Consider the following 144,179-nt stretch of genomic DNA (forward strand, 5'->3'; position numbering starts at 1 on the left):
AAATTGAATTGGGCGAATTCATTCTTAAACAAGTCAAGCATAACGATCAGTTGCTGGTAGATACGTGGAATTTGGTACAAGGGGAAAAAGAAAAAGCCCGCAAAGTAAAAGCCGACCAGGAGGCTAAAGAGAAAGCCGACCAGGAGGCTAAAGAGAAAGCCGACCAGGAGGCTAAAGAGAAAGCCGATCGGGAGAAAAAAGCACGTAAGGAGCAAGCTGATCGAGAGTGGGAAAAAGAGAAGGAACGGCAACGGCAACAGTGGAAGGTTGAAAATGAAATAAGGAAACTAAAGATATTAGAACTTCAAAACGAAATACGAAGAAAGGGCGGTAGTGTGAAAGCCGGAACTCCTGAAAGAGCAAGCGATGCTTATGAAATAGGTCCGCAGGCAAGACCCGCAAAGTCTGTGACCGTAGCCGAGTTGGTAAATCGCGACACCACGAGGGAAGTGGCAGAGAACGTGTGCAACTGGTACGGTGGTCCAAGGGAAGCCGCAGAATCCGAGACCGTGTCCAGTGTAGTTGGACGTAATGCTAAGAAAGAGCATTCCGAGATAGCGTCTCAACGACACGAGTGCGAGGATTCTCCTCCGAGTGAGGCAGGAGTGGCAACGGACAACTTTGTCGGGACTGTTACGAGCGCGACCCTTTCAGTAGAGTTGATACAGGCGTCAAACCGGCAGGACCGCGAAAAGGGAGATTTTAATATCGGAAAAGGTTTCGAGGTAGAAACAGCGGAAACCCCCTTTGAGAGTAACAACCGCGGTAAGAGCGAGTTGGGATGTCACAGTGGCTTCAGTGACAAAGGCTCCGGAGAGGCTACCTTGGCAATGCTGGCGCAAGCAGAAGGCGAGGCTGCCGAGCAAAGCGACAGCCAGGCGGGCTCAGTTGTAGCTGAGCACTGCAGTAGAGAGAATGGCGCGCAGAGCGACAGCCAAGCAGCGGGCTCAGTTGTAGCTGAGCACTGCAGTACAGAGAATGGCGCGCAGAGCGACAGCCAGGCGGGCTGAGTTGTAGCTGGGCGCTGCAATGTAGAGAATGGCGCGCAGAGCGACAACCAGGCGGGCTCAGTTGTGGCTGAGCACTGCAATGCAGAGAATAGAGCGCAAAGCGACAGGCACGCGGTAGAGGACAACTCCCTAAGGAATGAGCCAGGGATCTCAGGGGCAGTTTCATGTCCGTCTGTCAGCTGCGTGGATCTGGCACTCTGCTGCGAAGGCACAGAGGCCAGTTTGGAATCTGAGGAAAATTTCCAAAGTGCGACGGAAAAACTAGAGATAGCTAGTTATGATCAGGAGACGCACGCGGTACAGTCTAGGCGCAGAAAAAGAAAAAGGGCAAGAACCAAGAGGAAACGGATCAAATTCAAAGCCCTAAATTCGGTTGCGCGGACAGGTGCGAAAGAAAGAAATGCGGTAGAAGGAAAGGCGAGGCCTTCCCGCGTTGCGCCTCATAGACTTGCAACTGCAGTTAATGATCTGGAGACATGTGCAGCTCGTTCGAAGGCTGACTGCAGCAACGGAAAAGGAAGTGTGCGTTTTCCGACCAGAACAAGCGCGAAGTGCTTCAAGGGGCATCGGCCTGTAAGAAAGACTAGACCGCGCCGTCCGGACAAAAAGCCAGTTAGAAAAAAGGCAAAGCGGCCCAAGAGATCAGAAGGCGCAAGGTTGCGCGGCACTCAGCGCATGCGAACGCAGGCGTCGAACAACCGAGACGACACATGCAGGCGTGTTCCGCGGGCGCACTTGAAAAGGAATCGTCCTTCACATTTGGCACCGCATTCTAGGAAGCGCGCATGGCGAATGGGTAGCCGAGCTTCCTGCGTGGGGCGAGAGAAAGAGGCACCTTCTCGCGCTGGTCACTGCTCGTTGTCCAGAGCCAGAGTCGGTTATCGACATTGTAGGGGTGACCAAGGTTTTCGGAGAGCCTCGAGGGGGCGCGGAAACGACAGGGAGAGTCGGGGATCGTTTTTTTCTGCAGCCTTTTGTCACGAGTTGACCGCAGTACAATCAGTCAAAGCGCGACCGCGGCGGGCGCGTCTGAAAGACTAATCCTTTCAACTCGGCGGCGGGGAGTCAGCTTTCCCCCCCGCGTGGCGATTCGAAGTAGCTGTTTCATTTTTTTTATTCCTCTTTTTTTTTGTGTGTTTATGAAATCAGGCAGGTAAAGGCTACTTTTGAATTAAGGCGGGGGTACCACGGCGGCCATCTTGGACAAGACGTTAGTTCAACCACCAGGGCGGCTCCACTTGTCCGTGGAAGCGAAAAAGCGCTCCTCCGAGACTGTCTGGTCCTCCTCTCTGCGTTACCTTGACCTCCTCTCCCTCGCGTTGTGGCAGAAGGAGGCGGTTAGTCACGGAGGGGGATAAACGCCATGACAATGACGACCGCGCTCGAACGTGTTTGGCACACGGGTACTGCTTCTTTCGTCCCTACCCACCCCTTGGCGGCCCTGCCATGGTGCCTGGCGATTCTTTTTTAGGAGGCACTATTTCGTATGTGACCTTTTGCGGGGCTAGTTGATGTGACATTGTGTTCAGTTGGAGTCAGCGCCCGTCCTGTCCGTCTTTCTGTGTGTTTTGTGTAGAATTTAGCGCTGTTTTTACTTTCCTGAACACGAAGTCTCTATATCTGTGACATTTACAGAAATTTTCCAGAGTTGTACACGTTGTTTTATAGTTATTCTTTTCTCACGACCCTGACAAATATTTTGATGACTAGCAGCGGCAGCCACGGCAAGCAATATTACAAAATAAAGCTTCGTAGGTTCCACTGGCATCCATAACAAAGGGCCACAAGACATCTATGGGCTATGGCCTTCGTAAAACTATGGATGATGTCGAAATGGATGCAGCGGAATAGTAGATGACCTCTTGGTTTCAAAGGGTTGTTGCCATGCGTGTTGTCACAGCCTTTTCTGCGGTAAAAGGCGCGTGGCGCGTAGCTTGTGTGCTATTGATTCCCGTTCACCATACAAACGTTTATTTCGCAATTCCAGGAAAAACACCAGCAGTGAAACATCAACCCGAGATTTCGAAGCATGGCGAGTGTTTTTATTTTTTACTCACACACTGCCAGTGCTATGTAGAATTCTAAGAGACAGCTGATATGGTAACAGTAAATAAGAGAAAATGGGCAGAATAAGGCATATCAGAATGGTACAAACATATTGCGTTCAAGTCGTTGGGTCAGTAGCTGCGGAGAGGTAGTCTGTGACGTTGAGATACGTTGCAAGTAATGCTGATTTTCTTTTTTTCCGCCCGCGCATCCGTGTATGATAACAAAAATCCCGAAAGCGCTTAGGGCCGCAGCCGGCAACATTCTTTTCGTTCACTTTTTATTGTCAAATAAACTACTACCACCACCAAGGTTCGAAAAACGAAAAGGAAACACTGGCTGCGAAACTTCCACTGGAGACTGCGGGACATAGCTGGCAAGAGCTAATAAGTACTCATTACAATCGCGTCGGGTTTCTCCCTACTGTGGCCTTAGCATAGCATTTCCATCCATTCATTGGAACTGCATTTTGTTGCCACACGAGGCAACGTTCCTGCTTTTGTGATATCGTTTTGTGATATCGGCGAGTGTGTAGTCTCACCCTTACAAAAATTTTTAGTAACATTCTTTAGAAAGTCTTTCGACAATTGTTAATAGAACCTATCAACATTGAATAGAAAGTCTTTTAAACGCCTTTGTACATTGTAGTAACAACCTATCAACCGTCTTCCGACAATTGGCCACCGATATCCAAAAGACTCAAGTACATAGAAAGTCTTTATACTTCCTATCATCCCCTTATCGAGTTTGTATACACTTCCTACTGACCCCTTACCGACAATGTCTACCAACACCCTATTAACGGTCTTCCGACAATTGGCCACCGTTATCCAAAAGACTCAAGTACATAGAAAGTCTTTATACTTCATATCATCCCCTTATCGAGTTTGTATACACTTCCTACTGACCCCTTACCGACAATGTCTACCAACACCCTATTGACGGTCTTCCGACAATTGGCCACCGTTATCCAAAAGACTCAAGTACATAGAAAGTCTTTACACTTCTTATCAACCACACACCGACAATGTCTACCAACGCCCTATCAACGGTCTTCTGACAATTGGCCACCGTTATTCAAAAGACTCAAGTACGAAGAAAGTATAATTCCTACATCAACTTTTGGAAAAGTGTATGTTAACTACACAGTACAACACTTTTACCAACATAGTTTTATCACTTCAAAATCATTTTGTGAACACTATCCTGGAGTGCTTAAAGAATAATAGAAGCAAAATGCAAATTATTACATTTATTGTGCACAAGTGTACATATGCGCTACAACACATGCATGATGCATCAAAATATTTTATGGAGAACAATAGAGGAACAGAATATTGCCTTCGGCACGCTTCCCCTCAGTTCCCTCTGAGTAACAATGACTGACACACAGCAATTGAAAAACATAACAGGTTTTAATTCACGATGTTTCGGCTGGAGGACCAGCCTTTTTCGAGTATAGTATAGCATTCGAAACAAAAGCTGTGCGCTTCAAATGCTGTAGTACACTTGAAAACGACTGGCCCTCCAACCAAAACATCGTCAATTAAATCCCGTTAGGTTTTTCTTACATATATACGAGGTGTTTCAGGGAAGACTAAGTAATTTTCAAAAAACAGGTATTTTGAGATGAATGTATGGCTTTTTCAGCATAGTATTACCAGTGTTGGCAGGCACCAGAAAACTTGTGAAGAGTCTTACGTAATAAGCTGGTTAGCTAATTTTTATTAATGAACCTTTTCACTATCAGAAACTTTGTTAAAACATTAAGTTGGGCTAGTTGGTAACGGCTTGAAGGAATCATACTCTTAGCGGTAAGAACACACACAACACCAAGACACACACACACAGGACACCCGCTAGACTTCAACTATCTTTACTGGACACTTGTACGACATAAATATGTATCACTGAGCACACGCAGGTGCCTCGTCATCGGCATCAGGTCTAACTACGCCCTCCCCTCTCCTCCAAGGCATACGGTTGCGCCGATAAACAATCCCTTTTTCTGCCAATGCCAGGGAGGGAGTGCTTACACACATGTCACCCGCCTCTTGAATACCAAAGGCCTGGGAGCCGAGAAAAAAGAAAGAAAAATTATCGAAGTCTTTCGTATTCAAAAGGCGGGTGACATGTGTAAGCACTCCCTCCCTGGTGTTGGCAGAAAAAGAGATTGTTTATCGGCGCAACCGTATGCCTTGCAGGAGAGGGCAGGGCGTAGTTAGACCTGTTGCGGATGACGAGGCACCTGCGTGTGCTCAGTGATACATATTTATGTTGTACAAGTGTCCAGTAAAGATAGTTGAAGTCTAGCGGGTGTCCTGTGTGTGTGTGTGTCTTGGTGTTGTGTGTGTTTCTTACTGCTAAGAATATGATTCCTTCACTATCAGAGTTAGGTGTCTAGTTGCCATTAGAGATTTGTAGCAGTTACATGCACTGGAGGGGTTTCTTTCCCTGTGTGCTTTCAAAAGCGCATGTATTTTCGCACGATGCAGCCAAATTTTGTCGAGCCACAGCGGCGAAAGTAATCATGTTTTGTACATTCCAGAAACTGATATGGCTACTACGAACAACTGGCTAAGTCTCTAACTGCAACCAGTTGCAAACCTGTGTTAGTTAAAAAGTTAATTATCAGAAATTAGTTAACCAGCTTACTAAATACACCTCACCGGCTTTCTGGTGTCTGCTAACACTGGTAATATTATGCAGCAAAAGCCATATTTTTGAAAACTACTTATTCTTCCCTGAAACACCTGGTGCATATAAATACTGCTCACTTTCCTGTACAACACAGAAACGAAATAATTTCTTCTGTAACATGAAAGTTCCATGAGCCACATAACAAACCCGTGGAAAAAAACTGCATGCATACACACACATCTCTCCAAAACAGCTAAAAAATCCCACACAGTGAAACAATGCTTACACTGTCTTAAGACCAACATTAAAGGCTGCAAACACTAGCGAATTAAAAGTCAAACAAATGCCAAACATATGCTAAATGTCCGCATGGATGTAGATATTAAGCTATGAGCTGATTTTAATAAAAATGCATCAGCACAGAAATGCTTAAGAGACTTTGTTGGTGCACTATCCTGACACTTGTCCTCAATATCAGGCAGCCTGCTTGTTGTTCATCATCATCATCAGCCTGACTATGCCCACTGCAGGGCAAAGGCCTCTCCCATGCCTCTCCAATTAACCCTGTCGTTACTTGTCTGCATCACCAGTGGAAGAGGTAGCGTCCTAGTGATGAGACGTGTGCACGAACAGGTAGCCTTCTCAATGGCAGAATGCAGCAGCAAGAGAACTGCACAAGAAAACATTCAAAGTATACAGTTATAGTAACTTCTAATAGAATCAAACACGGAGCAGCAACAATCAGTTAAATGTGCACTAAAATGCAGCACTCCGAGTAAGTTTGATAAGGCTGCTGAGTAACAGCATAAGCAGCAGTCACAAGACTAGAACTAAATGCAATGCGTCCTTGAACAAGAAAAAGCTATAACATGCTGTTGTGTTCAATTCTGCCCCCACATTCGAAGACTGAATGATATTCACAGGAACTGACATTAACGTGTTACACCTAATTAGGCAGGCTCGAGACAAGGCGCTAGGTGACTATAGGTTCTAGGAACAGTAGGGGAGAGTTATTAGTAGAGTTCGCAGATAGAAATAGTTTACGGATTATGAATACCTTCTTCCGCAAACGAGCAAACAGGAAGTGGACGTGGAAGAGCCCCAATGGTGAGACTAAACATGAAATAGACTTCATACTGTGTGCACACCCTGGCATCGTAGAGGATGTGGAGGTCCTCGGTAAGGTCCGTTGTAGCGACCACAGAATGGTAAGGTCTCGTGTTAGCTTAGATTTGAAGAGGGAACGGAGGAAACTGGTGAAGCGAAAGGCTATTAACGAGTTAGCATTAAGAGGGAAGGTAGAGGAATTCAGACTGTCGCTGCAAAACAGATTTTCCGCTTTAACTGAAGAAGACGACCGCAGTGTTGAAACAATGAATGATAATCTTACAGCTATCGTTACAGAGTGCGCCGCAGAAGTAGGTGGTAGGATGGTTCGACAGGATACCAGCAAGCTATCTCAGGAGACTAAAGATCTGATTAAGAAACGCCAAAGCATGAGGAGTTCTAACTCCACAGACAGGATAGAACTAGCAGATCTATCGAAGTTAATAAATAAGCGCAAGGTAGCCGACATAAGAAAGTTTAACGTGGAGAAAATCGAGCATGCTCTAAGGAACGGAGGTAGCCTAAAATCAGTGAGGAGAAAACTGGGCATAGGTAAAAACCAGATGTATGCGCTAAAAGACAAACAGGGCAATGTCATCAGCAATATGGATAAGATAGTTGAATTAGCCGAAGAATTCTACACAAATCTATACAGTAGCGAATGTAATCATCAAGTTACTGAGGGAGGCAGTCGAGCATAGCAATGGGACATTCTGCCAGTAACGAAGGAGGAAGTAAAGAAAGCCTTAGGAGCAATGCAAAGAGGGAAAGCAGCTGGTGAGGATCAGGTAACAGCAGATTTGTTGAAGTACGGAGGAGAGATTGTGCTACAAAAACTAGCCACCCTGTATACGCAGTGCCTTGTGACCTCGAGAGTACCAGAAGCTTGGAAGAACGCTGACATTATCTTAATTCATAAGAAAGGAGACGTCAAGGACTTGAAGAATTACAGACCGATTAGCTAATTGTCCGTTGCCTACAAGGTATTTACTAAGGTAATCGCTAATAGAGTCAGGAAAACCTTGGACTTTAGTCAACCAAATGATCAGGCAGGCTTTCGTAAAGGATACTCGACAATAGACCACATTCACACTACCAATCAGATGATAGAAAAATGCGCGGAATATAACCAACCCCTATATATAGCCTTCATTGATTACGAGAAAGCATTTGACTCAGTGGAAACCTCAGCTGTCATGCAGGCATTGCGGAATCAGGGTGTGGAAGAGTGTTATGTGAAAATATTGGAAGATATTTCTAACGATTGCACAGCTACTATAGTTCTCCATAAAGTCAGCAATAAAATTCCAATACGGAAAGGTGTCAGGCAGGGAGACATGATCTCGCCAATGCTCTTCAATGCCTGCTTACAGGAGGATTCCGGGGACTGGAATGGGAACAGTTAGGGATAAGAGTTAATGGAGAATACCTGAGTAATTTGCGATTCGCTGATGACATTGCCTTGCTAAGCCACTCAGGACAAGAACTGTAAAGCATGATCAACCAGTTAGACAGGCAGAGCATAACGGTGGGGCTAAGAATTAACATGCAGAAAACCAAAGTAATGTTCAACAGCCTAGCAAGGGAACAGCAGTTCGCAATTGGTAGCGAGGTGCTGGAAGTAGTAAGAGAATATGTCTACTTAGGGCAGGTAGTGACCGCAGATCCGGATCATGAGAGGGAAATAACTAGAAGAATAAGAATGGGGTGGAGCGCATATAGCAGATTCTCTCAGATCATGATTGGTAGCTTACCAATATCCCTGAAGAGAAAAGTATACAACAGCTGTATCCTACCGGTACTCACCTATGGGGCAGAAACGTGAAGGCTAACAAAGGGGGTTCAGCTTAAGATAAGAACAACGCAGCGAGCTATGGAAAGGAAAATGATAGGTGTAACGTTAGGAGATCGGAAGAGGGCGGAGTGGGTGAGGGAACAAACGCGGGTTAATGACATCTTAGTTGAAATCAAGAAGAAGAAATGGGCTTGGGCAGGGCATTTAATGCGAAGGCAAGATAACCGCTGGTCCTTAAGGGTAACGGAGTGGATTCCAAGAGAAAGCAAACGCAGCAGGGGACGGCAGAAAGTTAGGTGGTCGGATGAGATTAAGAAGTTTGCGGGGATACAGTGGCGGCAAGTGACAAAGGACAGGGTTAATTGGAGAGACATGGGAGAGGCCTTTTCCCTGCAGTGGGTGTAGTCAGGCTGATGATGATGATGACCAAATTAGGCTACCACGAAGAGATATTTAGCCATTCCAGTCATATGAAGATAACATGCAGGCCATAAAATATAAAAATTATTTTGTGTTTCTGATTTTTCTGCACAAAAATTCAGGCAGCTTTTGTTTTCAAAAGTGATGGCACAAAGACATTGCAATATAATGCACATGCTGCTGTAGATAATCTATCATTTGGAGCTATACCAGGTGTTAGGGGAAAATGTATGAACAAAGAGTACAAAGGTGAGCAAGTTCGTCAGGGCAAGAGTGGCACACTCTAAAGCAAATGAATCAAAATATTAAGGCACACACTGCGTCAGATACAATACTTGTAAGTAAAGCTGCATAGAACTACAAGCGATAAAAGCCTCAGAAACGTGCCCCTAAGGGAGCAGCTGGACTGGTAGTTTTTTATTTGTCCCGCAGGACATCCCTCTAGTGCTGAGGCCTGCTCATATCTGTTTAAGTTAAGAATACAAGGGAAACAAGCAAACAAGTGTTCCAAAGAAGATAAAAATGTGCACTTAGGTTGTTCTTTAGGAAATTACCTGTCACTAATTGCAGCAATAAATACCTCGAGAAAGAAAATAAGTTATTTACACAGCTTATTACAAACCTTGATGGCACGGGAGAAAGGCAACATCAAATGCATCGGTTCAAGTAAAGCCAGGGGTCTTGTTAAGGTCACAGCAATATTTGTTGACTTAGGCTCAGCTAGTGTAATGCAATCAGTAACTGAACGTCGGCATGAATAAAAAAAACAATGCACCAATACTCAATTCCAAATGCATTTCAACTGTACAGTGCAGTCAGTTGTGACAAAGGGAGTGTGAAAGAAAACCTCAGCAATGCTCATGACATCGAATAAGCACCTTTCTTCTGTACAGCTAAAATATAAGCTTTGCAGGGTTTCATGTAATGCAAGGATAACCTGGTAAGGTATCAATTATTGATGCTAGCAACAAATATGCTTCTAAAGCAGAGTGCTCCACTTGAACGCCAATATTCAATTATGCATTGCCCGTTAGGCCATGCCTATCACATCACTGGTTCACTTCAAACATGCCATACCTTGTAAGAGATAGGTACTGCTGAAGTAAACCTATAAAATTTATTTGCTGCTTTTAGACTGCTGTATAAAGCTCATGAAGCAGATAATTGTTTTAATTTGGTCTATACAGTGGTCAAGATTTCCAAGCACGAGAGGCATGAGGGAAAAAACTATAGAAAGCATTTCACACTATAACACAATGCACTTGACTAGGGGAGTGAGTGCTTTCATGACGCCCGCAATATCTTTTCCCTTTCTCTTGGTCCTCTTTTAAAAGAAAAAAAAAACGAAAGAGAGAGGGAGCCTGGACCAGAAGATTTTTGGCAGGCTAAAAAAGACAAGGAAAATATACCCACTTGTCTACCTATCCTTTTACAAGTGGCACATGCTTGATATCCAGTGTCAATGGCTGATAGGCTGAACCAGCAGGTCTTGATGTCATTTGCCTCTGGTTGAGGTAGCATTGGCTCGATGACAGATGAAAGCTGGTGCAAAAGTAGCGTGATGATACCGGTGGAGCAGCTGTACAGGGCTTGACTGCGGGTGCATTTGAAGAAAGGCTGCATTAGAGGCATGCTTTCATAAACATCACAGAAGCCACATCCCATTAAAACCTCTAGCTGTTCAGTCCAATGTGTTCATGAGTGGAGGCTAATTATTAATTACCTATGCCTCCAATAGTTAGCAAAAAAATGGTTTACAAAGCTTGTCATACTTTTCTTAAAGCTATTATTCGCGAATCACGTTATACTTTTATCGCTTCAGACTGAAAATGGGGGAATGACATAAATGTAGTGAACGTTAAAAAATAAAATGACAACAAACCTTCCATTGTGCGATTACCTCAGCTGCACTGCAATGGAATGGTTCTGCTATTTTTAATCGTCGTTTCGTTGACCAGAACTATCAAGAAACACAGCACTTGATGTGACTGCGACGTAGAACGGGCAATGCTCCTTATCCAGTAAACACTCAGGCAGCAGAATCAAAAGACGCACGCCGCTACAAGCACTTTTCGTTCTTATGGTCTCCTTTTCACGCGCTGCTCCTGTTCAGTCGGAATAACGAATCAAGCAGCACCCCATAGTTCTCGGCGTGCAACCAAATTCTATCACATAACTCCTGCGCCGAGGAGCTGACGCAAACAGCGTGAGGCGGCGGGTTAAAAGTTGCATAGTTGGCAAGCGAGCGTGTCAGAACACCCTCTCTCTGCAAACGATCGCGTGGTGCCCGCATTTTGCACCTCACTGCGAAGAAGACGTGAAGACCAACCCAAATGCATTCGCAGCCCTCAATCATACCCCCAACACATCGCAGAAGTCATTTTCCAGTTCTGTACTTACATTTGTCAACGTTCACGGCAAGCCGTTTCTTCTATCGGGCATCGGGCGCCGGCCGCTCTCGGCGTGGTTGCGTGCAGTACGTCAGAGCAGTTTTTGAGCACTGCGTGCGCGTAAGAACGTCTTCCGCAGCACTGGAGCCATCTGTCACCTTCCGAGTTCAGTCACACTACCACAACACTAACGAGGCCGCACATTTAACACAAACAAACTGAAGAAACGCACCCACATCACAACCGTCGCACCCCGCCAACAAAGAGTCGTTTCAGCGTCCTAAAAAAGATAGTGTAGCGCGCGGCCAACATGAGACTCGCAATCCGCCGCCAGCGAACGGAAAGGTGGCGCTAATGTCGCCTAACTTTACACGCGTTAAAAAAAGAATTGATAAAGCCCTTTTTGCCACAAACTTGTTGCATTAAACAACAAAATATTTTGTTTCAATTACAAAGTCAGCAAATTGGAATGATTGCGGTGAAAAAATGCGACTACTCACAACCATCTGTTTCTGGCGGCGCTGCGAACGAAAGCTTGGAAAACCGGGCAGCATGCCGGGCAGCTACAGGCGACGCATCTGGGGCCAGGAAAGCCGCAGCCGCTGCACGGCTGCACTGTCTGCCTAGTTCTAAGGCTATAACTCAGCTCCCTGTAACTGCGTCGCAGAATAAGGAATGATGATGATGTTGCCAAACGCTACTGGTTTCGGTTTTTATTTTCGCATATTGTGTGGCTTAGCGTACTCTACACAGCTTGGCTCATGCGATTTAGTGTACGTGTGTGTACCTAGGGAACACGAGCGTTCGCACGCCGCTCTAGCGTGACGCGCGAAACTTTCAAGGCTGCGCTGCAGCATCGCCTCTGTTTTGTGTGTGCTTATATCACGTCATTGGACACCTTGCACGCTCTTTGCTCGAGCGAGCCCCGCCGACAGTCGCGCTACCGTAGTCTTTTTGTGTGCTTCCTTGATTGCTTTTTGCCTCTACCTTATGCGGTCCTCGGCTCGGCCTCACGTCCGCTGATGGCAGTAAGAAAAGGCGAAGACTGAACACATGCTTTCGCGCGTCTACTCTGTATGACTACGTTAAAACCCAACATTATTCCAGGATTCCTTAGTCATTGCATTACGGGAAGATAGAAAATACAGCTCTCACCACGTTTTCCCTCGCCACAGCTTCGTACCGTGTTTGCGTTGAAGGAGATGCAAGTGAAGATGCGGAAGAGGCACTGCGCCTGTGTTTTAGCGGTGCTCAAAGTGGGGGCTGCTCTCACCCTAGCTTTTTCCATACTGGAAGCTCCTCTGTGGCTCAGTACTACCGAAAAATGTAACAAGTCAAGAATGAGGGCTTATAGTGCTCCAATTGCCGTGCACCTTCCTCATGCAAAGCCCTTGTTACCGCAGTTGAGTACAGCGGGCCGCTGTTACCTGTTTTATTTCTCTATACTTCTCTTTATAGTATCGGCCGCCGAACATGAATAAAAATTAATATTGCCTTGCCTGAAATTTCGCATGTACAGTCGCTGAGGAACGAAGCAACTTGAGTTCTCGAAGCTGTAAGCCTGCACACGTTACACAGAATTTACTCAGAGCGCGAAGCGGCGCGGCCCTTTTCGCGCGGGGTTTTTCAGTCCCGTGCGATCAGCCATTGCTGGTCGCTCGAGGAGGAGGGTAGTGCGAGGGTGTAAATTGGGCGCTCCCACGTGGAGTGGCATAGTGTACCGGGCACTTTTGCATGGCGGGCAGTGTGCAGGGAAAGTGTGCTTGCGGTGCAGGTTCAGGAAGCTGGTGATATAATTTGGGCGCCATTTGGGCTAGCGAGAACGTGTCATTCAATGAGTGTGGAAACACATCGGTGCAATGCTAAACTTGAATTTTTTTTGTAGCTCGCAACAATAATCCCTCTGAAACCTCAGAGCGAAACGCTCTTAATGCTAGTGTGTTTTAGCACCGTCGTACGGTACATCACTGTTCAACTGCACGTTAAAATATGACCTATCAAGAATTACAACAATATCAACACCAACGTGTTTCGAATTGGCAGAGTTGTTGTACAGCTCTGCTGAAATTCTTTGTTAGTTCTGAAATGTTAAATCTGTTTAATGACTGCCTGAGTACAGAATTTAAGGACGAATACGCAGCAGAAAGCATTGTTTTCGTGTAGAATGAGCCATCAGCGAAACTGATTCGCTGTAACGAAGTCATCATTGCGCTTATGTAACACAATATGTCACTAGCTCCTATTTTTTCTTAAAGTTCTTTTAATTTCCTTGAAGTGCAAGGCAATAATACTTGAGTATTCTATGAATTCATTCCCTTTGTACCAAAATTATTTCGTTTGCTGGTAACTTTTTTCGTAGACTTTATACAATCAAAAATTGTCACTAAATGTCTTCAATTCAAGGCACGTTTCTGAATTTCGGGATAAATGTTCTGTTATGAACTTTGCCCTTTTCCCCGCACTCGAAAATGCGAAAGCAGTAAATCTAGTACTGAGAAAATTGAACTGAAATTTCTAAAAATCCACAGCGTGCTCGGCTATGGGAATGTGATTGCAAATTTTTGTTTCGTCTTCAAGGTTAGTTAAGTTGCCGGTTTGAAGTTGTCGGCTACAGTACTTGATTATTTTTGGCTTTTATTTGTTTATTCGCATCACCAAAATGCTTTCTCGGTTCGTAGTATATTTCTATTGACAGCAGTATATAAGCAGTAAGAAAATTGTATGAACTTTCTATCAACAAATGTTGATAAAATATGCCCTAAGAAAATGTGACTGCAAATGTTTGTTTCGTGTTCAAGGTTGCTTTAGTTGCATTGACATGTTAGGCTAGAGTACTTAATTAATTTAGGCATTTATTCTCATTATAAAACGTTCTGTCGGTGTCTATAGTATGTTTCTACTGACAGCAGTACATAGAAAGCAGTAAGGAAATTGTATGAACTTCCTATCAACGAATGTTAATAGAATATGCTTGGCTAAGGGAATGTGAGTGTAATGTTTGTTTCGTGTTCAAGGTTGTTTTCATAGCTTTGAAGTGTTCGCCTACAGTACATGATTTGAGGCATCTATTCGCATGACCAAAAATGTTTTGTCACTTTCTAGAGTATTTCTGCTCACAGCAGTCCGTAAAGAACATAAAGTATTAAAATGGAATATATCTTCTGTTTTAAAACGTTTTCCCATATCCTGATTACATTCCAAACGCATTTGCTGCGAATAATGTTGGTCGCTTTTCGATATAGTGAAATTGTTGACTAGCTCCAACAGATTCCACCATGCAATCAGGTAAGATGTCGTCACGATTATGCGAACAAGATAGCGTTAATCACCTCGAACACCATGCAGTTTGTTCATTTACTTCTCTCAACGTGTCAAACTGCACCCAGCTTTTCTAGTAACTTTCTATTGACAGGAGTAAATACAAAGAAGTAACAGTCTACCAACATTGTATTGACAAAGGTACATAGAATGTAAAAATTATTTTCTAGTAACTTTCTATTGACAGGAGTACATACAAAGAAGTAACTTCTATCAACGTTGTATGAACAATTGTTGATAGAATGTAAAAGTTACTACAAGGTTACTAGAGTCAATAGAATGTTAATACAAATTCTAAAGAAAGTTGATATCCATTTTTGTAAGGGCAGCAGCCGTGCTCCGCTGTAAATAAAGTTTTATTTTTATTCTGGTTCTTAGTGCGAACTTTTTTTTGGTAATGAGCAACTAAATATAATGTACATACCTGAATAGAGCTACTCTCGCTCTGCCAGTGACGACGACCCCTTTCCGCGATAGGTCTAACGATTCCGCAGGTTTCGTGTGTGCAATTTCCGCAACCGTCGAACGCGAATTCACGTTTTGGGGAATGCAAATGGCCAACAAATGAAGTTTTCACAACGGTGACCTAATATCGACTATTTTCACAGTGCAGGATGCACATACAATGAAAGGAAAGCTCTGGTCGGACCCAGACTGCCGCGCTCTTGGGCAGCCAGCAGCAGTCACCGGCGTCGCTTGTGGATTAGGAATAAGGACGTTTTATTTCGCCATCGAACGTACTTCAGGATAAAGCGATTCAAAATTGAATATCACGTCGGAGAAAGCAGGGACAATTAGAAGCGTCGGTCCTACGCGATGTCAGCAATCCGGCCACCGAATGTTTCCGAGGCGCGCGATCACATCGGTGGTTTCTACAAAGTTGTCGCGCTGCATAAACAAGCAAAGGAACAACAGGTACACAAATAGGATTAATAAAACAAAAGCGTAGCTCTCGTTTTACCTCACGCGAACAAACATAGCTGTTTGCATACAGCGCTGTAAAAAGGAGTACTGGTGTGCAGTCGCCCTGTGTTATTGGCGGAGCGAAGGGATGGCGACGTCAGTGCGGGCCGTGTTCGTGACTCGAAGGCATTCCAAAATCTCGAATGCCTTCGCGGAGCTCCATTGACTTGATAGTATGTCAGCCAAATGCCATTGAATAGTTCGTGCAGCTGCACAAGGCGACATCCGACTCGAATGACACTCGGTTGGAAGGTATTTGAAACGCCCGTGTAGCAGAGATATTGCTAATCTCAGGCTCGTGATGCTTTCTTAGATAACAGCATGCGATCAGACGCGAAAAGCAATTACATCTGCTATGACATATTTTGCAAGTATTTGCGAAAACAAACTAATTTTCACAATGTGCTGCAGCACCGATCGTCACTACCTGCAACACCCATCGTCACTATCATCATTTCCAAATAGCACCTCTTTTTGCCATGTGACAACGCAATGAAAGTGCCATTCGTTCATGGGGAGTGCGCTTCGTGAAAGTATCACTAAAGTTGCCGTGTGACAGGGGTATAAATCCCCCCACGCACGCGCACAAACACATTCAAACACGGAAAATGGTACGGTTTCAAAAATATCTTTGCCGTGTACGATCATACACGGTAAACCATTTTTGAAAAGTCACTAAATTGCGTTTGAAAACTATCAAAATGTAGCAGTTACAACTCAAACATGATGCCACTTCATTTTCAGAAATTATAACTTTTTATCGTCACGTGTATACAAGTACGCTGGACGAAGTTCCTACGGTAAACTCAGATTTCTGGATTTCCTGCAGCGCATACAGACCCCCCACCCCGGCGGCGCAACGTGTAGGCTCTCAGCCCTGATTTCTCTTCACTGCTGCCGAAAAAAAAAAATCGACTACACGTCTTTCCGGGTGGACGGTCGCTTTTAGATAATGGGGCTCTGTCAGCTAGGGGGATAGGGGAAATGAACAATAACGCCCCTGCACACTGCTTTGTTTTCTTTCTCCACATGGACTCAACAAACGCACTCGCGCAAGGCCTCGCGTATTTGTGTGTGTGTAGCTATTTTCGTCTTGTTATATGTCCGCAGCTGTATCCATGAGCAGGCAGAGAAAAAAAAAAGCTGCTGTGTTGGTACTATCATGTCAGCAGTTCGGATACTCGAGCCAGTACTAACGGCTTACTGTATTGCATTATGCCAAGTTTTCGATTAGCGCACCCTCCTAGCGGCCGCCAGGCGGAGCACGTTTTATGTTAGTGGTCCAACAGCGATACCAGACACTCACAGAGAAAAAGACGACGTACAAGGAGGCTCCTGTGTGTCTCATCTTATTCTGTGTCAGTGTCTGGCAGGGCTGTTGTCCACTCAATCCCTATGTATCAACTCCAAGTAGCCCAATCTGCCGTTCTTCAGAAACGCGTTTGCAGGGTTGCCTGAACGCCCTTGAATGTTTTCTGCGAAAATGCATTTATAATTGTGGGTGCAGGTGGTCTCCAGAGCAGTAACGGGCAGTGCTGGCTTCAATAGGCAGAAATGAAAGGGGTGAGTCATCTGTGGACACGCCTTCCCCGGTGCACTTTACAAGGCTACGCTGGCGAACCTGACCGCGTCTTGTCGCTCGAGTCTGTTGACTGTCAGGACCACGCATGTAACTGCGAGCGCATAAAGGCTACTGGCAATGTACGTTCCCCCCACCCCCCGCAGTTGTTGACGGAGCAAGCGTCGTTCCTGGAAAGAAACGCGCAACGCACCGCTTCACCACGACGGTGAGAGCAAGGGTTGGGTGCCGCGCTAAAGATTTTTATTATAAACCCCACTGCGCCCAGGGCGGGTGCGCCCTGACAAGTTGTACCCACTCCCCGCAGCAGAGGCACACAGGTCTGTCTCCTCTTTCTAGCCTGGCCTTGGCTGCAGAAGAACCTTGGATTGGAACGGCTGCATGTCAATCGCCTTCGCAAAACATCAGCTTCGCAGAACTGTGAAACCCCCTCCCTATTGTAAACAGCGTGACGTCAAAAAGTTGTGGCCCGGTTGGCAGAACTGACAACTTTTGGTTCTGAGCCGGTGTTGTTGGTCCCGAGGGCTCCTTCGCCGCCTTTTTACCCCGATTCGAGACGCCTCGCCGGCCCTCACAGGATAGAAGAGGGGAAACGCTTGCGCTGAATGACTTAGGCCGGGTGGCAGGAGCGCGCTCCGGGCGCCAGTGAATCCGGCCGGTGCCTCATAATAGACCTCTCCCTGATGTAAACAGTGTGACGTCAAAAAGGTGTGCCCCGATGGGCAAAATCGTCGAATTTCGGTTCTGAACCGGTTTTTCAGGTGTCGAGCACTCCCCCACCAGCTTTGTTCCCTGATTCGAAACGCCTGGCAGCCTTCTTCTCCCAGTGTGAGCCTTCTCGGTACGGCGCATGTTTTGCCCTTCGGACCAGAAGCACGTGCGTTGAAGACGTGTGTCTTGAAGGAAGCTAGTTTTCTTTGCACGTGTTGGCCTGCCTGCAAATCTGTATGCGCAGTCGCGTTTTTTTTCTTTTCAGGTGAGAAAAATGTAGAGCCTAAGATGTGTGTCCCAGAAAATAGTGAAAACATTTTTTTTTCTGTCAACTTGAAGGAGCGAAAATTGCTAATTGCTCACGTGCACTCAGTGGAGCAGATTGTCAATGAAAACTACCTCCATGGGGAAGTGACAGAAAGTGTGTGTCCTAAGTGAATCAACTTGATATTCGAGGCCAATACAATGGGGTTTTGTTACGTTTTGCGCTAATAATAATAAACACAATCTTTATGCGAACATAAAGTGCCTCTAAACAGATATGCGAAGCTGAAGAGATTACCGCGCATGCGGGAACACTTTATTTGCAGAGCCATCGCTATATGTGCTCATTCATGTGCAAGCAAACATTTTGACTTAGAAGTTACATTCAGCCAGAGCAATGCCTACTCCCGTAATATCTTAGAATGTCATGAAATATTGAGGAAAATAGATGTGTGTGTAAATGATGGCAGATTTTTTTCACGTTTCATGACCATGCACACAAAAGCAACCGCTGTGGCAAATGCTATTTCAAGGCCGGAATGCGAAGACAATGCAAGCATGCTGCTGCTGTATGCTTTTTTGTAAACAAGCATGAGGAACCGTCCTGAGCAAGAGGCTGAAGCGTTCGTCAGATCTGGTAAAATGTAGAGTTCCGGACCCTTCCAATTAGGGTTTTTTCATAACCACGCTAATGAAAATCTGGTCGTAAATGTTTATCAGGTAGACGAGCACCATTTTGAAAATATTTATGGTCTTTCTTCTAATTTGTGAATACGGATCGACACTAACGTCATATTATGTTCCCCGCTTTGTAAACCAGGTCAAAAAACAATTCGCGATGTAAAACCTGCTTCCCACATAACCTTGCTGAATTATCCTGAAGTCCTTGATGGTTTTGCTGAGAGGGCTTCGAAATCTGCTGAAAAATAGCTCTTAGACAAAATGTTTTCACCAATGTCATCCACAGACCACCCAGCCAAAGGACTTCATACCGGTTTCCAATAAATTTCACCAGAAGCTCTCGGCCCCTCGTGTTCACGGAACTATCCTGAGTAGTAGTAGTAAGTGGCTTTTATTGTAAATGAAAAAGAAGGTAAAAGGATTCTTGCCAGCGCCGGCATCTGCTATCATGTCTAGAAGCACCTGAGCTGGGGCTGGGGGATGGAAATGGAAAGCGAGATGACAGTGAAGGGGAAAACAAAGGGTAGAGAGAGAGGGAAAACCTTCCCTCCTGCTTGTATTTCCATTACGCGAGGCGATACAGCCAGTGGGAAGGACCGCGAAAGTTGCCGGCGACCTGACACGTGAGGCGCGCACTTCGGGAGAGGGCGACCGCGCTCTCTCTCTCTCACATACACTACGCTCGCCCGCTCCGCAAGCTCCCCTCTCACTCGCATACACCAAGCTGCCCCGCACGCCCGCAGCACAATTTTCTCCATTCTTGACCGGAGCGGAATTCCAGCCACGACTAACAATGAGGGACACCACCGCTTTTGAGCACCCGCGAGCAGATTGGCACTTGCGCTGGCACGTGGCAAGTGCCAGCGGTGCGAGCAGCAAGCCCACCATAGCAGACTTCCATATTTATGCAACTCACCTACTCCTATCTAGACACTACACGCGCAATCGTGCAGCGCCATGCGCAGCAAATGTCGCTGTACTATTGTGGAGCAGCTCTTCCGGAAACCGCCATTTACAAGAGCTAGTTTTGAATCATAATACCCTGTAGCCGAGACTGACAACTGATTGCATTCCTAACGATTTCGGTATCCGTGGTTTGCACACCGCTGAGGGAAAGTACTGGTATTTCATGCAGTGCAAACAATGGCAAGAGATGCTGGCATTGTTTTTGCTGCATTGCGCGCATGCATATCACCAGCTACGCTCCCATATATCTTTCAAGAATGTTATCCGTGCATTCTTTTTTTCTTGCAGTGTGTGATTGACATATAATTTTGGGGGCATGCTTTGCCACTACAATGCTAGTGAAATCGCACTGTCCACACATGCACTTCGCCACTGGTAGAGGCAGAAGCAGAAGGCTTCATTCACTTCCATTGATGTGCATTTTCAAAAGACAAACGCATGTTCCTTATAAAAACAGGACCATTTTATTGCACCATCTGCTAAGCACGTTCAGATGCCTTGCACAACTCCCCCACACATCATGGTGGCAGCCTGCAAGCAAACAAGACCATACCAATGTCATATGTGAGTCTATTTTCAGGAAGTGACAGGAAATGTCAGTGCTCAAAAGTGGGTATTAGCTTGTTCTTTACTGCAGTTACTTTCCATTGACTTAGTGTTTCAGTAACACACAAACACATATGCTTACCTCCCGTCATACAAAAATGTGAGGGCAGTAACGGAAAAGGAAAGAAAATATGTGCATAAACATAGCAAGTGGACTGAAAAGTCCTTACATACATCTAAGTAATTTGCTGCCACTGTAACAATGAGAGCAGATATGTTAGGATAAAAGCCTGCTGAGCACGATAGAAACATATTCTGCTTACGCCATACAGGGTGATACAAAGCTGCTGGAACAATGATACACTGCTTGTTTTGATGTCACCAGCAGTTCACGAAGAAAAAGCTTACCAGCAGAAGGCTGTATCCATTACACACAAGCAGAAAAATGTGAGCTGTGAGGTTGAATATCCCTTGAAAGTGTATATTGATACTGTCACAAGCGGGCTAGTAGCAAAAGAAAAGACGCAGCTATAGAACAGAAGAAAGGAGCAGGCATAAGAAATACAGCATGTCCAACTAAGCTATACTTGGGAAAAAGAAACAACTCAACAGTGCTGTTGCAACGGACATATAAAAGCCCCACATTTTTGAAAATATAAAGCGGAAAGAAATGAAAACACACTGTTTCATGTTTCATATAGCAGGGATCTCAACGGTTACATTTGAAAATCAATTACAAGCATATTTAGAGTGCATTCATCCACAAATGTGCTTCAGCGCCTTTTCAGCTAAGGAAAACACCCAACTCAAGGAGGGCTGTGTAGCTTTCAAGCATTTGTATGAAACAAGTGATAAGTTTATAGCAAAAATACCCTCTATAATGATTTTACCTCACATATACTCACCTACGAGGCCATAACAGGAGGGCGGAAAGAAAAACTATATTGTTGCAAAAGAGCAAACGACTAGGCGCCTTACGAAATGTCACAGTGCCGTGACACTGGTAATCTTGCACACGCGTTCATGAAAAACCGCACTCGATAACACACACTACGAGGTAGCTCACGCACGCGACACAGGTACAGTTGGGACTTCAATGCAGATTCTAATAACAAAATTGCGGTCCAAATGGCTCACCTGCGTTTGGCCCTGACATCAGCCATGCGCGTACGAAGCTTTGTCATCGTCGACCTTTTGCGCTGAAGGTATCGCCGCCGATTCCCCATTTGACACTTTTACACACAAAAAAAACTGGCAAGATAACGTGATAAAAAACGGCGCTGCACATAAATACAAAAGCACAGTAAAAAAAAAACACCAACAAGCAAAACAGCACGATACGCCGATGACAGCCTGCGGAGCAGCCGAAGAAGCGACCGAAAGGCAGGACAGGCTTCAGCGTAGTCAGTCGTCCGTACCGGTACAGAGTACCGCGGCGAGAGTTGCGGGCGTCACACACACAGGGGAGGCGCTGCGCACACGTTTCAGTAAACCCCAATAGTTACTGTCTCGTACGTCTTGCTTCAAAATGTTTGACAGCGCCACTGTCGTTGACCGGCGGAACTCCATTGTTGAGTCAAAACGCCCGCGAGATTCAAATGCAGCAGCCCCGTCGACCAACAAACGGGGCGAGTGCGAGCTAACATGAGTCGTTTATCATACCCAAATTTACATCACTGGTAGTTTAAGACCAGCGACTTCAGTTCCTGTCAAAAAAGCCTGGAATATAACAGTGATCTTTCGCGCTGGATGTATTTTGCGGAGGTTACGGCGCACCAAAAAATAGCGCAATTGAATGGCGCAGTAATACCGTTCTGTTTGTCATAGCGAAATTCGGCCTTGAGCAGATCCTTGAATATTTCCTAAATATTTCGCGTGCAAAATTTGTTCCCTATACGACGTTTACTTGCTTCTAAAACTCAGATCAAAAAAGCGCAGTTTCTAGGTTACGACCAACTTTGAACAATGAAAACTAAAAAATTATGACATGTAGCTCAATGAAATTTTCAAGAATTAACAACATGGGTACTATCTACAATCCTGCTAAATATGTTTGTGATTTATGAACTGGACTAGGAGTTATTAATGCGCCATTCTTTTAAATTTCACACTTTTTTATGGCGCCAGTTCTAAATAACCACCCAATATAACTCAATAAATTGCCTGTAAGGTCCTCGAGTCACACTTAATCTAAAAGCTGCAGAAGCAGTTTTCTTTTCGGAGCAGTAGTTTTCGTCAACAGCAAATCCAACGCAGGCAAGTCGAGCAAAAATATCGTTTTATGCCCCTCGCTCTTTTGCTCACTGCTATCATACTAACGTGAATAGCTTTTAGCGACACATACCATCGCAAAGAAGATACAATTATCTTTACAATGCGCTCAATATCATTTCTCTAGCGCAAACGGATGAGCCACACCGCTCACACAAACATGACGAAAAACGGCTGCTGACCGCCGCTAGCGTGGTACCGCCGCCTTAAAACAAGTTGATCGGAGGTTACTGTTTTTTTTCCTTACCTTAGAAAGGATAGGGCGTCACTGAGTTAGAAATCACAGGTGTCGATTTCACATGCTACCAAGAGATAAGGGCACTCACAGGAGTGCAGCTCGAGTAGAACTACGCTTAACGTCGCGTAGACGGAGCGTAGATCCCTTGATTGACTGACACCTTACGAAAAGGGAGCCTCACTGACATACACTGAAATGACCGAAAAGAAAACTCGTCTGGGGGAAGCGCTCGTGTCCAGACCTTTGATTCGGACCACTTATTATGGTGAAGAGTTAAGTTCAGTGTGACGCCAGTGATGGAGGACTACGTGCTATTTTAAGTCACGTTGGCGGCGACCACGAAGAGCACCATGTTCAGTACGTCAGCCGCAGGCTGACATGTAGAAAAGCGTTAAGCGCTTTAGACAAAGAGCGCGCGTTTGGTTTAGGCGGCACAGATGTTGTCGGGTTACCAGAGTTACTTGAACGGCGCGAAGTTCATATTTGAGACTGACCACCGTCTCAAACGTGCTTATGACAGTTTTGTCCCCCCAAAAATGGTCGCTTGCTTAGACGGAGTCCTGCTCTCCAAAAACAGAATTTCTCGATGCGTTTCAGGAACGGAAAAGCGCACGGAAATGCTGATTGATTCAGCCGATTGTTGTAGACAGGAGTACTTGGTAGGACCACCTACTAAGTGTGGGTTTTTGTTTTTAACCTTGGTCCAAGCAGTCCGTCTTTGGCGATTTCAAAGGGGATATTTTGCGCTTTCTCGGCACCAAAATTGCGCCAAAATCCAATCATGCTTTAGTAAACATTTGTTGTCATTGTGGGAAGCCTGGTGGGTCTTTGGCAAATTCCGGGCGCTTGCTTGTGGGTCAGTGCCCTGTCTCGTGGAACAGTCCACTGATGCCATTCTTTGTTGAATGTTCGAGCTTGAACGCCATTTCTGGAAACCAGCCCTTCCACCCGACTCCGGCCTCATCTCTTCCTGCCCAGCGGTCGTGAACGCTGGCCATTCGAGATTTTTCGGGCCGCCGACGAGCTGTTAAGAGTGGACAACGAGACCTGGCGCCGGCGGCAGAAGCATAGACGACGACGGACGGGGGTTGTTGCTCCCCAAATCACCGAACCTCCGAACCGATCGAAGGACGCTGTCTCCCACGGGCCTGGGAGAAATTACTGTCAAACGAGTGTCGTCGTTAGGCAACGATGTGGCGAGAACTTGGGACAGCAGCAGCAACGCTGGAAGCAGAGATGCACATGAAGCACGGCGGACAGCGGTATACGTTGGCCGAGTCGGCCTTCGGCTCACCGAACGGGATGATGCTACGCAAGGTCACGCTGAGCGAGGCTGCTAATTGAAAGACGCTGTGTCGAAGGGGTCTCGTGCTTCGGCCATCCGGCGGGGGAGTTCGAGAAGGTTAAACCACCTGCGAGGAGACTGCGGGATTCTGCTTTCCCACGGAGGCAACGCACAGAACACTTGCGGCAGTGGTCAAGGTGACGCATCTGTGTTTGATGACTGTCTTCCCCTTCTCATCCCCCAAGCTGTGAGAGAGCGAGAGAGCTTCAGCACCGCCCCGTGCCGGGGGTGGTACCGCCAGCGTCATCAATGGCCCATCCGATTGGACAACGTTATTCGACCTAAGTTCCCTAGTCAGGGATTTGGGGAACGCGAACCGTATTTAACGGGATGTTGTTGTGTGATCGGAGGATTGGATTGCATTCGAATTCGATTCGATTCTCTTCTGTAAATATGTAGAATAAACCCTTCTGTACAGTTTCCTCGATAACGCAGTCCGACATCGTCATTCGGAGCCGGTACCTGCGGGACTAAACGAGTTAGTCATCTCCAGGATCCCTCCGTCGTCAACTCTGGTTCCAGCGGTGGGATAGAAGCCCCATCTTTAACACTGGTTCCAGCGGTGGGCTTGTGGGCCCCGTTCTTAACACCATCTAAATGGCACGTCTGCCTTTGTCAGTTGGGTCAGTGGTTAGACGATGCGCGAAAAGTTCTTGTCAAATCGTCAGTAATGCGCGCACAGTCCGAGCATTCTGTGCACAGCTTCCTTGTCGGCCGGTGGCGGAAACATTGCGATAGCAGCTGTTTTCATCGGGTCTGGGCGTACTCCTTCCTTGCTAACAATTTGACCTAGAAAGCAGCTCTTCAAAGGCAAAGTGGCACTCCTCTGCTTTCAAGATTAGGCCGGACGATTTGATTGCGTCTAGCACTGTTCGAAGCCTTTTTAGGTGCTCCTCAAGGTTCGAGGCGAAAGAAACGACGTGATCTAAATATACCAGACAAATCTACCACTTCAGGCCTGACAGCACTGTATCCATTACTCGCTGAAATGTCGCTGGTACGGAGCAGAGACAAAGCGGCATCCCCTTGAACTCGAAGAGGCCATCTGGAGTGATGAATGCGGTCTTCTCGCGATCTCTTTCATCGACCTCAATTTGCCAGTAGCCGCTCTTCAGGTCTATCGATGTGAAATACTTGGCGTTGCAGAGCCGGTCCAGTGTCTCGTCGTTGCGGGGGAGGGGTAGACGTCCTTCTTTGTGATGTCCAAGCGGCGGTAATCAACGCAGAATCGAAGTGCGCCGTCTTTCTTTCTAACTAGAACACCCGGTGCGGTCCTGGGGCTCTTTGAAGCTTGGAGGACATCGTCGCGAAGCATTTCTTCCACTTGGTCCCGGATGGCTTGTCGTTCTCGTGGCGACACTCCGTGTCGTTCTCGTGGCGACACTCTCTCGTGGCGGAGAGGTCGGGTGCGCTGGTAGGTTATAATGCGATGCTTGGTAACCGGCGTTTGTCGGACCTTCGGCGATGACGGAAAGCACTCGCTGTAGCTTCGAAATAGTGTGCGTATCTGGTCTTGTCTGTTTTGGGGCAGGGCTGGGTTTATGTCGAAAGTGGGCGAGTTCTCTTTGCGGATGGGTCGGAGAGGGCGAAGAAGTCTAGTACGTCGGATATTTCGTCGAGGAAAGCAATCGTCTTTCCTCTGTTAACGTGCCGGTACTCTTCGCTGAAGTTAGTCAACAGTACTTCGGCTTGTCCTTTGCGGAAATGTGCGATGCCCCTTGCGATGCCGATTCCTCGGTCGAGAAGCAACTGCATGCTCCCCTCAAATAATGGCTTCAGTGTCATTCACTTCCGTAGCGCCTACGGTGACGATGACGCTTGAGCGGGGTGGGACACCGTATCTCCACAATCTTCTTAATCTCATTCTCCCACCTAACTTTCGGCCGCCCCCTGCTACGTTTGCCTTCTCTTGGAATCCACTCCGTTACCCTTAAGGACCAGCGCTTATCTTGCCTTCGCACTACATGTCCTGCCCAACCCCATTTTCCCCCCTGATTTCGACTAGGATATCCTTAACCAGCATTTGTTCCCTCATCCACTCTGCCCCCTTCTGCTCCCTTAACGTTATTCGCATCATGTTACTTTCTACAGCTCGCTGCATTGTCCTTAACTTAGCCGAACTCTATAGTGTCCACGTTTCTCCCCGTAGGTGAGTACCGCTGAGATACAGCTGTTGTATACTTTTTCCTTGGGGGATATTGGTAAACTGCCATTCATGGAAGCACCTTATTGGCGCCAAATATAGACTAATCATCAGCATCATCATCATCAGCCTGACTGCGCCAACTACAGGGCAAATGTCTTTCCGATGTCTCTCCAGTTCAGCCTGTTCTTTGCCAGTTGCGGCCGCGGTATCTCCACAGTTTTCTTAATCTCATTCTCCCCTCTAACTTTCGGCAGCCCCCTGCTACGCTTGCCTTCTCTTGGGAACCACTCCGTTACCTAGAAACCACACTGTTTACGTAGACGCCGCTACATACACTGAGGACAGAAACCACAAGAAAAGCAAAGTGGCAACGGTGATCAACTCGGACCTAAAAGAAATCAGCAGCGTGTCAATCCGGAACTGTACGGTAGTCGAGGCCGAACAGACAGCCGTGGCTCTAGGGGCAGCCGAGGGCTACCGATCCAACAGTTCCTTAACCGTACTCACCGACTCACAAGCTGCATGCCGCAACTACCTAAACGGCAGAATCAGCCACAGCGCGCTCCGCATTCTCCGCTCAAGTGGCAAAACCGAAAACAACCAGGCCAAACACACGATAGTTCGGGTGCCGGGACATACCGACATTACGGGAAGTCAGGAGGCGGATAGGATAGCTCGAGGGTACGCAACAAATCAAGCATCCAACATTCCCGACCCCGCTGAGGAACCCAAGCCGGTAGCCCAAAGCTATACAGACATTTTTAAATACTACAGAGGTATCCGACGAAAATACCCGCCCCCACACAAACAACTCAATAGAGAAGACGCCGTAGCATGGTGACAGTTACAAACGGGAACATTCCCGCGCCTAAACATGCTAAGTAAAATCTACCCCACGCAGTACAAGAGCGAGTGCCAGTGGTGTGGAGACAAACCATCCCTATACCATACCACATGGGCTTGCCAGAAAATAGACGAGCTACCTATAATAGAAAACCCGAGTGCGGAACAGTGGGAGAGGATGCTATCCAGCGACATCCTGAAAGTCCAACATGTACTAGTAAGGCCTGCACCCCAGGGCAGCTACCCTCAGCGGAGCCCTAGACTAGGGGAACCGAGCCTGATGATAAGATGGAAGACTCCATCTGACGCCACAAAAAAATATTGTAAAATATAGAGCAAATAAACGTTTTCCACCACCACCACCAATTCGTTACCCTTCCCCCATCTTTCGCTTAGACGCAAATTTTACCCACACGCTATTCTAAAAATTTGCCTTTTGTGGCGCACATCTAACCCTTTATTAAACGAATTGCAAAGGCCGTTATGCTCCCTTATTATCCCCATACCCCACCGATCCTCGCACCAGTAGGCAGCCGTTCAGTCTCGTACAGCCCTGGATGACCAGCGTGACTTCATCACCCGCGCCACCCAGATAGCTAGGGGAAATAGGACCTTGGGCTCCTCCTTGTGGGGACCAACCTTTCCTCATAATAAACATTTTCTACCTCTCTCTATCATTCCACCAAAGTGTTTCGGATGTCCACATCTAGCTAGCCCTTTGCGCAGACAGCCTTCTGCAAACGGGCCGCGTTCAGAGCACGGCGTTCCACTCCGGCTAAATCCATAGCACTGTCGCAACGTCCCTGGTATGCCACGTCGCACTGGCGGCTTTATCATTATTGCGACGGCTGCTACTGCGCAGGCGTGAGGATTGCGCTTCATCCGCTCATTTAAAGATGTTTTAGCGCCTAAGCGCTACTTCACTAGCAAAGCTGAAAAACCCGAGGTATGTGGGAAGGTATGTGTGAGCCTGAAGCCTGAGCGGAGATTTTGCGCAGCTGCTCCGCCAACGTGTGAACCCCCCCCCTGACCTCCTCCCTATTCATGATTGCCGACCCCTGCCTTGTTCCTGGCGTGGGGAGAGCCGGGGAGGTTCGCGCACCACCGGTAGAGAAACTGCCTTTTCCCTCATGTTCTCTCTCTCGGTCTGCCCGCCGCTGTTTCGTCAGAAAACGGACTTTTCATCTTACGTTGACGGCGCTCTACACCGTCCCCGCTCACTACGCGCGAGAGCCGTCGACTCTCTCGACTTCTCGACTCTTAAATCCACTGTTCTATTCAAACAGAGTGCCGCTATCCACAAGGCAGCGGCGTCCGCCTCACATCCGGCTCCCGCCCTCGCACTCACTCGCCAAAGTTCCGCAGCAGGCGCCAGAACCCCAGCTGCCGGTCCTCCAGGGTGCAAGATTCCCGAAACGGAAGCCAGCGCGAAGGCGCAAATCGGCGAGGAGTTTTTTGAGCAACACGCTGTGTCCTCCTTCCCTTCCGCTCTCCTAGGTCTCCTTTCCTTCCAAACTTGCAGACTAGGGGGGAAAGAAGGGGCGAGGTAATGCCTGCAAAGGGGCGACACAAACATTTTGCTTCCCACGGTCATGTCTACTCTTAATTTAAAGAACCTGGATGCCAAACCGTTGCTTCCATTCTTTCGTGTTTCAAATTAGACGTTAGACAGTAATTACATGAATCACCCTATAATATTCGCCTGCAACTGGTAAATACTTTGTAATTGAATTTCTTCTTGACGCCCTCTTGGTTCCGGTTTCATCAACCAAAAAATGGCTGCAACGTTTACTTGGTCTCTAGGTCACGTGAAACACAAAAAACGGCAATAAAACTTCTAACACGTTTTTATTGTCATTATAGCTGTTGAAGAAGGTTGATTTAAGCGTTGCAGTGAAATCAAACAGCGTCTCATTGTGTTTATTCCAGATCGTTCGTGCCTAACCTCACTTAGAGGCCAAATACACGTCCCAGCCATCGTTCGGTTGATGAAACTAAAACAAACACCGAACTAGCATGAGAGAAGGCATTCAATTATCAATTATTCAGCGGTCGTAGGCAACTAACATGTTTCAATACATGTGTTCTATTGTCTGATGCATCCTTTGAAAGTAGAAAACATGCAACTAAATTTAGATATTTGCAGTCTTTTATGACGGTGGTCTGCCGAATACGGCCGGCATATCGGCTGCGACCTGGGCGAGATGGGCCAACCTGCCATGGATTTGTTTCCAGCCATACCGGCACTCGAAGCGTCATTCACCTCGTACAAGATGGCGGTCGCCGAACTGGTTGCGCAAGAAGGACGCGTTCTAACGCTGAAGTTGCAGGAACTGGAGAGTTACTCTGAGGAGCAGGTGTACTTCATCACCTACTGTTTTGCGCGGTGCTCCAGGAAAAGTGCTGCGACCAGACACGAGTGCAACGTGCCACTCAGGCACAGCAACCACTTTTCCGAAGCGTATGTCTGTCCTTCCGGGTCACCCATGAGTGCAAATAAAAAGTATGGCTTTTTCTCATAAGTTGTTCGAAAGTCTCGACGTTGGCTGTTCATGTGGCTCCTCAGTTGTGGTGCACTTTGCTGGAGCATTTTTTCAGCGACAGGAGGGGGTCACAATTACAGTGTTGCCGAACAGAGAGAAGAAGCGTCCAGCTTCCCTCTCTATCAACCGCGGTGCCATGCATTTTTTCAGAAGTCTGACACAACAATGTTCAACCCCTACGCCATCATCACGCGAGCTCCGATACTTAGCTAATTCGAAAGATTCAACACGGATCTTTCGGAACTGCTGCCGCGCACCATGACAACTGTGCCACCGCGGAGACAGAAAATCTCGAGGCTTCCTATGCCAACTTGGGACGAATTTAAGAACGAAATAGACAAAATATTCACGAGCATCAGCCACCAGAAAAAAGCCAAACTGCTATTCCAGACGCGTTTCCAACAGCCAAGTGAGAACGGCCTTGCGTCCGTCGAAGAGGTGTGCCGTCAGACTCCAACATGACGGTTCACAAAAGGCGCGCTTCTTGACGCAGGGCATCAAAGAAAAACTTTCATGAAAGCGCACAGAGTTGCCTGAGAGTTTGTATAGACTACGTATGCGGGTGCGAGCGGTAGGATGGTGAAGAGCTTGATGACATCGGTGATTCCGTGTATTTCTATGGTGAGAGTGAAGGATGGGGAGGTACATGGGAAGGTTGTATGACTACTGGTTGTAGAGAGGGAAGGGTGGAGGAAAATGACAGCTGTGGAAACCCTGGTTTCCGTGAAGCAGGCGTCTGTGTAGGCCACCGCCGCAGTGTCTGAGGGTGGCTCGTGGTTGTATTCGTACGTTTGGCGGCAGTCTGCGTGTGTGTGTGCGGACAGGTTGCGTTGAATGGGTGCGAGGCGGAGGTTACGGAGACAGACATGGAACTCAATACGCCGACGACGCATACAAACGTGTGCTCGACCACAACGCGACACAGGTTCACAATGATGACGCCACCCAGAAAACGCCCGACGACAAGGCCTAGCTATGAGTCACAAACGTAACGTAGCCGTGATTCGACGCCGAGGATGACGTGGTACGCAAGAACCAGGACATCCGTCCTTAAAGTGACTATCGATGGCCGTAAATTAACCGCTGTAGTCGACACATGAGCCGATTATTCGGTGATGAAAGGACCTTTCACCAGGCAGCTGAGGAAAGTGACGACCGCTTGGGACGGCCCACAAATAGCACCGCAGGAGGCCACCTTGGTACACAGTCAGGACGATAATGCACGGCGCGAGTCAGCGGACATACTATCCCGCGACCTTCGTTGTACTACAGCAATCTTCCCGCGACGTGGCACTGGGCATAGATTTCCTTTATGAGGATCAGGCGATCAGCGAATTCGATCCAAGCTCATCACACTTTCGACGTACGAAGCCATACCGTCGATGATAAACCTGGAGCATAACGTTGCCCTGAGTGCCCTGGAGGGCCCTGAGCGACCCGCCCTGCTTAAGCGTCGTAGTCAAACATAGGTGTCATGCAAGCGAATAACATTGAATCCATCATCGAGGGGAACAAGGGTGGCAATCTCATACAGAAAACAATCTCGCCAGTGCTGTTCACCTGGCGATTACAAGAGATACGGAGATGGTTGGGTTTGAAACAACTGGGACTAAATGTTACACGTTCGTAATCTTGCATGTTCTGGTGACATTTCCCTGCTATCAAGCTGCTGCGCATGAATAAAGGCCACGCAATCATGGAGCGGAAGAGTGTGAGGAGGAGGCGAGGAGGAAAATGCGAACAGGATTCGTTCGTTGGATCTGCCACTGAAGTCATGTGCCAGCTCAGCAGGCATGGTAGTATCGAAGATACATGTGTGTTCGATACTATTGTTGGATACATTTTGTGTATGGGTATCAGGCATCGCTTGCTGAAAATCAATGTATCGGGACGGTGGCGCTGCAAGCAGCCGTCTCGAACAGACGCATGTTCGCATCGCTCCGACTTTTTGAAGCTTTTTGGCCCGGACGTATTTGGGCTAGGCTGCCAAAAATGAATGGGCCACCCCCATCGTGTTCCTCGCCACCTGTGGACGACGGTTTCAACGCTTCCGCGTCAACGACTACCCCAGGAAACCATCCGGATGCATCGGATACGCCTACCGCCGAAGCCGCCAACATGGCTTCGCAGCAGCCTCTGCAAGACGCCGCGGTAACATCGTTTTGCAGCGGCACAGATAACGCGGCCCAACCTGACGCCGTGCTCGGCGCCGACGAAAGCATGGCAGATGACGAAGCCATTTAAGTGGTTGCGACGATACCTGTCTCATGATGTAAAAAATAGCGCACAGGGAACACACGGGACGGAACGTTATCCAACTTGCCCAACTTTCCGCTTACCTGTCTCCAACCCATTCTCTGTTCATTCCACGGAAAACAAGCCGGGAAGCGCCCCTTCCGAGGTAGGATCTTGCACTTTTCCGTTTTCGAAATTTTCCAAGCAACCTAGGATGGGGTCAGGCACCTCGCGGATGGCCCAAGAAAGCACTCGCTTTGAGAACAAACGACACGGCGTAAAACATGCCCACTCGCCGATAGCTATAAATGCTCGCTTCACGGATGCGCATTATCGACCGCTAGGCTGTGCCTCAGCGTCCATAGTCACCCCAATGGGCAGAATCGATCACTTGGCTGATAATGAACATACTGAAGAAGATGATTGGCAGCCTGTTAGGCGAAAGAACAAGGCCGCAGCCGCCGATCCAATCAGTGTTAAATACACTGTGATAATTAACCTAACCTCACCTGGACAACTAGGGACACTTCCCGCACACAGGCTGCACGAAGCTGTTGCTAATGAGCTTCGGAAAATTCATTTTCACTCTGGCTTTCAAGTGCGGCCTCTTGAACGAAGCAATCAGTTTGCTGTCGACATATCGCATATGCATGCCAGAGACCATCTGATTGGACTGCAGCCTCTCCTAATTTCTGGAAAGGAGACGCCTATCCAAGCTTATGAAACCATAAGCCCCGGCCAGATCCGCGGGGTCATTTATCGTGCCAACGGGCTAACAAGCGAACAGCTCATGGCAAACCTCACGAGCTACTCGTGCAGGATAACAAACGCCAGGCCTATGGGCAAGAACGGAACAGCTCTAATCACGTTTGAGGGCTCCAGACTTCCCCAAAAAATTCATCTGTACAGCATACTCCTTCCGGTGACACCTTATCACCCGAAGTCTATCATATGTGAGACCTGTCACAAAATCGGACACAGGGCAATTTCGTGTCCACTAGTCGACCAACGTCGATGCTCGTACTGCGGTCGCCTTGCACATGGAAACGTCGAGGTTTGTCCGACGGAACCATATATGCCGCAATTGCAGAGGTCCCCACGTAGCCACGGACCCAAAGTGCCCTGCTCGGCGGCAGGCCACAAAAACCTTGAGGAATGGTATTTTTTGTCGTATCCGAGTATCGCGACGAAAAGAACGCAAACAACAAGCCGAGATTCTACGTGGTAACCAAACGGTGTCGACGACGGCGCACAAGAGCCCTGTCAGTACACAGCAATCAGCCTCGGAGTCAATTGTGCTTGTTAATCAGGACTTCCCTCCACTACAAAGTCAGCCGTTGCAGAAGACACGAGACAGCGAACATAAAACTAAACGGCAAGGCGCGCACAAGCCCTCCACACGATCTGAGAGCAATAGTCAAAGGAATGCCACCTCATCTCTAACGCAGTTTTTGAGCATACCACGACAGCACCAAAGCAAGCGCGCATTCATCGGGTTTACGCTGAAACACTCCGTGATACGCAACGCGGCGCGCACACGAATCTTGCAAAAGATAGTTCGCGTACGCTACACTTAGATGAAAACCAGCTCACGTGCATTATCGAACTGGTCACTGCCGAGGTGATCAAGCGTATGCTCCCACTCTTGGGAATGTCACAGGTTTCCCCGAATCAAGAGCCCGAAATTGGGCACACATAATCTTCACTTCCGCGTACTTTTCAGTTTAATAATGGCAGGAATTAGCGCAAAACCACATGACATTTTTGCTTCGGACTCTCCTATATGGTTCTTGCAATGGAACTGCCGGGGAATCCGTCGAAAACAAGCGGAACTTCAGAGGAGACTGTCCATCACGCCAACGCCTCCTCTAGCTGTCCTGCTTCAGGAGACTGGCAATAATAAGCCCAATCTAATAGGGTACAAACCTTACTGCACCCCTTCCATAGAGCACCGGCGTCCCGGGCCAGGATCGCGATCTGCGCCTCCAATGACCAATGGGCAAGCATGCGTTCTTGTTCTGTCGCGCACGGCCCACGCTGAACTTCCGCGTGGTACACGCAGACGCAGGAGGTAGCGGGAGTACGCCTTAGCTTAGATGGCGACCAACAAGCCTTAGTTTTTTCAATCTATGCGCGATCATTCGGTACTACGACATATCGAGTAGATATGTCTTTTGTAGAACACTTCTTAACGATATATCCCCAGGATCGCGTTGTCGTTGGGGGTGATTTTAACGCCATGCACAGCAGCTGGGGATATCATCACTCAGATGCTAGGGGAAGGCACCTGTGGCAGCAAATTGTCAGTGCGAAACTGACCTGTAAGGAGATAGCGCCACCCAGCGTCGTTTGTGAGGAGAAGAAGAAAAAGCACGAGGAGCGCGTGCGGAGGGGAACGCCGGGACAGGTAGAAGAGGATTACGTGGCAGAGAAGAGAAGAGCGCGGTGGACGACGGACGTGGACGAGTTCTGCTGGCTCCCCGAGTTCCGGGCTTGGGCCTCAGCCGCAGACGTCCGGGCCACCAGACCTGAACATCCATCGTCGAGAGCCTCAACCACCAGGCCCAGGCGCCACTCTTCTCCGTCCACCCGTCAGCTGCTCCACACAGGCCGCCTCTGGCGCTTATGTGGCCTTTCCGGGATACCAGACCTGGGAACCGTGCTGGGAGCCCACAGACGCTGACGCTGCGGTAGCGTTGAAGGCCAACGGGTGAAACGCCGGCAACAGCGCATCGACACTGGAACGCACATAGACTGTCTGACTGCCCGACGCCCAGCCAGTCCTCCCCGCTCGATGCGCGTATGAAAGACAAGTAGTGTGACTTTCCTCTTTGACTTTCTTTTTTCCTGTATTTTTCGTAAGCATTTTGTTCTGTTCCCCCGTGTGTTTTTTCCGTGTGTTGTTGCGTTGCTCTCTTGTTTCTTTCCTTTTTCCAAGCCCATACTGAAATTGGTTTCCTTTCCTATAAAACCCGCCTCGTTTATTGTTTGTACCTTTGTGTTTGTGTAAAATACAACCTGCAATCTCCCACAGATCCTCACATGACCACAGCCAACGACCTCACGCTACCTACTCGCCTACGCCAGCACAAAGGTCAACAAGACACTTCCCCAGACTTGAAACTAGTGTCTCATCCCAGTGAGATCCTATGGTCGAGGGCTGATGATGTCATGGGCAGTGATCATTATCCCGTGGTGGTCTCATGGGCTCCTCGAGGGCGAAAGTCATTACAGCGGCAACAACGCCGTCGAATAGAGGAGCACGTCTCATGGGACGATTTTCGTAGAATGCTCGGTACGGTGAACGCTCCCACAGGGTTAGACGAGCTCATTACTCAGAACAGCGATGCCAAGAAGAAAGCTACAACGAAGCTTTCAGTCAGGTTTGATGCCCAAAAGCCGGACTCCCACCTTCTGAATCTGTGGAATCGTAGGCTTCGGGCTCTCAAGGCGTATCGCCGATCAGGCCGGACACCCCATCGGAGGCGTGCTCTCACTCGCATTAGTCAAGAAGTTGAGAAGTATACTCTGCAGCTCGCTCTCCAAGACTGGCAGCTGCTGTGCCACTCACTCAATGGAGCAGCTAACTTATCGAAGGCCTATCCTTGGAAGGCCTATCCTCGGGGCACGTCACCGCTTCAAACACGGTCATGTCAACTCCGTTCCTTACGCAGGCTGTCCTGATATGGACCGTATCGACGCTGCCTTTCTTCTTCGGCCACTTCTACCCGGTCGAGGAACATCATCCCACGAAGCCGTTCCTTCAGCTACCTCGGATCGAGAACACTGATCAGCAAACCTCGGCATTCACGCTGTTTCCGGAGTGGAACGAACCTCTCATCTGGCAACCTGGTGGCACAATCAACGCGGGAGCTTCGTGTATAAATACGTGGCACAAGCACCGGCGCGACTTGGGGCACGTCACCGCTTCAAACACGGTCATGTCAACTCCGTTCCTTACGCAGGCTGTCCTGATATGGACCGTATCGACGCTGCCTTTCTTCTTCGGCCACTTCTACCCGATCGAGGAACATCATCCCACGAAGCCGTTCCTTCAGCTACCTCGGATCGAGAACACTGATCAGCAAACCTCGGCATTCACGCTGTTTCCGGAGTGGAACGAACCTCTCATCTGGCAACCTGGTGGCACAATCAACGCGGGATCTTCGTGTATAAATACGTGGCACAAGCACCGGCGCGACTTGGGGCACGTCACCGCTTCAAACACGGTCATGTCAACTCCGTTCCTTACGCAGGTTAGTTACTTACCGAACGCTTGTTCTACCCGTACAAGCGACCCTTTTTTATTCGCGGTGTCGTGCCCACTTGAGTTCATTGATTCTTGCCGCAAACTGTTGTTCGACATGTGTTTACATTGCATCAACGCCTATTTTTTTCGTGTCTTGCTTATGCTCTCTGGCGATGTTGAAATGAACCCTGGACCTGACCAAACCGACACCCCAGCAACCCTAGAATCAATCGCTGCGGCAATATCGCGCCTTGAATTGTCCCAGAATACTGTTTTGTCCGAGCTTTCCAGCATACGCGGTGCACAGATCAGTATTGAAAAGAACGTCAGCGCCCTTTCATTGCGGGTTGATGCTTTGGAAAAAATTGTACATGCTGGTCAAACCGAAGAACAAGCTGCGCCCTCAAGCTCGAACGCCGACATTACCAGACTTTCCTCTGAAATTAAAATGCTCACGGAAAAGTGCGACGACGCAGAAAATCGCTTACGCAGGTCAAATTTAATCTTTTTTGGTATCGCGGACACGAGCGACGAAACCTGGGAGCAATCAGAGGCGCAGGTTGTCACCTTCTGTTCACAACACCTTGAACTGTCGATAAACAGTGATGATATAGAACGCGCCCACCGAATGGGCCGCTTTCAGGAATCGAAAAACCGCCCAATCATTGTGAAACTGGCACATTTTAAGGTCAAGTCAAAGATTCTGGCTGCAGGACCAAAGCTGAAAGAAACAAACTTTTCTGTTCGAGAAGATTATTCAGCGCATGTTCGATTAGCCCGAAAGAAGTTATATTGTTTTGGCAAGGAAAGAGATGTCACGTTTAAAATACGTTACGACAAGCTGCTTATCAACAAAAAGCAATACATATATAACGCCGACACAGATTCAGTAGTCGAGCTTTCATCATAGCAGTCATCGTCCGCCTCCAAGTTTCCCTCTAAAGCGCCGCCCCAGCCTTTGCATGTTTCACGCGCCATCCCATGTTATCATCTCATGGCTGTCATGCTAACAAATATTCGCAGCTACTTACCCAAGAGAGAGGCTGTGGAAGCGCTACTCGAAGATCACTGCTCAGATATTGCTATCCTTACTGAGTCATGGCTTACCGATGACATTCGAGACAATGAACTACTCGAGGGCAGTAAATCTTTCACTATCTACAGATTTGACAGAGCTGGCCGAAGAGGAGGGGGTGTTCTGGTTCTGATAAAATCTAGCATACGCTCACACTTCGTGCCAGTCGGCTGTAGCCTTGAATTAGTTTGTGTTAACCTGTCCCTTACTTTTACCGCGACCTTACTTATCGCCTGTTACCGGCCGCCAGATTCTGACTGTTCTTTTGTTGATGAATTGTATTCAGTCTTTCTAGACTTGCGGTCCCGCTTTCCCCGTGCACACTTAGTCCTTTGTGGCGATTTTAACTATCCCGACATCGACTGGGATCAGCTGTCAGCACCTTCTCGTCAGTCAAAAAAATTTCTTGAATTAATTCTAATGTTTAACATGGTTCAGTGTGTTAATACTCCAACGCGTGGTAACAACGTCCTCGATCTTGTATTCGTCTCGAAGCCTGAGTTGTTTAAGTCTCCCTCGTGTACCAGTGGCCTTAGCGATCATAACCTGCTATTTTTTAATTTGTCATTTGCCATTCCTTCCCGCAAGCCATCAATAAAATATATTCGCGACTATAACAAAGCTGACTATGCTCAAATTAACCAGGTTCTAGAAAAGTTTCTTTGTCATTTCCGTAACTCTGCTCCCTCTCGAACAGTTAATAGTAACTGGTTGCTTTACAAACACAAAATGCTATCGCTGATGGAGTCATATGTGCCTCTTGTGTGCATACGCGGAGATGCTGATAAGCATTGGTTTTCCAATTCTCTTCGAAGATTATTAAAAAAGAAAAAGCGTCTTTTCCGAGCAGCCAAAAATTCAGCCACCGTTTCAAAATGGGATAAATACTTCGAATGTCTCCGTAATTATACGAATCTTTTGAGACGCTCCAAAAAGAAATTTTTTAATAATGATTTGCAAAACATAATTAAAAATAACCCCCAGAAATTCTGGAAGATTCTGTTGCCAAACCATAACTCGCCGCAGGGTATTATCTTGCGTGAGCAAGATGGCTCGCACGTCTCTGCAGATCGCTGTGCAGATGTTATGAACAATTACTTCTCTTCCGTTTTCACTCATGAACCCGTCCTTCATGTACCCAACCATAACAGCTCTCATTTCAGCCAGATGCCCCCAATCTCCATTTCTGCCGAAGGCATAGGTAAACTTATCGACAGTTTGAAGTCGTCTAGCGCCCCTGGACCTGACGAGATACCTACAAAAATACTAAAAGCCACTAGAGAAATTTCATGTCAGATATTACAAATAATCTTTAGCCAATCAATTTCAAGTAGTTCGATTCCAAATGACTGGAAGTTAAGTAGGGTTGTTCCGGTTTTCAAGTCAGGTGATCGCTCTGATCCATCAAACTATCGCCCTATTTCATTAACATGTATTGCTTGCAAAATGCTAGAACATATCATATACTCACAGGTTGCTCTTCATCTAGACAAAAATTCCTTCTTCTTTGCCAACCAGCATGGATTCCGTTCTGGTTTCTCGTGTGATACCCAGCTTTACGAATTTACTACGGACCTTAACCTCAATTTGGATTCTTCATTTCAAACTGATATTATCTATCTGGATTTCTCTAAGGCCTTTGACCGTGTCCCACATCAACGTCTGATGTTTAAACTCTCATCCCTCTCTCTTGACCCCTTGGTACTATCATGGATTTCCTCCTTCCTTTCAGACCGCACTCAGTTCACTGTTATTGGCGACCATCGCTCCAAAAACTCAAATGTCATTTCAGGCGTACCCCAAGGCTCTGTCCTCGGTCCACTTTTATTTTTAGTCTTTATAAACGACCTCCCTACAGGCATTTCATCCACAATCCGCCTTTTCGCTGACGATTGTGTACTTTATCGTCGCATCACTAATACATCTGACCAGTTGCTCCTGCAGAAAGACCTCAACACAATAGAAACCTGGTGCGCCACCTGGCTGATGAAACTGAATGTGTCCAAGTGTAAGAGCATGCAAGTCTCCCGAAAACGCTCCAACCTTGATTATTCATACTCATTGAACTCCATGATCATTTCACGTGTAGAATCATACCGATATCTGGGAGTTATTATCACAAACTGAACTGGTCTCAGCATATCACGAAACTTGTGGCGGACACATCTAAAACACTTGGCTTCATCAGGCGTTCTCTCTCTTTATCCCCCAGTAACATTCGTAAGCTCGCATATGAAGTATACATTAGACCTAAACTTGAATATGCCTGCGCAATATGGAGCCCTCATCAACAATACTTAATTGACTTACTAGAAAGCATCCAGAATCGTGCAGCTCGCTTCATCTGCTCAAAATATGATACACGGATCAGCGTTAGTGCCATCAAATCATCCATTGATCTCGACTCGTTAACTCATCGAAGGAAGACATTACGGCTGAGTTTATTTCATAATCTATATTACAACCGTCCTGACCTGCGAACCTCCCTTCTGGTACCACCTGTACGAACGTCCCGTCGGCTCTTCAATTCCCTGAGCGTGCAGCGTATTACTGGTTCCACAAATTCATTTAATAAATCATTCTTGCCCTTGGCTATTGATGACTGGAATTCACTTCCCGAAACTATTGTCCATGAGCGTGACAACTCAAAATTCAGGCAGTTAACATCCGCTCATTTTTCTAAATAAACTGATGAGCAGCAATATGATTTCATTTTTCTTTTGCTGTACTTTTCTCTAATACACTGCATTTTTTTGTTCAGTACCCGATTGCTTTTCCTTTTTGTGTGTGAATATACTGTTTTGTTGTATGTTAAATAATACACTGCATTTTTTTGTTCAGTACCCGATTGCTTTTCCTTTTTGTGTGTGAATATACTGTTTTGTTGTTTGTTAAGAGTGTGCGGAGCATAACTGCCTGTGTAATTTTCGTCCGTTTGTTTTCCCTATATTTCAAAATGCACGGATCATAGAAATGCACGTACATCAACATGCCTCGTTGTTTTTCTTGTATGTATAAATATGACCATGGCCATACTTTCTTGTCCCCCCCCCCCTTATGTAATGCCCAAACCAGGGCCCTTAAGGGATAATAAATGATGATGATGAAGAAGCCAATTTCCCCTGCCCAATGCATGGCCTTGAAAATGAATGTCTCCCGGCGAAGTTAGCTATACAAGCAGGGAAGGTATTTTTTCCCCAACCTGAAAATGCAGATGCCTTGCCTGCGGACCCCGTATCAGGTACATCAAACGATTACGACGTTCCCTTCACATTAGACGAACTGGAGGCAGCTCTGTATGACTCCAATCACAATAGCGCCCCAGGGCCGGATGATATACGCTACTGAACACTTCTGAACCATCTCAAGTCACATAAAGTTGCCCTCTTGAAAGAGATGAACAAGTAGTGGGCCAGCGGTGATCTTCCTCTTGCCTGGAGGAAGTCAGTGGTAATACCAATTCCAAAACCTGGCCAGCCAAGCCGAACATTACAAGACCTCAGGCCAATATCGCTGACGTCCAACCTTTGTAAGGTCATGGAACGTATGGCTCTAAGAAGACTTGATTGGTACTTAGACAAGTACAACGTCCTGTCTCCTATGGAAGTAGGTTTTCGTCGAGGGCTCTGTGCCCAAGACATTCTCAGAAGGCTTTATAACGACGTTCTCGCATACCCTAGCAGCGCACAGCTCCGAGTGGTTGTTGGGGTAGACGTCAAAAAGGCGTTTGATTCCGTGCCCCACTCGACCATACTTCGCCGGCTACAGGAAGTGGGAATAGGCGGCAACCTCTACCGCTTCGTGAAAGCCTTTCTTGTAGAAAGAACTTTCTCAGTAATGGTTGGAGATACTCAGGGTGAATGGCAACATAACCAAACAGGTGTCCCCCAAGGCGTTGTCATATCACCGGCTCTTTTTAACATTGCTATGTCAGGTCTCCCGCCAATGCTGTCGTCGATACCCGGTCTTAATTTTGCCGTGTATGCGGACGATATAACGTTGTGGACTAATTCAGGGTCCCCTGCAGAGCAAGAACTAGCCCTACAAACAGGCCTTAATGCCGTCCATGAATACATCAAGAAGTGTGGAATGGAAACCTCTCCCGAAAAAAACGAGTATGTGGTTGTCTTAAATGGTTCGCGGGTACGGGCCGAGGCCGAACGCAAACTTATCTCTCTTCATTTAGGGCACTCAGTTATCTGCCGGAAACAAACAATCCGTATACTCGGCATGCTTATTGACGAGGATGGTGGAGCCAAAAGCTGGCTTCATAACACGATGCATAGCTGTCATCAGGCTTTACACCTTATGCGCCGCGTCTCTGCGCGTGGATGGGGAATCAAGGAGGTGGGGCTCCGTCAGATTACCCTGGCACTCACAACATCAAAAATCCTGTACGCATATTCGTACATGCGGCTTAACGCAACCCAACGCCTTCAGCTTGAGCGAATCAATCGCAAGGCGATGCGTCTGGTTACTGGTCTGCCGCAGTACTGCCCAGTAGTGAACCTACACGCATGCAGAAAAATCAATGCCATACAGGATCTGGCAGAGCAGCAATCGCTAGCCCAGCGAGTCCGCCTCTCCACAACGGCGGCTGGCCGACAGATCCTGCGGGCATTAGGCTACAACGTTGACAACTTAGAGCCACTTTCGTCCGCTGCCCCGCCATGGGAACTGATCGACTTAGTAGATGGTATGCCATTACCAAAGAATATGAGTTCGGCTAATCCTCAAAGGCGCAAAGCTGCCGCCAAACGGCACGAGAAGACATCATACAAGTCAGCCCAGGAAGCAGCCATCCAACTACGCACAGACGCCGCTCAGTTTCAACATTGCGCCGCTTTAGCTTGTCGCGATTCTGTGTCAGATACCTCTGTAGTTCAACGGCTTTCCGAGGAACACACCGTCACCAATCTCGAACTCATTGCCATACGACTTGCCATTACTCGAATAGTAGAACGACAAGATCCGGCTCCTTGCACCTACCATGTTTACACAGATTCACAAGCAGCGTACACCGCCTGCCGCGCAGGGGGAGCTGACTATGCCGTTCTCAACACTATTCGAACAGAAGCCCGTCGCCTGCGAGAGGAGGGCTACACTGTCATTATCAAATAGATTCCTGCACACGAAGGAATCACTGGAAACGAAAAGGCACACCAGGCAGCGCGCGCAGCAGCTCTTTCCGCACCTTTGCCTGGATCCACATTCGTTTCCGCTTCTTGGCCCCCTGATGACGTTGCGCACCCGTCGTCACCCCATATGGATAGGGCGGAGACATGGCATCGCGCACAACGCTATCGTCGCAGCATACTCCAGCACTTGGCCAACCCTGAGCAACTATATCGCCGTCCACATAGCGCATTCTGGAGAGTGGAGGCAGTGCTCCTTCGCCGAGCCCAGACCGGCCAGCTTCTATCACCAGCGAAGTTGCACCTCATAAACCCACGCTCATACCCGACTCCTCAGTGCCCGACGTGCCCTGCCAGAGGCACGGCCGAACATCTGTGGAGCTGCCCTACCTTTGACGCAGTACGGGAGAGAGCACTCAAGTCCCTGGGCGGGCTTCGACCTGGAACCCTGCAGGAATGGGTCGATCCGCCATCGCACATCGCACATCGCACATCGCACGACGACACTACCTCGAGGAAGAAGCGGACACCGGTCCCCCACCCGCACTCCGACCTTCACCCCCACCTCCATCCTCACCCCCACCCTTAGCCACTCCCCCACCCCAACCTCCATGAAGCACCTTAGTTCTGCCGCAAGGTATCGGCCTACTAAATGCAGAAATAAAGACGTTTAAAAAAATGTATCGGAGCATCGATGTAGAAATACATCTTTATTTTATCGTGTATTTCAATCGCACCCGATCTTTAAAAAACGTGTGCAGCATATTTTGAGGCAGCTGGGAATCAAACTATGGGCCGGTGGTGCTCGGCCAAGCATAGTTCACTGAAAAAAAAGTAATAGAGTAGAATTAGGAAGAGACGATGCCAGGGCCATTGGCCAGGTAAGTCTTATTTCTTCCTACGTTCGCTGTTTGTCAAATCGACAAAGCTGTGTGGCATATAGACAACGCGTACTACGAGCATCTGTTTACTGATATTACTTCTCATGGCCTGATATCACATAGAAAGTGATAAACAATGTTTTAGATCCAGAAAGTAAAACTGTATGATAGAATCTTTAATGGCCGATGGCAATGAATTGCATGACGAAGCACTTGCAGACTACTTCACCCATCAATTTGTAAACATCCCTGCCCCTATAAACAACCTTTCCGATGCACCAAATTCTTTCAGCCGTATACAAGAGAGCATTTATATGTACCCAACAGATGAATTAGAAATACATAACACTCTTTTTCAGCCTGAATAATTTTAAGTAATTACATATTGACAAATTACACTTTAAACCCGTTATATACGTTGTACCGCTGATAACTCCGGTGCTTACACATATTTTTAATCTTATCCTTGAGTCTGATACTCATCCTGATGCCATAAAAAAAGCTAAGGTCTGTGTAATCATTTAGGGTGGCAACCGGAATTTCGCTACTAAATTCGGAAAATTCTGTGCTGCCAATTGTTTCAAAGGTGATAGAAAAGCTGATTTTTACTCGCACAAATAAGTTCCCTGAAGACAGAAACGCTATCGCGAATTCGCAATTTGGTTTCCGGAAAGACAGATACACAGAAACAGCTCTATGATGCTGAAAGAAACTAATTTGGAAAATAGGGACACACATGTGCTTGCATTTAACATCCTTATCGATTAGAGTAAGGCCTTCGACTCACTTGATCACAAGATTCTTCCCGCTGAAATACAGGCCTATGGATAGCGTGGAAGTTGCTTGCGCTGTTTAAATCTTACCAGAGCGAAGGCAACAATGCGTATATACAGGCGGACAAATGTCTTCGTCCTTGCCCATAACAAGTGAAGTTTTGCAAGGAACCTTATTAGGTCCGCTATTATTTAATATGTATGCAAATGATATTGCAAACACAGACACTGCAGTTAAGTTCAATATACGAGGTCTGTTAGAAAAGTATCCGACTTTATTTTTTTTTTTCGAACACCTGTTGGATATGAAACAAGCGCGCTTACAGCAGCCGACCTTGAACCCTCGTGCGCATGCACGAATTTTTTCCCGCCTGCCGATAGCGTCAGTCGCTGGGAAGCAGCGTTTGAGTGAGGCAGTGCGCAGTGCTCTCGTCGGTTTTTTGTTGCAAGGAAAATGGCGGAGCGAGAGGAGCAGCGCTACTACCTCAAATTTTGCCAGAAACCTGGCGATAGCCAAGTGGAAACCATTCGAAATGTTCACACGGCTTTCGGTGATGATGCTGTGAGCAGCACACAGATTAAGCAGTGGTGCAACTGGTTTAAAGACGGCCGCACATCTGTGGAGAGAGAGCCACGCTCCGGTCGGCCATCAACATGCCGAGATGACCAGGTAATTGCCGAAGTGAACGCTGTGGTGATGCGGGACTGCTGTGTGACTACCCGAGAAATTGCGGAAGAGGTGAACATCAGCAATTTTTCTGCACATTCCATTATCACCGAAGATTTGGCCATGGAGAGAGTTGCGGCGAAATTCGTGCCGAAGCTCCTGACGGTGGAGAAAAAGTAGCTTCATGTTGAAGTCTCACAGGAGATACTGGATTCCACAAACAGTTACCCTGACTTCACCGACGCCGTAATCACTAGTGACGAGTCTTGGGTGTACGGGTACGACCCGGAAACCAAATCCCAGTCGTCACAGAGGACGCATTCCACGTCACCAAGACCAAAGAAGGCCCGCCAAGTGCGCAGCAATGTCTAAGTGATGCTGACTGCTTTTTTGACTCCCTCTGTGTGGCACACCACGAGTACGCACCCAACAGGATCAAAGAATGACTAAAGAGTACTACAGGGATGTCCTCCATCGCCTACGTGGTTCTGTGCGGCGCAAGAGACCGGAATTGAGGTCAACAAGAAATTGGCGCATCCCTCGCGGCACTGTTCCTGCACATTCCTCGCCTTTGATTCAGACTTTTCTGGCGAAAAACCAGACTACTGTAGTTCAACAGGCTCCTTACTCACCTGATATGTCCCCCTACGACTTCTGGCTGTTTCCTAAAATCAAGAGGCAATTGAAAGGAGCGCGATTTCAGAAAAGAAAGGACGTTATGGCTGCAACGACAGCAGAGCTAAATTCCATTCCGAAAAGGGCCTTTTCGGAATACTTCCAACAGTGGCAGCACCGCTGGGAGATGTATATGGAGTCCCAAGGAGACTACTTTGAAGGTGATTAGGTTTCTAACGCTCCAGTTATGCCAGTTTTTTTTCTTCGGCCAAAGGTCGGATACTTTTCTAACAGACCTCGTATATTCCGATGACAGCACCGTGCTCATCTCTAGACCCAATATTCAGCACATCATTACAAAATGCAGCGAGATACTTGAGAAACTGTGTGTCTGGGCGACACTGAGTCAAATTAGGATCAACCGATCTAAAACAAAAGCTATAACTTTCATGCCAGAAATAAATCGGTTTCAACAATTGAAGCCATTCATTTCGACAGTCAGAAAATTGATCTCGTCAACTACTATAACTCTGGCAGTCCATTCCTTTTCAATATGAAGCGGAAACATACACGTAAATTACCTTAGCCTAAAGGTTAATTCGGTTAGAGGCAAAATATCACGCAGTCGCAGGCTGCATCCCATAACAATAAAAATTCGAATGTACAATTTAAATTTTCGTATAAGTATTCATTACTGATTTTTTATTTATTTTTTTTATATTATTATTATTTATACAATATAATATTTAAGTTTCATTTCATCTACTGTTCTTCAGTTTGTTCTTCGTTCTTCGTTCGTTGCATCGCAGATATTGAACCCATGTCTTGCTGCAAATAACCATTTGCTTTCCTAAACATTATACGCCTAAATAGACTATACGAATGTTGTTTGTTACAGGCAGCCTACTACTCCTCTCCACGCAAGGCAAACACTATAGCATCAATTGCGCCCTTGGAACAACGCATTCCAAATGTTAATAATAATACAAAGAGTACAGATGAATGGAAGATCAATCGTTTTCGCACTTTTTACAGGTATAAGTCCGTGACCTATAACCTTCCTGTCGCGCTCAATAATTATTATTTAACTGAAGGCTTCAGTCTTAGGGAGTTCCACTCATATTTTAACAATCCATGACCTGTGATGGAGTTTCCTTATTTTAAAATTTATCTTGTTTTGAGAGCAATGCTTGGTATTTAACTGCGCACAAAATTTTTGTTTTTGCTATTCTCTGTAATGAAGCGAAATCATTTCATGTTGTATATCTCATGTATGCAGTGAATCTATTAAGTGTCATTCAAGTCATTTTTTTTAGTGCGGTTGAGCGTCTCCCTCCAGTTTTGTACCTTGCTCTACTTGCATGTATTCGGTCTCCTGGGCCTCGCCAAGCTTTCAGAAATTTAGCCCAGGAGTCCTTTCCAGTTTTTGGAAGAATGAGACCTGTATATATGTGTGTGTGTGTGTGTGTGTGTGTGTGTGTGTGTGTGTGTGTGTGTGTGTGTGTGTGTGTGTGTGTGTGTGTGTGTGTGTGTGTGTGTGTGTGTGTGTGTGTGTGTGTGTGTGTGTGTGCGTGTGCGTGTGTGTGTGTGTGTGTGTGTGTGCGCGCGCGTGCGCGTACGCGTGCGCGTGCGTGCGTGCGTGCGTGCGTGCGTGCCTGGCATACGCAAAGACGTATTCGACGAAGCCAGATTGCGTTGGGCGAGTACGGCGCCAAGGCCTACCCCAGTAGCGTCAGTATGGACCTCGGTAGGTGCTGTGGAGTCGTAACGGCGCAGTACCAGCGGGGCGGTGAAGATACGGCGCAAGGAATCGAAGGCGTCGTCATACACTCGGAACCATTGCGAAAAATCGGAACTGCCGGACAGAATTTGCGTCAAAGGAGCAGCAATTGAGGCAAAGTTGCGTATAAACCTACGGAAGTAGGAGCGTGGACCTAGGAAGCTGCGCAGTTCTTTCATAGAAGCAGGTCGAGGAAACGCAGCCACAGTACGAAGTTTGGTAGGGTCCGGATGGACACCGTCCTTGTAAAGAACATGGGCTATAATGGTAAGTTGGCGGGCGGCAAAATGACAGTTCTTTAAGTTGAGCTTTAGGCTGCCGTCAGACAGGCAGGTCAAAACGTGCTTCAAACGGTAGAGGTGAGTGTCGAAGCCAGGCGAAAACACGAAGATGTCGTCGAGGTAACAGAGGCAGGTCTTCCACTTTCGTCCACGCAAAATGGTATCCACCATCCTCTCAAAGGTGGCAGGAGCATTACAAAGGCCGAAAGGCATCACAGTGAACTCATATAGGCCGTCAGGGGTTACAAAGGCTGTTTTGGAGCGGTTGTTACGAACTGGTCGACTGACTCCTCGGGCTCCTGCTGCCTGCTGTAGAAACAGACGCTTTCGTACACAGCGTTCTTTGTTGCCACGAAGTGAACAGAAAATTTTGTGCAGACAGTCTCGTAGCTTTTCGTTTCTTATTCCGAGAGACGAACAGCATGAAGAATTTTCCTGCCTTGCTTACCCATGGTGTACAGCAGCGTCCGGACCTGGAATTCTGGCATTTCGTTCACAGCTGTGGCGTATCGGTAATCGTCGCACCCCTGGACCCGTTCAGGCCACTCCGATGTCCGGTCAAAGTTGAAGTTCCCCCGCGGAGGAATTGCCAGCGTGGCAGCCGGACCTCTGAGTGTTGACGTATGAGTGTCCATTGCAAAATCTGCTGTCAGCCGAGCGCCGCGGCCCCGCCCCTACGAACTCGATCCCACTTCTTACACCATGCAGTGTCAAGGGAACGGCGCGGCTTAGGAGCGGACACAGACAAGCCAGTTGACAGATGAGGGGCAAAGAACCCTCGTTCGTCTTTACTTCCCGCTACCCTGTATTTTGGCATGCGATGACAAGCTTTGAACGTGAGCCGCCTTATCATGGTTGCCCATGACCTTATGCGCGCAAGTAAGGATGACACCACAACCCATTCATACATATTTAAACTTGCGGTGGCTGTCAACAATACGGATGACTTTCGCCGTCATGCTCAGGAGTGTGCAAAATATGTGCTGATGACTTTGCCAGCATGTTACACGTCAGGCACTCTTACCACTCTGGCCAATGGGTTCATAATCGCTGTCAGCGGCAAATGCATCAGCCGACGCACTCTCAAGAGGAAGCTGTGACACTAGCTTTCTCAACTATACGTGCAGGATCCTCGAGTATGCGCGGCTATGCCTTAGTTTTGTCCGCTGATAAAACACACCTTCAGAAAATACGTCCAATTAAATTTCCAGAAGTGATGTTTGTTAGGCGAGTTAATAATTCATGATCGTAGGAACAGTAAGTAACAAGACAAGACAAAACAGGAGCCCACGACCACACGTGTGCTTACTATGAACTGTTTATTGCTTGCCGTTGCCACGTATAAATACATACAGGAACCCCCATCATGAAATGGAAAGGAGCAACCAGGTCAACTGATACATCTAAGCCCTTCTCTTGTTGCCATCAATCTCGAAACTTGAAGACTTTCTGATGAGAAGGCATGTGATGCCACGCTCACACGCCTTTTTTCTGCACGTGCAATATTCATAGTCTCAAAAATCTCCCCAACCTGTTTGTCTTCGCGCCGGTTGGTAAATTTACTACGTGCAAACAAGGGCACGCATGCCTTCGGACGGCCCCGTTGCCCAGAATTGGTCTCGCATTGACGACAGTGCAGGCATAGCTGGCCCTGCTTGCTGTCTTTAACAATGTAATTATGTTCTTTTAACCTGCTGTTTGAGCATCTGCTTGCCTGCCTAATATACTCATATCCACAAGACAAGGGTACGCATTAAACACACACTCATCACATAGTCATTTTTGCATACACTTTTCTCTTGGCTAGAGGACGGATTTTTCTTTTAGTAGCATAGATATTTTGCACAGACAGACCATAGACAAAAAGAAGATTGGGAAACGAGCAGGCGTCGAAGAAGGGCTCTTTTCGGCTCCCCATCAAATTGTCTATGCTCTGCAAAAAGACGAATCTGCGTGTTAGAGAAGAGAAAAATGTTGGCCAAATTAACCATGAGAAACATTTTGTCACTTGTGATGATTGTGTTGTTTACTGGGTACCGTTTTCCTGTGGCCATGAGTATATTGGGAAGACAACTAGATTTGTCAACACCAGTTTAAAGGAACATGTCGGCGCGGTGCCGCAGTTGTTATGGCGCTCGGCTGCTGACCCGAAAGACGCGGATTTTACTCGGCTGCGGCGGTCAAATTTCGATGGAGGTGAAAGTCTAGAGGCCCGTGTACTGTGCGATATTCATGCACGTTGAAGAACTTCAGATGGCCGAAATTTAAAGAGCCCTTCATTACGACGTCCATCATAGCCTGAGTTGCTTTTGAGACGTCAGACACCGAAGCCATAATGAGAACTAAAATGTTAATGAGAGCAAACAGGGCCTCCTATGCTTCCACTGTCTTCTCATGCGAGGCAAAATCTGGGCAACGGGGCCGCCCAAAGGCATGCTTGCCCTGGTTTGCACGTAATCAAATTATCAACCACCACAAAGATAAGCACGTTAGGGAGACTGTCAAGGCTACGAATGTTGCACTTGTAGACGACAGGTGTGTGAGCGTGGCATCAATGGCACTATAAGAAAAAGAGCTCGTGTTTGTAGATCGCTGGCAACCAGGAAAGAGCTCAGTTGTATCAGTGTGTATCAGTTGACCTGATTGCTCCTTTCTATTTCATGTTGGCGTTTCCTGCATGTATTTAAACGTGGCAATGGCACGCAGTAAAGAGTCGATAGTCAGCGCTCATGTCGTCGTGTGTTCCTTCTTCGTCCCGTCTTGTTACGTGCTGCTTATTATTACCATCATAAATCACCAACTTGCCCAACAAGCATCACTTCTAGAATACATTTCTAGTTCATCGGGCTCCGTTTTATGTTCTCTTCATACAAGTGCTGTTGGTTTCTTGACCGGCAATGTGACCTCCCAGGTTCGCACACTTTCCTTCTGTTTACATGCCACGTTTCTGCCACCGGTACTTCGGATGAATATCGGAGTCATCAGCCCTTCTGTCGGGCACACCAGAAGGATCCTAAATATACTGCGGTCAGAACAGCGAAAGCAGGCCCGGCTATTATGGGAATACCTGTTTTTTCAAGTGACCAGGACAGCAACCCCTCCGAAGGCTCTATGAACTTAGCAGGAGTCCCACCGAACACTTGACTACACGGTGAAGGGTTGGTTTCATTTTTCCTACCTCGGCTCCGCGCACTTCAGCCCATCAAGAAGAAGGTGAGCGCCTACAGCCCCGTACACACTAAAGGCAGCGCCCATATTCCTGTGGTCATACTCCAAAGTGTTCGGTTCAACCAAAGAAAGATGCCCCGGAGCTGTCAGGGACAGTCCGACAAGTCCCAAGACTGGCACCGGAAAGTGAGAACAGCAACTGCGTATCCCAGAGCGTCGTGCTCGAACGTTCGTTGAGGCCAAAGTGGGCCCCGCCGTTAAAACAAGTGTCAGAATTCATTTGCGATAACCGTCTATGTGCTTTGACAGCTGATAAAGAGAGGGGGTTTGCCGTCTTACCTCAGGACCTGTTTCGGAAGAAAGCTTCAGAAGCTGCTGATTGCAATTTTGTTTAAAAGGATTAAAGATGTCTCGAGAAAGCGGAGGCTACGGCAATAAAATTTTGCAAATGGCCAGGGTTTCAGAACCTCGCCAAGCGAATTCAAGACAGGCCTAACGTTTCCTTAGACATGTTCTTTTCTGCGAAAACGCACAAGGAACAATGCCCGCTTCGCGTTATAATCTCGGAAAGGAAGACAAGGCAGAAATATTTAGTGCATTCCTTGCCAAAGAATTTAACGTGCTTGAAATTGATTGCCCTTATCTTGTTACTAATTCTGCACAGGTTGTTAATTATCTGTGCCAGAATAGAAGTGCGGATGTGTTGGCGTTTTCAGTAGACATCAAAGGTATATTTTACGCATTGCCACACGATGAACTGCTACTGTGTGTTCAACAGGCTACTGACGTGCTTACAGCTCTTTGTTTTCAGAACATTTCTGGATTGTGTGTGAGTGGGTTCTTAGAATTGATGAATGTATGCTTGCGCTGAACATTGGCTACCTGGGACAAGGGTTTTTACCTCCAAAAGCATGGAATTCGAATTGCATTCTATATTGCCCTCGTCCTCAGCGACCTCTTCGCTTCGAAGCACGATAGGTTCCTGGAAAAGAGATTCCAACTTTGAGGAAATTTTTAGATTTATGGACGATTTTTTTCTATCAGGGACAAAACTAAGGCAGAATTTTATCGGACTCATACTGGTGTGGCACCACAGGGACAGGGACAGAGACAGAGTGACAACAACACAAGTGCTCGCTAACAACTGACAAAATTTATTGAAAACACAAAAAATATATAGCCAAAACCTATGGTTACATGCACAGTCATAACATGGTTACAAAGTTTACAGGCAAGAACACACGTTAAATCACGACGAATCTACCTATTATCATGGTTTAGCGTTCTTTGAAGATAATCAACCTCGGCGTCAGTTATTAGTGAGCACTTGTGTTGCTGTCACTCTGTCTCTGTCCCTGTTCCTGTGGTGCCACACCAGTATGAATTCGTACCAACTCGCCCAATTTTCAACCCTTTTGAATTTTATCGGACGCTGGAAATCTGCTTGAAACCATTAAACACCATTTAACCCCATTAATTTTGACGCTTGAGCTTCCTCACACGAGCTCTATTAATATCTTAGTTCTGAGACTCAAATTTCATGACAACAGCATTTTTTTCGGGTTGAACTTCGTGCAATAAAACTACTACCAGCGGAATGAGCGCATTCTAAGCTGGTAAAGAGATGTACTATCAAGCACTGTCTGTCAATTATGCACTAAAAAGTTAAGGCGAGCACATTATTTAAGAATGCTTCGCATTAAAGACTGGACGACTGTCGGATTCCGGCTGCCCTGGGCCATTAGTGGTTTCTGTGGCTTAAGGCATGCTTCAAAAATGAAAAAAAAAACCATGGCGATCAGACAAGCAGGAAGATTCGAGAGGAGAGCAAGATATCAGGAAAGTAGAGGTGATCCCTTAAACTGACCAGACCTCCCACAACCTAAAGAAAATTGGGAAATGACCAGGCGTTGAAGTGGTGTTTTCGGTCCCCATTAATTTGTCTGTGCGCTGCAAAAAGACCAATCGGTGCACTAGCCAAGAGAAAAAAGGTGTAAAATTGACCATGTGAAACGTTCTATGAGTTGTCTCGTTACCGTTTTCTTATGGCTATGAGTATATCAGGCAGACAAGCAGATGCGCAAACACCAGGTTAAAGGAACATTACTACAATGTTAATGAGAGCAAATAGGGTCACCTAGGCCTGCGCTCTTGTCACTGCGAGACCAAATCAGGGCAGCGAGCCGTCGAACGGCTAGCGTGCCGTTGTTTAAACGTAGTCTTATTATCAACCGCTACAAAGACTAGCAGGCTAGGAAGGTTGTCGAGGCTATGAATATTGCACGTGTAGGCAACAGGTGTGTGAGCGTGGCGTAAGTGGCACTTTTCAAGAAAAGAGCTCGTGTTTCTAGATCGATCGCAACCAACTGCTCTTTGCCATTTCAGGTCAACGGATACATGCTGAAGCATGATGCAACTCAGCTTTCACACGTTAAAGAACCCCAGGTGGTCGAAATTACCGGAGCCCTCCACTACGGCGTCTCTCATAGCCTTAGTCGCTTTGGGACGTTAAACCCCATAAACCAACCAACCAACCATCTCTTCCGGCCGCCGCGGTGGCCCAGTGGTTATGGTGCTCGGCTGCTGACCCGAAAGACGTGGGTTCGATCCCGGCCGCGGCGGCTGGAATTTCTTTGGAGGAGAAATTCTAGAGGCCCGTGTACTGTGCGATGTCAGTGCACGTTAAAGAACCCCAGGTGGTCGAAATTTCCGGAGCCCTCCACTACGGCGTCTCTCATAGCCTTACTCGCTTTGGGACGTGACACCACATAAAACCAAACCAACCAACCAACCATCTCTTCCATTTCATGATGGCGGTTTCTGTATGTATTTATACGTGGCAACGGCAAGTCATAAACAGTTGATAGTTAGCTCACTCTCCGTCGTGTGTTCCTTCTTTTTCCTGTCTTGTTACCTGCTGTTCTTACCATTATGAATCACCAGCTTTATTAATGTTGCGTTTGTAAAATATGTCGACACAGCAAAGATACAGTATCGAGTATCTGTGTCACGAATTCAATTTTTGATGTTATCGGGTTTCTTTATAGAAGGTACTTTTTTGAAGTATGGCGCCCCATGTCCCGCGCGCAGCGCTCAGTTTGCGATGTATTCTCGCGGTCCCTCACATAGCGAAGACGTTGCAGCGAGCTCGATGTGCCAAAACAGGACTCAGCGTTGCGAGCGACCGAAACGGAAAATACGCGAAGTTCTAGCGATGCGAGTGGCTGAGTCGGAAGCTTTGTGGTAAAAACTGGAAACGCAAACGGAATTTTCTTTTGATCGAATTTAAGCAGCGCTAACTTTTAAGACCAACATAACCATAACCATAACCATGCATAACCAACCAGGCCCGCAACGTGTTTTACTAAACGCAAACGGAAGCGAGGCGGTTGGCACCCACCTGGCGCACATTTGTCGCGTGGTATTGTATGATCACCTGTCAGTTATTTTTGGCATAATTTGGAGAATGTTCATGCAGATTTCACTGCTCTTCCAATGGCTTCAGTAAAGAAAAGCTCAATTCTATCACAGAAATGTGCAGCAAAACCGACGTTCGAAATTTGATGCACACAGTGTGCAATGATGAATTGCTACTAAGAAATGCTTTTTAACAGGAAATGCGGAAGAACAATTAAAAGAGGTCGCCCTGTGAATCACGCGGTGCATTCAGTTTCTCTCGAAAGCACAAAGCGCTACAAATGAACAATGACATGCAATACACTACATTTACCTCATCATTCCCGCCCTAATGGTGTGCCTGGCTAGCGCTAATCCACCGAGGCATTGACTTGTTCGACGTTTAATGTCGCGCTAACAGTAATGCTGTGTTCTGTATCCTCTCTATAACCATTTCATACGCAAATATGCTCGTGCATAAAAATATTTAAGGCGACATTCAATCTCCGATTACGTGCACCAGTGCGATAGCATCGCTTTCACCAAAAATTTTGAGATACGGAGTGAAGCCGCTCCCTTAGACAGCCTTGCATTTGTTGATCGAAGGCTCGACTCCCGTTTCTCAACTGAATCGCATCACGACCAGCAGTTGTGTACTACACCTCACGCAGGCCCCAACGCAAACGGCCGCTTACCTGTGCGGCAATTGGGGGAGTCACAATCTTCCATCCAAAACCACATCATTGGGCAAGGCTGTGCGTCATTGTAGGGGATTATATAGGCTGTTTCAAATTATTGAATATAGATTTTTGTTTGGAAATCCGTGCAAGTTAAGCCTGTGCGGTCTGTGCAGGTTGATTACATAAGATGGCGGACATTATTTATGTAATCGAGTGCAACGAAAACACGAGCAATCAGCTAAAATAAACTGATCAATTTTTAACTTTTTTGTTTTAAGACACACGGTTATATTGAAAAATAGAAGGCATCTGACATAAAACACGAAGCGAGTTTATCAAATTTCTGAATCAGCATCGTTCTTTGAGATATGGAGAGTGTGGTATACGCATCTGGCAGCTCGTTAAGCTGCCTTCCCTGCGTTACGTGTTAATAAAATGTCGTCGCTGCATGAGGTATCGTTAAGTGAATCCCGCCAACATCATCGACGTCCTAAAGAAATAAACTGCGGCTGTGTTTGATTCAAGGAACTCCAATTTTATGAATATGCAACGTGGGAAAGCCAGCTTGAAGAGGTCTCGAAATCGAAGCTTTTAACCTTCGTGATCTCAAAGCATGATATCGATTCTGAAATTTCAAAAACTGTGCTCGCCTTCGATTTTGGCGATGGTGATGAACCTAGCGGCCTAAAACGAAAAATAAAAAGTAATGAGTTAATTTCACCTAATTATTAGTAATTCCATCGCACTTTATCACATAAATGCGGTTTATTTCGGTTTAATGTGCCACAGCAACTCAGGCTATGAGGGGCGCCGTAATGAAGGGCTCCGGAAATTTCGACCACTTGGGGTCTTTAACGTGCACTGACATCGCACAATACACGGGCCTCTAGCATTTCGCCTTCATCGAAATTCAGCCGCCGCGGCCGGGATCGAGCCCGCGTCTTTCGGGTCAGGAGCCGAGCACCGTAACCACTGAGCCACCGCGGCGGGCATCACATAAATGCTGTCTCCATTCGCGTAAAATAAGAAAGTATCTTTCACGGCTTTTTGCGTAAAAATCTTTATTGAATAATTTGAAACACCCAATGTATTGTGTAGGGCCCTTAGTTTCCTTGTTTTATTATTATTTTTTTAATTCTGAAAGCAAGGATCGACTTTTATTTTCACAGTTTATCTTCTGGGAGAGATTGGGCTTTTTGAGAAATTACTACAGAATTAAGGCTTCTCGCATTATATCCCCGAAAGAAAAAATTGGATAGGAGACTTAACCTTTTAGCCTCTGTGTTAAGCATATGGAGTGATACAGTTAATGAGTTAATGCCCATATATGCTGAATTGGTCATTCTAAACTTTACATTCGAAGATCCCTGGAAGTCGTAACCCCATTTCTTCCGCAATGGTGCAGCTGTTAAGGGATGCGCCACTGTCCTGTGACGGCAGGTGTGCCACTTGTGGGTCTTGTGCCACCGAATTTGCTCTTCCCGAGCAACCTCTCACGATCAACCATTAATTTAACTGCCACCTGCCAGGGCGGTTAGTTTTCTCACAGTCTGGTGGGTACGTTGTGATGACCCCACAAGATCACGTCACCTGGATGGCTGCCTGGGACGCCCACGTCGCCCTATTTTTCACTCACAACGCCGAACCCGGATTTTATGAGTAACAGGGCCTTTAACACTATCGCGTTAAAAAAAGCATAACAAAGAGCGCAGAAATAAGCCCATTCTTGAAAGTGGAACGCTGAGTATTAGACATCAGCAGATGCTGTTCCTATATCGCCACATAGAGGTATACGATAACCGTGCGACGCCTGTGCAACCCTCAACACCGAGTGTCATGTCCTCCGCTGATCGCCTGGAACACCATCGTACCCTCAGGTGATGTTATGCTCCCCAATACGAGGATCTAAACAAAAAGCAATTCCAGGCCTGGTGAAAAATTCAAATGAGGTTTTATCCAAACTTGCTGTTATATAATCGCTCGTATCTAATTAGGTATAAGGAGGATTGACCCTGGTGCGAAGACTCGCATCCATCGCTAGACCTAATTACGATTACATGAAAATGTGAGGGCATGCCGGATCTAAGAAAACGCATATGCACTTCTCGAGAGGAGTGGGATTACCTGCTGGCCAATAGATGGTTTACAAAAGTAGGTCTGGCAACAGTGACAGGCGCGCTGACCTCGCTATAGTGCCTAGAATATACAGTATATTCCAGGCACTATAACCTCGCCTGCCCCCGCGGTGGCGGCCATCTTTGGATCGCTTCGTCCGTCCGCTCCGTGTCCGTCCGTCAGTGCCCGCCGTTGTGTCCGTGCTTGTAACGTTGTCGCCAAGTGTACTGAGCGTGAAACGGATTTTCAATGTCAAGCGAAGTCCTTTCCTGGTCTAGGGACCTTTCTTTTGTCTGACGGTTTCTGCCAGCGACGGCTAGAGGCATATTTTCAGAGCCGAGGCGTGGCGGGGCCCTTCGGCCGTGCTGCCGAGCGCAGTTACAAACTGCTCTGCGAGTCCTACACGGAACCCTCATCGATCCGCGTAGCGTCATCTCTGTCCAGGTGCAGTATTCAAATTTTTATAATTGTGGAGTATTTTTTGTCCGTGTGCTTTTCCTTGGACGCCTATGCGAGACGACCGCAAGTTTGTTTACCTGATTTGCGCATCACCGTCGCTCATCCCAGGCTGGTAGATACTTATTGAAATGACAGAGGATGCATTCTTTGCGACGAAAGAACCGTGCGTAATTTTACACAAGTTGGAATGGCCCTTAGGCGAGAGGCTCATGTGTAAAATCATGCATTTCCCTTACAAAAATTGCTTTTGTGATTCTTTAGAAAGTCTTTCAAATTTACTCATTAAAATGTAATGTGTTCCTTTTAGATCTGTATGGAATTTTTGTCCAGAGTTTCAATAACTAATTGGCCACCGCATTGTTATAGGAACACGGCTAACGTCCTTTAAAAGAAAAACTGTAATGAGTTGCTTTAGAAACTCCTTGACTCCAGTCTCTTTAGAAACCCTTTTGAGCATACTCATTTCATTGTAATGTGCTGTTTTTTAATCTGTATAGAATTCGGGTACAGTGTTCGGGCACCGTGAACGCCATGGAAATCTTACCGCTGCGGATTTTGCAGGCCGCGTTCTTATGTGGTTCCTGCTGTTTCCCGGATCCCGCTGCTTCATCGCCATCCGCTGCCGCTGAGCGACCTTCGCTCTCGCCTACTTTTTGGCCATACGTAGTTGGCGACCGATTTTTCATCTGGCAACATGGATCTTCAGCTACTATCCAAGGTAGATGTACTATGGTAGCGTAGGCTGCATAGAAGCCCATACGTTCAAAACATGGCGGCTCATGGTGCGCAGCCAGCGCCGTCTTCGAAATGCGTGGACAACTAAAAAGTGACATCATAATGAAAACAAAAACGCAACGATAAAGTCACGTGTTTTAGTGACGTCATATTTGTGACGTCAGCGCACGTGCTGCTTGGCGGGAAAAATAAACTGCTGAACGCCGCGACGCTTCAGCGCGACACCCGACACGAGAACGAAGAAAGAAGACACGACGTGCCGACCACCAACGCTATTTTTAGGTAGTCAGTTCTCGTTGTGCCTTTTTCCTTCGTCCTCGCCTCAGGTGTCGCGCTGAATGTCGCAGGTGTAGCGCTGAAGCGATGAAATGTGACGCCGCCAGACAGGTTATCGCTCGCACATCGTGCAACCGCACACCTCTTTTTTGCGTACGGGGGCCCCATGGCCACAGACGATGCCCTTTTGGGGCAAAAGCGACAGAACCGCACCCAACCGAACGAAACTACACAGAAGCGCTGGCAAAATGGAAAAGCGGAAACTGTACACGAACGATGCACACCAAGAACTCGAGCAACAAGCAACGATCTTTCCTCCATGAGGAACGAGGAAAAAGTAGGGCTAGCAGAATGGTCAAAAGATATGACAAGGGTATGACATCAGAGCACCGTCAACCTTGGCATCGTCCCGCTGCCATTGCCGCTGCTCTGAGCGAACGCTGTCATAAAAATTTTTACAAAGCAAGCGCTATACTTTCTAACAAAATGCACACAACTAAAACATTTTAAAAAGGAATCACTGCAATTGTTTTCGAATGCTTTTGAAACACAAAATATGTCCTAATTATTTTCCTCTTCTAGTCGTGTTTGTCCACTCATTTCATTTTGGCGCTTTAGTTGCACCCCTAATTTGATGTCGCTAGCACTTGGTTCTGGACCGCATTCGGGCTCCGGCTTCGCGACCTATTTCAATAGACCTTGTACTATCTCCGACATCGGCGACGCATATAAAAGCAAGCCCGGAAACACCCACCTCGGGCACGGCACCGTGAACGCCATGGAAATCTTACCGCTGCGGATTTTGCAGGCCGCGTTCCTATGTGGTTCCTGCTGTTTCCCGGATCCCGCTGCTTCATCGCCATCCGCTGCCGCTGAGCGACCTTCGCTCTCGCCTACTTTTTGGCCATACGTAGTTGGCGACCGATTTTTCATCTGTCAACATGGATCTTCAGCTACTATCTCCGACATCGGCGACGCATATAAAAGCAAGCCCGGAAACACCCACCTCGGGCACGGCACCGTGAACGCCATGGAAATCTTACCGCTGCGGATTTTGCAGGTTAGTTATTTGGAAGGCGCTGCCTGTGTGAAGAGCAGTGATTACTGTCTATTTACGGTGTCGTGCCCTGGAGAGTGTATTGATGTACTGAAGCGTGTATTGTCTTTGCCTTCTCGCCTTTACCTATTTTTTATGGTATGCTGCTCTCACTGTCGGGTGACATCGAAAGCAATCCTGGGCCTATGAATGCAACTGAAAGAGAAACATTGGAAGCCCTCTTGCTGACTGTCCAAAGAATTGAAGCTGGCCAAGCTGTAATACTTAATGAAATCAAAGGTGTTAAAGAAAGGCAGGATGCTACCGATAAAGAAGTCAAGCAGCTGACGTTGAGAGTGGCAGCCCTCGAAACAACGGCAACCTCACTTGATAGGCCTGATTCTCTTGTAGCTGACAATGCCATACAAGCCATTTCTTCCCAGCTTTCTAGTATTTACTCAAGATGTGATGATGCTGAAAATAGATTGCGCCGAAATAACTTGCTTTTCTTTGGCATCGACGATGTGGAAGACGAAAGCTGGGCAGATTCTGAAGGGAAAGTCATTGCATTTTGTTCGGAGCACCTAGATTTATCTACGACTGCTTCACAGTTTGAAAGGGTTCATAGATTAGGCAAATTCAAAACTGATAGGCACAGACCAATCATTGCCAAGATGACCTTCTTTAAAGACAAGCAGAACATCCTTTGAAATGGCCACAAATTGAAGGACTCCAGTTTTGCAATCCGTGAGGATTTTTCCGCTACAACTCGTGAGGCTAGAAGCAAGTTGACCAAATTTGCAAAATCACAATCCAAGTCTTATAAACTGGCATTTGATAAACTTCGAATGGACAAACAAACATATGCGTATGACCGAGCCACTGATTCGGTCATATTAGTATCACCATAGCTAGGCAATGCATCTAGATTGCGTGATTGTCCTCAGTCCACGTCATGCCCCCTGGCTCCGACGCTGTCCCTTTAATTTTCTAATATCCGAAGCTTGATGCCTAAACGTGATCATCTCTGCTCTTTCCTGCAAGACAGTGAATCTGATATAGTTGCTTTAACTGAAACTTGGTTGCACGCCGGTATCAAAGACAATGAAATCTTTCCAGACGCCCATGCTTACAATATCTACAGACATGACCGTGCAGATAAAAGAGGGGGTGGGGTGCTTCCTGGTATTAAAAAAACGTTACCATCCACTGCTATCAATTCTAACTCAGACCTCGAAATAGTATGGGCTGCCTGCAAAACTATATCTTCGACTTTACTTTTTGGGGTGTGTTACCGTCCGCCCGATTGTGCGACTTCTTTCATTCATGATCTTCGGTCTAGCATTGCTGCCGCTGTCGAACATAGTTCACCTAGCAACATCTACTTGTTGGGTGATTTTAATTTTCCTGAAATAGATTGGCCTTCTTTGTCTTCAACTAGTCATGCTGCAACAGAATTCATCAACCTAACACTAGATTTCAACTTATTTCAAGTGATTAGCCAGAATACGCGTGGTTCTAACATTCTTGATTTAGCTCTATCCACTGCTCCCGATACCATAGGGCCAGTTATGTATCTTGACGGATTTAGCGATCATAAGATGTTGCAGTTTGATATTCTAGTTCCGAGCTTGTTTGCAGGTATTACAACTAAAAAAATTAGAGATTATAGTAAAGCACGATATGATGAAATTAACCCGGAACTTGCCACATTTTTCAATGAGGTGTTTTTCCCGCTAAGGAACGAACGATCTACCGAAGAAAACTGGTTGCTCTTCAAACATAAACTATCTACACTGATAGAGAAACATGTTCCTCTCATTACAATAGCTAATGTCATAAAAATCCTTGGTTCAACAAGACCCTCCGTCGATTACGGAAAAAGAAGCGCCTATACAGAAAAGCTAGATCTGCTCCTTCTTCGACCTCGTTGGAAAGATATAAACTGTGTTTGAAAGCGTACTGTTCTGCTGTTACCGCTGCCAAAAACAAATACTTCACTCATGATCTGCCGTCAGTTTTGCAGACTAATCCTAAGAAGTTTTGGTAGACTATATCTCCCGAAAGAAAACATGACCTCATAAAACTACACAATACTGATGGCTTGCCGCTAGCTGACACTGAATGTCCAACCGCGTTCAACAGATTTTTTGCATCAGTGTTTACTAAGGAAGATTATTCCAGTATGCGAATTGTTCTCGAGTCTGACTACCCATTCATGGAACCCATCACCATTAGTGCTGAGGGTATCGCATCACTAATTAAAAATCTAAAGTTATCATCATCTGCCGGAGTGGACAACATTAACTCGAAGATACTTAAAAACACCATTTCAATTTCCAGCCATATTTTGCGTCATATATTTCAGCAATCACTATCCTCCGGAGAACTGCCCACTGACTGGAAAAAAGCCAAAGTCATCCCTGTCTTCAAAACCGGTAACAAAAACTCTCCTGATAACTATCGGCCTATTTCGTTAACATGCATATGCTGTAAATTACTTGAGCATATTATCGCCTCTCACATTTACAACCATCTGGAACGAAATGACTTCTTTTCAAATCAGCATGGTTTTAGGAAAGGCTACTCATGTGATACCCAGATATTTGAATTTACTACTGACCTGCATTTCAACATGGATGATAACCAGCAAACAGATTGCATTTTTTTAGATTTCTCAAAAGCATTTGACAGAGTTGCACATGGCCGGCTGTTTACAAAATTATCTACCCTTTCCCTTGATTCCCTCACATTATCTTGGCTTCGAAACTTTCTCTCATTACGTCAGCAATTCACAGTTGTCAACGGCTCTTCCTCATCCCTATGTGACGTAACCTCAGGCGTAGCACAGGGAAGCGTACTTGGACCCTTACTTTTTCTAATCTACATTAACGACCTTCCCACTAACATTTCATCCCGCTTACGCCTTTTCGCAGACGACTGTGTTGTTTACCGTAAGATCGCTTCTGAGACTGATCACCTGACCCTTCAAAATGATCTTGACACTATTGTTGATTGGTGTAAAGACTGGCAAATGATTCTTAACCCTAATAAATGTAAATCAATGACTTTTAGCCGCAAGCATGTTATTTCTAACTTCATATACTCTATAAATAATACCTCTATATCAAGGGTTACGTCGTACAAATACCTTGGAATTCAGTTCACACCAAATCTTTCATGGTCTTCTCATATTTCTGCAGTCTGCAACAAAGCATCGAGGACATTAGGTTTCATACGCCGGTACCTTCGGAACTCACCTAGCTCCATTCGAAAACTTGTATATCTTACATTTGTTCGCCCACAGCTGGAATTTATCTCACCTATATGGTCTCCCCATCAAAAATATCTCATAGATATGCTCGAGTCCATTCAAAGCAGAGCTCCCCGGTACATTTTTAGCAATTATAGTCCCCTCGCAAGTGTATCCCAGCTTAAAAACCTTAATGACATACAGATACTTGAAATTCGTCGCTCCATTTCACTTCTGTGTTTGTTCCATAAATATGTTCACACCCGTCCTTCGTTGTTACCTCTGGCATCACCTTTCCGCTCTTCACAACGCTTACACAATTAAAACTCAGCTTTAACCGGATATATGGGAAGACCCTGTCGTTTAATTCCTCTGCATTACCTAGAGCAATAAAACTCTGGAATGATCTTCCTGACAACATAATCTCTTTCATTGATCCTGGTGAGTTTAAAAAACATCTATGTATACATTTATTGCCATAGTGATGTTCGAAATGTACAACAGTTTCATTTGTTCTTAACGTTGTTTTCCCATTTACCACTTCTGTTACCCCTGGTTGCTTTTTTTTTCTCATGTTCGTGTTTCGCTTTTTTTTTCTTTCCCTCTATTTTCGTGTCTGATGTTATTTTCTCCGTTTTGTATAAATTTCGTGTTCCTTTCTTGTATTTGACTTGTACCGCGTTCTTGTACCGATATTACGGTTTTTTCCATCTGTATGTACATTTTTTTCGATTTGCCCCCCTCACCCAATGCTCTTCGGGGCCTGTGAGGTACTAATAAATAAATAAACTAATTGGCCACCGCATTGCTGTAGAAATGTGGCTAATGTCCTTTAAAAGAAATACTGTAATGACTTGCTTTAGAAACTCCTTGAGAAATTGTTTAGAAATTCTTTTGATTGTACTCATTTCATTGTAATGTGCTGCTTTTGAATTTGTATAGAATTTGGGTACAGTGTTTCAATAACTAATTGACTACCACATTGCTATAGGAACACGGCTAACGTCCTTTAAAAGAAATACTGTAACAACTTTCTTTTGAAACTAGTTATATGAATTTTATGTAAATCCATTAGAATGCATTTATTTCATTGCAATGTGATGCTTTTGACACTCTATAAGATCTGAGTAATGAGTTCCAATAACTAATTGGCCACCACATTCCTATAGAAGCCCAGCATGCACAATGTAACATATATGATGTAACCACTGATTGCTGTAAGCATGCAAGAAATCATACAGAGCAACAGCACATGACATACAATCAACTAACTTTATTTCACTTAGCAACTTTTACAGCAGCTTATGGAATTGAATGTTTGCAGCTCCTGGCAAGCCTTAGTAATTAGCAGCATTTATGATGAAACTGATAGGAGACATAGCACACAGACAGTACGAGCACATTTTATTTTGAGACAAGTAATTTTAGATTCATTTTCTGTGCCACATGTGCAACAAAGATCACACCTCAAAGAGAGTATGTTTTCACGAAAAAACACTGGAGTAGCGACTCAAATAAATACTGCCTAGCCTTCTGTCTTCAATAGCTCTGAGTATATGCCTGCCTTAATTTTATTCACTTATGCCCTACATAAGGTACACAATGTTAGTCGGAGCCGCAGCAAAAGGCTAGCTGCATGTTCCTTCTCTAAGAATTAAAAGTTAGAAAACACTGTGTACCTTTATGTAGTATTCTGAAAGGATATCATTTACAGCTGTACCAAGGATTGCGTGCACAATAGAGTGAACATGATGAAGGAGTCACAATTGTTTTGAAGAGGACACGTGAGATCTACTGTCCAGAATTAAACTGCCTCTTGTTAAAACAGTACACGCACCTAATTTTGGTGGCATGTTTTCTTCTCCACAGTAATGTGGAAGACACTACTACGCATGGATCACTGGGTGGTATTCACCTGCAAACTATAAATAATTTATAATTGAATTTTTCTCTCATGCTGTTTCGGTTTCAACAGCCGAACAACGAATGTAACGTTAACATGCCCTTATAGGTCACATGAGGCATGAAGAAACAGCAAATTGCTGCTTCTTCATTTGTTGCCATTCCGGCTGTTGAGGCTGCTTGGCTTTAGCATTGTAGCAAATTAAAAGAACAAAGCAGTGATTACATCACAGTTTCTTCATGTCTCGCGAGACCTGTAAGCACACTTTGATGTCACAGTCATCGTTCGGCTGTTGAAACCGAAACAGCATGAGAAAGAAATTCAACTGTAAATTATTTAGCAGGCATACTAGAATACCACATAATAATCCATGCCTTACGAATCATTACAAAGCAGAAAACACGCACCCAAAAGTTAGGTGTCTGTACTCCTTTGAGCAGGAATAAATTCTTAATTCAAGCAAGACACAAAGTACAAGAATGACAAAACAAAGAGTACATTATTAATTTCTACTCTACCTGACTAAAAATCGTCCCATGAGGATGCAAATTCAAAAGAGTACTTTATGTCTGATACTGAGCAATAATGAGCCAGATAGCCATCCTACATATTACCGTTTGCTACAAGGGCGCGCCTTTGTTGGCATTTAAATTCAGACTGGTTTGCACTACCCGCTATTAACCACAAAAAAGCTGTACATCAAATCTTTAACTGTGCCAACAATAGAACTGGTTTCTTTCATTACATATAGGTAACTTGTGTTTTCCTACATTGCTTCACATGTACAAATTGATCCAACCATAGGGAAATAGAGGGCGGCCAGAATAGGATGCTTGACAGTTGGCTGCTCAATAATCCTTGTTAGGTGACAACATAAGCTGTGAATGTCATCTGTTACAGCCCCCTTTCTTCACTCAACTGCTGCTGTCCACAGGCAACTAATATTATACCTATGCATATGCTTTCCTGAGCTGAGTTTAAGTGTTGCCTGGATTCGCAATGGTCAGCTTGCCCAACAATCTAAGAGACCATCATCAGCTGGCTGCAAAATTCACTGCTAAAGAAAGCTATGATACGCTGCAGTAATCAAGTGAACAAAAAGAAAAATGACAAGAAACGCTATATTACGTTTAGAGGAGAAACAAAAAAAATATTTCGAAAAGCAATCTATTTCATTCCTTTGTAGTAAATAGTAAGGAGGATAAATGTGCTGGGATATTAACAATCAACTCAAAGCACACATTTAAAATATGCAAATGCTTGATACAAGATCTGACTTTATAACTATGCTGGTATAGACATATTTAGTTTAGAATTCCTATCTTTTAACTGAGTGCATTATTCTGAGAATAAAAATTGGTCAAAAGGAGGCAGCTGTTGGTTCATATCGGCACTTCCATCTATTCTTTGGATGTGATCTTCATTGTGCATATCCCACAGTATTATAATTCAATTGCATAGATACCAGCATTTCCATTCATAAACTATGCTGATCACTTGCAGTAAGCCAATGATGTGACATGGCCGGTAGATTATTAGGTGCATCATTCTTGTCTGCGCAGAGACGAGGAGGTGTCAGGTAGGCACCACCCATTCTTGCCAGTCTGAAGTACCCAGATGTCTGCGTATAGGCCAAAGAAAAAAAATCAATCAGTGAGACCTAGCACACAACTGCTTTAAAGGGCAACTCCGGCGATTTTTCGATGTGCGTCGATTGAAATGAAATTTTAAGTCTGTATTGTTTATGATAGTCTGATGCCTCATGTAAAATTTCGAACCTGAAACCGGCGTAGTTTTTCCGCAAACGAATTTTGAAGACAAGCGTTCCTCGACGCGAGCGGCACCCACTGATCGAGCAACTTCTACAGGCCACCCTGTTCTGTGATGTCACTGGCGGGGCGGCGTGTCAAGCTGGTTGGACGCGCGCTGGCGCTGGCAGTGCAGGGGAAAACTGAAAACTGGTTTTGAGGAAAGTAAATGACGCAGTAATGGACACCCGAACCGCGACGTAAGGGAGGAGTGAAAGAAGAAAGGAAGAAAGCGGTCCGTAGTGGAGCTCTCCGGAATTCGTGATATAGCGATTATCTAGAGCCGCTTTTGCCGCTTTTTAAGCGAGGCTTGTTTGCACTCCTTTTTATAACTTTCTTTCCTTTTTCATTATGCCTGATGGTAAACAGCTCGAATAAAAAAAAAAGCTCTCCGGAATTATTTCGACCACCTGTGCAATTTCGCGCCATCTCAACGTGCCTGATGTGATGTGTACGCCAGAGTGATGGGTCACGGCAACTTCTGTTGTGCTGTGGGGTGCACAAATTCTTGATCTGTGACAACGGGCGTGATCTAGCGTAGGTTTCCTAGCGATAAGAACCTTCGCGACAAGTTGGTGAGAGCTGTCCGCCGTGTAAACTGGTCTCCGAGGAAGCATTCCAGCTTGTGCTCGGAACATTTCGCGCCAGATTGCTATGAGGACAGCGTATACTTCAAAGAGATCTTTGAACTCGCTAAGGCTTCGTTCAACTGGCGCTTGAAGACATATTCTGTGTCAACGTTATTCTAGTACAACCGTCTATCGCAGCGGCGAGCTGAACGAAGCGCGGCCGTCAAGAAGAAGCGGTATGTTGGATTGTAGAACTGTAGCTGGCGTGAACTCACTTCCAAAAGCTCGCCATCGAGATAAAACTTCGCAGAGAGGACTGTTGGTGATGCATGCCCCTGTAAGGACGTTGTGCACAGCGGCAACGTTCCGGCAGCAGATTCTTTCATCAGGCTGGGTCGGCCTAAAGTCCCTAGATCAGCTTTGCTAAGTAGCGACAAGTCCCTCCTCTCCTACCGCCCTTTCCCCTGCGGCTCGCGTCGTCCGCCATGTTCTTCCTGACGCGCTCCGATGGCCCGGTTGTATGCACTGGAACGACGGACCTTGCAGAGTCGCGGATTTGCTGTAAGGGGCAGTGAAAAATGTAGTAAATGAGCTTGGTATGAGAAGAAGGGCAACGTGCCAGTAATGCGCTCCGAATGTGATTTGCGTTCAGTTTTGTCGGAGACAGCGAGTGCGGCAAAACTGCAGTTGTGGTGCGGCGGCCAGTTCGCGAGAGAACACGGACACGCGTGCAACTTTATATATAGCATATTATTGCAAAGACTACCAACGGCGGTTTGTGGCGGTTTGCGGGGCAGTTTTGTTGGCCGGTGAGAGAATATTGACGGGACAGCAGTGCATTTGTTTCTTTATGCTAAGCTTCCTCAGAATTATGGGCTCGAATTGATCTTCAGTAAAATGGAGCTTTAAAGAAGGGTAGTCGTATTAGGAATATATATGAAGATGAAAAATACAAAAACCTAGCTGTGCAGGTGAACACACTGAAGTCCCTTCATGAATTTCTAGGACAGACGGAAGCCGATGTCTGCGGGGTGCCGGTATGCACGAAATAATTACGGTGCTGCCTCGCGGATTACTTGTATGGTGGGAATAGAATGAAAGGAATATTATGGGCACTGGATGCTGAGACTGACCGTTGGTTTCGCACAGCAATAAAATTCCTTTGCGCCCGCGTCACAAACTTTTGGCACGTAGAGCACTTGTGTAGCAGACACTCCAATAAATCAGACATGCTATGCGCGAGTGTGAACACATGTAAATTCATCTAATTGGAGCGCGAGTTATGTACACACCGCCAATCTTTAATAGTACCGCGCGAGCGTCGACTGGACAACGCCTTATCATGGCGCGGAGCGCGAATCAAGCGAGAATAAGCGCATTTGTTTCAGATGCACTGGTTCTCGCTCGTTTTGCCGCTCAGCGCTGTCATCAGGCGCTGACAAGCCGGCTGGTCGACGGTCGCGCGGTACTATTAAAGAATTGGCAGGGCGTACCGCAGAACAGTTCGCAAGAGGTTACGGTTTCAGGGCGCATTACTGAGCGAAAAGGTTTTGGCTACTTGATTTCAATGGACCAGCTGCAGTAGGTGCCGGAGTGGGGCCGTAGGCTGAAATACGCGCGCATACTTGCACTGACATGCATGTTTACGAAATGACAAAGGCGGACAGCAGCGCGTAATCAAACAATCGTCAAGCATAGTGCGAGCTGGGAGCTTTAGCAATTCGGACTCGCCAGCCAAAGTTTGCTACTAGAGCATCGAATCTCAACGATGGAAAACAGGAATTGAGCTTACATCGTATAACTTGCTAGAATTCGTCAGCTTGAAATTTTTTCTCCCAATCCTGTGGAGCCACGCTTTCTGTCGCACAATATCGTTCTTCGCCAGCGGCACTGAAAACAACGCCAGACCTTTTCCTGACTGGGTTGAGTACCCGAAGGTGCAACAGCCCGGAATTTTGGCTGCTGCTGCGGACACAAAAAAAGAGCCCGATAAACTAAAGTGACTTCCAGCAAACAGCGACAAATATAAAGTCACCTCCACTGAATGTCCGTGGCCAGCACAACTATACTGTCACGTTGTAGTGACGGCAGTCCAGCGGTCAGGAAGACAGCAACAAAACTTGCAAACGAAGCTCTTTATTTGTGCTGACTTGCGCCCGCAAAACAACTGAATCACTCGGCGGCGCCGTAAGCAACAGACGTGCTCGTCAGTAGCCGAACTACGAAATGCCGGCCGCTCGCGGCATCGCTCAATTTAAAGCCGGCAAGGAAACTTCGAGACAACCAGGTCAGGATCATCTACAGTAATCTGGAAAAACGTAGATGCAGCTCTGCACGACTGCGATCAGTGGAGGTTAGTCCGGGCGCTTCTCGCGTCACGAAGAAACGTAGCGTGCAAGCGCCGTCAAACTATGCAGCCGGACGACTTAGGAAGAACATGGCGGAACGGAACTAGTTCCCAACCGGAAGTGGGCGCTGTCCAATAGTGTGCGTCGGCGGCGCCGCAAACGTTTTCGGTACTTAGCTTTTTTTAGAAAAGCTCATAAAGGGACTTTAGGTCGGCCGGCACTGGCCACACGAACAGCTGTCGCCGGGAGCATCTCATTAACTTTTGTTCTGACGACTCTGTCACAAATGCATGCACGAGAAATGACTCAAGTAATCACTTCTCCGAGTTCAGACCGTTTCCGTGCTGCAGGTGACGCGGCATGTGGTGTGACTCAGCTGGCTCGCGCGATGGTGGATCATACCTAAAAGGCGACTCGTCCAGTCCAAAATCGTCGAATGAGTCGTCTTCTAAAGACACGCTGGTCTCGGAAAAGCTGTCCTCCGGTCTTTCAGTCATGTCGACAGCGCGGCTCAGGGTAGTTGTGATATCTTTGGGGACTTCACAGCGCGGCGAACCCGCTCGTGACGTCACAGTCTATACCGCACGAAGGCACCTCCCCGGTTTCGGTTTTGCGGTTTCGGTTTCGAGTTTTGCGTTTTTTGCTGTTTAAAAATTATTTTACGGTTGCTTTTCAAAACCTTGTATCGTACACATTACAGGAGGTTCTTAGGAACACAAAACAGGCATTAACTAAAAATGGCTGAAAAATCGCCGGAGTTGCCTTTTAACACTAATGCAAACAAAAGCATCAATCAGATCAGAATCTACAAGCAGTAGTACTCTAGTGATCTAGCTTTGAAGAGTACTAACAGCACAATACAGAAAGTATGATTTCAAAATAAATGGCATGTACACTTCGAAAAGAACTATAAACACCACCCCGCTGTGACTGATACTGCTGCCAGACTAGAATATTTCATAAGAATGAATAACTATTACATTAGCCTGTAACAGTTTTCATCTAATACATAATATTTATTGCCACTATAATGCAGTGACAATCACAATCACTTCTTTTTAGAGAACTAATTCACCTGTCTTCTGTGTTTTACAAGTGACTGATTAATTGCAGTAAGTAAATTAGGTGCAGTGAAAACAGAACAGCTGTCACTCAACCTCAGTAGCTCACAGGCAGCACAAAGCGCCTACATCCGAGTCTCTCGGACTGGCGACTCAAACACAGTAATTGCACTCACTAAACATCTGCCAAGATGGTGATGCCGACAATACCCTCGTTAAGCAAAGGGATGGATTCTGATCCTGTTGCATTTAAAAAACTTTTCACTTTCCTGCTCCACTAATGGTGGATTGACACTGCTGTAATAGTTGTAGAAAGATAGTAAGTGCATTAACAATGTCACATAACTATTTTAAACTGCTAGCCAGTATAATCCATTGCGTCCATATAAATGACTCCATTCAGTTACATAAATTAAAAACTCACGATATCTCTAGCACTCTGGCAGCGAGATCAACAAAGCTATATTCCAGTTGCTGCAGAAAAGCAGTGAGATTACAGCCAGGCAAATGAATCAGCACCAATACCACAGACATAACAAAACACAATATAAAATAATAAGCTTTTTACGGCATGACACTACAGTGCAAGTGGGAACATCTCGGCGAAATCCAAGTCTCAGTACTTCTCTCTTTGATAAACTCTGGAGAAACCGCATGCGTCACCATAAAGTCGTTCGATATAAAATTATTTCAAAGCATAGTCGAAAACATTATGCGCAGTCTGCGATGGTATAGCCGAAAGTGTGCAATTCATTTTTGCACCAGTTCGAAGTATGCTTGAAATGCCAAAAAAAAAACAGCCAAAGCCAGCGCCCACAAACACACTCTATGAGCGAATAACGCCGGAAAGGGATTACCAAAAGATATTTTCGCGGCGAAACTCATCGGCAACATTCCTCTTGCATTTGACGTGCGCAACTCTAGGCAGTTGTAGCTACATCGTCATTCCACTTCTAGGCACTGAACGGCCTGAGTACTGTGAGCATTTGTAACGTGGACTCGGCAGACCATGTTTTGTTCACCTTGGAATTATACCCTGTACACACGCGCACATACAAGCACGAAAAACTAAACGCCGGGAACCACTGCCACTGAGAAGCATACGTCGTTCCAACACAGTGCTTTCCGCTCGTTGGTCGCAATCATCGCAATAATGAGCACAACGATATCATGAGAGTAAAAACATGCAACTGAACTCCATGTCACAACTTCGTCGCTGCGGAGAGAAAGTTATAGGCGCGAAGCGACGGTTTCCGTGGCTGTGTGACAGGTTCGGGGTCACGTGCAAATAGTGCACTTGCGGAAGCCGTTGCATCGAACTAAAACTTCTACTGCACTCCGAAGAAGTTGTCAGACAACACCCAGCAGCATTTACAGCACTTCACGCACCCCAGTAGAACATTTTGGAAGATAATTTCAAGAACTGTACTCACATTCGTAAGCAATCACACAAGGTCGTTCGTTCTTCCACGTTGATGCCGGCATTGTCACGGCGTGGTGCAGGGCGCAATACGACGTCCAATATCTTCAGAAGAACTTCAGGTGCTTCAGAAGGTCTTTCGAAGCGCGCAGGTCACGCACCAATTTTGTAGCACATTTGAAGAACCACAGCACGAAAACACCACACACGGCGCAACAGCAACAAAAAAAAAAACTACGCCCGAAACGCCACCCGGCCGGCCGGCAACAAAAAGAACATGGCGCCGCTGCTGACGACTTTGGCATTGGACTGGATTGGCTTCGGTGTGACTTTTTTTGTATTTTTTTGCCGCTGCTCCTGGAGGGAGTTTCGGTTTCCTTGGGAGAGCCGGTAACTCTGGAGTGCGAAATTCATTCATTCTGTACGGCAGGACTCATAATTAGAAGTGGTGGCATTTCTACCGACGTGGTTCTAGACGCATCTCTCTCCCTTGAGAAGGCAACGCCTGGTTCAGCGTCCTTGAGTCGAGGATCGACTATCAGACTGCGCTGTAGGCGTCCGCATGAAGCGCGCTCACATCTGCTCGGACTAGAAAAGCCAGCATTGCACCTAACATAGAGTTAATATGCACCTAACGACTAAATACTCAAGGTGGGGCCATGCCAGTATGGTAAAGGAATTTTCGTCACACAGTGAAGTTGACTTGTAGGCCTTATAACTGGTCTGTTGCAAAATGTGGGAAGCGCTTAAAACAAACAATATTTATTAATTTATGTCTGCAGATACTAGAGAAGATAAAAAAAACACGTTAGGAACATAATTTTAATAATGGACCTGTTTACTGTAGCGGCTGCCCGTCTCAACTACAGGTTTACTCTTTTGCAAAACTCACGAAGTCAGCTTCTCTTTACAGCGGAAGGGGTCTTTTACCATTGTCATATTTTTTTTAAGGGGGGGGGGGCAGAAATCGGGTGCAGCGCTGGAGAAATATATTGTCCGAAAAATGTCGCGCGCCTCTTCTGCACGCTTCTGCCTTGTGTTGTTGCGGCGATAAAGGAATTAGGCGCAACTCTGTCAAGCCATTTCTTCGCTGGTGAAATGAACCGTCACCTCGCTGCAGTCGCGACGGAACGGTGAAACGCAGCTTTGCCAGACCTCAGTGCTGCACCGAACTCCCGACCCTCGCGAGCCGCAACGCCATGGTAAAAGTGTTTTTGCGATGCTGGAAAGGTGACTTACGAAGTTTTGGAAAGGTTCTGCTAATACTGAACCGAATTACTGTCCCATAGTGCGTCGTGTGCTTGGTCGGCAAACATTGCTCGTGGTAGAGCACGTGCGCAGCGTTTGTGCTACAGACAGGACGTTACGGGAAGAAGGCCCATTTCTTCGCCAAATAAAAAAAAATAGGAAACAACTGGTGCAGGCACAAATCAACAAGAACTCGAAAAAAGGCGAATGCAATGACAACGATGTACAAGGCTACTCCTATTCATGCTCATTGGTCAGTAGTGACAGCTGATCATATTTTGTTTTTCAATGAGGAAAAAAATATTCGTTACAGATATTTGTATGCTTTGTTGTTCCAGTTTCCGGAGATTTCAAGTGATCGTAACGGCGATGAGGTTGTTTTTTTACTCAAGAAAGCAAACGAATACATTGCCGCTGTGTTCTGCCAAATTTTTCTTGAAATCGGTATTCGATTCAGAGGTGCCTTTCGAAAATTTAATGTTATTTGCTTGCGTTGAATTATTTCTAGCTTGCTGATGTGCAGTTTGATTTAAAATTTTACCGCCTTTTAGAGCGAATTGATATAGTGAAAACTGCGAACATTATCTATGAAATTTGGCTCAAGAATTCTTACCGAGAGAATGCAACGGATTCTGTTTTGACTGCGAAAGGAGTGCATTCATTTAGCGAAGGCACGAAACAAGCTCTATAAAATTTGACTCATTTTGAAGCGATACCGAGCCATTTCTATAGAAGTTGTTTTGAATGCCAAAGAAGCGAGTTCATATAGCGAAGGCACAAAACAAGCTCTGTAAAATTCGACTCATTATAAAGTCCTACGGAGGAAATTCTATTTAATTTGTTTTGACTGCGAAAGGAGCGAGTTCATATAGCGAAGGCACAAAACAAGATCTATAAAATTCGACTCATTATAAAGTCTTACGGAGGAAATTCTATTTAATTTGTTTTGACTGCGAAAGGAGAGAGTTCATATAGCGAAGGCACAAAACAAGATCTATAAAATTTGACTCATTATAAAGTCCTACGGAGGAAATTCTATTTAATTTGTTTTGACTGCGAAAGGAGCGAGTTCATATAGCGAAGGCACAAAACAAGATCTATAAAGTTCGACTCATTATAAAGTCTTACGGAGGAAATTCTATTGAATTTGTTTTGACTGCGAAAGGAGAGAGTTCATATAGCGAAGGCACAAAACAAGATCTATAAAATTTGACACATTATAAAGTCCTACGGAGGAAATTCTATTTAATTTGTTTTGACTGCGAAAGGAGCGAGTTCATATAGCGAAGGCACAAAACAAGATCTATAAAATTCGACTCATTATAAAGTCTTACGGAGGAAATTCTATTGAATTTGTTTTGAACGCGAACGGTGCGACTTCATATAGTGAAGGCACGAAAGAAGTTCTATAAAATTTGGCTCATTATGAAGTCTTACGGAGGAAATTCTATTGAATTTGTTTTGACTGCGAACGGAGCGAGTTCATATAGTGAAGGCACGAAAGAAATTCTATAAAATTTGGCTCATTATGAACTCTTATAGAACCAATCCTAAAGAATCTCTGTTGACTGCGTACAGAGCAAAATTTTATAGTTAGGTCTCGTTAAAGAGTAAATAGACTACTTAATGAGCTGACTCGATAGACAGCGAGTTTCTATAGAGATCCTTTAGAATCATTAGGCTCACCATACATGTTCAAAAGAAACTCGACATCCATTTTTGTAAGGGTTTCGTACGCGGGAGTGCGATACTTAGCCAAAGAACTAGTGTTCTGCAAGAACGGGAGTCCATGGATGCGTTAAATGACGCATAGACAGCTGCTGCTCAAACTGTGGGATTTACAGTGCCGTACACTTTTGTGAGCATCAGCGAATAATGGTGCAAAAATCGTCAGTTGCGTGCTAGCTGCGATACTAAACCTGCTGGTTTGCACAGCTCCTCCTGAGTACTGCTACTGGGAGATTGGCAGAATAGCTGTGTTTGCATCTTTAACAGCCAAGCTTGGACATTTTCACTATATTTCACTCCAAAGAGAGCAGAGGCGCATAAAAAATTAGCCGCCAAAACTGGCGCAACTTAAGTGCTAATGAGCACTCAGCTGTTTGCGTGTCGTTCGATATTTAGCACCCTAAAATTTACAGATGGCAAGACTGAGATGCAGTGAACTTGGAAATGTGTTGTGCAAGTTGCTCGTCTGCTGCAACAGCTCACTTGTAACAGGTGGATGATGGCCATGTAGTGGAAAGCAGGCTAACAGTAATTTGTTTTCAGTCATGATTAGTTTTCTTTATGACAGGTATGGCTTTATTTATCTCAGAAGAGCTACTAAAGGGGTTATTTATATCTTCGCAGTTTTTGCAACATATAAGCCAACTTTGCTATTTTTTGCATTCTTTTATGTTTTGTTTATACATAACCATCTCTTTACTATATACGGTGGTTTATATGTGACACAAATATGCATTTAGTGTTCAGAAGTTATGCACATAAAGTGGTGTGCAATGAAGTGCCATAGCTTCTTCCAAGTGTCTGATGGTAGGTGTTACCTGAAATGTTTTCATACTTGTGAAACGCCAAAACAGTGTGTGCAACATATTATAATTTGACTCATTGCAGCCCTGGGAACGTTTACATGAAATGCCCCTGCTACAGGAGCCAGAAAAAGTCGTCTCGGCCATATGAGGTAGAGCTTACATTACAAGCCTGTGGATCCATTGCTACGACGAAATGCCAGTGTGCAGCTGGTACAAGTGGTGTTTGCAGGCATACCATGGCAGCTCTCAAACTCCTGGTCCTTCTCAAGAGCAACGGGTACCAGGAGCCACCCCCTGAGCTTGCCTGTACAGAGCTCCCTCAACAGTGGCGACGTCCGCGTAGTACCCCACTTGCCCCACTGCCACTTGAGTTTATTGACTGGAGGCGTGTTCGGGACGGAGGACTTTGTGAGCCCCTCAGGACTCGCTTTTAAGAGGCAGCCAAAGAAGATTCCTCATTCACAGACGTTGCTTCGAGAATACGCAGACTAGGTGCCCAGCTGTCAGCAGTAGCTCCATCTGCATTCAGTAGGCACCTCCATAATGGCCCACTCGTTCCAGCCGATTCAATGCTTGGGCCCACACCTTTAGGGAGCCCCCTGCAACATTTAAAGCCCCTCGTACCCCATGGCTTTCAAGTCATGTTGTCCCCTGAAATTCAGTGTGGGCATGGCAAAAGTGAACAACCAACTAGGCCGGAGCTCCGTTAGCTGTCCTCCTGAACAGGTGTCTATACTTAAGGTGGGTACATTTTGGCAGTATGGGCTCAATCCATGCAGCAACTAACACTAAAACATAGTAAGCTTCAGCTGCTAAACATTTTATTTTGCTTGAAAATAGTAACTTGGTTTAATTTTGCAGAATATGTCACTAGAAGAGGTGTAACCAGAGTTTGCATGGAAGTGAGTGCCTAGCTGTATGCATCAATTCATTGTCCTCACTTGATAGGTTGCAAATAAAGACAAGTTTATTTACTGTGAGAACTCACTGAAAATGCGCACTATTTGTTAGGCAGTTGTGATGATAGCCACAAATGTTGTAAATATAATATGCATGCAGTTATGGGGAGATAACTTAAGAGGGAACAGCGCAAACACAGCACCTAAGGTGCTGGCAGATAACGTAAAGAGGGTCTGCTAAAGCAACGCTGCTACATGATTCAAAAGAAATGCGTTGGTTCCAACTGAGGCGATTCCAGGAAATGCTAAATTCTGAATTTTCTGTGCTTTTAGTGTTGGTGGTTCTGCTTTAATAAGTGGAAGGAGACATGACTACTGAGTTCTACACAGCATTGACTGGAAATGTATGTGCGCGTTCAAACCTACATATGTTCATAAAAGAAATTTTCAACATTGCAAGGAAGCACATCCTAATGCCTATTTTATGCACTCTCCTGGAACAAATTACATGAAAAAAAAATGCAATACATACATGAGTGAAAAATTCTGATTTGGCTATTACATTAGCGCAGTGCAACATACAGTCACATTAGGTTATAGACACTGACTACTGATAGTGCTCCAAGCATTCCATTTATAACTTGGCTCGCTAGAACATACAGAGTACTTGACGTATCTAGTTAATGCCTCTGTAAAGTTGAACACCTCACTTCTGTCTACATAAGCCATCGTATTCATATTTCAGTCAAGTGAGCTTTCATTTGAAGAATCCTGATCGTCTTTTTTTTTTAATATATTTAGCTCTTATTAAACAGTAATATGGTAGTTTTTGCATTATTTCGGAAGCACTATGACTTTTTCTTGTTCCTTAGGCTTTGGAGATTTCCTGCGAGGAAGCTGTAGCTTTGGAGCAGAACACAAGACAGCAGGCTAGTAGTGATGCATGGAAAGCAGCACGCCGTCACCGTGTGACAGCTTCATCATTTGGAGTTGTTGTACAGCGTACATCCTGGACAGAGAAAGGCTTGCACAACTTCACGTCTCAAAAAAACTTGTCACGAGTGCGAGCAGTACAGTAAGTATGCTTCATTATCTTAATGATAGTACTCGCTGACACTGACATTCAGCCTAATTACCAGTGGAAATTTCGTAGATGTAGCAGCTTGTTAGACATTCGGATGCAGCAGCACTAACCGAACCTTCTAGCCAGAAAAAAGTGCGATTCCATGTGAGGTCTATGCTCATATTTCTTTACATCTATTGAGCATTACACTGTTTGTAAACATTGTGAAATCTGTTAGGTACCGCAGCTATTAGTTTTGGAGGAGTTCTGTCCTGGTCACCTTCACAGGGCTTGTTGTAGTTTGTTCTGACTTTCCCAGTACACTTTTAGCATCCCTTCTCCCACTTCCACCCGTGTGTTCAAAGCATAAAAATTATGTGCCAATTTCCAGTTTTGTTAATTTTTTTCACAGGTACGGAGTTGCCAATGAGCAGCCAGCAGTGTATAGATACATCTACACTATGAGGACAAGAAGCCGCGACATTGAGGCTTTTAAATGTGGACTACTCGTGGAGCCATCCTGTCCATGGTTGGGAGCGTCACCTGACCGCTTCATCTTTGATCCGTGTGAAGAACCAAAGCATGGCCTTTTGGAAGTGAAGTGCCCGTACAGCTTAAAGGGCAAGGCACTAGAAGAAATAGGAGACTCACACTACATGAAAAAGGACGAGCAAGGTGTATTCAGGTATGACCGTAGCCATGAGTACTATTACCAAGTGCTTGGGCAAATGGCTGTGTCAGGACTGCGCTGGACTGATTTTGTTGTATTTTCAGAAAAGTTTATGATTGTGGAGCGTGTCAAATTTTTTGAAGAAGACTGGGCTAATGCGATGGCTAAGATTAACCCCTTCTTTTTTTTCGTACTGTTGCCATATTTGGCTTCAAAACAGCCCAGTTTCTGAGTTTTCTTGTTTATATCCTGTAAGCTGTGGTGCCAAAACAAGCAGCCAAGTCTATAGATGTTTTGTTCTGGACACAGTGACACTATAAGTGATATGCAGTGTTTGATGAAGCTTGTAAGGCTAGCAGCTGTTAACACATTTTCGTTCCTGTAGCGAGTGACATGGATTGCTAGGAAAAACGCAGCTAAGGGTTACATTTTTGTTCCTCGCAAAACATTACTATCAGTGATATGCAATATTAAGTGAAGCACTGTTAATGCTGGCATTTGACAATTTTTGTTCCTTGCAAAGTGTCATTACCAGTAATGATGTGCCATATAAATGAAACGTTGCTTATTTTTATTTTCTTATTAAACTCAACTGCTTTCCATGTTCGTGAGATGAAAAACTTTGTTTGCTTTGTGTGTTGGCAAAGAATACACTGAATAACAAAGGTTTCATAAAAATTATATTTTCCTTTAATAAAGTCTATGAGCACTGTTGGCCACTTTCATTAAGCATGTGCCTCAGTCAGAGCCTGTGGACTTGTAATGCACACGCCTGGATGGTCGTTTACAGGATCGTCATCATCATGTACAAGTGGAGACTGGAAATTTGTCAGAAGTGTACACACTACCCACATTTCATTTATGACTGGTCCCAGAGAGAGCGGGATTGGCCTGTCAAATATGTGAAAGTTTTTTATGCGCTGGATGCGCCTTTCAGCATGTATGCGCAGGGAGGCAATTTACTGGGTTTCCTGTACCTCCTCTTCACTGAACTGGTTTCTTGTAAGAAAAGGCGGAGTGTTCAGTCCTACCCCAATGTCGACTAGCAAATCGCTGATCCGAAATCCTTTGTCCGCCATGACGACATCACCTCGGTCAAAAGGAAGGTTCAAGAAGCCACTCTGTCGAACACATTCTTTGTCAGAAATAGATCTTGGGAAAAGGTTGGACACGGAGGTCACTGTGCCGTCTGGTGAGATTCCTATCAGGCCTTTAAATGTGTTCGTCGACTTGTATGTGGAATATGTTGCTGATTGTAGGGCTAGTGAACTAGATGTTTGGTACCTGATTTCTGTAGCATCCAGAATGATTCTTGTGGAACCGTGCTTTGGTTTATAACTGAAGGCATCTCCTCTTGGACTTCTGTTTTTGACAGCCACAGAGGCATGCGAGTCAGGTGTATGAAACAGTAACTTGTCCACGTGATGCAGATTCTTGACACTGTGGCGATGGAAATGCAGAACCTGTCAGCTAAATCCTTCTCAAAAAGTCCTAGGCGCAGTCTGACTAGGAATAAAAAAAATTCATTTTCTACAGTGAGGCTTTTAGGCCTGCCCATTCTGGATGGTGTTGATTGCTGTAAAGGCCTTGACTGTTGCGCGGACCATGTCCTTATGTTCTCTCCGTTATCACCGGTGTTCAAAAATTCCAAAATTGTTTTAAAAATTGTGTATGATGGCAAGCCTGTATAGAACCGCATGTCGTCATCATTGTTCATGAACCGTTGGACAGAAAACTGCTTCCCAATTTTTTTCTCTAGCTGCTGGGATTTTTCTCTGGCCAGCTCAAGCTCCCTGCTGACTCGGAACAATGTTTCTTTCACGAGCTTCAGTTCTTTTTCTTGTTCTTTGGCCTGCTGTAGCTGCCTTTCAACACTGGAATTTTTTTCTTTTGATGAATTCAGCTCTTGCTGTACTGAAGAGAGTTGCAGCTCAAGCTCGTTGATCTTCTTTTCATACACCTCAGCTTTTCTCTGGCTTACGAAATCAAGGCTGCAGGCAGTCGACCTGTGCTGCGGCGTGCACTCTTCTGTGTGAGCAGCACTAAGTGTGTCAGCCCTCTGAGCGCCACTGGGCTCAAGAGTTTCTTCAGGGTGATTCTGTGATGCTGTATCACACTGCAAGTCTGGTACATCCGGCTCCACTTGCTCTTCTAAGTGGGTTGTTGAGGCCATGGTGTGCCGCTCTTTTGGTGCCTTCCTTTGTTTTTTGGCAGCTTTTGCTGGAAAGTTAAATAAACTTGGCACAGCATGCTCCTTTAGCCGTTTCATACCTGATGCATACTTCGGGTAGAAATCATCTTGCTTGAAGTGCTTGGAACACACTTTGGTGTGATGCGTTATAGTGAAGTCTTTCCCCACATCTCTGCGTATTGCAATAATCCACTTCTTTTTCAAAGCCGGGTTGCTTGGGAAACCATGGAAGAAGACCTGCACAAATAAAAAAAAAGGTTTTGTCAACAAGCACCACATCATAGCTGTGGATGCTATACTTTATAGAAATACTGGAAAATCTGATCACACGAACTCTTGCGCGAAGCAGGCATGGCGCGGTGATAGCTGATTTTTAAAATTCCTTATCATTTCAGCACAGTTCCCTTTTCCCGAGGCCGCCCATTTCAGCTCTTGCATATGAGGTTAAAGCTTGAAATGTCTACTAAAAGAGGAAATAAACAAGCAATCGTCATCTTTACAAAACCAACTGACTTTTCAGGTGGCTGTCAACTGAGAAACCATCATGGGATTCGAGAAAACCCACTAGAGTGAAACGCAAGCTTCGTTATTTTGTGGATCGCGCTGGTAAGTATTCATAGGCACAGGCTACAAACCTGAGCTGCGCGCTCTGGACGCGTACCGGACTTCGCACGCGTCATCAGGCGATAACATCTTTTGAAACGGGCTGGATGTGAGCATGACGCTACACGTGTGATGCCTCATCTTTTCCTGCTTTACAGGACGCCGTGGCTTTGGCAGGCGCATTTGTAGCGTGAAACAGGCAGCTTGGGCGCCCTAGGCAACCATTTTGCCATCTGCACAATGCACAGCCAATTCACACAATGGTTTGAAAACTAGCTTCGGTAATCATGCCCTTGTAATAAGTCAAATAGAGAATAGCGAATGCAATCCACGTACAAAAGGCTCCAACGGATCTATTCGAGCTTTAGCGTTCGTTACACGTATTGCTCCTTCTCCAGTGTCATTTTCCATCTCAGCACAAGCTTTCGTGAAGTTCACAAGGCTCCATTGCACACAAAGCAACCTCGCTGTTTCAGGTGATCGCGATCGCGTTCTATGAGCTATCTCCCAGTCAGAGGTACATGCCGTAATGCCTGACATGCTGCAAGTGACACTTGTAAAGCCTATCAAGAATGCAAACGAACGGTCGTATACACACCTTGTTTCCGTGCGCGTCTACGACGCTGCGCTGGCTGCAGAAAGGCACGCAGCAACATGCTGGCATTCCGAATGGAGCTTGGTGCTAGCACCGACTGTTGTGATGCCAACAAATGACGCAATCGCTTGCGGGAATTCCAAGGAAGCTCGCTGTGCGTGCACGAGTTCCACAAGGGCTCACGTTGGCGCGTACTCTCCGGGTACAGTGAACTGTCCTCCGAGTACTCCGGGAGGCGCGGACGGACTGAACCAAACATGTCCGCCGTGCGCTGTTCATGTTTTTCTCACTAGATGGAGCTGACTTTTGTAAAGGGTCTATTCTGACCTTAACGAACAGCTTAATTTGATCAAAGCGGTCGAGAAGGCTGCAACGGACAGTGGAGTCCTGTACTAAGCATCAAACCATGCTCTCCGATGAATATTCTTGTGATTTCCAATGAATGATTTCAGTCAATCAACACACTGACATTATTTATTTTTTAAACGAAAAGACCTCTGCCTGGTTATGCTGCGTCTAAATATAGGCATGCATTTGGCATCCAAAACAAATTACACCTTTTTTTTGCTAGCAGGGAGAACCGACTGGAATCTGACCATTATGGTATAGCCTATCGCGCTTTCCATCGGGTTTTGGCAGGAACGTGAAATGGGAAGTGACAGAAATGGAAAGACGAAAAAATAGGCTTTGGTTTAGCTGTGGTCAAACCTGGCGTGACGCAATAGCTGCGGCTGGTCGAGTGGAACTCGCTGAGTCGAACTGCAAATTCAGTCTTTCGCCGCTGCGTTTCGCTGGGCTTTCCTTCATTATCATCGTCCTTCGACGCGAATTCACAGTTACTACGTAATTTCCTTTGCTCAAATTCATTTTCTTCACTACGGGCCCTCTTTCTGTTCCTTCTTTCACTCCCACTTCCTCCCTTCCTCTGCAAACGGATGACGAGTGTTCACCGAGATATGCGAGAGAGTTACTGTGTAATTTTTTTTCCTCAAATACAATTTTCATTTTCTTCATTACGGCCCCTCTTTCTCTTTGTTCTTTCACTGCACTTTCTCCCTTCCTGTACAGTGCGGTTCGGGTGTCCATCGAGATTACAGAGAATTACTGCGTCATTAATTAGTGAGCTACAGGCCATGAATACGCTTAGGCTTCGCTGCGGTTAAGCGATGTAATGATACTGATGATTTACTTGGGTAATCACTGACGTCATGAAATGGATGACGGATGTCCACCGGGATATGTGAGACAGTTACTTCGTAATTTCCTTTCCTCAAATTCATTTTCTTCATTACGGCCCCTCTTTTTCTTTCTTCTTTGACTCCCACTTCCTCCTTCCTTCTACAAACGGATAACGGATGTCCACTGCAACCACGGGCATACGGCCGTGGTGCGACCACGCTCGGCGAGACGAAGTGGCTGGCGTAGTGAAGCTATCGCTTCAAAACCGTTGTACTCTCTTGACACCTCTCCTTTTGCAGCCACATTGAAGGCAGCTTCGACATTAGCCTGTTTTCGTTTCCACGTAAAGTGGCAGGGTTGTCCGGGAACCAGCACTGTCTGCGATGAAAGGCCTACCGTTACTGTCGAGCAACGTATTCAACAAGGCGCATTTCCGCGTAGAAATCGGCTATAATCTGATTTTTAAGAAGCGTTTTCTGGATACAAGAATAGGTTAAAATCTGGTTTTACCCGAACACTAGGAGCCTTGCATATATATAAGAAGCGACGTGCAACGTCTGAACGGCCCCGGTCGTGTTTGGAGTCGTCTAACGACGTTCAAATTCATTTGATTCGAATTATTCTCAAAATATATTCAAATTCTGCCTATCATTTGTAGTTCGTGCAGTTTTAATTAATGTACTGACTACTACAGGTTAATATTACATATTTTCCTAGCTTTGATGGCGTGACACTGTTTCGATCAATCGTGGGTTCTGTAAGGGGCCTTTTTGCGCGACGCCGCATTTTCATGTCGATGAGCCGTCTATACCTTTCGCATTATTACAGTTAGGCTTAGCAGTTAACAGCTTAGCAGCTTATTACAGTTAAGATATCATCCATCAGCAAGCAATCCAGCCGGTGCAAAAGCTTGCAAACCTGACTACCGCGCGACTATAGCGAGAAAATAAATCTCCTTGGGCCAGTATATTCATAGGCGGCTGCTACGGACACCAATGGTCCAAAGTTCACGTTTCTTGAAACACTACGAAGTTCAGGGTAGCACGCTGCTGGACCAGCCAGTTGACCATTCATCGTGAACAAAGAAACTGCGCAAGAAAGGTATGGACGATATAGAAAACACTTTTTTTTCGTAGTTGCTTTTTTAACGAGCTTAACGAGTATGCACTCTTAGAAAAAAAGGACTAAAAGAGGGCGAGAGGTTAGTCTTTTTGGGGACTAATTGACCTGCCACTGGCAATCGTCCTTTTCGGGACTAAGTTCAAAGGGTGTAACTGTTCGTCCCCTGGAAAGGGTGCAACAGTCAGTCCCTGGGAGCAGACGTTTAATGAAATATAGCAAACGACGCGTGACTTCCAGCGTAATTAAGAGGGGGAGAGCTTCCGACAGAGCTTGGCACACATGACAACGATAAAGGAAACAGAAATAAACATACATGATACACCAGGATTCGACCCGACAACCTTTGGATCATGAGCCAAGCGCGGATACAACTATACCACCGCAACAGACGGTCTGAGGCAGAAAATAAAAGCCTTATATGCGAAACACATACATTGTCTGTCTGCCGCTCAAACTGTTATCAAACGTATTGCTGTTTAGAGCACAGTATGGTGATTTTTGTGTCATATGCTTTTGGAACAACCTGCGGCAAGCTTTAATGCGCACGCACAACGGTCTAAACCGTGTTTTGGCCAAAAAAGAGGTGCTGAACTGTGTATACATTACGGCCGGTACATCACAACCACAACAGTTGTTTTCGTTTCGTTTCTTTTTTTGCTTATAAGGTGGTCTTACTTCTTTCAATTGGCAGCTGCACATTACAGCCTGTTGAAAACAAATATAGAAGGCGATGGTTCACTTCGTTTTTTGTTACTGGCGGACAGCGGTGACAGGGAATTGACTGCTTGCCACTCTCCGGTTCACTAAGTGTCGCCGATACTTGCACAGTATCACATAAGCTCGTAAACAAACGGCAACGATATGAAACTACGTGTACTTGCTCAACCCTAACCTTTACAACTCACATTCGACACGTATTGAAGCTCGTAGTATTTGTTTATGCACTTGCACAGCTGCCAGCCGTTTCGGTTGCACGAAGCCTTTTCCTCACGCGAAAGGGTATGCGCTTCGTCACAGGCAGCGGCGGTGCTCTATAGACCACGCCCTGCGCTTCAAAAATCGAGTACTATTGCAGTCGGAGTCTTCTCGCACGATTTTCGCGTGCTGATATGCTGCGGTTACCCCCCTTTAGTCTCTTTCTCGGCAGTTAGTCTGTTGAGTTAGCGCACGGCGCGCATTTGTGGCAAGAAGAGTGTCGTGTGCAAAATTAGGCACTAACGGGCCGTTTTGAGGACTAAAATGGTCTTTACTCCCCTCTGGGCCGGTTTTTTTCTAAGAGTGTGAAGTCTGCGTCGTTAAACGTATAAGTTTAACAGTTTCTCGCTGTAGAAGCTTTAAATAAAATGACCACATTGCAGTGAGCTAAGAAAATTATAGAAGAAACGCTCTGGCCTGAAGAGAGCGGAGTGGGTTAGGGAACATGCGAGGGTTGATGACATCCTAGTTGAAATCAAGAGGAAGAAATGGGCTTGGGCAGGGCATGTAATGCGAAGGGCAGAAACTGATGTTCTCTTAGGGTAACGGAGTGGATACCAAGAGAAGGCAAGCATAGCAGGGGTCAGCTGAGTGAGATTGGTGTATTGGATTAGCAAGTTTGCCGGGATAAGGTGGACACAGCTTGCACAGGCCAGGCTTGATTGCAGAGACATGGGTGAGGCGTTTGTGTTACAGTGGACATAATAAGGCTGATGATGATGATTTCGATGCTTTCGAAACCTCTCTTTTGGCGTGCTGGTTGCTCGTAAGCATCTCCACCCTCGACAGCATTTATCTAGACAGCGCTGACGTAGTTTGTGGAACCACCAGCCATTTGTACAATGTTTAACACGTGGCGCAGAGTTCGAAACTTTTGGAGTGGCGGTTATACCAATTCTGTCTGGCAGAGAGCGTTATGCACAGCGCCCTGAGCTGACAGGAGACGGACATTATCGTCATCACTATTGCTATAGCCCGGCTTCGTTCCCAGCAGGGCAAAGCGGGGACTGCTGCACCCGTCGCAGCAGCCCCCGCGTGACTCTCTTCTGGACGCTGCTGCGCGTAGATTGCCTTCCAGTTCGCTTTGTTGCCCTATCTGAGCATCCGTTATCTGCTATCCTCTTTGAATGCGCAGTCCGCGTCCATTTCCTCTTTGTTTAGAGTTAAAATATCATTAATTGACCCCCACTGCTCTCTTCGTGTCTCTTAGCGTTACCGCTATCAGTTTCTTTTCCACAGCTCGCGGCGTTGTGTGCGTTTATCTTCATGTATTTTCGATACCCCGCAGCTGAATACCGGCACATTGCAACTATTATAAATTTTGCTCTCGAGTGGCACTCGCAAGCCGCTGTTGATAACCTGAAAGCGCCTGCCAGATGAACTCTATTCATTTCTTTTGTCCTAAGTAACATAGGCTGCGAGGGCAATTCATCTTATATGGATATATTCCTCGACCTCTTCATACACCTCGGAGCCTATCGTAACCAGTTCTTGTTTTCTCTGACTGTTTAACACCGATTCAGTTTTTCTGATATTAGTTTTCAGCCCCACGTTTCTCCTTTCCATTCCGAGGTCATCAATCTAGCGTCGCATTTCCTCCTCCGAGCGTTGCTCACACCTGTTTCCTAGAGGTGCTGGCGCGCCGTCCAAAATCCGCTCATCAAAGATGTGAGAATTTCCAAAGGAGTATTCTGTGCCTGCTTTCGTACACAGCTGGACGCCTGAGTGCGTGGACACGTGAGATACGATAAGAGCAAGTTAACGACTTTGTTGCTTGGACTTGTTGATGCTTTTCGAAACGCTTGCCGCAAGTGCAAAGAGCGCGCTTGGCGCCTTTGTGTTCCGTGCCACTTTCCGGCGACTATCTACGCCGCCTATTCGCCAGTCATTGCCCGCAGCGCACCTTTCGCAAAGGAGTTGAAATGTTGCTTCCCCCTTTTACGAGCGTGGCCACTTCTTCAGTCACGTGTCGTCATTCCGCCCGGCCTGCGCACGTGAGCGGGTCCCGAAGAATGCACTCCTCCTACGGCCGGCCCCTTTACTGCGGCATGCGCCGGCGCCGTACTTGAGGGAATCCTCGTGGCCCAGACCGCCGGAGGGAGAGGGAGCAAAGGAGGAAGACCCGCGTCAGTGGTTATCTTTTCTATTCCGGGATCACGGACGGGCCCGCTCTGATCTTGCACACCCTGCAAGGGTAAAGTGCGGACGGGATGATAAGGCGCGGGTCTGACCCTGTGAGAGTCTGCCCGATGTGCGCCTTCTTTCATGCGAGCTCGCAAAACAAAGGCTCGCGACAGGTTGTAAAGCGTCGGCGACAAGAAAGCTGCTTCGGGAGCCGTTATCTATGGGTTGTCAAACGGGCGTGTAAGCATGCCCGCGACACGCGAGGACAAAAGCAGTCGAGTGACGAACTGCCGCGCACGCGATGTCAGGGGAGGGTATTTTCCAGGGCCGTGCAGCAACCGATTTCACTGGGGAGATAAAAAGAGGGACACCACCGCTAGACGACGCCAGCCACGCGGTTGGGGCAAAAATAAAGCAGGCGCGAAGCGCAGCCGGCGACGGTCTGCGGGGCCAGGAAGCGTTCCTGCACTGTTCCGGAGAACCTGTCAGAGGGAAACACACTGCGTCCACGCGTCGTCGCCATGCGCTCCTGACGGCGGGAACAGGCACGCCAGCTGCCGCCGCGAGTGCGAGGCATCCCTAGCCGTCCAGGTCCGGCATCAATCCCCAGCGATGGGTCGTCGCCACTCGTACACCATGGCGGGGGCCGCCAGCGTTCACCTCGCTGCCGCAAAGGTGAGACTCGATGCCGGCCGCAAAGGATTCACTGCGAGACAGAAGCGCGTCCCAGGGACTACGGAGTGCAGCAGAAACGAGAAAGTTGTATAGCTTTCCTTTGTAGCCGTATGGATCCGCTCGGTTGGACGTCAATGAGTAATTACATCCTTATTACAAATCTACTCCACCTTGAGGGATTCCCCTAAACATTTGACCAGCCAAAAAAAAAAGAGTTCCGAATCGCGCGTGCTTGTGAGCACTCCTTGCGCAAGAGAGCGTTTTGCTGCTATCGATAGCTGCGAGAGGCACTTTCTTTGATCCCTGTTGCGTTTCGAAATGTTGCTTCTGCACTGCAGGACAGTGAAAAACGATGGACGCTGGTTTAGGTACGACAGAAAGACATACCTAAACGTGTCGTGTCAGTCCTTCCTTATGATCCAACTGGCTAAATCGCAAGCATGTGTAAGTTTGTGTAGTTGATTGCATTATGTTTAGTTGTATTAACGTATTATTCTCAGTTGTATTCGCTTGGCCGCCCCCCCCCCCTTATGTAATGCCTCAGCAGAGGCCTTTAAGGGTAAAATAAATGATGATGATGAATAATGTTGAAAATTTATACTGACGTTCAGGCCGGTGAAAATATGACCGATGTGAGCCTATGGCAATGGTGCCATCCTTCGGTAAGAGATCTCAATGCTGCTGAAAAGAGGAAAAATGTTTGGACGCTTTACAGCTGCATAAAATAATTTTTCTCAGGTACGAGCTGCATCACCGTCATTGCAAAGTGACGTCTCCGATCAAGTGGGGCCCAGAATTGATGGAGAATGCGCGGGCGCGAAACAACTTTGGCCGTCACTTCTTCGGAGAAAGGCACAATTCACGACTCGTTCAAACTGATGGATTGCAATCCGCAGTGCGAATCACCTTGCGAGAGTAAAAATTCCGCTGCACCAGAGAGAACAGAGAGAATCGCAGTTCGCCCCTACATGCATGGTCCTGAATACATGCGCCGGCTTATGAACGGTTGCTCTTCAAAGGATCAACCTGCTCAATTCCACCGACAATATATATTTTTAGAGAGCCGAAAACTTCGTAACCACAATTAACGTATGTGCAACTGTGGTGCTTCTTTAGCCAACGCGACAGAAGACTTTAAAATATCGTTTTTTTTTCTGGGTGCGTCTCTTTGCGTTTGGTCTGAAAATCTGAGGTTATAGACCAGCTGCCGTCACCTTCTGGCTGGCTTCAGTGGAGAGAGAAAGGGGTGCGGGAAAAAAGTGACTACTGGAGTTTCTGTGCAAAGACAGTGCGACGAGGCACACGTTAAATATGAAGTAAAAAGAAAATCGAAACGATTTTTTACATGTTCTTCTATCTTTCTTTTCTCGTTTTCTTACATTTTTTGGCTTTCACTTTCAAAGAAGCACTGGTATCCCGTTTCACCAGCAACCATGACCTCCGGTAGGGCAGTAAAGAACGTACCGGTTGCAGATTTACATAAGTAGTCGTATTAGTGTAATGTAAGCACGGTACAATTATAAAAGAGTTACAAATTAAAAACGGTAGCAAAGAAACGATACGGCAACTGTAGCAGCTAGCTTGAGTACTCCATGCAGACGACATCGACGGCAGCGCCGCTTTTAGCACAGTGGCAGTGCCGGTTACGAGAATAAAAAGCGAACAAACGTCCAACCACAGTAGGCTACAGAACTACTAACAAGAACTCAAAGCAAGGTGTCTAAAGCATACTTCAAAATAAACTGGCTCCGTGTGTCCCTGGGTCATATTAATATAGCCGGATGACACATTTGCAGTGAAGCTACATTCAAACTCAGGACCACTTAATAGAATTCCTGAACGACGAAAAATTGGTTCGTTTTTAAAGCTTTCTTGTTACCGAAAACGAACCTAACCACGAGATGAAATTATGAATTTTTATGGCTGTGCTTATTTTTCTGGAATGAAACATTAAACAAAGCTGATTCGATTCCGTTTACTGTTGTGCTTGATCAACGGAGTGCAGGGCACAGTGCTCCATTGCCCACTGTTAACAACTGCTTTTTTTATTTTTATTTGTATGTGGTACATTAACTGCAACCGACGTAACCAGCCTTCCAGAAAGGAAACGAAGTTTTAACATAGCATACCACAGCCGCGCGTTGTGACCCTGCTTTATGCAGCAATTTAAGAAAGCATTTCCTAACGAAACTGCCAGTTATGCACGCGCTGCTACCAAGCTAGGGCGACATTTACTAGTCAGATACAGGTTTTCAAAAAGCGGATCGTCTGCAGACTTTGAGGTTTAACGGACAACACTTTTTTTTTTGCGTTGCCGCGGTGGCTCAGTGGCTATGACGCTCGGCTCCTTACCTGAAAGGCGCGGGTTCGATCCCGGTTGCCGCGGTCACATTTCGACGGAGGCGAAATACTAGAAGCTCGTGTGCTGTGCGATGTGAGTGCATGTCGAAGAACCTCAGAAAGCCAAAATTTCCGTTCACTACAGCGTCCCTCATAGCTTGAGTCGCTTTGGAACGTGAAACCTCCATAAACCATTAACCAAACTACAGTTCAGCAAAACAAAATAAAAGTTGCCTGCAAAAGCTGCATGCTCCAATGCATGCGTTGTCCACACTAACGCATGCAGCGCACATCTCTCTGTCACTACCACCACATAGCTCAAAGCGCGATTATAAGTTCGACAGTAGTATTAGTTGATGAAGATGATGATGTTCAGTGCACAGCACGAGAGTGTGTTGCAGTTTAACACGCAGTATGTTCGGTTGTGGCGGAGGCTAGTGCAAATGTCGGACTTTTTATCGGATTGGTTTCCTCACCTGATGCGCTGTATATCCTTGCGGGACTTTTAGTTCTGTTATGTTTCTATCAAGTTTGGGCCACGTAGCGCTTACCTAGGTTCTCTGTAAATAGTTTTGTGTGTGTGTGTGTGTGTGTGTGTGTGTGTGTGTGTGTGTGTGTGTGTGTGTGTGTGTGTGTGTGTGTGTGTGTGTGTGTGTGTGTGTGTGTGTGTGTGTGTGTGTGTGTGTGTGTGTGTGTGTGTGTGTGTGTGTGTGTGTGTGTGTGTGTGTGTGTGTGTGTGTGTGTGTGTGTGTGTGTGTGTGTGTGTGTGTGTGTGTGTGTGTGTGTGTGTGTGTGTGTGTGTGTGTGTGTGTGTGTGTGTGTGTGTGTGTGTGTGTGTGTGTGTGTGTGTGTGTGTGTGTGTGTGTGTGTGTGTGTGTGTGTGTGTGTGTGTGTGTGTGTGTGTGTGTGTGTGTGTGTGTGTGTGTGTGTGTGTGTGTGTGTGTGTGTGTGTGTGTGTGTGTGTGTGTGTGTGTGTGTGTGTGTGTGTGTGTGTGTGTGTGTGTGTGTGTGTGTGTGTGTGTGTGTGTGTGTGTGTGTGTGTGTGTGTGTGTGTGTGTGTGTGTGTGTGTGTGTGTGTGTGTGTGTGTGTGTGTGTGTGTGTGTGTGTGTGTGTACACTCACCCACATATATATGTATATGTATGTATCCTTTCTGTACATAACCATGTAGAATAAATATCATGAAAGAAAAAAAAAGCCTAGTGCTCTCGCGCAGTGACCAGCGAAGCTGATATGCTCGCGCTGACGCGGGTTAGAATCCCCGTTGCGGATATTTATTTGTTTTATTTTTATTTATTTATTGCACTTAGCAAAAACCCACAAACTTTCTCGGGGTTTGCCCAGTGGAGTAGTGCTTTCGCACTAGTAGTGCAATTTCGGTAATTCTAAAACTGAAACATAAAGAAATGCCGCATCGATAACGTATAAGTTTGTATAGTTTAGGGTTAACGTTTAAACTTTACATGAAAAGAATAGGAAAATGCGACGGAGCATCTGTAGTTTTTTCAGCTCTTGTGACACTGAGGAGTGTGTGTGCACGGTTAAATGCTCCTACAAAAAAAACTCTTCAAGCTGTATCTGTCCACCCGAAAACCACGAGAACAGGTGCGTGAATTGCAGAGATGACGTGATATATTCGATCCATTTGTCTTTCGGTGGCTTTTATGTCGGCCAGTTCGTCGTTGTCAGGCTGAGGGAGTGCAGCAACAATGTCAAGAATGCCGCCCACGACATCGGTATTCAGTGCCGCGACTGTAAGTGCCGGCCAATTACCAAAACAGCCGAGTGTCAGCCAAAAACGAAGATCAGCTTACCATAGCAATCATCGAGGCGTCCCAGGTTAGGAGGCTTGGTGAGACGTCTGTAAGCACCCAATCTGTTGCTATCTCGAAGAAAGAGCACGAGTCCTTGCTTTCCAAGATCCACTAGAACGTAGATATTCTTCTCGCTCAAAGCGGCGTGCCTTGCAGACTCAGTGGTTTTTTTTCTGTTTTTCTAAAGTTTTTCGATGTTGCTGGCATCTGAAAAAGCAATGACATCCTGGATAAACTATCTGTTTTAAGTTCAGCGCTGTGTGTTGTCCCGTCCACTAAGTTTTGTCCTCGTGCAGTTGCGCTGGTCCAGTAATATGGCACCGCGAACACAGCAAAAGGTCGTAAGGAAGGCTGATAGCAGTCAACACGGCGCAGTCTTCTAAATGAGGAGAAAATGTTCAGAGACAAAAGGGCAGATCTCAACAAAAGAAAGAAGAATATAGAAAGTTGCGCAAAAAATCAACTGCGTCCGTAAGCTGCAAACCTCGAATGGCTCAAGCTGCGGAAAGATGCCGAATAGGTCGGGTAACAATCAACGGCCCATAGTGGGACTTACTCGTGCAGTCACATTCAGATCACCATTGCATTGATCATAGCTTAGTTGAAGTAACAGGCTGTGCATCCGATTCCCTTCATCGTATCGGTGTGCTCAATACAAATAGCGGAAAAAATCCTCAAGGTAGAGAGGTCTTGCATGAATATGGCCTTACGGTTCTGTGGAAGTTCGCTGCAGCTTAGTACGCCTTTGCCAAAAGTGACCTGGTCTCATTATTTGCTTGCCACTCTTATATTGGAGCCCCTACAGCTGCGTTAAAGATCAGAGGATCTCGGAAGGTGAGGACAAGGATTTTCCTTTACTCACAGAAATTTATGGCATGAACGGCGCCATAGGTACTCAGATATACGGCTGGGAAACAAACCATGCAGCCTGGTTACTTTTAAGCAAAGACGAATACATGCCACCTCTTCACAGACTGAGTGATTTTGAATACACTTTTGGCGGCAGCATTTTCTCCTGTTTTTTTTTTCTTTTTATTATATCTTGTTGCTCTTGTAAGAGGTCCCCACTCGATCTGTATCCTTCGGACCTGATTCTGTATTCATTAACATGTGCACACTTTCTCATAAATTCAGAGCCCAAGGGGGTGCAACCCGAGCGTTACAAGTCTCTTGAAGATAAGAAAAATTGTGGTTATTTTCCCCTCCGCAGGTTAGGACTTCCCAATGGGTGTTACAAGAGTGTTACTGGGCGTTACTGGGCTTAGAAGGGTGTTACAAGGGTGTTACTGGGCTTAGAAGCAGACTTTCTGGGGTGTAAACTTTTGACAAAAGTTGTATATATGCTAGCATAGCCGCAGCAGGCTGATTGATTGATTGATTGATTGATTGATTGATTGATTGATTGATTGATTGATTGATTTTCTGATGACATTGCCAACGTCTTGTACATCCAAAGCGCATCGACCAGAGTAATTAGCTTTAAAGTAGGTGTGCGGGCGAGTTATGCGTAAAAACTCCAGATATATTTTGCCATTTTAATAACACGACTGGCCTCACAGAAAACGCATGCCCTTAGGGAAGGTTCATGACAGCTGTATGTAACTGTGTGTCCAGGCGCGGGAATAAAAAATGAAAACGGAAGTAAACATAGCACAAAGCACTCTCAGTAAAGCAGCTTACAATGACAGCGGTCGACGCTCTGCTCATCGCCGTTGCTCTCGCGCGTTCAGGACGCGATAACACCTTCGAGCTGAGCAAATAATCAATGCTCGGAAAAAGCAGACCCTGCTTTCCAGGTACTGATAGTACGGTGCAAGGTTCGCCGCGCTTAGTTTCATTAGCCGAAAGCGGCAATGAGTACTTTGGACGCTTTCACGGCCGGCACCTGCGCACTATCGGCACTGCAATAGGTGTCCTCGAGGCAATTGTTTGATGTTACATTTCCCACTGCAAGAGAGCCTTTCGCTCGCCTCCGCTTTATTTGAACGAACGTTTCGGAATTATTCCGACGCATGGAAACGCAGTTATCATGCAGGCCTGGGAATGTTTGAAATTCTACGAGCACTGCCGTATCGAAACATGAACGAAGACACTCTTTTGAAATAAAAATGTGCGAAACAAGCTAATTTAAGGAGTATATATTTTCATGCGGCCTTATTTTACATCTTGAAGCGCCCAGCGAAGACAAGAAGCAATCTTAATATATGCTTTTCTTAAACGAAAGACGTGTTTCCTTTGTTCCAGCATGGTACGAAAGAAGAATTGCCAATTTTCAGCTGCTATTTTTTTGCATCCTGTTTGTTTTAATATTTACCTTCAGGTTTCCGTGTAGCGCCAGATAGTATTTGTAAGTTATGGTTGCCTTGCTGTTATTGTACTTGGAGGGCAGGCCTTATTCATGTTCGTGTCTTACCCTACTTTATTGCCGCAAAGAAACCGAAATAAACTTAACCTTTTCGCCGTACCGAAAAGGAAGAGATTAATGGCTGAAAGGGCTGAGCAGGCAAGGGGCAGAAAAAAAAACATTTGTATATTCATGTCTTTCATAATTAAAACTGCGCGAACAAAAACAAGGACACGAGCAAGAAAAACAGCAACACAAACTGCGCTTGTGTGTGTTGCTGTTTTTCTTGCTCGTGTCCTTGTTTTTGTTCGCGCAGTTTTAATTATGAATGATTCAAACCAACTAGCCCCCCCCCAGAGGATACTTTTGAACTATATTCATGTCGCTCGATCTTCGATGTAATGCAGTGCATCTGAAATATGCTGTGTCTTCCCAACATAAACTTAATCCAGGTGGTTCAACCACAAAGTGAGTAGCGATGACATTTTGAGGAAGACGAATTGCTGAGGTAGTTTGCTCTGCACGTTTGGATTCAACACTGCACACGAAAACCAGGCCGCGCACAGAAGGGACGACGGCGTAAAGCTGTTGCCTTGATCCGGTTCCTGTGCTCTCTTTCGTGGGCCGTTTTTATGGCGTTCGCTTTCCTTTCGTACGGGCAGCGAGCACGCCTCTTATCGCCCTAAGAATGCGCGCTAAGCATGTTGCGGTCTATACTTAGTTCCCAGGATCTCGGGAAACCGGTGCGATAAATGCTTCATGCGTGACATATTCATTGGACGCCAACTGACGTCATTGGCAAAGCGCCATGACATGCATTGCAGCTGGTTGATGCAGTCCCTCCAGAGCGCCGGTTTGAAGCTGCTAGTTTCCGACACGAAGGCAGTGCTTGTTGCCGTCCTACACGAGAGTTTACGTTCAAAAGACTCAAGAGTCCGTAGGGTGAAAACTACCGCCCTGCACAAAAAGCTTGTCCTCAGAAAATATACAGGCCATCAATAGCTGCGAGTGTGGGATCGAATACTCTGGCCAAGCCCATCAAGCAGAGTAAGGTCCCCAATCTTGAAGTCTTTTTTTCTTCCCTTACTCACAATACTCAGTGCGCATTGTACTGGAAAGAGGAACGTGGCAGTAGGGCCCAGAGAGTTTTCTTCGGCAGTCTTTGTCCACATTGCCGTTGCGAGACCGCTTACTCATTCGTCTGGAAATTTCAGTGAGGAAGTGGAAGTCCTCTGGAAGTCCCTCGGTTCCTCAGATAGCACAACGCCAGTATTTTCTTCTGTAGACCTCAGCGACCTTTACTATTCATTGCCTCAGTACAAGCATTGCAAAGTCTCAAGAAAAACCATCTCTTATTTTGGCACCACTCACTTGTAGAATCCACGTCAGCAACTCGCTTAGAACTTTCCCTTTACCTCAGGTCCCTGCTTGTCAAGTTTGACGATTCATTTCACGTGCAGAAAGAAATCTGCGCCGGTTTCTGCTTGGCGGCTCCACTGTTAATCGATATTTTGCTGGCGCATTGTACAGTTGCAGCGTGTGCACTGAGCGAATTTGACTAGATGTCTTCCGCCATGCATGCGGTTTTCTTTCTTAGTATCCAGGAGGTGCGCTATACGGAGCACTGCCATCGGACAGAAGGACTATTCGTGCAGTTTTAAAGCTGTTTGCTCAATCTAGCTCACAAAATTTTTGCCAGTTGATCGACACATATATGATTTATAAATACGGTGGTTCTCATTAGCAGCGATAATTTGTGATTGCGCTACGAACCTCGATCCTCTACGAACCTACAGGAACCTCTTCCCTTCACCTCCAACCCCCCCCCCCCCCCCCCCCCCCCCCTGCAAGGTCGTCCACCAGTCTTCGGGTGTTATCACTGTGTAAGATCGGTTCTCTTCAGCTGCAGTTTGTATTTTCTCTGTCACTTTACTTGCGTAACTTACAGTTTCCATTTGTAAATTCTGTAAATGTAATCTTCCGATCCATCATCTGCATCATCGATCGTCTACTCCTTCATCACCGCCAAATCACAACGTTCGGAGAGGTCTGAACTCTTCCGAAGAAAAGGAACAAGCCATCTTTAAATTTACGGGGCAGAAATGTGAAACAAAACATGAAACAAAAACCACAAGCAAAAAAAGCAGAAAAAAAAAGCAGGAAAAAAAATGACAGGCGAAACGTCCAGAGACTGAAAGAGGGTAGCGTGGATCAGAAATAAAACACGGCTTAATGACATCCTTGATGAAATCAAGAGGAATATATGGATTCGGGCAGGGTATGTAATGCGAACGCAAGATGGTCCTTAAGGTTAACGGAGTGGATTCAAAGAGAAGGCAAGCGTAGCAGGGTGCGACAGAAAGCTAGGTAAGCGGATGAGATTAAGAAGTCGGCGGGGATACGGTGGCCGCAGCGGACGAAGGACAAGGTTAATTAGACATATGGAAGAGCCCTTTGTCCTGCAGTAGGCGTAGACAGGATTATGGCGATGTTGATGACGTCATCACTCAGAAAGGGGGCATATTCCTTCAGCAAGCCTTCGGTTCTCTTATCGCGCCAGGCTATTGTCTTGATCCGTGAATAGCGAGTCTCGGTGCATTGCTTTTGTTTTTATTACATTTCGTTTGTACGTGCGCTCTTTTCCCATGTATTCGTTAGCGCTCACAGAATAAATGCATCAAGTTCATTGTCATCCCTCGTGCGCATCTTGACCTTTCCCTTTGTTTCGACTTTTTTCGCACGGAATGGTTCGTCACCTACTTTCCCAGCAACATGTTTTGAATAAAACTGTTTGCTTTAAATTAACGGTTATTTCTAGTCGCTCAGTATGCCGGTAAAATTCATTCAGCTCTGAGGAAACCCAGCGTTATCGGTGGGCTTGTGATGTCGCATACTATTTTCCCCTTGGTGTGGGCAGCTACTCTTTAAGTGCAGGTACTGCTGGGAGTGGGCGTGTTTTGTGTGCAGTTGTTTTAGGCAGTAGGAACTGCTCTGCGGTCACTCCTGTTCCTTTGCAGGGTACAGCAAAGCACAAGTAACTTTATTCACACCGACGAGGCACAATTCAGAACGAGTATAAAGCTTTCGCGTGGGACACCTGTTCCTCAGGACACAAAACGTCGGGCGGGTCTGTGGTATCCATGTCGCCAGGTGTCCGTGTACTGAACGGCGCATAGTGACGAGCGAGAAAACTCGAATAAAAGTTTCGAGAAATTTAAGGCTTTCAGGGTAGGAAGCGACAGCATTAAAGGGTCCCTGAAACGGTGTCCATGTAGGCAAAGAGAAGTCGAAGTATTGATAGACATTGAACGATCCATCATCCTACCGCAAAAATTTTTGATCTACCTTGTGCGGAACCAGAGATAATGGCTATTAAAAATGACCACCAGCCTTTTCCCTCTCAACTCGTACACCGGAGCGAACCATAAAAAAAATAAAGATTACAGGCCGGGACCATGCTCCGCCCACAAATACGTCATCGACGAGATCGGTTTGTTTACTTCCGGTTGACGCGCTCTTTCGCTCGATCGCTCGCTCGCTCGCTTTCCCGCTGTCTGCTGTGTTCACCTGTGTCTCGCAACCGTCGCTGCGGCTTCTCTCGTACTATAGACCCCGAGCTGAAGGAACGACTTTTGCCGATGAGTGCCGAAATGGGATTTCAGCCTTAAGGCGGGGACACATGTGCGAAAAGTGTGTGCGATTCGCTGCGGCGCGCCGTTGTGAACGACGTCGTAACAACCGATCGCAGCTCGTCGCCTGCGTCCAACCTGCTGGATGTCTACGACAAGCCGCGCGCGGAAAACGCAACGACGGGAAGCGGGAGCCAATACGAGTGCGGAGAGCGGCAGCGTCATGATGCCGTACAGCGCGCTCGGGGCCGAGCCACGCCGGACCGGCCTGCCAGCCTTGATGCCGGCCACCGGCGACTGAAAAACGCGCTAGTATTGTTTGTTCTCGTCCATAGCAAGCCCTTGGATAGATGCATGTCAAAAATGCATAATTTCTGACGATCGTTGGCCAATACCGAGTTGCTGGTAAAAGTGATGACTGCGATACAAGCAAATTTCATCCAATAGCCGATTTGGTGCTGCTGCTACTTGGTGCGGTTCGCCTACCGTCTGCTAGCTCCGTTGCTGAAGGCATCGTGGAAATCGAACATATCTTTTATTATGGGACGAGTTCGCAGTAAAGCGATGTGAATAGTAGGCCTTTTATTATAGCGCAGGCAACTTCCGAAGCGCCGTCAGCTGCGGTTTCAATGCGATACCAGATAGGCCTAGCGACGACTAGGGCAGCCTGGGACCAGCGCGCAGTTCGTCGCGCGGCGTTGCCGCAGGCGGTGTCGTTGCCGAAAGATCCACTTTTGCACAGACATATTTTCGTTGCTCGAATCTAGGAAGCATCCTCGCTGGTATCATGGCTGTTCTGCATTTTCTTGTGCGAACGTGATGTACGCCGAGCATGCCGGCCGGCCGGCCAGCCTGGATCCCGTCTGCCGGCGACATAAAAACGAGCTAAAGTGTGTTCTTGACGTAAATAATAAACCCTGGGATAAGAAATGTGAAAAATGTGTCATTTTTGAGGATCGCTGACCAATACTGAGCTGCTGGTAAAGGTAACGACTGTGATACGAGCAAATTTCTTGCCACAACCGTCTCGCAGCTGCTGCTGACCCGACGTGGGGTCCGGCTCGCCTGGTGCCCGCTCGCTTCGCTGCAGAAGGAGTCGCGGAAAGTGACCATACTATTATTTTATTGTGAGATGATGATGCTGTTGACTGCAAAGCGATGTGTAGAGTAAGCCTTGTATTATAGCTCAGGCGACTTCCGAAGCGCCGCCCGCTGCAGCTTCGATGCCAAAGAGGCAATAGGCCTAGCGACGACCACGGCAGCCAGGCAGCAGCAGAGCTCGTCGCCCTGAGCGCCCGCGAGCGGTGCCGTTGCCGAAAGCTCGCAACATAAGCAGGCGTGCTTTGTCGCTGCTCGAGAAGTATTTCTGATAACAAGGCGATCTTTCCTTGTGATATTTGTACACCATCCCAAGCAGCGCTCAGGCATTGCTGCACGGCGGCGAAGTGCGACACCGGTTGTGAGCGGAGCTTGGGTAGGGCGGCGCAGCGATGCTCACCGCTCCGTGTCTCCCTGCTTGTAGTGGGGCGGCAGTTCGCAAGCGACGATCGGTGCAGCGCGTCGGCCCAGCTTTTAAGGACACGCCGTTCAGAAATCGAGCGCTGAATCCTGACGACGACGACGGCTCGCTCACTTCCATCTTTCGGCAGACAGTGCCGAAGGGCAACATCTTGCCGAACCCTGGCTTTGCAACCAACGACACAGCACTGCCGGTCCATTTTGATTGCGCATGCGACGGAGGTCGCGACAGAAATCAGTAGTGCGGTGACTCCAAATCGCACCTCGATTCTCGATTCGGTTCGACGGCGGCGCCGGCGGAGTGACACAAGCGGCACGAGCAGACGAAAACATTGTAAACCGGAAGTGCAGTACTAATTTCTGACACCGAACACACAATAACTGCGTAAACATGCATATAAACGACAACTCTGCTTGCTGAAATGCGAAATGTTTCCGAAAAGAGTAAGAGTGTGAAGTATCTAGAGCTTCTAGTTTGTTAAATGCGTGATTTCACGTTGGCACCGCGAACCAATCATAGCCCAGCACTTGTGACGTAAAGAGTACAAACTGACGTAATGAGTACGGATTCGGGCGGAAGTTCACCGCCGCTGGTCGCCGCGAGGCTCGGGAGAGGTAGTTTTTGAAAATGTATTGTAAATTATCTACTCGCCTTTGATGTATTGTACGCGGCATGAACGTTCAGTGGCCTACGCTCTACATAATGCAAGTATTTGTTTGCCAACCTCAGACACCCCTTTCAGGGACCCTTTAAATGGTCCCGTCAATGGTTCTTCTTGTTCACGCAGAGACGGGCACTGTTTCCTCTTTCACAATCGCAATCATTATGTGAAAGCACACACGACGTACAGTGTAGTCCACTCTTAGTGTGAACATGCTAGCGCATAGCCGTTCTCCTTGGAGGGCTACTGCATGCGTCCGACACGGCCGTGCATAGAAGCGAAGTGGCAGATGAGGCGAAGCACCATGGCCGGATCCTTCTTCTGCTGGGCCATTTTGCTGCGATGAGTGGCTGTGTCGCATGCAGTGGCCCTCTAAGAAGACCGGCTACGCGCTCGTGTGTGCGCACTGAGAGTAGATGGCCCTGTACATACAAAGCCCCGCTTTAAACGAGCGTGTCTGCGTAGCGTGCGTGACTCGCAACTCAAAAAGCAGTTGAATAACACCATCTGTCGGGCTAGTTGGTTGCGATCCATATGTATCAGCAGCGCGAACACCACACAGGAAGAAGAAGGAGAAGAAGGTAAAGAGCGCTGAACTTCCAACTTTTATTTGAGCAAAAATTGAACCCGCACTTTTATACACATACCAGGTAAAATCCCACCAGGGGGTAATCAAGGCGTTCTATCGAATTGGGACCAACACGATGTCCAGGGCATCAAAATGATAACTACTATCACACTATTCAAAGACTTCCATGAAAAGCACGAATGACATGCGGAAAAAACAAGACAATGTAAAAACAGGGCTGAGTGTGCGCGAATGGAAAAATGGAAAAACAGGGTTGAGGGCGCGAATTTTGCTAAAACCATGAGAAGGCAAGAACACGGTAAAAAGGTAAAAACAGGGTTGAGTGTGCGCAAATGAAAAAAATGGAAAAACAGGGTTGAGGGCGCGAATTTTGCTAAAAGAAACAAAGAAAAAAAAACATGAGAAGGCGAGACACGGTAACAACGTAAGCGATGCGAAGGGATGAGCGCCAACAATTAACACGGCTAGAACTAAAATGCAGGGTGCCCCTAAAAACCAGGTAAAATCAGGTAAAACCAGAGAGAAAGGTGATTTCTTTTTCAGATAATGAGATGGAAGGGGTGCTTACGCAACCTTCTTTGAGCCCTGAGATGTAGGTAGCTTCAATGATTTCGCGTGTTAATTGGTTTTTATGTTTCTTTAAGACGGTTGCTTTCTTAAAATGAGGAATGCACTTCTTTTGGCTGTCACATACGCTGCAATGGGCGGGCAGGTTCCTCAACGGCGCCCCAGTTAGATCGTTCCTATGTTCCATTAACCTTTCGTTTAAGCATCTTCCTGTTTGGCCTATGTACGCCTTACCGCAAGCTAAAGGTATAGAGTATACAACACCCTCCGCACAAGGTACAAAAGGATCTCGGTGCCTGGTTGCACAGCCACTATTCTTTTTCTTTTTATTAACTTTGTTGCACAGGCTTGACAGGCGCAGAGGGGCTGAAAAGACTACGTCTACGCCTGCTTTTCTGCCAATTTTCTTCAGATTATGCGAGATTTGGTGCAGGTATGGCGGAACGGCGACCCTTTTGTTCCGCTGTCGCGTATCATCCGGGGCTTCACATTCATGCTTCATACTTATCAGGACTTTTTTTGCAACAGACGAAAGGAGAGATTGCGGGTATCCTGATTGCTTCAGCCTCAGCACTTGGCTCGAAAAACTGTCCTGTAACCTGTGGTGACACGATTTTGTGAGTGCGTTCTTAAAAGTTGACTTCACTATGTTCCTTTTTACAAGTTTTGAATGGGCTGAATCGTAGGGTAGGATGGGCTTATTGGCTCTTGGTTCAAATAACCAGCACACATGGTTCTCTCCGAAAAACAACTTTAACTCTAGAAACCGCATCGCGTTTTGTTCTGGGAATTCATGAGTAACTTCAAGAGGTGATATAGTATTAGAAAAAATGTGGAGGACTTGAGTTGCTTCTGTTTTAAAGGCTTCAGTGTCGCAATCTAAGAGGACCAGGAAGTCATCGACGTACCGGAAAATTTTTAGAACGCTTGAAGACTCAAGCTTGTCCTTCAAGGATCTGTCATGCATAGCGAGGAAAAGGTCGCTCAAAATGGGGGCGATGCATGACCCTATACATATGCCTTGCTTTTGTATGAATCTCGAACCGTTCCACTCTGCCACTGTTGATTTTAGGTAAGCGCATAGCAATTCAATGAAGCCATCCGCAGAAACGCCACACTCATTTTGGAAGGCCACCACACCGTGTCTATCGGTGTCTATCAGGGCCCTTCTTCTCCTTCTTCTTCCTGTGTGGTGTTCGCGCTGCTGATACATATCAAAAAGCAGGTGTTTGATTCCCGACTAATTGCTCCAATTTTGTTTTCAGCGGAGTTCATTACCTTTATATACTTGTATGTAATAATGACGGTTGAGTTATGTTGCGACTCTCTAATCGCCAGTTTTGTAATGTTTTAATCAGTTTTGAAATCCGCTGCTCCACGTCGGACGTAGCCAGCTTTTCGACCAATCCGGAGTCTTCGCTCATGCGGCTGACGACGCCGTATTTTCTGCACAACAGGGCCCTTACGTTGTCCAGTGAAATTTTTAACGTTACAGCGTTCAGCGGAAAAGTAGGCGTCGTACCGGTGGCGTTGTTGTGCCAATAAACCCACGCGTGTATGTCTGGAATGAAAGGAATTGAAAAGAGGACTTGTTATATGAATTCCAGGCCGGAGCTTTTGTCAAATTAATTACGTGAATAAAGTAATTGATTTTACATGTTAAAAATTACCACCACTACAGTCCGGATTCGAACCCACGAGCCTCGGCTAGCCAGCCAGGCATGACCGACTGGGCCATGTAGGCACGTTGACCTGGCGGGTGTACATGAGGTGGTGATGTGCGTGTGGGGTTTGCTTAATTCGAAGCTTAACAATGTGGTAGTTAGTGAGATGCTAGTTAGAGTAAGGTTTTGTGCGTAAGCTTCGGAGTGGAAGAGTTCAAACGCAAGAACATGAAAACTGTGTTGTGATAACTGTGTTGTGATAAGAGAAACCGCTGATGGTATTGATCAATTTTTGTCAGCTTCTGAGGTGGGGATGGGAGCGCGTGGCGGACCAGAAAAAGTCAAAGGGCAAGCGACAACAATCGCGAATTGACAGTACTTGCGGTAATGCCCAGCTTAGTGAGCTTGGCACAAGTTTCATGACCAGTGTGAGGAAGTATCGAAATAAGGGAATCATATTGCGCAGTAGTTTTCCGGCCAGTTGTCGAGTGTTTGTAGATTTGTTCCATAACGACTAATTTACGCATTTATGCACGGAGCCCTCGCTAATAAGTACTTTTGATGCTTTAAATCTACTGCATTCTTTATAATTTCGAACCTAAGTACTGCTCAGAACTTACGACCTGACAGTAACAGGCAACTCTGTGCTGCTTTTCTCTATGTCAAGCATACATTTACCCTCGCTGTTGCGGCATCGTGGAATGGACAGAGTTATGTGCAGTCCTTTTAATAAATGGTCCATAGGCTTTCTATAGACTACTTTAGACTCTGACTTCCTGTAGATTTTGTCTATTCATAGTTAATATACTTTCTACAAAAAAGTGGACTCAAAGTTTGGTTTATTGGTTTTATTGGGGTTTAATGCCCCAAAGCAATTCAGGCTATGAGGGACGCCGTAGTGAAGGGCTCCGGAAATTTCGACCACCTGTGGTTCTTTAACGTGCACTGACATCGCACAGTAAACGGGCCTCTGGAATTTTGCCTTCATAGAAATTCAACAGCCGCGGCCGGGATCGAACCCGTGTCCTTCGAATCAGCAGCCGAGCGCCGTAACCACTGAGCCACCGCGGCCGGTGGACCAAAAGTGTATGACCATAAATCTACGATTTTCTGTATACTGTCTAAAAGACTTGTCTGCAGAGAATTTATAATCTTCATAGACTGAAGTCCATGAACAGTCCTGAGACTGTCTGAAAAAGTTTCGTTCGGGATCCAGCGAGTCTTCGCTGCCGCAGCTGGCGTGTAACTGTTGCCGTCTTCTGTCGCGGTCTTTCACTCTGCGAGCCACCTGCGCGATGTTTCGCCTGCCTCGCTGTCTGCCGCCGCACCCACAGCACAGCATTAATGACAAACAGGCTCTCGCTCCAGACTGGAACCCATGCGCTCAACCGCTGCTCTGCCCGCTCTGTCGCTCGACCCGGATCCCCCACATGCACGTGCCGGAGGCGTGGTGCATGGCTGTCGCTCAGCGGTCAGCGCTGATCGTGTGCTTTTTACCAGGCAATTCTCCCCTTACAAAAGTGGTATATAGACAGTCTAAAGACTTCTTATTGACTCTATTGACTTCCTATAGATATCGTTTGTTGTCTATTCATAGTGTATAGACTGTCTACGGACAAAAGTCTACTAAAAGTCTATGACCATAAATCCATAGATTGTCTGTAGACTGTCCATGGCATTTGTGTTGCCTATAAACTTTAGTCTATAGACAATCTTTATAGACAGAAGTCTACAGACACTCTACATACTGTCTAAAACTTTTTTGTATGGGTCAGTCATAACCAGCAACTTACGCCGGCACAGGAAGTGGCACTGGAAGTCTCTGAGCTGCGTTTGAGCTCCTTGCAGATAACACATCTTTAGAAAAATGAACCACCTTTGGTGGAGGGGGAGTTAGTTGCAAGGACTGCAGGAAAAACATTTTTGATTTTGTGTTTTCGTCTTTCAAACGATGGCTTAGACAATGATCGACATGCAGCACCACTTGGCATTCGCCTACAGCCGCTAAATAGTTTATAATTTAATTTTTTCTTCACACTCTTCCCGTTTCGTCAACCGCACGATGGCTCTGACGTGCAGTTGAACTTTGGGTCAGGCCATAACTGTTGATACGTCGTTTGTTGTAATTCTAGCTCACGCAGCAGGCCGGTTTAAGTGCTGGAGTGAGTTTTAATCACGTATCAACCTTTATATTGAAGTTATTTTTTTTTTGGATTACGTGACTTAAAGTTCAACTGCACGTCACAGCCATCGTTCGGTTGATGAAACCGATACCGAAACAGCATTTCATATCATTTCATTTTATTATCTTAAAACCTTCAGGCGAAGGCGTGTAACATAAGATGTGGGAAGTATTTTGTCACATTGTTATTAAAGTACATATTTTTTAGCACTTGCAATGATTTTGATGAGCAGATGACTACAGCAATATCGCTTAGAAGGCCGTTCCAGTCTGCAGCTGTTCGGGGAAAAAACAAATTGAAAAAAATGGCAGTGCTTGAAAGCTGATCACTGGTGCGAAGTTATATTCGTGTTGTGGGAACAATGTAATGTGCGGTGCGCATGGAGCTATTAAATTTTTTTTGGAAGAGAGATAGCCGGGAAGTGCGACGAAGAAGTGATAAGAGCAATAAACTGTAAGCTGATTTTAAAGGAGTATAAACACCTAATTTTGGTGAAGAAATTCAATTACAAATTATTGAGCGGTCGTAGGCGAATACCACGCGATGATCCATGCATTGTAGTTTCTAAAGCATCTCTACAAAAATGAAAACATGCGATAAAATTAGTGTCGTGTGCCAGAAAATTTTTTTATAAACCTACCACGCAAGAATTCCAGACTCAAGTTCTTTTGTCCGGAACTCGGTTGTTAGGCGTGCTCTGGCCTTGTCAATAAACAACTGGGAGAAGTGCTGGTTAATATCTTCTCTGTCCTTTCCTTTTCTTTCTCCCTGTTCTATTTTTCGCGCTACTTCTGCACAGCATCACAGAAGACTTCCGCAGGTTTTTCCTGAGCTACCGTCCTCGGCTCTTTTATGAAGAGTTTGCTCTACAGCGCCTCATACGCTGCCTATGAGACTTGAATGACATGAAAATTCCCGGAGAAAGTCTCTTTTACAACTATGTTTGTATTAACGAAAAAATCGTCTGATAGGGGGAACTGAGGTTCTGGAGTAGTTTTATTTTCAGAAACAGAGCGAGTGTTCTTCAATTCCGGTGTCCATGATGTTTGAGGTGACGAACTGCGAGCAGGCGAGGGCTTTCCGTTGTTTGGGCGTCCGCCTACGAAGGCGCTTGAGATATCTGCGACCCTTGAAGGAGTAGTTTAATTAGAACAAAGCTTAGCTCTGTGTACTGGGCACTCACAGGAAAGGCGGGGCGAGACAATGATGCGGCACTGCGCGAGAGGCGAATATGGGCCAACGGAATCCATGCTCAAGCAGCTCACGTCCTATGTGAAAGAATTTCAAAGTGCTTAAGTTATACGAAGGAATGATCTTTGTTACGGACGCAAAATGTGACAGCGAAATCGCCAACAGTTGTGATCTTTTTCTGATGTAGCGCTATCGTGTCTTATGTGCTCAGTTAGTGAAAATAGTGATAACAAATAGAGCAGCCACATACGTTTGTGCTTGCTTTTATTAGGACCTATTTCCCCTTGGTGGCGTTTCGGCAAATTAAAACTCTGCATCAACCTGCACAATCCAGCACTTTATCAGGTTTCGGTAACTCAGTCCTGAGGAATAACAGTGCAATAGCATCGAATCAGCCTCTAAGCGCAAACAGAAAAGTACCCGTCTCTCCTTGTGCGCTCATGGAGAGCAGTCGCTTTCATAGAGCACATATCCGTTGGTCTAAAAGAATGCTCAGGAAAAGCGTAACCGCGAGCGAAGGAGCTGGTTTACCCTCCTTTTTTTTATTAGCACTCCTCTTTTACCACGTCTAAGAGGGGCCGAGCTCAATGCGTTTTCTGTGGAATATGAGCGCCCACATATACGCACTGTCAGCGCAGCCGGTTATGTTTGTTCATTGCGAAAGTTACGCTGACATTGCCAAGAGCGCTTGGTTCAATCCGAAGTCATCTGCTAACGTCCACACAAGGTGAGGCTGCAACAGCTACGTTTCGCTGATGTCAGCGCGACTAGTTCCGCGATGCGACGGCGCTATCGGACGATCTTCGCTTCCATCCGCCTTCCCCGTTCGCTCGATGGCCAACGCACGAGCCTGACTGACGATTCGCTGTGCCGCTGCGTGGCGATGAGGCATCGCTAGGTGAGTCGCTCTTCTCCGGTCGCGATGCCCGTTCACGGCTGAAGGGATCTTTGAGCAAGACGGAATGGGGGCTTCAGATGTTCTGAAGGATAAAAACTGCCAGTGTCCAAGTATCTTGCTCGAAGCAATAGCGTCTTTTTCATCGTGTATCTTGCAGGCCGCGGTTCGATTCCCTGGTGGAATGCCACAGTGCGTGCTTCCACCTTCACTGCTGACGGTCGGTGCCGGACTGCAAAGAGCTGTGTAGCGCTGTAGTTGGTTAGTGAGAAATGAAACTCTCCGCGAAGGCCAGAATGGTACAGTCCCCGTCAAAAGTATACAGCCCAAGGGGTTTGCTCCTAAACTTTTCAGCGCGGCTCCTTAGCACAGCTAGCAGTCCAAAGCTTGGCAGGATTGGGGACTCCAGACCATTTATGGTTCGAGAGATTACGGTCTCTTAGGATGTATAGCTAGGCACGCTGCAGGCCCCGTAAGCAAACCCCTTGGGGGGTTTGCTAACTTTTGACGGGGGCTGTACTTCCTTTTAGCCCCGCAAGCATTTCATGCTTAAGGAAAAAGAAGCACAGTGAAGGACATGGACATTCCTAAAAGCCTTGTATGGGGCAGGTGAGCCGGCTGGCTGCTTAGCGTTTGCTTTCTTAGATATGACGGGAAAATCCGCGATATAAGACTCTGATGCCCCACAGGCGTTGCGACGGGCTAGAGACCGGGGCAGAAATAGGGGAGACCGCTCTGCCTCTCGAACTCCAAATGAGAAGCCAACAGGCACGAGCGTCAATACCCTACGTTGCAGTGGCCACTGCACAGGCCGATGCAAAAAGAGGTCGAAGGCAAGCAAAGTCCGAAGAAGCCACGCAGGCTTGTTCCAATCAGATCCGGGACAGCTCCCTTGTTTACAGTTGTTCCGTGATCGATTGTGTATGTGCGGTTCCGCCATGCACGACCTCACGGCATTGGCATCGGCTTGCCACTATGCGCTGCAAGAGGCGTTTCCATCTCCCGACCTCCCTCCACTCTAGGTGTGCCCCAACTGTAGCTGAATTTTTCGTCACGTTGCTGTAAATACGGCGTCAGTTTTTTCTTTCTGTCTAACCACAGACACGCGAACAGCTGTCGCACAGAGAGAGCGACGACAGTGCACCTGAAGCTTGTCTGTCGTCGCGGATGCAGCTGTTGGCCATGTTATTGTCGAAATGGGGTCAGTCGCATTCGGTGAACGCTACTGACGGCTCTGTTTGTTTTCAGCACATGCTGTGCGCGTAGGTTCCCAACACGTGGCTGTTGGTCGGCGCGGTCAATGGCGCGGCCAGTCATCACCCGTCAAGGTCGTCAATGTTGCTGATGTTTGACTTGCCGCCTTGAGACTCTCTCTGCTTGCGTAGCTTGCGGCCTGTTTAAACAACGAGTTCGGTTCCGAAATGCGCGCCAGAGTGCTTGGCGTGTATAGTTTTATTCAAACACGGTTTAAAACCAGACCATGGCTGCTGCTTCTCTCGTGCGATGTTCATCTCCTTACCAAATGTAACTGGCGACAAAAGAACAAAAAAAAAACAAAAGTAAACGAAAGCAAGAATGTCCAGCAGTCCAGTATACGAGGTCTGTTAGAAAAGTATCCGACCTTTGGCCGTTGAAAAAAAAACTTGCATAACTGGAGCGTTGCAAACCTAGTCATCTTTAAAGTAGTCTACTTGGGACTCCACACACTTCTCCCAGCGGTGTTGCCATTGTGGGAAGTATTCCGAAAAGGCCCTTTTCGGAATGGAGTTTAGCTCAGCTGTCGTTGCAGCCATAATGTTCTTCCTTGTCTGAAATCGCGCTCCTTTCAATGGCCTTTTGATTTTGGGAACCAGCCAGAAATCGCAGGGGCCATATCAGGACAGTAAGGAGTCTGTTGAACTACAGGAGTCTGGTTTTTCGCCAAAAAATCTGATTCGAGTGCGAGGAATGTGCATTGGCGCGATGGGTGCGCCAATTTCCTGTTGACCTCAGCTCCGGGTTCTTGCGCCGCACAGCATCACGTAGGCAACGGAGGACATCCCTGTAGTACTCTTTGGTCATTGTTTGACCCTGTAGAGTGCGTACTCGTGGTCTGCCACACAAAGGGTGTCAAAGAAAGCAGTCAGCATCACTTTCGCATTGCTGCGCAATTGGCGGGCCTTCTTAAGTCTTGGTGACGTGGAATGTTTCCACTCTGACGACTGGGATCTGGTTTCCGGGTCGTACCTGTACACCCAAGACTCGTCACTAGTGATTATGATGTTGATGAAGTCGGGGTCACTGTTTGCGGAATCCAGCATGTCCTGTGAGACTTCAACACGAAGCTGCTTTTGCTCCACCGTGAGCAGCTTCGGCATGAATTTCGCCGCAACTCTCTCCATGGCCAAATCTTCGGTGATAATGGAATGTGCGGAGAAATTGCTCATGTCCACCTCTTCCTCAATTTCTCGGATAGTCACGCGACAGTCCCGCATCACCATAGCGTTCAGTTCGGCAATGACCTGGTCATTTTGGCATGTTGATGGCCGATTGGAGCGTGGCTCGTTCTCCACCGATGTGCGGCCATCTTTAAAACAATTGTAACACTGCTTAAACTGTGTGCTGCTCATAGCATCTTCACCGAAAGCCGTCTGAATATTTCGAATGGTTTCCACTCGGCTGTCGCCAAGTTTATGGCAAAATTTGTTGCAGTAGCGCTGCTCCTTTCACTCCGCCATTTTCCTTGCAATAAAAAACCGACGAGAGCACTGCACACTGCCTCACTCAAACGCTGCTTCCCAGCGACTGACGCTATCGGCAGGCGGGAAAAAATTCATGCATGCGCATGAAGGTTCAAGGTCACCTGATGCAAGCGCGCTTGTCTCATATCCAGCAGGTGTTCGCAAAAAAAAAATAAAGTCGGATACTTTTCTAACAGACCTCGTATCCGAAGGACCCAAACCAGTTTACTTGTTAATGTGCGCTAGTGAGTTTCTATCACAGACAGGATTGGAATCCAGCACGATTTCGAAAACAGCGAAGCCAATGCTCGGCTTCAGTCACTCGACTTTTGATTCTGTCTGCGTTTCCTATGTGCTTTTTCGATTGCGCTCTGGCGAAAACGGATATTTTCATATCGCAGGAATATGTTTAGCACCTACTTGTGAAACAAGAAAAAAGGCGAACATTACAAATGCAGAGCAGGTCGAAGAGCTTTCATTGCTGACGTTGCTCGAGTCGCACATTCGCCGTGCGTCCCGAACATTGTTCCGCTGCAAGCCCTGGCCAGCCATGTTTCATGCGCACATTTAGAAGAGAATGTGTTGGTCATTTGATATGTGAGTTCAGTTCAACACCAAAAGGCTAAAAAAAGAAAATGCTGCCAGAACATCAGCAAGCTTAAGTGTGTGAAAGTAAACAAACAAAACGGGTAATGGGGGTTCAACGTCCCAAAGCGACTCAGGTTATGAGGGACACCGTAGTGAAGGGCTCCGGAAATGACATGAGGTTCTTCAACGTGCACTTTCATCGCACAGTACACGGGCCTCTAAAATTTTGCCTCCATCGATATTGGAGCACCACGACCGGGATCGATAGCGCGTCTTTCGGGTCAGCAGCCGAGCGCCATAATCACTGAGCCACCGCGGCAGCTAAATAAATAAAATAAATATCGCGATTTTCAGCTAACTGTGCAACTATACCGAAATGAGTCCTCCTCGAGGTTCCTTGTGAAGGCCTGCGTTTCTCCTTCGGCTTTTGTTTTCCTCTGCTTCAACGGCACGCAATGCTAGGTCTTCGCGTATGTTTGTTTTGGATTGAAGCTGGTGGCACCTATATTTGAATCTTCATATTCTGGGCCTTAACTACCGGGCCCTCACGGTATCTTGTTACATTAGCGGGGCGTTCGTTTTCCATCCGATGGTCGTGTACCTCGCAGTGCAAGGTTGCTTGGACGTGCTCGTGTACTTTGCCCGTATAAATGTTTCGCGCTTGATACACATTCGAGGGTTCGGGAGGCGAGGTCCCATTTGACCGAAAATGGATGCTGCATTTACGGATTCCACAAGACGTGTTTGGTGAAATGTGAGAACATTGCACGACGTCACTACGCCTTCACCGTTCCGCCTTATGGTCATGGACGAAATAGAACGACCCCTTATTCGCAGCTAGGTGCCATCGAAAGGGTCACATTCAGTCTCTATGATTACGTCGCACTCAGAAATGGCAGCTGAACGAGGAACGGCAGTCCTGATTTTGCGATAACTGTCACAGTCATCGACAAAGCTTTAAACGTGAAGAAAATTTTTCAAGCAAATGAGGAAAGGTAGCGGTTCCTAGAGGAATTCTTGAGGAACGGCAGAGGTCACAGGGCATGCAGGAGAATTGCAATCGTTTACGGTTACGAACTCAATACGATTATTTACCGAAAACATTCAATCTATTTAATGACGTTAAGATCAAATTCGAGTGCCCTCCGCTTGAGACACCTGTGGCACATAGTGTAGAACGTCTCAGCGAAGTGAATGAATGTGCAGTCGATAATAGCTGACCGATCATAGCATAAAATAAGTCGCTTGCAAAACAGAACATGTGCACTTCGCGCAAGGCATTCAACCAGAAGCTAATAAGTTTATGGTTATTCAAAACTCTACATCGCAAAAGTAAATGACGCGCAGCAAACATTCGCGTTGCACGCTGACTAATGAAATTGTTTGAACGAGGCGGATTACTTGATTTGTGACCTTCTAGTCATCCTGCACAGCACGCGATTCCAATGGTTGTGAAGAAACATTAGTATACATTTGAAGAGTAAATATAACTGTTTCTAAGAAAATCTGAGTTGGTGCAACCTTGACACCAATAACAGAGATTGATGTTATGAAGGAATTCGCTCGTTACAATCCAGTCGAAAAATCGGCACCAACGCTGGAAGACTTCGAACAGTAAGCTCGGAAGTGTGTGACAATGATGCAAAATGACGTTGAGAAACCGCTATCCCGACCAACACAACAACAGTGCCTTGAAACAAACATCTCCACCAGATTTCAGATCAATTACCTCTTTTCTGGCTCAATGTTCTAGTAATGTCATTCCGTAATTTTATGGGGCTGGCTGAATTCTAGAAAAAAAACGCAGAGTTCAACTGAAAGCATGCTTGGCGATGGATTACACACGTTCGTGTTCACCTGCCACATGACTTTAAGGGATCCATCTTTCCTGACGCATAGTTATCCTGGCGCGTCGGAAGATTCATCTTTTTTGTTCTATAGTCGTTTTAATATAGGTGTAAACAGGAACTACTGTAATAAAACACGTGGCGTGGGTACCTGGGGATGCATTGTTTCAAGAATCAAACATGACAGAACATCCTGTCAATGCAGGGTTCTATCACAAGGAATTCTTAGTTCTGCGTATAGGCACTACTTTCAGTTAAGGTATGTCGCAGTCGTTGGTTACAGTATAGTTAAATATGAGCCTGCTAAGTTATTACAAGCTTAATACTTGCAGCGAACATTGGCCCAATGCCGGCAGCTCAGTGAGTTTGGCCACTAAGAGTAAAACGTGGCTGCAACGTTGCTGTAAAAACTGATGGCACAACATGTTTCTGGTGCCGACGAGACATTGACCGCTGGTCCCATTTCAGAGACACGAGGAGTGGCCGCGAACTATTTAATTAAGCATGCTACTTCTACCATGCCGAGCTTTAAATAGTGCGCGATTCAAGAACGAGGCCGCAAGTGCACCTCAAAAACGAACTGCCGACCAATGGCGTCGGCCTCCTGTCATGACGTCGTAGCTAACCCGCCTTGTACCTGGTAGCCTTCATCGCGGGTGGCTGGCTAGTTCAAGGCGTCGAGAGAGGTTGCCGCCGTTGTGTGGAGGGGGGTCTCCTGCGAGGAGCGTTTGCGGATTCCTTCTCGAGTTGCATTTGACCTTAGCTGTGCCGATGCTCCACGGTTTGAGGAGGCAATGAGATGGTTCCCCGCATGACAATTCTGCTTTTACAGCGACGGGCGCTTATCCTGGCCTGGGTGGGCTACAAAGCTTATCGTTTTCTCCGAGCCACTTCATTCCTCTCAGACACTTAGGTCGTACAGTCATTTTGAATAAGGCAGATGAGATCAATCTGCTCTTTGCAACTTTGTCTAGCGCCCGGAGAACTGGACTGCTTTGTTCTGCTTGATAAAATCTACTTAAAATATAGGTTACTGTCCATTGCCTACAAGGTATTCACTAGCTAATCACTGACAGAGTAAGGACAACCTTAAACTTCAATCAACCAAATGATCAGGCAGGCTTTCGTAAAGGATACTGGACAATATACCATATTCACGCTATCAATCAGGTGATAGAGAAACGCGCAGAATATAACCAAATCCTATATATAGCCTTCATTGATTACGAGAAAGCATTTGACTCAGTGGAAACCTCAGCTGTCATACAGGCATGGCCGAATCAAGGTGTAGAAGAGTGTTATGTGAAAATACTGGAAGATATTTGTAACGATTGCATAGCTGCCATAGTCCTCCATAATGTCACCAACAAAATTACAATAAGGAAAGGTGTCACGCAGGGAGACACCATCTCGCCAATGCAACTCGCCGCCTGCTTTCAGGAGGTATTCCGGGGCCTGAAATGGGAACAGTTGGGAATAAAAGTTAACGGAGAATACCTAAGTAATCTGCGATTCGCGTAAGACACTCAGTTACCAAGTCACTCAGGACATGAAATGGAAAACAGGATCAATGAAATAGATAGGCAGAGCAGAACAGTGCGGCTAAAAATTAACATGCAGAAAACCAAAGTAATATTCAACAGTCTAGCAAGGAAACAGCAGTTCGCAATTGGTAACGAGGTGCTGGAAGTAGTAAGAGAATATGTCTAATTAAGGCAGGTAGTGACCGCTGATCTGGATCATGAGAGGAAATAACTAGAAGAATAAGCATGGGGTGGAGCGCATATGGCAGGTTCTCTCAGATCATCAATGGCAGTTTGCCAATATACCTCAAGAGAAAAGTATGCAACAGCTGTATTTTACCAGTACTCACCTATGGGGGAGAAACGCGGAGGCTAACTAAGAGGGTTCAGCTCAGTTAAGGACAGCACAGCGAGCTATGAAAAGAAAAACGATAGGTGCAACGTTAAGAGATCGGTAGCGGGCGAGTGGGTGAGGGAACAAACGCGGCTTAATGACATCCTAGTCGAAATCAAAAGGAAGAAATGGGCTTGAGCAGAGCATGTAATGCGAAGGCAAGATAACCGCTGGTCCTTACGGGTAACGGAATGGATTCCAAGAGAAGGCAAGCGTAGCTGGGGGCGGCAGAAAGTTCGGTGGAAAGATGAGATTGAGAAGTTTGCGGTGATACGGTGGCCGCAATTTTCATAGGGCAGGGTTAATTGGAGGGGCATGCGAGAGGCTTTTGCTCTGCAGTGGGCGTAGTAAGGCTGATGATGATGATGATGCGGTGGGTGACTGGTTATGGCGCTCGGCTGCTGACGAGCAAGACGTAGGTTCGATCGCGGCCTAGGAGGTCGTATTTTGATGGAGGCGAAGTACAGAAGCCTGTATAGCGTGCGATTCCAGCGCACGTTAAAGAAGCCTAAGTGGTCGAAGAACACAGAACAGCCGGCAACAATGGGCCCTGCATAAAGATGATGTCTGAAGCATCTGTGCTCTTTATTTTGTCAGGGGTTGGGAACCAGGTTCCAGCAAGACGCAGTGTTAGACTTGACCAGCCAGGCGCAATTCAGATCTGCTGGGCTCGTCTTTTGTGTTCCTAAATTAAACGGTTTTCTCTATTTTTGGTTTTTTCAGTGGCACCCCGATCTTGCTTGTTTCATCGTAAAAACCAACCTAGGTTAACTGATCTCGTCGAGTATTGTATTATCATCTTATCGAGGCAGGAAGACAATAATAACGCTAACGTTCGAGCTTAAAAAATACACGCAAAAATTTTTGTTGGGTTTTTGTACTCCGAAAATGTTCATTTCGCTGCAATATCTGCTTCTGCCTCGGCGAGAGAAACCGCAAAAAGCATACACAAAAAAGTTATGCAGTTGTATTTTTAGAGCTGTGGCCTTATTGACAGAACATAATGACGTTACTTGAATGCAACGGCCGACAAGGCACGAAGTGGCCAACGCAGTACTGACTGGTAGAAGGCCAGGGGAGAAAAGGGCAGGAGGAATGTGACAGCACGTCCCGATCTTCCCGCTGACAATAATTGCTGACGGCAAAAGAAAGTGCAATGGGATATGATGTCAATATGATTGAAAAATGCAGCAATAATCAGGTAGACGAACCCCTGGCGCAAACTGACCAAGCAGCCCGTGGCGTCAGGCACATATAAAACAGGCGGAAGAATCCACCTTAACAATTTTCCGCACGGAATTCTGACAGCAAAAAAAAAAAAAGAAAGGGTAAATATTTTCTCTCTGGGCTGCCTATGATCTCAGCACTTAATGCAGCACTTGATGAAATAAAATGCTTGGCCGATTGGTGCTAGACGCCTGCCACCGCTGTTTTTTTTTGTTTTTTTCAGAGGGCGTCCAGGGACGAGATAACCATGGTCAAAGCGGGGACCGTGCCAGAGGTGGTTCTGGACTGCCGCCACCTGCAGGAGGAGCAGCGCGGTGACGACCCGGGGCTGCTCAAGGTCCTCTCCGAAGACGGTTACGCGCCTCGGGACCGCATGGTCGGCTGGTCGTGCGTGTTCCTGGCCCTCGGTGCCTTCTTTCTGGCCGGCGGAGGAGTCATGCTGGCGCTTTCGCTCAAGCTGGAGCCTCGTCTGCGCAGCCTGGCCGGCTACTACGATGTGCCCACCACGCTCGTGGGCGCCGGGCTGCTCGGCCTGGCCGCGGCGTGCTTCTTGCTGGCACTCGTCAAGGGCTGCTGGCACCGACACCTCTGAGCGAAGGTCCTCCGGACTGCCGTGCCTGCTGCTCGCGCAACCAGTATTGGGGCATCACCATGTTGGCAAACAGCTGCTGCTATAAGCGAAAAACGGCGAATTAAGCAAAATCAGGACGTGCGAGATACAGAACACCGAAGATTCCAGCTATTGCCTAAAGCCGCGAACCTTGCTATTCTTGAGGCAAGAAAACACGTGGAAGTTTAGTCAGTCTATACGAAAAACGATGTATTATCTTTGAAAACTTAATGCGTGTCATCCTTCGGCAAAAATTTCTCCATTCTGTCGGTCCGTCTTTGAGAACAGCTCCGCACCTGGTGCGGCCGACTAAGAAAGTGCGGCAAAGCCTGTGAAGACTGATTTCCGTGACTACTGAAGATAACAGGAAGAAAAAGCAGAATGCGGCACTGAAACTCATTCCAACATGCATGTTCCATCATCGTCCGTCATTCAGGAACGACCTGTGAACACACAGCTACGCTCTGTGACCACGCGCGTGTCGTGCGGCGAATCGAACCTCGCAAGTGTCACAAGGAGAGGCCAATTCACTTCGTACTTCGTGCCTTCAGACCTGGAAGCTCTTTCTTTTGACCTCAGCCGTGCGCAATCTTCGAAAGGTTACTGTTATAAAATGTGCTACTCGCGGAAGACAATCGTACTTGTGCGTCTGTGTATATTGTGGAATCGCGAAAGTTATTGTGAACGACGTATTGTATATTGTGAAATATATTGTGTGTGAAGAACAATGAAATCAAACTGAATTAACGAATGTGTTTGTTGACTGGGCTTCTGGTATTCCAGGTAACAAACCCCGTTGCCTGCTTTGTAAGAACAGCAGGCCAACGCTGTACATGCTTTTCATGTTTTCAGGTAGGCAGATAGTCAGCAGCGAAGCGATACACAATCGCGTTGCAATTTAGGATTTTTAGAAAGTAGGAAATGTAAGGCGTAACCACTTAGATTCACTTCTACACAACGTCCTGTCAAGTGGCACGGACATTTGAAGTAAGGTGTCAGCATCCCAAGCCTCCGCATTCATGAATGGTGACAGGGAAAAAAAAACCTACCCAGAAGCAGGTCAAGGACTCATTGCAGTTGCTCCTGCAACTGTCTAGCGTGCGAGAAAGTGTGCAGGTGTATGCCACGTGCGCCTCATAACGCTGCGCGTCTGATCGCGAAATTAGTCCGTGCGGCAGCTTCGTTGTGTGACAAAGACCTCGATACATACCGTACATGTGGCTTGAACTGCGTCGTTTCCAGAAAAGTAAGCTTGTTTTTTTATTTTTTCTCGAAGCGGCATCTGAGCAGAACATGCCTCGTTCTAAACTGCAGCCATAATAATCGATACAGGTTTCCAGCCAACTTGTACTCAGGTGAAGGAATTGCGGAACCCAAAGTATAGATGTAAAAACTCAAATACGCTGACTTAAAGGGTCAGTCTACTCACCGAGATGAGTGTATAAATAATGGCATATTCTGGTAGTTGGCACCCTATAACATCAATAGCGAGGGGTCTGCGCCCGGTTTAGGCAGGAATTTATATTTTATTTCGGCGTTAAAAGTCGCGTAAAAAAGCATGGTGGCGACCCCAAACGTTCATTTTGTTCAAGAAAGTGGTAGTCTTTTTTTGTAGAAGCATAAGTGAATATACTACGTACCATTTGTATGCCCCAATGTCAGAGAAACGTACGTTTTGTTCTAGTAAACTGTAGAAGGCGTACCGCTCGCTTTTTCTGTAAATCACATGAATATTTATAGTTACACGTACGCAAAACGCAGGCACATTCCCACTTTTACTTCAGCGTATGCTAGCAGAGACGCAAAAATAAACTCAGCCTATAGTGGCGCCATCTGGTCGTCAGGACGGGAACCATTGCTGTCAACAAACCGACTCTCCACTTAAGCCTAGGAGCGGCAGAATCGTCACTCTAATTATTAAAATAAAGCAAATTTATCTCTTATATGTTTTCTTATAGGCGAGATGAGACGAAGCGAAAGACAGGCGCCTCATTTATGGCCAGTGAACGCACTGAAAAAGGCAGCAACAACGAGAATTCAGTCCGAAGCGAGAGGTCCGGCTTCGACGGGCGCCGCCATGTTTGTCGCCGCGCGGTGGAAATCCAGATGGTTGCTAGATGAGACTACCATCTCATACAGATGTGTTCCCACATTAATAAATTCTATTTTAAAATGTTCTACCGCACTCCTTGGCACCACAGCTGGCTAAACGGTAATTTGAGTAAAGAGCTATCGGTTGCCGCAAAGAAAATATGGTCGATAAAATTCAGTAGACTGACCCTTTAATTGATACACCCGTTTATTTTATTTTATTTATTATTACCTCAAAGGCTCCATTGAGCACATCATGGATGTCACACAAGTACTTGACGCAGCGGGTGATCTAACTGCCTCTGTTGCCGACTTCAACAGTGAGAGGGCACCGGTTGTGTGCGCGAAACGATGTGCTGCCCCAGAGCTTCAGGAAACAGAGCACGACAGCGCGGCGCGGCCTCGATGGGAAGGGCCATGGCTGCATCCTAAACATGTATTAGCCCATACAGGAGTGAAAAAGGAGTGAGCTATCTCATAAAGCACTTCCTTTTTTAGGGCAGGGAATGCTGCCCAAGCTCTGGGGTAGATTTCGATCACCAAAAACAGAAATACTTACGGTTGGCAGCGGAAGCTAATTCCCTTTTCAAAATATGCGAAGTTCTTGCAGCTACGATCATTTTAACCGAAGTTTAAATCTCCTCTATTTGTCAACCTCATGACCTCTAGTGCCGCTTTTAAAAGCCGCCTGCCATTGCTAACTGCATGAGGTTACTACGACTTACGGTGTAAATATGCCTTTCTTGCAAAGAATAAGCATTCCGCGCACTTAGTGGCCTGAATCTGCACCAGGACTGTGGCAGTGTGCCCTGCTCCTGAAAGGGAGTGCGATAGAGGGCAGCTTGCTCCCAGTTTAGTTCAATATAGGCTTATTCGTGTTTAGTGTGCGACGTCATCCGAATGACCCTGCCATCAACCGAAATGACCCTGAGGGTACCACTGCGCACATTCTCGCCACAGCGGCCAGTGCTGAGAAGCTTTTTTGCAGGCCGCTCCTTTGTTCCTACCACTGACATCCCCTCTGCTATTGAAGAGAGCAGCGCGCCGTGCGCCTCTGACACGAGAGGCGATGACGACAAAGGTCGCAGAACCGGAGAAAGTTTCCACGTTCCCAGAGTCCTCGAGCCTGGAGGTGGTCTTCAGGCGTCTTCATTGACCCGTGACAGACATATGCCAATCTAAGTAAAATCTGTGGTGATCATGACCACCTTCGGAGTGTAGGTATGCATAACGCTGAATTTGTGTGACCTTCGGAGGTGCAACTCCACCGACTTTTCCACAGCAGGCGTCTTGATTTTGTAGCAGTCCAAGAACCGGAAAATGAGAGAGAGGAGGAGAACAGAGGGCAGTGAGGTTTTTTTTTTTGGATGTCATCGCCTTTTTGACCGTTTTTGCCCGAAAGGTTATTCCTTATCCTGCCTTGTCTTATAATATCAGGAGCGAAGGGCGGTTATTAAGCTGCCAGTTTCTGCTCTACTGGAAGCTATGGCGACTGAGCAATGTATATGCATTTCATAATATAGCAGAGCATGTCGATCTGCTTTAATACATGGTTAGCATACTCTAATGTTACCAGCAGCATGTCGTGCTTATGGAAGACTATTTTTGCATGACCCGAGATATCGAGCCGCACCTAATGCTCACAAAGACAAAAGTGGAGTATGCCTGTTATATGTTTAAGATGATTGATACACAAGCATCACGCCGTGCTTTTCGCTCACTAGCACACATTCCGGAACGTTGTCACGCACGCCGAGACCAGACTAATGCTTCATCCGCACTCATTTCCCTAGGTCTGTTTATGCGGAACTAAATCAGTTTCATTCTTCGAAAGTCGCATGGCGGCTGCTGGGCCCAGGGAAAACGATCTTTCAAAATTTAGACCGCAGTGGGAAATTTAGAAGTTGTATTCATCGCTTGTAGATGGCCAGGAATTTATCGTTTGTATGCGCTCGCCACTGCAATCTCGTTTTACTAATAACATGCCGTCATTTTCTCCTTGGGAGATTTTTAATCAGGATGTGCGAGCCATATCTATTGTAATTGGCTCCGTTAGATCGTTTCGCAGCAAATACCAAAAAAGGACAGTACACAGAGCATGTACAACGCCTCTGAATTGGAATGTGAAATTGCTTCTGAGAAATGAGAACTAGGAGAGCACTATGCAGAACAATGCACAGGCGCCCAAGTTCGATCTCATACCAAGTGCTCTTTGCACTGTCAACGTCCGATGCGAAAAGCCCTTCTTGATAAGCACGCGATTGCTCACCTGATACCGGACATGGTGGTCAATAAAACCCTGGTGACCAGTGCGTGTGAAATATCTCCATGTTTGCGATTACTGTGCGGCATTCCTCAGAGCAGAATTTGCTATTCATAATTCGGACTTCCTAACCCATTTCATAAACCTTGTGATCCCTGAATCAGAAGACGGTTGTCCTGTTATTGATGGCCTTTTCATAGAGCAAGAGACAGAACCAGTAATTCATCAATTTCCTTCCATGTAGGCGCCTGGCCCTGATGTCTTTTCATGCGAACTTTACAAAGCTTTTAAATCCATTCTTTCACAGTCTTTAGCTAAATTCCCCAGTCCTAATTCTGAACAGTACTGCATGGTGAAGAAATATTGTGCTCTGTGAACCGGTATACAAACATATCACGTTGGCAAATGCTGACTCCAAATATTTCGCTAAAGTTGTATCAAATCGCCTGCAATACCCAATGTCGGTTCCCGCTGACTCTCACCGGACATACGATGAGAGAGGCCGCCCCGTACAAAGTAACATACACTGCACGTAAACTCTCAACTGCTCTCATGGGCCCACTGCAGGGCGAAGGCCTCTCCCATGTCTCTCCAATTAACCCTGTCATTTGCCAGTTGCCGCCACTGTATGCCCGCAAACATCTTAATCCCATCCGCCCACCTAACTTTCTCCCGTTCCTGCTACGCGTGCCTTCTCTTGGAATCAACTCCGTTACCATAACCGTTAGCAAGGAATTGTTATCAGTGAATCGCAGATTACTAAGGTATTCTCCATTAACTCTTATCCCCAACTGTTCCCATTTCAGGCCTCGGAATACCTTCTTTAGACATGCAATGAATAACATCGGCGAGATCGTGTCTCCCTGCCTAACACCCTTCCTTATTGGAATTTTATTGCTCACTTTATGGAGAACTATGGTAGCTGTGCAATCGTTATAAATATCTTCCCGTATTTTCACATAACACTTTTCTACACCGTGATTCAGCTACTGCAATTGTTTAACTCGCTTTGTTATTAATGATCATCTCTCAGAGTTTGTATGAATCCGGTCTTCCGTGAGGCAAGGCTCTTTGATGACCCAGCTACTTTTTAACCCTTTATCTATTGGAGAATTCCTCTGTACGCCGGCACACAGGGTCAGGCTCACGACATTCTTTGGAAAAAAAGGTGGCTTCTTAACTCACATGTCCGCTGCTGACCATCAGGTCCGAGATGTCAGTCAGTGATCTGGTGTGCCGGAGCAGACCCGGCATGAAGAACAAGGAGGTGGAGAGAGCAGGGCTCAAAACACCTACGTTTCAACAGGTTCCCTCTGCCTCCACGAGCAGAAAATGTCGGAGGCGGCGCACGGGGAATGAGGAGAGAAATGGCGCGCGTTTTACACGCGCCATTTTTTTGAGTGTGGCGACTCACTCCGCTCCATCCCCTTCTGTTTGCTGCCCCCGATGAGTCGTCCGTAGTTTTTGCTTACCTTAACTAACAAAGGATGGCGCAGGCATCGCACCGACACGGCGCCTGGGACGGCATGATTGCTGCGCGCGCGCTGGGGATAGCTCTTCCTAACGGGTTCGAAAATTCGACGCGCGCGGACATTCCGGCGCGACGCTTCGCTCTCCACCAGAGGGACGAAGCCTCGTGGGGAAATATTTTCCCCTCAAACTCTTCCCGCCCGGCCTCGGAGCTTCTCCCTTGTCCAAGGGTGGGCGAACGTTCGCTCGTAACCTTGCTGATGAGTCGGATGACCTCAATTCCTTTTCATATTTTGTTTCTAGCTGGCGTTATTGTTGTTGTTGTGTCAGCCTGAGTGTCGTTCCTTTGTTCTCTTTCAGAGCAAGGCCTGCCGTGGCAGGCGTGCGCTCGGTAGCGAATGCGATCACGGGGTGGGGTCGGTAGTTTTGAATTGTGCCAGTCGTGGTTGAGCAGGAAAAACGTATGTACCCCCCCCCCCCCCAATGAATCCCCACAAGTGTTCTAGATATTCCTACAAGTGTTCTACTCAAACTCTAGTTTGGGCGTGTGGTTCATGTTGAAAGAAAAACTGGTAATGGCGCAAGAAACGCGATTATTGCTCTTTTTCGCCTTCACCAGGCGTTTCATAATTTGTTAGTGTAGACTTGTCATGCCCCAGTGCTTTGTTTTTTTTTTCCTTGGTTGATGTTCTTCTTGTTTCTGCTGGCCAGAAAAGAAGTTGGCATCACAAGCTCTGTTTAGATTAGATTCTGTAGTGATCAGCGATACTTTGTTGCCAGTGTTCGCATGAATTGCTGTTTGATATGTACAGTCTTTGTCAAAAGTAACCAGGCTGCACGTTTTTCTTCTCAGTCGTATATTAAAGCTATTATGCCAGCCCTCAAGTTCTAAATCCCTGTATGGTAAGAAGAACCCCTGTTCTCACCTTCAAAGAACTTATTGATCTTTAAGGAAGCCGTGAGGGCTCTGTTATACGAATGAGAAGCAAACCAAGCAGCCTGGTTACTTTTGACAGAGACTGTACGTACAACGTTAATGCATTTGTTGATACGGCTTGGTTGTGGTACAAAAGAGAGGCTTGGTGCCACAAACCCCAGTTGCAAGTTGGCGTCAGTCCTGGTTTTTGTGTGCCGTCTGTGTTCCTGTTTCTTGCGCGATTACCAGTTTTATTTTCAGTGTTCTACTTATACATATTCAAAGCAATATTCATGGTTTTACTGTGTTGGGAAATGAAACCAAAGTTCTAGCATATGCAGACGATCTTGCTTTTTAACATTGACAAGCCCAGCATTGGACACAACTATATCGACGACAGATCCGTTTCGCATCGTCTCTGGCGCTAAGATAAGCTGAATTCCTTTAAATGTTTGGGTCTGTGTTTGGCTCCACGGGCTCCATGCCACTTCGTTATGCTAGAATAGGATGATCGTATGTATGTCCCCGATAAATATCCCGGTATACCGCCTCCCGCATACAAGTCAAGAGCACATTACTTGAGGTAGCTGATCCAGGCACTTCAGCATTCTGCTCAAACTTTTATTCCAAGTCGCCTTTCAATTTTTGGTCGAGCCAAAGACTGTAACATATTTCTGGCAACGAAAATACATTATTTGGTGCAAGTACTCCAATGCCCTAAACACTACATCTAAATCTTCCATCGAACATTCGCAACGTTTATATGGTCGTCAAGTTTCTAATCGATGCGGCGCTATATCATTTTATACACTCTTCCTGCTGGCGGATTGGGTTTTGTTCACCTCTGTGTGGGGTAATTAGTTGCTCTTTTCTTCTTTTTCCTGATTAGCTCCCATCACATTATTAGAATTCATACAAGTTAACTTTATGAACCAACTTCCCAACTTAGTGGTGTCTTGCAGTATAAACGAACGACCTTCTTTACTCGAATTTATGCTGGAGGTTTAGGCTTCGGTGCGTTTTTTTTTTTTTTTTTACATTTCGCTTTCCTAATGGTTTCCACCTTCACTGTATTGCTATCTGCCTTAAGGGGCATGATGTGTTATCGCAAGTGTGTAAAATGCCGGTAGCGTCTTGCGCTAGAGCGGTTTTCATTAAGACGCCGAGGGGCTCAGTGGTAAGGCGCTCGGTTACAGAGCCGGAGTACCCAGGTTCGAGCACAGCCTCGGCGGCCGCGTTTCCATGGAAGCGAAGCGAAATAGTATGCTTCGCATAAAAGGCGCCCGTGTGCTGTGCGTTGTCTATGCATGCTAAAGATCCACAGGAGATCGAAATTTTCCCGCAGCCTTCTACTACTGCACCTGTCTCTCTCTTTCTTATTTCACTCTCACTGTCCTCATTTTCCTCACGGTGCAGTTGACGTGTCCAACGGGAACTGTTCCTGCGGATCTCATTTTCTCGAAACCATTTTTTTTTAACTGCGCACCGAAACTCGACCGGCTAAAACGTGGTTTCACAGAAAAAAAAATACATATTTTTGGCAATCGGGCTGTGCGTCAATCTGAGACTTCTACCGATTGACAACATTCAAATCATCATGGTGCCTCTGATCGTGCACCGCCAGTCTTGCCGGGGCCGAAGTGTTTAGATGGCATTTACTTCCTGTATACTAACATCAGAAGCGTTAAAGTGAAAAGCAATGCCCTCTCCTCACTTATCCACTCCTCTGGGACCTCGTTAATAGCATTAACTTAAACGTGGCTAAGCGATTATATCTCAGACGGTGAGGTCATTTGATGCGAATTATGTTTTATTTTTTTTTTTTGCCATCCGACAGAAATAACAGAAGAGGAGGTGCTGTGCTTTTTTTCGATTAAGCAAGAGCTGATTTCTGTACCAATTGTTGCGTCTACTTTTCTCCACTGTGCATTCGTCTCCTTGAAATGTACTACTGCAAACATCATTGCCGGTGTGTTGTATCGTCCACCCGGCCTGTTTGGTGGCTTTGCTGATGAATTTTGTCTCTTGCTGACCAATGTATGTACGCGTTTTTCAAAGTATGTCTTAATTAGCATTGGTGACTTTAATTTCCCAGGTATCAATTGGGAAACACTATCTGTTTCTCCAAGTCATAAGGTTGCGCATGCTTTCCTACAGACTTGTCTAGATTTTCAACAACTCAGCTCATTACAAAGCCCAAGCGATCCGCAGGTACCACTGCAAGCATTCTCGACTTGATTTTAACCAATAATCTCGATGCTTGTTCTAAAATATTTCACCTTAATGGTCTTTCTGACCATGATATCATTACTAGGTGCATGAATTGCAGTATTATTGAAAGAAAAACTACCACCAAGCTGATCAGATGTTATAACAGAGCTAATTTCGCTCTTACAACAGCGCGGTCGGAACACGGACAAGAAAGACTACACAAACACAGTGCCTGTGTTTGTGTCAGTCTTTCTTGTCCGTGTTCCGACCGCGCTTTTGTTGTAAGATGTGTAACCAACAAGCCAGCCACTATATATTAAGCTAATTTTGACCTCATGAATCTCGAATAAACCTCTGGACAGTTCTTGGCTGAAAATTCATTCCGTTCAACTGAGCACCACTGAACACTGTTCAAAACTACCCTAATTAACCTCTTTATAACATACATGCCAGTAATTACAATTAAGTGCACTAAATGTGCGCCCTGGTACTATGGGCGGCTGCGAAGAGCCAATAAGAAGAAAAAAAAACGTTTTTATAGGCAGGCGGTTGCTAACAACCTATTAAACACATGGAAAAAATAAAAAAGCGACAAAAATTTCCAAAAAATGCTTAAATCTACTCATCGCCAGTTTTACAGTGACGCTTTGCCCGCCATGCTATCTAATAACCCGCGAAGATTTTGGGGCGTAATTAACCCTCATTCGCGTACTGATTCATTCTTGACAAATTGTAATAGTGACCAGCTGGACGATGCCCATTCTGCTGAACTAAGTCTTTAACAACGCTTTCTCATCTGTTTTCATTGAAGAAGTCATCACAAGTGTTCCAGTTCTCAACTCAATTCATGATTATTCTATGGTCCTAAAAGTCATTAGTGAACATGGTATTCTTTGTTAACTAATCTTAAAATTACCACAAGCACGAATCCGCTAGGCTTTAACAAGAAAATACTAAAAGCATATCTCAGAGTATTTTTCAAGCCTGGTGTGCACTTTTTTCTCAGTCTTTATCAACTGGCTGCATCCGTCACGACTGGCGCGCAGCCAAATACCTATTTCAAATCGGGCATCCGCTCTGATCCGCTAAACTATGGAGCCATTTCATTGACTCGTACCCTCTCCAAGCTCCTTAAACACGTCATACACACTGAGATCATTAATTATCTCGATAATCATAACATCATATTTAAATATCCGCGCGGTTTTCGCAAGGAATTCACTTGCAACACTCGTCTCGTCGGATACGCTAACGACTTATTTACTTCTTTAGACGCCGGAATTCAAACCGATGCTCTGTTTCTAGATTTTTCCGAGGCATTTGATCGGGTTCCCAACCATAGAGTCCATCTCAAGCTATCGCATCTCAATGTTCACCCTCAGGTACTAACATGGATTAAACACTTCCTTTCATCTCGCGTTTCGTCTCACTTTCAGATCACTTCTTTTGATGGTTCTAACCAGGGGCGTAGCCAGAAATATTTTGAAGCAAGAAGCTTCGCTAGGCTTGTCAACACCGCGCTTCGCGTGAGCCGGAGGCCTGATTTGCCACTTCTGCGCGTGCGCGAAACCGAGCGACGTCAGGCGCAGCGCAGGTGGCCGCCGACTCCGTAATAAAAAATGAACAAAAATAAGCACAGAAGCGAGAATAAAAAGAAATGAAAAAAAAAATAAATATATCAGAAATAAAAAAATAAATGAAAGACAAACAGTGCAAATGAAGATTGGCTTTAAGGAAAGAAAATGCCCGTCTCATATCTTGGTGTACACCCGAAAGGAATGGACACCACAGTACGTCTTTAATGCAACCTTCTAACACAGCCCCGCATTCACTACACGCGCGTCTCCTCCTCCACCGCAGTGTGTGGACGGCCGAACGCCTCCATCGTTAACTGCAGACGAGTGGGACATCGGGCGGACGTTTGCTATCGTCCGAAGACTAATTTGTGTCGCCGCTGCGGGAAAGAACATCCTGCACCACCGGAGGGAGAGTTGCTGACCTGCACGCCGGACTGCATCGTGTGTCATGGGGCGCACAGCACGGGAAGTCGGAACTGCAAGTTTCGCCTAGCCCGACAGCAGCCGACGGGTCTGCAGCAGAGCAACGAGGACAAGAGCCAAACTGGCAAGGAGGAGCGGCGTTCGAGGCCCAGGAAGCGGTCATCTAGCGGTGCGAGAGGCGATAGCAAGAGCAGGGACCGGTCAGCTTCCTTCCCGCCACTGCCCGGACCCGAGCCTGGCAAAGGAGGAGGGCAAGGTTCCGGTCATGGAAGACGCCCAAGTGCCACGAGGGAAAAGGTGAGCTGGCCCAACGCGGGCTCCCAAAATGAGACTGCTCGAGAGAAGGAGCTACAAAGGCAGGTGCTGCAGCAGGCCGAAACTATCAAAAAGATGGAAGCCAGGATAGCAGAGATGGAACGCGCGCTTAAAACCGGCAGAGTAGAAAGGGTACAGACGCCGTTGGCCCAGGCCCCACAGCAAGCGGCGCAGGCGAACGCTTCTCGCGTGGACGATAACACAGCTATGGAAGTGGAGAAAGTGGAGAATCGGGGGACGGTCAAAAGGCCACCTCCGGCAGATGAGGGAGCTCATGCAAAGAGAGTAGCAGAAACTTCGGCGGCGGACACGCCGCAGCCAGTATTTAAAGTCACTTAAGAGAGACATGCTTACCCTTGCGGAGAGAGAAGGAAAACTGGAAGAAAGACAGGATAGGTTGGAAGGCCGGGTCGACAGGATAGAATCTAGACTAGGCAACATTGAGGAGCGTCTTGACGCCTTCACCAATGACATGCGGGATTTCCAGACCCAGGTAATGGACCTGTTTAAACAGCTAAATGCTGTGCTAGAGGTTAGATTGCCTCCTGTAGTCGGCCAAGAGCCGATGTTAGTGAACCTAGGGCCTCACCATGGCCCCTCGCCAGCAAATTGAGGTTTGGCAGTGGAACTGCAGGGGCTTCCGTCGCAAGCGGGGGAACCTGCAGTTGCACATACAAAATCTGGACAGTAAGCCGGACATTATAGCTTTGCAGGAGGCTAGCGGCTCGGTGAAATTACCGGGATTTAAGACATTTACACCACCAGAGATTGATCGAGGGGGCGTATCGAGCGTCTTCACGGCCGTGTTAGTCCATCGCAACACCACAGTGATTCAGCATACCATAGATAGCAGCAGGGAGGACTACGTCCTGCTGCAGATTTTGCCCAAAAGAAAGGACGATAAGAGTCTATTTGTTCTTAATGTATACTCTTCTCCAAAAGATAAGGGGGTGGGCTCGCCAGACCTTCTGAAAAAGACGCAACGGCTAGCGGCTAGGTCTCAACTCATCGTGGTGGGAGATTTCAATGCGCCTCATCCGGAGTGGGGCTACATCCGAGCCAGCCCGAAGGGAAACAAGCTTTGGCAGGTTGCCCAGGACCTGCGATGGACGATCTTGAACAACCCGCTAGATCATACCAGGATAGGCAACAGCGTGAGCATAGACACCTCTCCAGTAGTAGTAGTAGTAAAAGACTTTTATTCGACCAAAATTTATAGGCCGAGCATTTCGACCGCCTGGGCGACCAGAAGCCGCTGTTCTTCTTCCCCTTCAGCGCCAAGCCAGTCGAGCCAGGTGGTGATGGATAGAGAGGGTGGGGGGAAGGAACCCGACTGCTGAGCAGCCGGGCAATAGAAGAGGCAATGGGCCAGGTCCGCATAGATACAGGGGCAGTTGGGACAGGAAGGGTCCGATCGATAGCGATAGAGGAAGAGGCGGGACGGGGTGATAACTGCATTCATCTGAATGTGCCGAAGAAGGCGAGACTCCGGCACCGTGAGTGATGGATGAGGGGGAGGGTAAAGGCGTTTGTCGAGGCGGAGCTCAAGGTAGACCTCTTTTATGGTGCGGCGAAGGGTGAGTCTCCCACCGTCCTCCGAGGGCTTGGGCCAGGGGATCAACGGTGCCCGGAAAAGTGTGTCGCGGGCGAGCTGATGGGCCAGCTCATTGCCGTCAATCCCTGAATGCCCAGGGACCCAGCGGAGGAAAACGATGGAAGGCTGCAGTGCAGAGACCGCTCGTTCGACCTCCTGTTGGAGAGAAGGGGTCAGGGTGCGTTTCTGTATGTGGTGTATAGCGGCTTGTGAGTCTGAATAGACTGTGTACTCTTGGAGAGAGGGAAGGAGGGCAAATGACTGGAGGGCATGCGCAATGGCGAGAACCTCGAGGGACAATGCGTCTGGAGGGTGTAGATACGGCCCGCTGGTGTGGGTTTCAGGAGCAGGGAGGTGTGGATGGTACAGGGCGTAGCCACAGGAACCTCGAGGAGCCACGAAAGAGGCATCCGTGTAAGCTACACCCTGGGTATCAAAGAGAGGGGAATGGTGCTGCGCGGCCGCATGACGACGTCCGGCGTGCAGGACGGGGGACATGTTGGTCGGGAGGGGAAGGATACGAAGATTGGGGGCGGGGGTGGGAATAGGAGAGGTAAACGGGGAGATTGGAATGGGCGAGATACCCGCTTGAGTCAATAACCACTGACCCTGACGGGTAAGGGAAAGCCGGGCAAGCTGCGAGTCACGATGGAGACTGAGAAGAGAACGAAGAGGATGGAAGAGGCCTGTGGCAAAGAGCTTAGTGGTAGAGGTAGTGATAGGGAGGTTGAGAGCTGCCTTGTAGAGGCCCACAAGGGCAGTCTCGAGAGCGTTAAGTTGAGTCTGAGTGAAGGAAGCGTAGGGTGCAAAGTACAAGACCTTGTTGAGGGCCAGCGCGTGGGCAACTCGGCACGCGTGAGCCTCGTGGAGACCTGAGCGTCGAGTGACCACGCGCCGCAGGAGGTGAGTTACAGAGTGGCAGGTGGTGACAGCGCGGTGAAGGGATTGCACATTCTTAGCCGCATGCAAAGGGAAGCCAAGAACTTTGCACTGTGTGACGACAGGAATGGGAGAGCCAGAAAGGTGGAGAGAGACGAAGTGGTTGTGTGAGCGCTGGTAGGAGGAATGGTTCAGAAGGAGAAGCTCGGATTTCTCAGGAGCAGGAGAGAGGCCAGCGGTGGTGAGAAAGGAGTCGATGAGATCTAGGCCACGTTGCAGGGTGTCCTGTACGTGACCGGGAGAGCCAGATGAACACCAGAGAGTGATGTCATCGGCGTAAAATATATGATGCAGGTCGGGAATTTCAGCTAGCTGGGAGGCGAGAGGGGCCATAGCGAGATTGAAAAGGGTAGGAGAGAGAACAGCACCTTGAGGAGTGCCACGGGTGAGGTGGTGTGGGTTAGACAAGTGGGTATCTACTCGAAAGCGAGCCACACGTTTAGAGAGGAATGAGCGGATATAGGAGTACATGCGGGAGCCACAATCCAAAGAGGCGAGTTGAGAAAGGATGTGATCGTGGCAAACACCGTCAAAGGCCTTGCGAACATCGACGGTCACAAGTGCGTAAATTTGAGTGGGTGTAGGGGACAGAAACGTTTGCTGGAGAATCAGAAACATGTCCTGTGCACAGACGCGGCGTCGGAAGCCAATGAGAGAATGGGGGAAGAACTCCCGTGCCTCAAGAAAATCAGAGAGGCGAGTCAGAGCCATTCGCTCAAGGGTCTTACCAACGCACGACGTCAGGGAGATTGGGCGGAGGTTAGAGAGAGAGGGAGGTTTGCCCGGCTTTGGAATCATAGAAATAAGGGAGGATGTCCAGGAGCTCGGCAAGCAGCCGCTCTGCCAGGCCTCATTGTAGGTTTGGAGGAGGAATTCTTTGGCGCAGTCAGGAAGGTTACGAAGTGTGGTGTATGTAATGGCATCCTCACCGGGAGCCGAGCGTGTAGCATTAGCAGCCAGAGCAGATTCGAGCTCCCGGAGAGTGAAGCATTGGTCCAGATCGGGGTTAGGTCCACCTGAGTACATCGGGTAGGAGGGTGCCAGAGGGGGCGGGAGGTAGAGAGAGGCGAGTTGATCAAAAACTTCGGAGGGAGTCCCCTGAGTGAGGGCTTTAGCTAGAGTGGGAGCAAGGGCAGGCTTAGTGCCAAGGAGGGATTTAAAGAGAGACCATGCGGATCGCGAGTGCAAAGAAGAATCAAGGGTGCTCAAGAATCAAGAATCAAGAGTGCTCGAGGGAGGCGCAGTGGGCGACGATCTCGGCCCGCAGAGCAGTGATCCGGGAGGAAAGTTGGGCATTGTGTGGTTGGGAGCGAAAGGAGCGTTGAAGACGTTTACGGCGACGCCATAAACGGAGAAGGTGAGGATCTGGGTCTTGGATTGGGTAACGAGAGCGAACGCGACGGCTACTGTACGTGAGCGCTGCAGAGATGCGCGACGTCCAGTCGTCGTAGGATTGAAAGGAGTCGGAGGCGAGATTAGTGCGAAAAGCATGCCAGTCATTGTGAATAACCGGATGACAGCGAGGGATGTGGGAAAGAGAAGCGGTGATATGGATGAGAAAGTGGTCACTTAGAAGAGTTTCGGCTGTCACCTGCCAGTGAAAGGAAAGTGAACCCCGAGAGAAAGTGAGGTCGGGTGTCGTAGGGCGTTGTGAGGCAGTGCCCGCTCGAGTAGGAGAGCCAGGAGTATTAAGAAGGGTGAGGTGGCGTTCCTGGGACAGACAATGGAGGAGGCGGCCGGGTTTGAGGGTTTGTGGGTAGCCCCACAATGTGTGAGGGGCATTAAAGTCACCACCAAAGAGGATATGGGAGGTAGAAGGAAGAGAGTGAAGGAATTTACCCAGAGCAGAGAATAAAGAGGAAGTGACAGGGGGGTTATAAAAAGACAAAAGGACGAGTGAGATGCGGGAAGAAGGGTGGTAATAAACCACACCAACTAAATATTTAAGGAGGGTGGAGGGGATGTCAATTTGCTCTACGAGCACGTCACTGCGTACATAAATAGACGCAAGTGGTGTGGCCGTAGTGGCATGGTAGGCGCGGTAGCCTGGGACATTGCGGGCCGTCCGGGTCTCCTGGAGAAGGAGAAAATGAGGCAGAGAGAGGCGGGTGAGTAGATACTGGTGGAGGGGGGTCTTATTGTGGCAAAGATTTCGGCAGTTCCACTGCACAATCTCGAGGTCCTCGCCAAACGCCATTATGATAGTGGAGAGGAACGCGATGGTACGCGTTCCTTCTTTTTGGCCGGGGGCAGTGACTCATGCAGGGATTGGAGCGTAGAAGTGAAGGATTCTAATTGTTTGGATTGTGCTTGGAGGGTGGTAAGGATCTGGAGAACCGAAGTTTCCAGCTGAACCAAGCGAGTGTGATGGGCCTGTGTGGTGGTTTCTACAAGGTCAGCCAAAGGGGCGACCTGGGCGCTGGAGGAAGGAGTGGTGAACGTGGCAAGGTGCTCATTTAGCTTGCTAAGCTGGGAGGTAAGAGAGGAAGTGGTTGTCTGGAGGGTTTGAGTCAATGCATGTATCTGCTGTTGTAGATCGTGGGAAATGCGCTGCTGCTCTCGCTGCTGGCGTTCCAGCATTGCCAGCCGGAGGTCGAAGGAGCGTCTCTCGTCAGTCAAGGATGGAGAGGGTGGTTTAGTGGAAGAGAGGGACGCTGGCACCGAGGATCCTTTAACTATGGCGGCGTAGGAGCCTGGTGGTGACGTGATCGGAGCTGATGGAGATTCATTATTAGAGGAGGAGGAGGAGGAGGCGGGGGAGGAGGAAGGGGTGGTGGGTTGAGTGGCCCGGCGCAAAGCTAGGCGTCGGAGGTATGCAGTTTTAGCACACTCGCGTTGTTTAGCAAGGAGAAAGGGGCAAGTGGGGTCGAGGGAGGGGTGGGTGTTCACCTTGCAATGAACGCACCAGGGCTGGGCACACACATGAGCGGAAGGGTCAGCGGGTAGAGGAGCAGCACAGCGACGGCACTTGGCCGGAACGCTGTGCTGGGGGCATTGGTGGGCGCGGTGGCCTAGAGTGAGACAACGGGTGCAGGTGGGAGGCTTAGGTTTATGAGGACGGCACCGGAAGGCAACGCGTTTGAAATAAACAAAGTGGGGGATGACGGTACCAGCGAACGTAATGAGCACTGATTGAGTGGATCCCATCATGCGAGCAGCGAGAATATCTGTTTTAAAAGACTCTAGATCATGCATGAGCTCATCAGGAGTGAAGTGGCCACCGACGTTATGGATGACGCCGAGGCATGAGATGGGAGGATGGGGGGAATAAGTGTTGATGCTGACAGGCTTACCGTGAAGGTGAATGTGCGTGATCGAAAGTAGGAGGTGGGCGGTGAGAGGAGAATGAGTTTTTAAAAACACAAGGCTTTGGGCTGGCTTGGCCTGAAGGGTGATGTCTGCACTAGTCTTGGAGGAAAGTTGGGCAGCTGAGGTGACTGCGGCGAGCACGTCGTAGAGAGGCAGCTTGGGATTGAGGGTACCAGGAGGGAGTTGTATTCCAACAGTGATGAGCTCGGAGCGGGGTCGGGTGGCGGAAGCAGGCTTACGGCTGGCACCGATGGTGCTCCAGCCGATTTCCGGGGATGGAGTGCCGTCTACCGGGGACGCCATGAAGTCCATGTCTGCCGACGAATCGTCAGCCTGAGGCGCAATCTGCGACGCTGGTGCCGGGCTGCAGGTCTTGGTGTCAGCGGGTAACGTGGCAGGTGTAGGCGCGGCGGCACCGGCGGCGTCGACGAAAGCAGGCGGCTGCGACGCGTCTATGGGCCCAAAGGTGTTAGCGTCCCTTAGAGCGTGGAGTTGGCTAGCAGTGGACGCTGCGGCGACGACGAACGCTGCCGGCTGCGCCGCGGCCGTCGATCCGGAGCTCCCAGCGTCGCTCACAGTGTTGGTTGCAACAAGATTTTGCGCGGTGACGTGGGCGGTTGGAGTAGGCCCCGCGGTGGCGGCATCAGTGGGTCTGGGCTGCAGGGGCTTCGTCAGACGCTGCATTGCAGAGGTGCAGGCGCGGCGCGTTAGGGTTAGCGAGGCGCCGCGCCGCATCAGACTTTTGGAGGCGCTTGGAGGGCCAGCTCGGCAGCGGGCCGTGATGACGATGGTATCTACGTGCTTCGGAAGCCTTCCTGAATCGATGGAGAGGAAATCCAGGGGCGGGCGAAGCCCTGGACTATGCCAGGGGCAGGTGAAAACGGAGCACGGTAGGCAGCCAGCTCCACCTCTCCAGACCTCACATTTGTGAATGGTATCAGGGACGCAAAGTGGGTAAACACGGGACAGCCACTGGGAAGTGATCACTATATCCTTTCCACGATATTTAGTACTGCTAAGCACAAAGAAACGGTGAAAGGAACTCGAGTGACGGACTGGGACTGATTTCGGCAATACAGGAATGACACAGTGAACGGGGAAATCGAGGACTTAGGAGCCTGGATTGACAGACTCAAGCAGGCCGTGAAGAGTACCACAGAAGAGGTTCCGACGGAGGAGGAGGGCTTTACGGCTGACTCTAGATTGTTACACATGTGGGAAGCACATGCGAGTCTCCTTCGGAGGTGGAGGAAACAAAGGCATAATGGTGTCCTCCGTAGGAAGATGGCCAAGCTAGAACGAGAAATCGAAACCTACACATTGGAGTTGCAGTGCAAACAGTGGGGGCAGATTTGTGACCGGATGAATGGGCAATTCGGATGCAAAAAAAAACATGGCAGTTGTTAAGGCACCTTTCAGACCCGGCGGCAACCAAATCTGCGCAGAAGGGGCAAATGGCTAGGTTAGTGCATCGGTATCAAGGCACGATTGGGGAATTTATACATGAACTCCGAAGTCGTTACATAAACCGAGAGGCGGGCGGTTGCTTGCCGGATTACTCGGGAGAGGAAAACCTTGAATTGGAAGCAGACTTTACGGTGGCGGAGGTGGAGTTTGCAATGGGCCAGCTTCGTACCACGTCAGCAGCGGGTCCGGATGGGGTTACTAATAAAATGCTGAGGAACCTGGATTTCAAGTCAGTGGGGGCACTCACGAATTTGATAAATAAATATTGGGCGGCCGGGGAGATTCCGCCAGAGTGGAAGCATGCTAGGATTACATTTATTCCTAAAGCAGGGAAGAAGCTCTGCATTGAGAATCTGCGTCCCATCTCGCTAACGTCGTGCTTGGCCAAATTGATGGAGCATGTAGTCCTGAACAGGCTTCAGGGTTATGTAGAGGACAATGAGTTGATACCTGAAACAATGATTGGCTTCAGGGCTAATTTATCGACGCAGGACGTCATGTTAGAGTTCAAAAAAGACGTGGTTGATCCTGGGTACGGCACGGGCACCAAGGCTATCTTGGGGCTCGACCTCACTAAGGCCTTTGACAATGTTACCCATGAGGCAATATTGAGGAACCTATCGGACATAGGACCGGGGGGTAGAACCTTCCGGTACATCAGATCGTTTCTGGAGGGTAGGACTGCGGAAATTGTAGTCGGAGAAATGAAATCGGATCCCTTCCCATTGGGGGGCAGGGGGACACCGCAAGGGTCGGTATTATCGCCCTTCCTATTTAATCTCGCCTTGATCAAGATACCACCCAGGCTGCAAGGGATATCAGGACTTAAACATACATTTTATGCGGATGACATTACTCTATGGGTAACAAGAGGCAGTGACGCACAATTGGAAGAAACTCTACAACAGGCGGTGGATATTGTGGAGGAGCTAGCAGGGGAAGCAGGACTCTCGTGCTCTCAGCCCAAGTCCGAGCTTCTTGTGCTGAGGGATAAACCAAGAGGGATACATGCGAGGCACTATATGCCGCCACCACCTTTAGAGGTGAAAGTGGGGGGAGTACCGGTCGCTGAGGTCCAAACGATCAGGATCCTGGGTATGTATCTGCAGACTAACAGGAAGAATAGCAAGTCCTTGCAAAGGCTTAAAAATACGGTCAATGCTACCGTGCGGCTAATCAGGAGAATCGCCAATCGTAAGAGAGGTGTTAAGGAAAAAGACTTGTGTAAGCTAGAGCAGGCATTTGTGCTCAGTAGAATAGTGTATGCGACGCCTTATTTAAAGTTGGACGCGGCGGAAAAAGGAAAGGTGGAGGCTATGATTAGGCAGGAGTATAAAGCGGCCCTTGGGTTGCCTCAGAATGCGTCTACCGAAAGGCTGCTGGGATTAGGGGTGCACAACACCCTAGAAGAACTACGGGAGGCGCACTTGGTGATGCAGCTCGGTAGGCTTTCAAAAACAAAAGCAGGAAGGGACATATTGGAAAGGATCGGCATTGGAGTTGACGTTCCAGCCGGTGACACGAAAATTCAGATTAGGCGGGAAATGCACAAGGGCTTGTACATAAGACCTTTGCCCAAGAACATGCATCCAATACATCATGAGGACCGCAGGAAGGCAAGAGCCAAAGCTTTACATGCTAAGTACGGGAAGTACAACGGGGCAGTCTATGTAAATGTCGCCGAGTATAAGGACAAGGATGCATTTGCAATTGTGGTGGTGGACGGGCGGGGACGCTTAATCGCCTCTGGATCAGTCAAAACCCGCTCCCCAGAAACTGCAGAGGAAGCGGCGATAGCACTAGCTATGACTAGTAGTAATGCTGACCTGATCTTCAGCGATTCAAAAACAGCCATCCGAAATTTGGCGAGGGGCAGAATATCTGTCACAGCGACGCGGTTGCTGAATCGGGCCACGGAGCGAGGGATTACGGAGGCGGAAATTGTCTGGGTACCTGCACACTCTGGGAACCCTGGGAACGAGACGGCTCACATGAATGCTCGAGGTTTCGTCAGCCGAGTTGGTGAGCCGGACGTCCCGGGAAGGTCCACGAGAGATGGGCTGGTATCCTTTCATGACATTACTAATCATTTCAGACTTGAGCGGAGGATTTACCCACCCCCGGACAAGCAATTGGTGAAGGCGCAGGAATGCGTCTGGCGACGATTGCAGACTAGATGTTTCTTCAACCCATACGTGTTGAGCAAAATCTACCCGGACATTCAGCCGGAGTGCAAATGGTGTCACGAATTGGCAACCTATGACCACGTATTATGGAGCTGTAGCATAGTACCGCCACCGGCGGACATTATGCGTGATCCTTCTCTCGAGCAGTGGGAGGCCGTGCTGGCCAGCTCAGACCCGGTCGTCCAGACCAGGGCCGTGGAGTGGGCCACCCAGGTCGCCGTCAGCCATGGGTTGATGGCCATCTAACACGGAATCGTCCACACATGCTCGCTGACGAAAATAAAGTTTTTCCATCCATCCATCCATCCATCCATCGTTATCGTGGTGCTCCCAGTGCATTGTGCGCGAACTGCGACAGCTATGACGTCAAGCCAAGCGCAGCTGAACCTTTTCGCCTGTATATCCAGGCTTAACCACAGCTAAGCTAAGCCACTGCCAATTTTTTTCAGGGGATGTTATAAGCCGCAGAGAAAAACAAAATAAAAAAATGGCTGAGGCTTAACTTGGTTAACCCTGGTCAGATGCGAAGCATATTGATGGCTAGGCTTGGTAACACATGGCTTTCCTTGGTTGAATACTTGGTCATTTTAATACAACCACTAGAAGCCTTCGTCGTGGGGGAAGACAACGGCATGGCTACAGCGGAACGCCGACTAACCCCGAGACGCGCGTTGGGTGGGCGCCTGGATTGCCACGGAAGCCGCGTCCACCTGCCCGGTGGAGTGAGCGTTTCACCTACACCGAGTGTGAACGCGCGTTCGAAATGCGCGGGAATGCCGCACGAGGACATTCCGGTGTCTGTGCGATGGCATCGTTCTCCCTCTCCCAGCGCGTGACGGCGATCTGTCGTGACGTCATGTGTCACGTGGTATGTCACGTGGTGTGACGTCACTGTACCACGTGGTGTGCACGGCGCGTAACCACGGCGAAGGGCTGTAGTGTACCTCTAGTAATATACTTCGCATAAAATAAAGAGCTTAGTGGCGCCATCTGGTTTTAGGAACAAGAACCATTTTTGTCAACAAACCGACACTCTTGTTATTTTTGTTTCTACATTTTAATATATCGATGCGGTGTTTAAATAGCATGGATGAAAAAAAGGCCTAAAGAAGGTGGAGGGATGCAGAGCTCAAATTTTCGGGGGTTGTTCCGACACCGAAACCCCCCCTGGCTACGCTCCTGGTTCGAACTCTATAATGGCCCATGTCACATCTGGTGCACTCCAGGGGAGTGTGCTTTGTCCCCTGCTCTTAAAAATATGTAATATCGACTTACCAAATTGCATTTCTTCCCAAATTAGACTGTTTGCTGACGACTGTATTGTGTGCCGAACCATTACAAATAACTCCGACAATCTTTACAAACTTACGTCGACTATTAACACTTGGTGCCAGTTGTGGCTAATGACCTTAAACCCCTCTAAGACAAAGCTCGTCTCCTTTACTAGAAATTCGGATCACATCCCAACCACTTCTCTTTCAATGGCATAACATTTGAGACAGCTTCAAGTTACAAGTATCTAGGAGTTTACCTTCAGTCAGACTTAACCTGGAATTATCATACTAACTTAATTCTAGCACCTGCTAACCGTTCCCTTGGCCTCTTAGAGCGTAACCATCGACATGCTCCGGCGCAGGTGCGTAAACTTGCTTATATTACATTAATTTGACCTAAAACTGAGTACGCTTCAGCCATTTGAGATCCCGATCAAGCCTATATCAAAAATAACATCGAATCCCTGCAAAACCGTGCTTCTCGTTTCATTTTTTCAGATTACTCACGTTTTACTAGCGTCACGGCGTCAAAAGCTTGTGCTGGGCTTGACAAGCTTTCCCATCGTCACAAACTCGCTTGCATAAACTCGTTTCAAAAAGAATTGGCATCATCCGTTCCTTCACGACGATTTCTGCTACTCGCCCTAAGTATAGTGTTTCCACGCCGTGGCCATCCTTTAAAGGTTAAACGCATCACATGCCATACTTCAACTTTTGCAAAATCGACCCAAAACCATTACAGATTGGAACCGGCTGCCTTCCTCAGTCGCAACTGAAACCAATGTGACATCATTTCACGAACTTTTAAAAAATGAAAGTGATGTGTAGTTTTCTTCTAGTTCTGTTCAACTCACAGTTATGAGTGTTAGTTTTGTTTTTTCGTTCTGTTTATTATGTTGTTTTTTGTCCTTAAGTTCATTTTGCGTTTTGTTGTTCCGCCACATTTTGACACCAATCAGGTATTGCGATTTTCTTGTTTGGTTTTTTTGTTCAGTTCCTCATGTTAGATGTTCCTTGCTGCATCTTCAAGTTAGAATTCTTCACCACCCTCCTATTTAATACCCTCGTGACGACGGCCTTTAGGGGTTTCTTAAGATAAATAAATAAATTCGATGCCAGGCTCAGGAAGCAAGCAGCGATAGCTTTGGCGATGGCTTCCAGGAAGGTTTCGTGCGTAATTACGGGCTCCCAGACTGCATGTCGTAGCTATACAAGAGGAAGGATTGGTAAACACGGAAACAGAATAGTCAGGACTAAAGCAGATAAGGACTTTAAATGGACTCCAGGACACTCTGCGCATGTTGGAAACGAAGGCACTCACGCCGCTGCCCGCGCGCACCCAACATTCTCAGGAACATAAATATTTTGAGCCTCCAACATTTGAGATTAACGAGGAAAGTATACGCCAAACCACAAAAAAATCAAAGCAGGGAACAAGGGATCATTTTAAGCAAATTGCAATCGAATATGTAATCCTGTCAAATTCAGCTATATGTTTCCAAATTCGTACGATTCGCATTGCGCATTCTGCGGTGAAGTGGCTGACTTATACCATATTGTCACGTAGCGGTGACTGCAGTCTGGAGAGCACGAAGACGGAGAAAAATTCAGGGGGCACTTTGACTGTCTAAAGTGGGTAGAGGCGGAAGCGTTTTCCGCACCACCTTCGCTGTTTCTGTGGCACCGGTGACGTCACATATATTTGAGTACTAATTACTAAGTGATGACAAATCACTAATTAATTGTTAATTACTGATTAATGCCTGAATACTAATTACCTGCTAATTAATGACGCTTAAGTTTCGCCTTTAGGAGTGGAACGCGACAGCGCGTTGTAGCGCTGCCAGGGAGTCCATGGAACGCCACCACCCGTTCGGCGCGATGCCTTGCCCTTTGAACGCAACGCTTTTTGAGGAAAGGAAATGGCACAGTAATTCTCTGTCATCTCGGTGGACACCTGAACCGCACCGTAGAGGAAGGGAGGTGGGAGTGAAAGAAGATAGATAAAGAGGAGCCGTAATGAAGAAAATGAAAATTGTATTTGAGGAAAGGAAATTACGCAGTAACTGTCTCACATATCTCGGTGGACACCCGTCAAAATTCAGGGGGGCACTTATTTGACCTAAAATGTGGTCACTGATGTGTGGTTAAGATGTTAAGCTTCGCCCCTAAGAGTGGAACGCGACAGCGTCTTGCAACGCTGCCAAGGAGTCCATAGAACGCCATCGCCCATTCGGTTCTACGCCTCGCTCGTCGGTAAATTGGTTTTTGAGGAAAGGAAATTATCTGTCTCTCATTTGTCGGTGGACACCTAAACCTCGCCGGAAGGGAATGGAGGAGGATGAGAGTGAGTAAAGACACCGTATTCACTAGACGCGCCTTTTTTCATTCCGAACCATCGAGCTGGCATGGCGGAGTGGATAGCGTGCTCGTCTCTCACGCCGAAGACCGGGGTTCGATTCCTGAGCTCGACCAATTTCTTAATCGCTTTTATTTATTTATATGGCCTGACTAGTAAAGCTAATTAGGCTAACTGGGTACTTAAGCAATTAACTAAGCTCAGTCCCACTTACTTGGAGCATCACTATACGATTCCTTCAATTGGTTGTATGGTTACTAGCCAAAGTGCAATTGGCCCCGTTTGAAATTCGCGCACTGTGACGTCACGACCGTTTCCACCAATTGAAAAGCGTGACATTTTCTGTCGACAACTGCTGCTTACAACGATGAGACATTAAAGGCTTCCGCCTTAAAATGGTTTCTGAACAAAACTCTCTATTTAGGCTGACTTGCGCCCGCAAGGAACTGAATGAGTCGGCGGCGGCGTAGCAACAAATTTGTTAGGTGATCGTCGAACCGAATTCCCGCCGCTCTCGGCAGTGCTGAATTTAAAGCTGATAGCGAACTTTCGAGGTAAAGCGTGCAAAGTTATTAGAACATTCAGGAACATCGTAGAAGCGGCTCCGCCTGGATGCGATCAATCGAGATAAATCTGGTCGCGTCTTGCATCACAAACAACGTGATAAAGCGGCGTACCGGCAGGTTTGAAGAATGAACAAAGAAAGATTCGCGGCATTCCGGGTACTGTTTTATTTCTTGTGTTGTTTTATTTCATGGCGAAAGACGAGTGAGTGAGTGAAAATTATTTACTGTCCAACAGAATGAGATTACCTCATCCAGACCTCCCCTGTCCTATACCCTCAGTTGAGGGAGGAGGATCAGGAGAGATCCGGCCTCATGGGGTAGTCGCGTCAGATGCTGGCCAGGATCTCTTGTATCCCGGCGGCCTCCTCAGCCAGTCGGACGGCGGTGAGCTGGAGCTCAGGGTCCGAGCTCCGGAGCAAGGTCTCCCAGGCGTCTCTACTATTAATGTTGTTTGCCCTGCCTGGGAATTGGCTACACTCCCATATTATGTGGTCGAGGGACCCTCTCGGTCCGCACTTCTTGCATTTATCGTCCTCTATTTCTGGAATGATATGTTTGCATAGAATTGGGTGTGGGCAGACATCTGTTTGTAGACGCCTCCACGCCACCGCCTGTTGATTGTTGTGTTATGCTAGGCGGGGGAAAGTACCTGCGATGTTGTCTGTAATATTCTGTAACTTCCTGACAGGAGATTAGTCGCCCTTATCTCCCGTGATTTGCGAGCGGTGGACCGTCGTGTGCAGCTCGGTGGTAGAGATCTCGAGCTACCTCGTGGGCCGCCTCGTTGCCACGGACAGATTCGTGCGTGGGGGTCCAGATTATATTGATTGTTCTATTCAATGTCGCTTGTCTTAAAATTTTGGCAGCGAGGGGAGAGACTCTCCCTCTTCTAAAATTTTGGACTGCAGCTTTGCTGCCGCTTATGACGTATTTAGCTTTGGAACCAACGCAAGCTAGTGCTATTGCGACCTCCTCCGCCGTTTCAGTGTTTGTCCCTAGGATAGTTGCGGCCGTGATGGGGCTACCCGCTCCGTTCACTACCGCGACGGTCGTGTACTGACCATGTCTATCGCACGCTGCGTCTACGTAGGAGACCTCCTCCTGAGGCTTGTCACCGTAGATGCGTTCTATCACCTTTGCCCGTTTTTGTCTTCTTTCCTTGTCTATTTCTGGGTGCATATTCTTGAGTAAGGGAGGAATCCCGAGATTGCTCCTAATCTCCATGTCGATATCCTCCCTCTGTGTAGCTCCCCTATCTGTTTTGAGTTCGACTTTGGCTAGTGTGGCTCTTCCCACATGTGTTATGCAGAGTCTCTCTAGCTCTGATGTATGGACTGCTTCTGCGAGCTCTCTAAGCGTGTTATGTATGCCCAGTGATAGGAGTTTTTCCGAGGATGTGCCCATGGGCAGGCCTAGAGCTTTCATGACGCACTTCCTTATGAGAGCGCCGATTTTGTTCCTCTCTGCTGATTTAGGTACGGCGTGGCGTAGCTGACTCTACTTTTTCTGAAAGCTTGTATGAACCTAAGTAGGTTTTTTTCTTTAAGACCGCCTCTTTTGCTCGATACACGTTTGATGAGATTACGTGGCTCTCAAGCTTTTTGATGGTTATCATGTTTTTTTCCATTTGACTGCATATAAAGGCCTAGGATTCTGATTGTGTCCACTCTGGGTACCTCCTTTCCTCCTACAGAAATCTGAATTTCCGAGGGTGGTTTGTTCCTCAGAGCCTTATCGTATATATGAATATTTCAGATTTTTCGGGCGAACATTCTAAGCCCCTTTCTTTTGCATACGTCGAAATTATAGAAGTACAGAAAGGTGGGCAAGTTGGTTATTACTATCCATGGTAAAACAGCGCGGAAAAAACACGAGGACGGAACAAACACGACAACACGAGCGCTGACTTTCAACTTCAAAAAAGGTTAGTCTCGACCGTTTGCGTGAGTCCGTAAAGAAGTCGGAACGCAGTACGCTTGAAATATTTTTTACGGTTAAAACCCATAAAATAGGTTTTCCGTTTCGGTCCATAATTTCGGAGAGGGGAACGTGGCAGCTGGTTGTTTCCAGCTACTTACAAGGCGCTTGCTTCCCTTGCTTTTGAAGACCCTTTCCGAACGCGAAACTCTGAGGTCGTTTTGGAGTACCTTCAGAACAATAATCCTGGTGACTGTCATGTGTTCAGTGTTGACGTCGAGGATCTATATTATTCGATTCCTCATGAGTGTTTGCTGCGCTTTGTAAGAGAATGTATAAGTGAGGAAAATGATGAAGTGCGCTTCCGCAATGTTTGCGGTGTATCTGTTGATGCTTTTCTTGAAGTGCTGTGTATGTACCTGCGGTCTACCATTGTTGAATGGAATGAAGGTGTGTTTATACAGCGTTCCGGGATATGCATTGGTTCTCGCGTGGCTCCGCTGCTAAGTGACTTGTTCCTTAGCAGAATTGCAGGAGAGTTACCGGACGGCGTACTGAAAGTACACAGATACGTGGACGATCACCTCGTTTTTGTAAAAGACGAAGAATGCACGCAGGATGTCGTGAACACATTTGTCAGAAATGGTCATGGACTTGCTTTCACCATGGAGAACGTTAAACAAGGTAGGATTCAGTTCTTGGATGTGGAGCTGAGACTTGAGCCCGGACACGTTTGCTGGTTGTATTCGCCTCGCTCCGTAAAGCCCTTACTCAGTTTTCAGTCCGGGCATTCCAAGCTGGTAAAGGAAGGCATCGCCTTGTCTTGTGTTCGCGCCGCTCTGACCAAGTCGTGTGTCCATCTTATTGAGGAAGGAGTGCAAGGCCAAATTTCCAGGCTTAAGCACGCTGGTTTTCCTGAGGCAACTATTGGAAGGTTATGCGAAAGGTTGGTGGCCAAAATTAAATCGGACCATAAGCGTGTTCCTCAGGCGAATGAAGTCTCAAAGCGCCGGAAGATAGCTGTCATCCCATACGTCCACGCATTTTCACACCGTCTGAAGAAAGTGGGGCGAAAATTTCAAATTGATGTGGTATTTTCGTCTCGCAGAAAATTAAGCAACATTCGCCGAGCTGTGCAGCGGAAGCGAGAGGCCCTACTAGGAAGGAGGATCGGTGGTGGTTGTACCACAGCACACGTAGAGAGGAGGGTTGAGTGCATCGAGGGTGTTGTTTATAAGATTCCCCTTTCTTGCGGTGGGTGGTATGTTGGTCAGACTGGGAGATGTCTAAACGAACGCCTGAGGGAGCACCATAATTCTTTGGACAAGGCAGCCGGTTCGAATTTGGCGCTTCACTGCAGGCAACCTGAGCACACGTGC

General features: G+C 47.0%; 2 protein-coding genes, 2 long non-coding RNA genes and 2 pseudogenes across 4 annotated transcripts; 3 read left to right on the forward strand and 3 right to left on the reverse strand.

Annotated features, from left to right (window-relative positions):
* Window positions 1-5,383: 5,383 nt before the first annotated feature.
* Window positions 5,384-11,784, reverse strand: LOC149345152 (uncharacterized). Its single transcript, XR_016283252.1, has 3 exons — window positions 11,419-11,784; window positions 10,432-10,612; window positions 5,384-6,366 (listed from the first exon to the last, which is right to left on the reverse strand). It is a non-coding gene; the product is annotated as an uncharacterized LOC149345152 (long non-coding RNA).
* Window positions 11,785-20,331: 8,547 nt separating this feature from the next.
* Window positions 20,332-22,919, reverse strand: LOC149345153 (uncharacterized). The gene is made up of 2 exons (XR_016283253.1): window positions 21,574-22,919; window positions 20,332-20,421 (listed from the first exon to the last, which is right to left on the reverse strand). It is a non-coding gene; the product is annotated as an uncharacterized LOC149345153 (long non-coding RNA).
* Window positions 22,920-76,789: 53,870 nt separating this feature from the next.
* On the forward strand, window positions 76,790-78,386 carry LOC149345154 (uncharacterized). The gene is made up of 3 exons (XM_089547379.1): window positions 76,790-76,825; window positions 77,294-77,496; window positions 77,897-78,386. Exons 1-3 carry the CDS (start codon window positions 76,790-76,792, stop codon window positions 78,384-78,386), a joined length of 729 nt encoding a protein of 242 aa, XP_089403505.1.
* A 493-nt stretch (window positions 78,387-78,879) lies between these two features.
* LOC149345155 (uncharacterized) lies at window positions 78,880-79,523 on the reverse strand (annotated as a pseudogene).
* A 7,711-nt stretch (window positions 79,524-87,234) lies between these two features.
* Window positions 87,235-116,666, forward strand: LOC149345156 (uncharacterized). The gene is made up of 2 exons (XM_089546466.1): window positions 87,235-87,618; window positions 115,537-116,666. Exons 1-2 carry the CDS (start codon window positions 87,556-87,558, stop codon window positions 115,903-115,905), a joined length of 432 nt encoding a protein of 143 aa, XP_089402592.1. The 5' UTR covers window positions 87,235-87,555; the 3' UTR covers window positions 115,906-116,666.
* Window positions 116,667-126,242: 9,576 nt separating this feature from the next.
* Window positions 126,243-127,802, forward strand: LOC149345157 (uncharacterized; annotated as a pseudogene).
* Window positions 127,803-144,179: the final 16,377 nt, after the last annotated feature.

Source organism: Amblyomma mixtum, chromosome 5, assembly GCF_055824585.1.
Source record: "Amblyomma mixtum isolate Tamu chromosome 5, ASM5582458v1, whole genome shotgun sequence".
Taxonomy (NCBI): domain Eukaryota; kingdom Metazoa; phylum Arthropoda; class Arachnida; order Ixodida; family Ixodidae; genus Amblyomma; species Amblyomma mixtum.

What these genes read in the sequence shown, in the direction of transcription:
- LOC149345156 (XM_089546466.1), top strand. Translation starts at nt 87,556, where the DNA reads ATGGGTCGTCGCCACTCGTACACCATGGCGGGGGCCGCCAGCGTTCAC. An exon ending in TTCACCTCGCTGCCGCAAAG is followed by an intron (nt 87,619 to 115,536) that starts GTGAGACTCGAT and finishes TGTTTTTTTCAG; the next exon opens with AGGGCGTCCAGGGACGAGAT.
- LOC149345154 (XM_089547379.1), top strand. Translation starts at nt 76,790, where the DNA reads ATGACTACTGAGTTCTACACAGCATTGACTGGAAAT. An exon ending in ACACAGCATTGACTGGAAAT is followed by an intron (nt 76,826 to 77,293) that starts GTATGTGCGCGT and finishes CTTGTTCCTTAG; the next exon opens with GCTTTGGAGATTTCCTGCGA. An exon ending in TCACGAGTGCGAGCAGTACA is followed by an intron (nt 77,497 to 77,896) that starts GTAAGTATGCTT and finishes TTTTTTTCACAG; the next exon opens with GTACGGAGTTGCCAATGAGC.